Source organism: Phacochoerus africanus, chromosome 7, assembly GCF_016906955.1.
Source record: "Phacochoerus africanus isolate WHEZ1 chromosome 7, ROS_Pafr_v1, whole genome shotgun sequence".
NCBI classification, from domain to species: Eukaryota; Metazoa; Chordata; class Mammalia; order Artiodactyla; family Suidae; genus Phacochoerus; species Phacochoerus africanus.
This window is the reverse complement of record NC_062550.1, coordinates 8402155-8544830: the sequence shown is the minus strand read 5'-3', so window position 1 is coordinate 8544830 and position 142676 is coordinate 8402155. Positions and strand designations below refer to the sequence as shown.

General features: G+C 43.8%; 1 protein-coding gene across 1 annotated transcript; it reads right to left on the bottom strand.

Annotated features, from left to right (window-relative positions):
• Nucleotides 1-34624: 34624 nt before the first annotated feature.
• On the bottom strand, nt 34625-131412 carry ENTHD1 (ENTH domain containing 1). The gene is made up of 6 exons (XM_047785696.1): nt 131064-131412; nt 117381-117623; nt 97770-97888; nt 83635-83758; nt 52753-53148; nt 34625-35223 (listed from the first exon to the last, which is right to left on the bottom strand). The coding sequence occupies exons 1-6, from the start codon at nt 131410-131412 to the stop codon at nt 34625-34627; spliced, it is 1830 nt and encodes a 609-aa protein (XP_047641652.1).
• Between the last annotated feature and the right edge of the window lie 11264 nt (nt 131413-142676).

Genomic DNA, 142676 nt, shown 5'->3' with positions numbered 1-142676 from the left:
CCAGCTCTGTGGATCAGGAGAGGGAGGCTCAGAGAGGTGACAAGACCGGCCCAGGGCCCTCCACCAGTCAGGACAGCACCTGGATTCCGGCCCTGACCAGCCGGCACCGAGGTCTGTGTTATTTCAGTCTGGCTCCACGGGGTTTCAGATCTGAGTGAAAATGAATGAGACTTCCCAAATATCTGTGGGCTTCTGGACATTCTTTTTCTCATATACATGTATATATATATACACACATATTTATTTACTTACATATTATATATATTTTATTTTCTTTCTTTTAACAAAAAATTGTAGTTGATTTACGTGTTGTGCCGGTTTCTGCTTTACAGCAAAGTGACCGAGGCCTACACATATATACCTTCTCTTTCTTATATTATCTCCCCTCATGTTCTATCCCAAGAGACTGGATGTGGTTCCTTGCGTCGCACAGCAGGACCTCCTTGTCTACCCATTGTCAATGTCATAGTTTGCGTCTAGTAACCCACACTCCCAGTGCACCCCACTCCCCCTGCCTCCTCCTTGGCAACCTCAAGAACAGACTTGAGTAAGTCAGTTTCTGTTCTGTAGATAGGTTTGTTTGTGTCCTATCTTAGATTCCACGTACAAGTGATATCATATGGTATTTGGGTTTCTCTTTCTGACTTGCTTCCCTTAGCATGATAATCTCTAGTTGCATCCGGCCGCTTCTTCTTCTTCTTCTTCTTCTTCTTCTTTTTTTTTTTTTTTTTTTTTTTAGGGCCACAGCCTCAGCATATAGAAGTTCCCAGGCTAGAGGTCAAATTGGAGCTGCCGCTGCCAGCTACACCACAGCCACAGCAACGTGGGATGGGAGGTGCACCTGCAACCTATACCACAGCTCACCAGATCCCTAACCCACTGAGCGAGGCCAGGGATCAAACCCACATCCTCACGTATAATAGTCAGGTTCTTAACCCACTGAGCCACAATGGGAACTCCTGCATCCGGCCTCTGAATATTCTTAACAGCTAATTGCTGGGCTCACTTGTGTTCACAGCTTTCCCACTGCTCTTTACCCCTAAACACCCAGAGGCTCTGCTCTGAGTGGGGAGGCTGAAGGAGGCAGGTGCCGTGGAGGAGCCTTTTCCCTGGAGGGCAGGGCAGCGGCCCAGAGAGGTCAGAGGGCTGGCCCAGGCTGCAGGAAATGTGGGGCTTGGACAAGGATGCCCTGGGCTGACAGTGGCCCTTCGCAGCCCCTTCCCAGGGGGCTGAAGGGAACTGGGTCCTAACCTCAGCCCCCAGCACCGGCCCCCTCTTCCCTCTGGAATGTTTGACCCACGGAGCACATGACAGGACCGGAGGAGGAGACGACGGGTTTTAAGTGGCACTTAGTTTCCCAGGAACTTGGCCTCCCTGTGGCCATGGAGTGAGGGCTGAGCAGACATGGTTGTGAATTTCCATCCCCCAGGCGGGCCCCAGGGGTGTGTGTGTGTGTGTGTGTGTGTGTGTGCAGGGCTCCTCTGTCACCTGAGCATTTCTGGAGAGAGGCTGGGCCAGTTGCCCCTGCCTTCAGCCCTCCCGTTCCAGCAGTTCCCCTGGGCGTGGGGTCTGCTGAGACATTTTATTTTGGGTGGGGCTGGGAGTCAGGCCCAGGTGACACAGGGGGCAGACACCACATTCCAGAACCAAGCGCAGAATTCTCAGCCTGTCGCTCGAGGATTTTCCCAGACGGGGCCACCCTCCCTGGACCTCTGGCTGCGCTCAGGCAGACCCTCCCCTGGGTTTCTGTGCTGTCCTCTGTCCCTCTCCGCTAGGCTGTCAGGGCTGTTGCATGTGAGTCTGAATCCCCTGAGAGACCGACCAGGAACTGAAAGGCAGAGGCTGCCCCGCGTGTTTGGTGCACAGGAAGCTCTCAAGACGGTGGTTTGGTTGAGGAGGCTGAGTGGCAGGTGAGAGAGAGACACACACACAGAGAGTGAGGAGGGAGAGAGAGAGGGAGGGAGAGAAAGGAATTGGGAAAACTTGGCTCCTGTGACTCCGGGGGGGTGGGGAGGGGGCGGCAAATCTGAATCCCAAGGTCAGGCTGGAAACCCAGGCAGGATTCTCTGTTCTGGGCTGGAATCCCCTTTGCCCGGGAATGCCTCTGGTTTTGCTCTGGAGGGCACTCTCCTTTCCTCACAGTCAGCTGATCATGAACATTAGTCGCATCCAAAAAGCACCTTCCGAGCAACAGCTAGGTTTTGTTTGTTTGTCTGTTTGTTCTTCTGTCTCTTAGGTCCTCGTCTATGGCATATGGAAGTTCCCAGGCTAGGTGTCACATCGGAGCTGCCGCTGCTGGGTTGCCTCACAGCCACAGAAACACCAGATCTGAGTCACGTCTGTGACCTACACCACAGCTCACAGCAACGCCAGAAACTTCAACCCACTGAGCAAGGCCAGGGATCGAACCCGCGACCTCATGGATGCCACGAGGTTCATCGGGTTCATTAACCATTAAGCCACGATGGATCTTTTTTTTTGTCTTTTTTAGGGCCATACCTACAGCATATGGAGTTTCCCAGGGTAGTGGCCCAATCGGAGCTGTGGATGCCAGCCTATGCCAGAGTCACAGCAATGCCAGATCCCAGCCACGTCTGTGACTCACACCACAGCTCACGGCAACACCAGATCCTTAACCTACTGAGCGAGGCTGGGGATCGAATCCGTGTCCTCGTGGATGCCAGTCAGTTTCATTAACCAGTGAGCCACGATGAGAATTCCACAAGTCAGATTCTTAACCCACTGAGCCACAGTGGGAACTTCCTAGATAGTATTTAACCAAGCAACTGGGCACCATGGCCCTTCAGGGGGACACATAAAATCAGCATCACAACTGGACCAGATCTGAACTCCCACCTTGGCTCATGGTGGCCTTTTTATCACACTGGTGTTCTCACTGGCAGGACAGCTGCGGATGCTGCTCTTACCCCTCGAGGCTGGGAGGGCAGAGAAGGGTGTGTGTGAGGGTTCCCAGCTGGGGGCCCTGGTCTCCACGGCTATAAGCCTCAGATGTTGGGGGTCCGGAAGCCCCTCTGGCCTGACGTGTCACTGCCGATCCTGTTTCAACAATGTCACCAGCTGCCCAGTCTCTGGTCCCTGAGAGAAGTTTGCAGTGATTACATACAGGCTGTGGCCTCTCAAGGCTCTGTGCGCAGCCAGAAGACCCCTGAGAGTGCCGAGTCGGTGGGCTACTGACTACCGAAGGTGTCATTAAGGGCTTTGAAGGCAAGGTTCGCTGCACAAGGAGCCTCAAAGTCCTGCCAACCGTGGGCCATGTGCCCGAGTCCCTCCCTCCAGGCAGGCTGGGCTGCCCTCTGGAGGTCTGCCTGCTTGGACCGGGGCTGGGCCTGCCTGCTTCTCTGTCTCCAGTGACCTGGACCTTATAGTCCCAGTGCCAGGTGCTGCCCAGCCAGGCCCTGGACCTCAGTCTGCATGGGCCATGGCCCGAGGTGTCACAGCTCCTTGGTCCACTGCGACCATCAGCTTCTCATCCCAGGCTTGCCTGTGTCTGCCTCTGTGTCCCCAATACACAGGAGCTCCTCAAGGCCAAGGCCACCCCTGGGGGAGGTCCAGGGACTCAGGGGCCAGCACGGGGCCTGGCACAGAGCAGTGACAAGGCAGGGAAGGGAAGGAGGGCTTTTCTCAGACCATCAGCCTATTTGCAACTCCAGGGGGCCCCTCAGGCTCTGTGACCCACGGTCCTGCCTCCTGAGAGCCAGGCTAGATAAAAACTTTTAAAGTCTCTAAGTTCTGAAAAGATGATGCGTGTGATACTAAACTGAGAACAGTTATAAGTAAGACCTTATTTATCTAATTATTTTGGCTGCATCCTCAGCGCGTGGAAATTCCCGGGCCAGGGATCGAACCCATGCTGTAGCAGTGACCCAAGCCACAGCAGTGACAACACCAGATCCTTAACCTGCTGAGCCACCAGAGAACCCTGATAAGTGAGACACTAATTCAGGCATCGTGGTGGACCAGGGGACCAGTTCAGGAACTCCAGCTTCTATAGCAGGTAAACCCCCCATGTTCCAATGGCTTTTTTCCCTTTCAGCTAACCTCTGAAATGGTAGGCAGTTCTCTTTCAAGCAGTGATTAGGGATGCGGGTACCTCCACTCCGTGGTTCTGCCATCTTCCCCTGTGGATCACAGGGGAGGTGTTCATGGACCTGCCCTGGACACGTGACCACGCTTAGCTGCAAGGTGGGGCGGGGGCGGGTGGGGGATGTGGTCTAGGTTTGAGCCCCAAAGGAAGAAGAAATGGTTTGGTGAACAGTAAGATCTAGTCTGCTACAGTCAGAGCATCTGCGGGTGGGGGGGGGGGCACTCCTGCTACAAAAACACCTACAAACGCAGGTTTGGGTTCTGCAAGCACCTTTATTCAAGGCAGAGCTAAGTTTGCAAGGAAGTAAGGGAAATTCCTGAGCACCAGTAACGATGTGTGCAGACCCCAGAACCAGAAACATGCTGACCTGCGGATGCCCTGAGGCATCTGCTCACGGGAGTCCAGCTAAAACTTTGTGTTTTAAGTGCAGTGTAGACCCTATCTTATCTGGAGTTCACAAGAGCTTGGGAGTGGGAAGCCACATCCTTTTTCTCAAGCTGGGACCCTCCAAGGTGGTCCCCTCTGTATAAGGATGGGCTCTAAAGACCAACCTTCCAGCAAAGAAAGATAGCAAAGATACACATTTGCCCAGGACACCAGGACAAAAATATTCCTTCCTGAGAATGTGTCTATTTAGGCTACTTTACGAGCCATCGGGGCTCTGATTTGTGAGATCAGCGGACAAGAAAACCCTAAGCCAAGAAATAAGCCTAACATGGTGTTGGGTTCGCAGACCCCAGGCAGGAGGGAACATGGCCGGAGCACACCCACAATTTCTGGGTCCTTCTGGGTTCCTGCAGAGTATCAGCGGACCACAGAACATCAGCAGGCTCACAAATTGCAAAACACATGAGAAAACAATCCATGATGAGTCAGAGTCAGCAGAAACCACACATGCAAAACTAGATCAGAAGATTTCAGATATTTGAATGATCAGAACTAGAATCAAAATAAGTGAAGTTTAAAATGTTTCAGGAAAGAAGAATTGAGAACACAGTCAAGGGGTGAAAAAAGCTATAAAAATGATCAGAGAGATAAGAAAAAAAAAAAAGCTAAGTAGAACTTCTAGAAATGAAAAACGTAACGACCGAAACACGCAACGCCACGGATGCGCAGACCAGCAAATAGCTTCAGTTCAGGAGGGACTCAGTGAACTAGAAGATGGAGCAGAAGCAATTACCAGAAGGTGTAACACAGAACAGAGGGAAAGACAGAAAGTATGAGATGGAGGCTAAGACCAGACGGTCGGGGTAGGAAATAAAGCACATCCACTTGGGGCGCCAGAGGGAGAGAATAAGGACAGGCGCGAACCACCGATCAAAGAGGTGATGCCTGAGGATTTTCCAGAATTGATGAGAGACATGAATTTCACGCAGGGTACACAATAAATCCTAAGCAAGGGATTAAAACACACACACACACACACAGAGACATACACACAGACATACACGGACCCATCACAGTGATACAGAATAGCAGAGACCTTGTAAGAAGCTAGAGAGAAAATGACCCACTTGTGATCAGCCGTTTGGTGGAAGGCAAACCCCTTCATGGCAGGAATAGAGGCCAGGAGCCTGGAAACCAGTATCTTCAAAGAGTAAAGCACGAGTCCAGTCATTTCCATCTGGAGTCTGTATCACATAAACATATCTCTCAAGAACGAGGAGCAAACATCCTCAGACAAAGCCAAGAGAGGGTCGGTCTCGGGGCGCCTCATGAGAGCCCATTCTAAAGGAAAGTGATTCCTGAAGGAAGGCAGGCCCAGAGGCCAGAGGAGGGGTCCAAGAAGTAGCTTAGGGTCGGGGGAGGTGGGGGGAGGGTGTAGCCTGAACCTACGTCGACCTTATAGAGGAATCCTCATCATGTCTAATTTGGGGGGGGCACAGATAACATGTCCAAGATCCTGGTATTTCCCATAATGTGATTTGGATGCTTTTTGGAGAAATACTAAACATCTAATTCATTGAGAAATGTTTTCTGCTTTGCCCGTACCCAGCGGCACCCTTTATCGACCTGCAGGATGATCTGGCACCTGGACAGGAGCCCGGAAAATGCTTTCAAGCCCCAAACTCTTGGCCAAAGGAGAGAATTCTCCAGACTTTGGTTCTCACCGCTCTGGTTGTCCCACGGCCCAGCCCAGGGTTCTCAGCTGAATCACCTGAGGGGCTTTTTACCGCCCATGTCTGACTCGCCCTGAGAATCTATATTCCTGAAAGTTTCCGGCTGCTGCTGCTCTCAAGCCCCAGTGTGAGAACCACCTCTGTGGCCTAATAATCCCGTCTCTTCCGTCTGCTCCAGGATTACCACCCCTCCTCCAGGAAGCCTTCCGACAAGCACACGCATCTCATGGAGCAGGACTCCGTCTATAGCATTACCTCTGCATTTTCATCATTGCCTGCTTGGAACAGAGCAGATGCTAAATCTATTTTCTTTTTAGGGCCGCACGTGCGGCTTATGGAAGTTCCCAGGCTTCAGGGCGAATTGGAGCGACACCTGCCGGCCTACGCCACAGTCAAGCAACGCGGGATCCAAGGCGCATCTGCGACCTACACCATAGCTCACAGCAACACCGGATGCTTAACTCACGGATTGAGGCCAGGGATCAAACCCGAATCCTCATGAATCCTAGTCGGGTTCATTAAACGCTGGGCCACAAAGGGAACTCTCATATTTTCATTGATGGACTGACTGTGTAACTGTAAAGGGTACATGCTGGCCAGTGGGTCTTTGAGTCGGGGTTCAAGTGAAAGAGAAAGAAGCCTGGGACTTGTCCTCACCAAGAAATCACTGACACCCATAGCGTCCCATACACCCACGCCACGCACACCCATACTATGCACACCCATGCCATGCACACACTGCCCCCCCACACCATTTCTCATCACCAGAGTGGCCACCTCTCCTCTGCCCCTTAACAAGCCTTCTTGAGTGCCTACTGTGTGCCAGGCCTGGCCCTGGACTCTGTTGGTCCTATGGCCCCTCGTAAGGCTCCCAGGGGCTACGGCCTAGAGGCCTTTTCTAAATACAGGGTCATTGGCCCTGGAGGCTTCTAACTGCCCTGCCCCCGCAGCGTGCTGCTGCCCTCTCCACACTGAAGGCCCTGTCCCTTAGGGACGGGTTGAGGGCCCTGAAAATCCTCATGCCTCCTCTTCACTGACGCCTCAGTAGCTGGCAGGGGGACAACGTGGAGTCCCATGAGCGATTGATCCCAAAAAGCTTAACACGTCCCTGTCCTGAGAGAAGCCCTGCTGGCAGGGGAGGCAGCTGCCAGGCTGCCAGTGGACTCCTGCTGGAGCAGCTGGGGGCCTCCACCTGGGGTCCGGGAGGACCGTGCTGGCAGGTTGGAGGAGCACGGCCCCCCTGGAGGGGCTGGAGGCCCAGGCATGGCCCTGAGAGGTGGCGGCCCAGGGGGATGCGGGGGCTGGGGGGCTGATTTATGAGGTCAGATTAAGATGACTGATGGCCTGTCCCTTGGCCAAGAAATGAGGCCGGTGGCCAAGCTCTGAAGGGCACAGACCGAACGTGGAGGAGGAGCTTTCTCAAGAGCCGTTCAGGAGAGTAACAAGGAGAAATGGGCTGAAACTGAGCCCGTATCAGGAATGAGATCTTGGCTGTGAAATCTGTTCGTGCTGGAAGCTGGCTCTCGCAGGAAGAGAAGGGCCTGCTTTCTGAAACCGGGGAACCAACTGGACCAGCGAGGGAGGCGTGTTGGGGAGAAGTGCGGGACCCTGGGGCGCTGATCTGATTCAGCCTGAGATGGTTCTCTGGAGGCATAGGTGGCTGTGGGACCCCTTAACTCCTGGGCCGCCTCATCCCGGGGCAGGTCAGACCCCCGCCGGAGCAGGGGGGAGGCGGCTCACGGCTCTGGGGGCTGCCTGGGGCTAGGAGTGGCCAGGAGAGGGGAGGCGGCCCAAAGCGGGGGACAGCTGTCTGACGAGAAAGCCGGGGTGCGGCCTGGGTCCCCTGCTCTGCCTGTGGGGGGCCAGGCACACAGCAGGTACACGGAAATTCAGACACCAAGCTGGTGGAGGTCAGAGCCAAGCTTCTGTTTAGGGGCCCTGCAGCCAGTGGCAAGGAGAGGACCTCTCCACATGGCCGTGAGCATTTGCAGAGATGTCTGAGGCGCATTCTGGAACTTGGAGAAGCGTCTTGTCCCTGGAGCTCATTTACAGCTCCCCTGAGCGACTCTGGTCCCCGGGCAGCAGTGCTGCCCCTCCTTCCATGCAGGACCAAGTGTAAGGTGGCTCCTGAGCTGGGGGGACACCCATGACTCAGGCTGTGACGTGGTGCCAGCCCAGGGTGGGAACAGGCGGTGCTGTGCCAGTCAGTCTGCCCTTGGGGAGCCCGGGACGGGGCTGCAGGGCAGGCGTAGGGGGGGCCCTTCCACTGGCCCAGGCTCCAGCATGCCTCCTTGGGAGGGGAGATCTAGTTTTCCCCTTTGGCGAATGAGAAGCTGCCGTGAAGGCCTTGCCCACCTGGTCCGTGGCTTCGAAATGCAGAGGCTGTTCGGACCCGCGGAGTTGGGCGGCGGCTCTATCATTATGGGACCGTTTGTCTGACCACCTTCAGTCTTTGCCAGAAGAGAGTCAGGACCTGATACCCAGCTCCACAGGGGTCCAGGGAGCTAAAGGCCCAGCCCGGCCCCTGGTAGGTGGCCTTCTGAAGACCAGCACGGGCCCTTTTCCTGGGTCCTGCTGAGGTCACTGGGCTATAAAACAAGGAGTCCTACGCACGCAAAACGATTGGTCCTCATGGGCCCCGCACCCTGGCAACAACTCGCATTGACCGCTGTCTCTCCGCACAGTCTGGTCTGGCTGTCCTGGGCCTGGTCTGGAAAGTTCTGCCAGCCTCCAGGCCTCACCCAGCCCAGCAGCCAGCGCCTGCCCTCCTCTCCCCGTTCCGAACCCCTCACCCCGGGCTCCTCCCGCCTTCCACTCTGAAACAAGCTTGCTGTTTTTGCAACTTTCTCGCTGTCAGAAAGTGGCTTTTGGAGCACCGGCTCTTCGTTTGCGGGATTTGTATTCACCGGGAAGCTTGGTGCTTGACAGATGGGTGGTAAGAAAGAAGTGAGAGTATCCGCTCGGCCTCCTGAGCAGATCCCCAGGTCGGGCCTGGGTCCGGGCTGAGCTTGGCCTCCCCAGAGAGGTTCTGGGGTTAAACGGCTCGGCTGCAAACATGCATGGACCTAGAAATGACCATGCTAAGCGAAGTCAGTGAGTTGGTGAGACACCAACAGCAAACGCTCTCACTGACAACACGTGGAACCCAAAAAAAGGACACAATGAACCTCTTTGCAGAACAGAGACTGACTCACAGACTTTGTTTCCAAATGAGACCGGTAGCGGGGTGGGAGGATGCACTGAGGGTTTGGGATGGAAATGCTGTAAAATTGGGTTGTGATGATCGTTGTGCCACTATAAAAGAAATAAAATTCATTGAGTAATAAAAAATAAATGCATAGACTGCTCGGCTGCAGAGCAGACAAGCACACTAAGCCCCCACCCCCCTTCCCCATAGACATTTGTATTTGGGCAAGGCTTTGGGGGAAAGTAATAAAAAATAAAGGAGAAAAAAAAAAAAAAGTCCAACACGTCCAAACAAGATTTTTCATTAGTTTGAAAGATGGGCTAGGACCTAGGTCTGTAATGAAGAGGCTGGATTGTGTCCTGATTAAGTTGTCTGGCGCTTGGGAGCAGCATCAACAGCTCCATCCTGACCTTCACAGAGGTCTCCAAACACACCAGCTTCCAAAGAGCAAAGAGGCTCTGCCCAGTCTGGGTGGCTTCAAGATCCCCCCGCAGCCTCACCCATCAGAGACCAGGCCTCTGGCCCTCCCCGCCTCCCCGCTGAGAAGCGGAGGCTGCTGGATGAAGGGGCTGTGACTTCTCTTGCTGGACCACAGCATCCTCCCCGCTGGCGGGCCATCATCGCCCTCCCGTAGAGTAACCCCGAGGATCCTGGGCCCGCAGCCCGCCCGCGCTCCGCAGCCCTGCCTCTCTGGCTCTTGCAGCCCCCCGCCCGGTTGTGAGGGGAGAGGGGCCGGCTGCCCTGCCGAGCAGCTGATGGAGGCCTGGACGCTGCTTCCTGCCTGCTGGGGCCGACCGATCCCTCCCGCCAGGCCCGCAGCCCCCTGGGGTCCAGGTACTAATGGGAGGCGTGAACGCCTCCCCGTGGGTCCTGTGCAGTTGGAACCTGTTAAACCAGGAGTCATTTCTCAGCCCAGATGCATCTTCCTCCTGAAGAAAGGTCTTAAAGCACCTAATAAACAAGGTAGCAAAGCAGCTCAGGGCACTCCAAGCGCAGCTTCGGTGGTGACACCAGCTACATAAAAATGATAAGGGCCATTTATCTTCTGTCTTTGGAACACAAAAGCAGACTCTTAGGCCTGAGACTTTAATATGTGAATGGAATTGCTGTTTCCTGGGGCTGATAGGCAGCCTGCCTTCTGGAAGCAGGTCTCTGGGGCAGCCTGGAGCAATCATTAGAGAAGGTTCTACAGACTCTTAAATTAGAGACCAGGTTTAATAGCTGCGGGGGCCTCTCCCTCCCCTGGGCTCTGAGTGTTAATGGTCTCCCCTGAGCTCCCGCCCTGGACCTTCATTGCTGCTCCTCTGCCACCTGCAGGCTGAAGCCCACCTCGCTGCCGGGACCTGCCCAGGCCACCAGCTCTCTGGGCTCAGGCCCTGAGCCAATGGGAACTGAGCCTCAGGCCCCGAGAACTTTGCCTCCTAAATATCCAAGGGGTCCTTCCTCTACCGCCAAGACCTCTGAGTGGAGTCACCTCGTCATCTTTCCCCTGGACCCCGTGGGGTCCCCTCACCCACCCTCCACACTAACCCACGTACCTATGTGAAGCCTGAGTGAATGTGACTGCATCAGCCCCTCAGCTTTGGTGGCGCCCCAGAGCTCTGGGCAAAACGCCCCCTTACCCTAACATTGGCTGCCCTCTCTTCCAGCCCACTCTCCCAGACCACTCTTGGTACCTTCTCTCAAAAGTCCATGCTAGGAAGGTCCCTTGCAGTGCGATGGGTTAAGGATCCAGCATTGCTGCAGCTATGGTGCAGGGTGCAACTGTGGTGTGGGTTCAATCCCTGGCCTGGGATTTTCCACATGCTGCGGGTGTGGCCAAAGAAAGAAAGAAAGAAAGAAAGAAAAGTCCGTGCTTGTGGCAGTTCCCCAGTCAGCTCTTGCTGTCCCCTCCCCCCAGTCTTTGCTGGTCCCTTGGCCTGGATGCTCTCCCCTCCCCAACACCCTGGGCTTTGCTGGAGAGTGCCAACTAGTTTTATAAGACATGTCTGTGATCTTTCCTCTTCCAGGAAGTCCTCCTGGAAGCTACAAAACTCTACCTGGTCATCAGTAAACCATGTTATGGCATTGAGTATTTTGGGCAGGTCCTGGCAGCGAGGTGGGCTTCAGCCTGCCGGTGGCAGAGGAGCAGCAATGAAGGTCCAGGGCGGGACCTTCCTGGACCATTCCTGTTCCCCAGGAACAGGAGTGCTGCCCAAATACCATCTCTTGCATCTACCTGACTCTCACTCCTGGTGCCCCTGCTGTAGAGAGAAACAGACTTCACCTCGATGGAGCCCCCAAACCAGCGTGAGGCTGGGCACCACCATGGGCTGGGACACCGAGGGAGGCGGCTGGCCAGAGGGCTCCCAGCCTCCGGCTCCTGCCACCCGCCCTGCCACCTCCATCCTTGGCCAGATGTCCCTGGGGGGAAGGGGCAGCACTGGGCTTTCTGCTCAGGCAGGAAGAGGTCTGAAGCCCCCCTCGCCGGCCAGCAGCGTTTCCTCCCGGGTTCCGCTTGGTGCTAGCCGCTCTCAGCTGGCCTCTTCCGACCGCTGGAGAGGGCTGCGCAGCTGTCAGAGCCCAGTCAGTCCCCTGAGTTCACCCCCACCCACAGCCACATCGTTTTGTTTTCATAACACATTCTCCTCGGGAGGGCCTGGGGAGGACCCAAGTGGCACCAGGATGTGGCTCCATCTGGAAACCTCCCGTGTCCTTGGGCAGAGAGGCTCCAGACTCTCAGAGCCCATCAGGAGGCAACGACAAGGACCAGATGGGGGTCCCTGGGGACAAGGGTCACATGGACCTCAAATGCTTCCATTGTCCCTGGAAGTGTCCCCGTGCTTGTCATGATGACGGGTGGGAGCAGGGTTGTAGAACGTCATACGGGGAGAAAAGCTTTTAATTCTCTCACTTATAGAAGCCTTGGTCACAGCGTGCCCCTGCTCCAACGTTGCGGAGCCTCGGAGGGACGATAAACCCTGCACATTCCCCAGCGAGGCGGGTTGTGCCGCCTCTTCCTCTTTCTCAAGGGCCCACAGAGGACCTGGGGCAGAGCAGCAGAGGTGCCCGGGGGCCCCCGGGGCTCCCAGGAGCCAAGGACCCTCAGGGCCACCGCAGGGCGACCCGTGCTCTGCAGCCCGGTCCTTTGGGGCAAGTGCATTTGCATATTATCTGTGTTCTGGGTCCCTCCTCTTCTCGGAAAGGCTTCTGCAGCTCCAGCCTCTGTGCTGAGAAGACACAGGGATCCAGGGAACACATCTGGACTGGAGAAGTGGAGGGGGCACTGAATTCGAGTCGATAACCATGTGGGAAGCTGCTGCCCTCAGACGGTTAACACGTGGACATGCAGAGAAGACCGAAATTGAAACCCTGACGCTGTCATTTCTTGGCAAAAGATCGGAGTTCCTGTCGTGGCTCAGAGGTTACAAACCCAACTGGTATCCTGGGAACTTCCATATGCTGCAGGTGTGGCCCTAAAAAGAATAATAAAAATAAAAGATTAACCCTCCTGGCCTGAGTGTCCTGATTTCAGAGGGGCACGTGTTCCCTCACGGGGTGGTGGCCAGTGCCGTTGGAGGTGGCTGTTGGCACTCACTGGGTGCCGAGGTGCCAAGGATGTGGATGTGGTGCCAAGGATGTGAAGACCAGTCTCCACCCCAGGGGCCCACGGAGAAGGGAAACATCTTAGGGTTTGTTGGGTTGGAAGGAGCAAAACTCTTTAAATCCAGTTTGTGTGTTTATTTGTTTTAAGGATACTCTTTATTTTTTCTTTTTCTTTTTGCTTTTTAGTGGCATATGGAAGTTCCCAGGCTAGAGGTCTAATGAGAGCTGCAGCTGCCAGCCTACACCACAGCCACAGCAACACAGGATCCAAGCCTCTTCTGCAAACTATACTTATGCCGCTGCAGCTAGGTTCTTAACCCACTGCTCCACAGCTAGAACTCCCTCGAGCCAGTGTAAATAAAGTGAGTTGTGAGTTGGTTGTCAGATTCCAGGGGACTCTCCTAGGACTTACTGCAGGGACAGAGAGCACCTGTCCCGGCCTCTCGGGGGCTCTGCCCCTTTCTGCCTGCAGGCTCCATTCTCCGCCACAGGCAGAGCTCTTCCCGCCCTCCCGAGGTACAGGGGCAGGCAGAGGGCAGGGAGGGGGCCCAGGAGACTTTGCAGAAGAAGGCCAGGCTAGGCACCTAGCCCAAGGCCAGCCAGAGAAGCTAATGAATGAAAGAGTTGAGTCAATGACTGCCCGGCGTGGGTGGGCCTGGCTGTGAGGCCTGCGCTGGAGCGTGCAGGCAGTGGGGTGGCAGGCAGGCTGGGCAGGACCAGCGCAGGACACACAGCAGGCTTCGGGCTGACCCTGTGGGGAGCAGAGTCCGCATGAAAGGTCCACAGAGGCCTTGAGTTTCAACGCAGCAATTCCACCTCCAGGAATTTATTCCACGGAATGACTGGCATAAATACATGAAGATATTTATTTCCTATAGCATGGAAGCTGCCTGCATGTCCATCAAAATGGGATTGAAAGACGCTACCGCATGGAGCAGTCATACAGCAGAAATCCAGGAGACACGTGCAAGAAGTAAGTCCATCTACTCGGCCTGACACCAACAGGGCTGCGGGAGGCATCACGGAAAAGGCAGAACGGTGAGTGCAAGATGGTGTAAGAAAAAGCAGGAGCGGGCGGTGGGGGGTGACGACGACGCAGGGTGTGGAGATGTTCGTGGGAAGAGGCTGGCAAGCTGGCAGGGACGTCTGACATCGTAAACCCTTTTGCTTTTTCCATTTTTATTTCAGTCTCACTTTGAAAAGCAGTTATTAAAGATGGAGAAAAACAACAAACAAACCTATTTAGCACCTTTCTGGCAGGAAGGAGCAGGTTTCTTGCTTATAATGTGATGAATCTTAACAAAAAATTGTCCTCCCACATAGAGGCAGAATGACCTTGGTCCAGACTGGGGCCCAGATGGGTGCTGGGGGAGGTGGGGTGGGGGCTTGGCCCCCCAGGGGGATCCGGGAGGGGGTGGCCAGCGGGCACAGGTGGCATCGGCACCAGGCTGGTAGGGCAGGGGCTGAGGGAGGCCAGCCTGTGCCGAACCAGGCAGTGTGGGGGCTGCAGTAGTGCAGCCGGGCCCATGTGCACAGAGCAGGGAAGGGCTTCAGAGGCAACTGTCCCGACGCGAGCACACGTGAAGATGGCCGCTGCCCCCGTGAGCCCGGTGGTGCTGGGTTCTTCCACCAAGCATCTCACTGGCTCCTCTGAAGGTCATGGGCCTTGAACCCTCTAAGGATCCCCACGGATAGAGGAGGAAGCTGAGCTTCCAGGGAGGGGCCCGATTTGTCTACATGACACAGCCTCACCTGCGAAGAGGGTGATGGGAAGAGTCTGGTCCCAGTCTGCCCTGGCCTTCAGAGATGCTACAGGTGCACGGTGGATACCAGGTGAGCAGGCACCTTGCCCGGTTTGGGCCCCAGAGCCAGCAGCACAGGCCTGGGAGCCTGGGACTGAGAGCTGGTGTTTGCCTCCCCCAGTGGGAACTCGGGGGCCTCAGGTACCCTCACTCCACCCTCCGTGATGAGCAGCACGGAGCAGGAGAAGCCTTTATGCTGGCTTTGGTTAGGAATGGTAATGGTGACACCCCCACCCCCTGACCCCCAGGCTTGCTGGGCAGGGTCTGTGTCCTGCTCGGTCTGGGAGCCTGAGCCCTAAGGCAATGCCCTGCCTGCATGTGGCCCAGGAGATGGGGAAAAGATCTGCTGTTTCCTCTCAAGGCATCTTTAACCGGGCAGAGGCTTGGGGCATCATGAACTTGACCACTAGCGCCCTTGAGAAAGAAGGGGTCCACAGGAAGCAAGGGAGGGGGCCAGAGCGCAGGCCTGGCTCTTCTCCCTGTGACACCCCCACCCCAGCCCTCCCCAGGCCACTCGGTGACCGGGGGCATTTCTCTCTTGGTCCAGCCGACACTGCTTGGAATCTGAACTCCTGGACTGGGCATTTGCTGCAGAATGGGGTTGGGAATTTGGTGAATTCATGATTTCCAATACAAAGCAGGAGAAGCCTGAGAACATGTACACTTTAAGGCTTTAGGAAGGGAGTTTCCTGCACAGACATGTGGGCTCACCTCCCCTAGTCTCTTGCCTATGGCCGCCCCCCAACCCCCAGGAGCCCCTGGCTTGGTCAAGCAGGAGTATTTAGCATTCATTTATTTTTTTTGGATGAGCTGGGTTGGACCTAACTGCTATTTCTTGAACACCTATTGGGTTTCCATACATCCTGAAACTCTGCCTGGTGTTTCACTCATATCTCCTCTTATGATTTGGGTAAGAGGCCCATGAAGCTTTCATCCCCATTTTGCAGACGAGGAAATGGAGGCTCAGAGAGGCAGTGGCCCGGCAGGATGCTGGGCACACGTTTGGGCCTCGCTTTGCTTGGCTGTGTCCCCACTTCCTCCAAGGCTTGGCTGCCTTCTCTCCTGAGTCCCCAGGAACTGACTCGGACATGGCTGAGGCCCCAAGTCCTGTGGGCTGGATCCTCTACCCAGCCTCACCCCCATCCCCAACACCCAGGCCGGTCCAGACCTCTGCTGTTGAACCCAGGCCCGCCTTCTCCACAACATCCCAGCTCCTGCATGGAAGAAACAGGTTTAGATCCTGAGTCTGAGAATGTCCTAGCTAGGGGAGCCTGGGTGGCACGTTCCAGAAAACCAGAACTCAGAAGGTGGTCTTTCTTGAGGCTACACCTTGAGGAAGTTCTGAGGTCCTGGGAGATGGGGGCTGAGATGCACAGGGAGCTAGGAAGGAGAAGCGCACACACACACACACACACACACACACACACACACACGTCTTTACTTTTTAATTGAGATATATAATATATGCAGTTAATCTGCAAAGTACACAATTTTTTTTCTTTTTCTTTTTTTTTTTTTTTTGCTTTTTAGGGCCGCACCCATGGCATGTGGAAGTTCCCAGGCTAGGGGGCGGATCAGAGCTATAGCTGCTGGCCTACACCACAGCCACAGCAACACGGGATCCTTAACCCACTGAGCGAGGCCAGGGATCGAACCTGCATCCCCATGGATCTTAGATTCGTTTCCACTGAGCCGCAACGGGAACTCCAAGTGCACAAATCTTAAACCACAGGTTGATTTGCTTTTACATGTACAGACCTCCATGTAACTGTCACCTCTATCAAGATGTGGAAGAGCCCCCCCCCAGCCCCCACCAAGGGCCTCCTGCCCCTTCCCACTCAATCCCAACCTCCCCCCACCCCCGAGGTAACCCCTATTCTGGCCTCTATGGGTCTGCACCAGTTGTGCCTGTTCTTGAACTTCATGTAGATGGACCCATACGCTGGCTGTAGTCTTCTGTGCCTGACGCCTTTATTAAACCTGGCTGTGCGGTTCGTCCTTGCTGTTCTGTGTTGTGTATCAAAAGTTCGTCCCTCTTTCTCGCTCGGGTGTAATCCATTGTACATATGACTCAGTTTACCCACCCTCCTCCCGGTGGACATTGGCCCATTTCTACTCTTTGTTTATTACAAACGTGGCTGCTAGAACATTCTCGCCCTTTCTTTGGGTGGCTGTAAGGCCTCTTTTCTCTTGGTCCTTACCCAGAAGTGGAATTGCTGGGTCACAGGGTGGGCACGTGGGACCAACCAGTGGTGTGCTGACAGATGTTTAACCACCAGGTCTTTGGGAAGGAACAAAACCCTGCTGTGTAAGTGCTGGCCACTTTCCATGGCAGCAGTGATTCCACTATGGCAGATTTCAAGCTACCCACGTGAAGCCGCTGCGCCCAGATTTGGAGAGAGGGGCACGTGATTGGGACTTGGGGCCCTCAGGCGCCAGCTCGGGGTCGTCACCAGGGCTCTTTTCCTTGGGAACTTGTTCAAGCAGAACAGGGCCTCTGACCCCGGGGTCTAGGCTGCATTGTGTCCATTTGCTGTCCCTTCATAGAGGCAGTCACGTCTCTGTTGTCACCCTAGACTCTCTGTAGATTAAAGGACAGAGGCCACCTCTCACCGGGGCCTTAAAGGGGGTTGTGGTCAAGGGGCCGGTGTGGGGGTTGGCAGACTGCGGAGAGCTGCCCCTTCCCCAGAGATGTCCCTGTGCTGCCAAGCTTGGTGGCTGTAGGTCTTAGCGTCATTCAGGAAAGGGATCGGTTCCTCACAGACACTGAGGCCTAAGGGGCTGCCAAGGCTCACACAGTGAACGAGCGAGGCCAGGTTGAATGCCACTCTCCAGCCTGGTGCTCGGAACAAAAAGACTAAGGTCACAGTGATGAGCCTCCAATGACATTTCAGTCTCCTCTGCAGCTGGTGGCAGGGGGCGGGGTGGGGGGGTGGCCCCGCAGCCCTCACGTTGCCTCAAGGCGTCACCTTGGAGGACTGGGCTGGCCAGCCAGGGCTTTCTGCTTCGGTTCCCTGCCGCCGTGCAGCCAGCCAGGCAGCCACAGGCCGGCGATGAGCTGGAGGGCCGGGCGCCTTCTCAGTCTAGGCACGCGCACGTGGCTGGTAGCAGACACGCTGCTCTGAGGGCCTAAAGCCTCCGAGGATACATCTGCTCCCTGGAAGGTTCTGGGAACATGACAATCTTCCACTCCTATGGCCTGTCTGCCCTGGGGGAGGAGGGGAAGCAGCGGTGTTCCCGTTCCTTCCTAGTGGCTGCCCCCCACCCCATCCCTGCTCCCCTGTGTCTGCCCATCAAGAGAGCCCACTTGCCCCTTAACTGTCCCTTTAGAGTCATTTCCCACCCCACCCCCACCCCGCCCGCAAAATTCCAAGCTCCCATGTTCATCATCTTCAGGCTCTTACAGATGGTGCACCTACCAGTTTCCCAGAACACTTGTCATTCGCCAGCCGGCCCTGCCCCGCAGACGTTCTGCTCAGCGATGCACAGCCCGCGCCCTTGTGGGAGGTGGGCCCTGCTTCTCCACCTCGTGAGCTCAGCATCTCTCCTGGGCCGAGCCTCCCCATCCTGGCAGAATTCGCCCCTCTCCCAGCTCCACACTGCTGTCTCTAGAACAGTCCGTGGTGTGGTAATGCAGGGGGGCTGTCGTATCTAGCCAGCCCCTCAAAGTCACAGACAAGGTCATTTTCATCGTGGTGTCTTGGTGCCTAGCCTTGAGACTGGCACCTAGCAGAGGTATCAGGAAGGGTCACAGTTTATTGAAAATAAGTGAAAAAATAGCTCAGTGCTAAGGACTGGCGTCAATATCTTCCTATCTGAAGGTGGTCCAGGGAGGGCACAGAGTGGGGCAACATTTGGAATCCTCTCTGGTTTTTTTTTTGGCCGTGCCTGAGGCAAGCAGAAGTTCCTGGACAGGGATCAAACCTGAGCCATGGCAGTAACCAGAGCCACAGCAGGGACAACACCAGAACCTTAACCTGCTGAGCCGCCAGGGAACTCCACAGGAGTCCTGTCTCTGAGCTGGGTCCCCAGGCTGTGGTGGCAGCAGTGAAAGGAGCCCCAGTCTGAGCTTTGTCACAGGTCCCCATCCCCAGAGCTAATCACGGGGAGTGGTCTCAATTTCTTTCCTCCAGCCTGGCAGCCAATGAGGCAAGAAAATGCTGGCTGCAGGGTGGTACTTACTGCTTCTTGCCTGCATGACTGTCTCCGCCGTGGGGGCGGATGCTCCTTGCTGTGGGGTTGTGGTCAGATGGGGGAAGAAAGGCCCCAGCAGAGCACCTTCTGCCTCAGGGGCTCAGCCAACAGCAGCTACTGTCACCTCCCTGGCTCCCTGGCCCAGCCTGGTGCTGTTCTGCCCCAGACTTGACCCCGTCTCACCTGCATGGTTTTGAATGCAAGGACGAGGTTTCCTCCTGCCATGTTTTCCCACTAAGATCTCCTCTAAAAGGACGAGGAGCTAGACTTGGCGGCTCACAGCGGGGAGACTGGGATTGGGGTGGGGTTTTTTTTCCTTCTTTCCCAAAGGTTCTTTTTGAAAGGAGACCCTATTCCTACCCCGATCTTGTCTGAGCTCCTGCTGGAAACTCTGGTTAATGGATCTAAGTGAGCAGTGAAATAAAATGGGAGAGTGAACATCAGCGCAGGTTCTGCTTTTACCCTGGAGACCAGGTGTCATGAGGTGGACAGGAGGCCGCTCCGGGTCCGAGTCCTGCTCTACCAGTGGCGAGCACGGCTAGGGCAGTGCCTGAGTTTCTCGGTGACTTGGTCCCTCACATCCGAGACAGTAATGACGTTTCTCCAATCGCTGCTGGGGATCCAAAGAAGCGATGTGTGGAGACGACACTTTCTAAACTGAGAAACAGCGTATGATTACTAACCATCAAGGCCCTTCTACCATTTCAAAATGTGCCCGTCATGGCTCAGCGTAATGAACCCGGCTAGGAACCATGAGGATGTGGGTTCGATCCATGGCCTTGCTCAGTGGGTTATGGATCTGGCGTTGCCATGAGCCGTAGCTGTGGTGTAGGCTGGCAGCTGCAACTCTGATTTGACCCCTGGCCTGGGAACTTCCATGTGCCACAGGTGTGACTCTAAAAAGACAAAAAAAAAAAAAAAAAAGGGTGTGGTCTATCTGCACAATGGAATATTATTCAGCCTTTAAAAGGGAGGAAATTCTGACACACGCTGTAACAGGGGTGAACCTGGAAGACATTCTGCTAAGTGAAATAAGCTAGTTATAAAAAGGCAAATCTTACATGAGTCCACTCAGATGGGGTACCCAGAGAGTCAAGTTCACAGAGACAGAAAGAGTGGTGGGTGTCGGGGGCTGGGGTGCGGGATGGGGAGTCGGTGTTTAATGGGCGTGGAGGTTCAGTTTGGGGAGATGAAAAAGTTCAGGAGATGGATGGTGGTGATGACCACACAGCCATGTGAATGTACTTAGTGCCACCGAACTGTACCCTAAAAATGACTAAAATGGTAAATTTTATGTTTTATATGTATGTATGTATATATGTATATATATATATAACTACCAAAAAAAGGTGTAACGGCTGCTTTAGAAATGGAAGACGAGGAGTTCCTGTCGTGGCGCAGTGGTTAACGAATCCGACTAGGAACCATGAGGTTGCGGGTTCGGTCCCTGCCCTTGCTCAGTGGGTTGAGGATCCGGTGTTGCCCTGAGCTGTGGTGTAGGTTGCAGACGCGGCTCAGATCCCGCGTTGCTGTGGCTCTGGCGTAGGCTGGTGGCTACAGCTCCGATTCGACCCCTAGCCTGGGAACCTCCATATGCCATGGGAGCGGCCCAAGAAATAGCAAAAAAAAAAAAAAAAAAAAAAAGAAATGGAAGACGAAGGGGTGGAAATAAGCGCCTCATTTCCAGAAAAAAAAGGGTGTGTGTGTGTTTCTTTTCTTTATATAGATGACAAGTAAAATAATGGGAAATGAGAGAAAACTTTAAAAGGAGGTTGCCAGTCCACGAGGCTGCGGTTTTTACAGCCTCTGCGTCAGTGTCCTTCACATTGGAGGAAAGCTGACACTGCTTGTAACATTTCTAAAGGTCAAAACCAGGCGAAACGTCAGCCTGCTGCCTAAACGCATGATAATAGCAAATTTAAAAATTAATTCCCGGGTCTCTCCTGCTGACACCTGGTGCCCCTCAGAGCTGCCACTGTTCTCAGAAAGCCTTTCACTGGCAGCTTCCCTTCTTGGAAGCAGCTCAGCTCTGCCTCGCACCATTGTCCCGACAACAATACGCTTTGAAACGAAGAATGTTCTAATTGGACACAATGAGACACCTTCCGGCTTCCCAGCCCAGACGGGAAGAAAGCCTCTACTCGGCTGAGGGCGGAGGAAGGCAATTCAAGGAGAGTGTCTGGGCAGCCGTGAGTCATCTTCAACCCGCCCCCAACCCCCAGGCTGCCGAGCGCCTGTGGAGCAGGAAGGGCATGGGCTGGGGGGGTGCAGGGCGGTGGGGCACCCATTGCAGCCAAGCGCTCCACGCACCCCTAACTTCGGTTCTCCCAGGCCCCGCCCCCACGTCCCTCATCTGTTTTCCAGGTGAGCAGCTCTGGAGAGGCTCAGCCTGCCCGAGGTCATCCGTCCAAACCTGAACGTTGAACTAGATTCAGTCCTCACCCTGCCTGATGGCCGGGTGTGAGGAGAACAAGCTTCCACTGCAAGCTGCTAACTTGAAGGCCTCAGGAAAGTGGGTCTTCCGTCCAAACCTGAACGTTGAACTAGATTCAGTCCTCACCCTGCCTGATGGCCGGGTGTGAGGAGAACAAGCTTCCACTGCAAGCTGCTAACTTGAAGGCCTCAGGAAAGTGGGTCTTCCTTTGCTCATTTTGGAAATGCGGCTTATTTCTGTACCAGTCAGTTTGGCAAGGGGCTGTGGCAGTGACATCCCAATGGATCAGCTGAGGCGCATGGGCACTGGCTGGGGACTCTGCTCTGTGTCCCCACTCTGGGACCCAGGCCTTTCTGTGGCCGGGGACAGGTGACTCTTAATGTCATGGCTTCAGCCTTTTTTTTTTTTTTTTTTTTGGCCTTTTCGCCTTTTCTAGGGCTGCTCCCTTGGTATATGGAGGTTCCCAGGCTGGGGGTCTAATTGGAGCTGTAGCCGCTGGTCTGCGCCACAGCCACAGCAACGAGGGACCCAAGCCATGTCTGCGACCTACGCCACAGCTCAGGGCAACGCCGGATCCATAGCCCACTGAGCAAGGCCAGGGATTGAACCTGCAACCTCTTGGTTCCTAGTCGGATTCATTAACCACTGAGCCATGACGGGAACTCCCAGCCATGTTTTAAGTGACACAGACGTACTAATCTCCAGGGCAGCAGGGGGTGCAGTCCTGCCCTGTGTCGGGGAGGAGAGCACCGGGCATATTGGATTCCAGGGTTTTTCCTTCTTGCGCCACTAGGCTGCTGTCAGGATGGAGAGAGGGGATTGTGTAAGATGCACTTGATTGGCATTGAATCCTCGGCAGAGGTAAATTCCACATGTGAAATAAACATGTAAGCTGCGAATGTATGATTATCGTGGTTATTACTGCTATGAATAATCCTTCCTGGCTTTCACGGCATGCAAGAGTCAGCCGTGACCCTGAACCCGGAATGGTGGGAGGCGCTCTCTTCCCATCAGGACAGAGGGCTCTGAGCAGCCCCCAGCACTGGGACAGGGCTTGCTGCCTTTGACTTCTGGTGTCATTAGTTTTTTTTTTTTTCTTCCTCTGCTGAAGTTTCTATCGTTATCCAATCCCAAAGCCACAGAAGCATCAGAATTTTAATAGACTTGGGCCCCAGAGCCTGATAGCAAATGTTGTGATGGATGCACAGCTGCAGATGGAAAGTGCTGGGTCTTCACTGAGCACTATGCCTTTTAAGCTATTCCAAGGGGCCGCAGGGCCCTGCTGGGGTGATGGAGAGGTTTCTGGGAAAACATTTGGTGGTGGGGTGTCATTTAATTGACTCTGTTTTGCTGTCCCTGTCCCTGTCCCAAAGTTATGCCATCAGTTGGAGACCAGGGCTTTAGAAAAAACTCATCAGGAAAGGTTTTGACTACCTTTGAATGTTTCCAAATGTCCATCCTGGAGGATGATGCTTGCAATTTCTTTATTCTCTCCGCTTGCAGCTCTTTCTCTTCCCTTCTCTCTTCTAGCTGATAGTGTCTCTCCCCCCCCCACCCCCCATCCCCTTTTTTAGGGCTGCACCTGAGGCGTATGTAAGTTCCCAGGCTAGGGGTCGAATCAGAGCTGTAACCACCGGCCTACAACACAGCCACAGCCACATCAGATCCGAGCTACATCTGTGACCTACGTTGCAGCTTGCGGCAATGCTGGATCCTTAACCCGCTGGGCAAGGCCAGGGATTGAGCCTGCATCCTCATGGATACTAGTCAGGTTCTTAACCAGCTGAGCCACAACAGGAACTCCTGATGGTGTCTTTTTTGTCATTGGTCCCCCCACATCCCCTGACCCAGCCCCACACCCCGCCCCCATCAGGCCCTGCTCCTTCTCTCTGTACTTCTCTGAGAGGAAGTGTAGGTTATGTAGTTGCAATAACATTTCTTTGGCCTCGAGTAGATCTGTGTTCAAATCCAGCCTCTGACTTGTATTGCCTGTGTGTTTTGGGGCAATTCCTTAACCTTTCTGAGCCTAATTTCCTCACCACAGCATGGGGAAGGCAACGCCTAGTTTGCAGAACTTGGTGCGGGACTGTGATTAATTTCTGCCTGTTCTTCCTCCCTCTCCCACTGCAGCCCTGGCCCAAGCTGGGAACTCCTGCTTTATTTTCTTTACAGCTCTTACCCTCTCTAAAATTTGAATTTAATTTTTTATTGACAGTGCTCACTACATGTAAGGTCTATGAAAACAGGAATCTTGCCTGTCTTGTTCTCTACGAGATTCCAAGAATTAGCCTAGAATAGCGCCTGGCACATAGTAGGAGCTCAGTAAATATTCATTGATGAATAAAGTCCCACAAATACCCCGTGAGCATGCACTTTATGTCAGGCACCATGCTGGGCACTATAACACTGTAAGTAAATTGACAATTTGCTGTGCCGCCACACGCACTCTGTTTCATTTAATCGTGGGAGGCCCCAGTAACGGGGAACTGCTTTTATTTCCATATTGTAAACTAGACCATGATGCAAATAACCTGTTGTAGCAGACTGTGTTTTTGTTTCTGCTTGTTTGCTGCCTTGATGTGGAAGAGGACCCACTTCCCTGACCACCATGGGTGGCAAGCTTGGCCATGCAGCCCACGTGGTAACTTATGCCAGTTTTCAAAGTCATCTGGGAGTTCCTGTTGTGGCTCAGCAGGTTAAGAACCCAACCTAGTGCCTGTGAGGATGCGGGTTTGATCCCTGGCCTCACTCAGTGGGTTAAGGATCTGGTGTTGCTGTGAGCTGTGGCATAGATCACAGATGCAGCTTGGATCCCGCATTGCTGTGGCTGTGGCAGCTCCGATTCAGCCCCTAGCCTGGGAACTTCCATATGCCGCGGGTGCGGTTGTAGATAGATAGACAGAGAGATAGATGATAAATAGATAAATGTCATTGTGTGGCTCCACCATAGTTTTTTTTCCCCTCTGCCCTGACAGCACATCCCAGAGGCACTGCCCCTTCAGCCCGGGTCCCAGAAAGAAGGGGACGTGGATCAGAGCCTCGGCTGACCAGTAGCTGAGATTCAACCTGAGTGAGAAATAAATAAACCATTGGTGGTTGAAGCCACCGGGAATCTGGGTTTTCGGCGACCACGGTGATCACAGCATAACTTGGCAAGAGCTGATTTGCACGTTGGCCATCAGAATTTCCACAAAGGGAAGCTCTCTGGGAAAGGGCACCCTGAGGTCGTTGAGATCCCCTAGAGAAGAGAGGGCAAGATGCTGGCCACAGAGGGCCACTTGCACCAACTGCTAGGGCCACACACAATTTCTCCTCCCTGGGCTGACAGTCACCAGGATGCTGGTGTGTTGTTTCCTGAACAGACAGCACCCCAGGTTTACCACCGGGCCCCCACCTGCCTCTCCAGTCTCGTCTCCCCACTGCTTTCCTCCCTGGTCCCCTGGTCTTTTCCTGTCTCTGTCCTGAGCTCACACAAGAGCAAGGCATTTGGGGAAACAACTTCATCTTCCTTAACCTCAGTTCCCCCCTAAGTAGGAGGAAGGATAATGAGACCTGGAGGGGTTCTTTTAAGAATTGAATGAGTTAAAATGGGAGCGGGCCAGGCTCTCTGTAGATGTTTGGGGAATGAGTTAAATGAATAAACAAATGAATGAATAAACACCTGAAGTCTGGTGCCAAAGAAGGACCCAGCGTAATCACGAAAGTCTCTTTTGATTTGGGTTATTACAGAGCAGCCTCCTCCGGCTTGAGCACTTCTGGGAAAGCTGATAAAGCAAGCGTATCTGAACCTACAAAATTGAGTCGCCAGTGCCCTTGGCAAGGGGTAGCCCTCCCACCAGTGTCATTCTGCAGCAGGCTGGAGCCTCAGCTGCCGAGGTGGGCACGGAGGAGCCAGCGGCAGCCTGGGTCCCTGAGCAGAGAGACGCGTGCTCCGGGGCAGCTGTTCTCTTCTGAATGCAGCTCCTTGGGATGCGGGCTCCCGGCAACAGGGCAATTGATTTCTGTGCGGCAGACACAAAGGCCCACGCGACATGGGACCTGGGGAGACACTGTGACAGTCAATCATTGCTGGGCATGGAGCTGCACCTGTGTCCTTTTCAAAGAAGGCAGCCCACCGGTTGGCTGGGTACCCCTTGGTGGATTCTGAAAACCCAGGCACTGAAAAAAATGCTTCTCCTTGTCAACTAATTGAACCACAGATTCAGCTCGAGAAGCACATATTTGTGGCAGAACTGCCTACATAGCAACGTCAGGTCGACCCACCGTCCCAGGGCTGTGGGAGGTTTGTGGGAAATACGGAGATGGGAGAAGAGCACCAGCATTTACTGAGCATCTACTATGTGCAAGGCATCCTGTAGATGTATTTTGCTTAATTCTCCTAATAACCAGGTGCTGTTAACTCACGATGCAGGTAAAGGAACAGAGGCTTAGGAAGGCTGAGTAGCAGGCCTAGGGCTGCAGAGACCAGAGCCTAGACACAAGTCCCCTCTGTCTGATCTCCAAACTGCTGCCTCCCGTGACCCCGCATGGCCAGATGGTTGGAAGGGACTGCAAAGAGAGCTGGTCTGGGGTCACACTGCGTTCTCTTGGGAGCACGACTGGACTGAGCCAGGTGGATGCCTGGGGAAAGGCCCACTTTTTTTTTTTTTTAATTAAAATGTAGTTGATTTACGAGGTTGTGCCAGTTTCTGCTGTTCACACATATACACACATTCCCTTTCTTATATTTTCTTCCATCACGGGGCCTGCTTTGACGGAAATGTTTGTTCACACGTGAGTAGAAGAGAGGCTGTGTGTAGGACAAGGAGACTGTGATGGGCTGAACTGTGTCCCCTAAAAAAGACAGGTTGGAGTTCTCACCCCCAGGAGCTCGCAGTGTGCCCTTATTTGCAAATAGGGTCTTTACAGAGGTGATCCAACTGGAATGAGGTCGTGAGGATGGGCTCTAATCCAACGTGACGGGTGCCCTTAGAAAAAGGGGAGGTTTGGCAGAGACATGTGCCAAGGGACGACATGTGACGAGATGCAGTGGGCAGACCACGTGAAGGTGGAGGCCGGAGTGAGGCGTCCACAAGCCAGGGAATGGCCATGTTTGCAGGCAACCACCAGGAGCCAGGAACGAGGCCTGGAATAGATTTTTCCCTTATGGCCCTTAGATCACACCTTGATGTCGGACTTCCAGAACTGGGCGATGACAAATTACTCTTGTTTTAAGCCACCAAGTGTGCGGTCAAGCAGCCCCAGGACTAATCTAGGGACAATGGCAGTGGCTTCTCCTCTCTCGTGGGAGCCTACAGCCCTGGCCCCCAACTTGGACAGGCCACTTTCTCAGCAAAACCAGCCGGACCTCCCTTGGAGGGCTCTGGTTACACCAGCACATCCATCGGAAGTCCCCCAACCCCCTCCCAAGGGGGCTGTGGTGAAGAGTCTGCTTTCACTCTATCTCATTTCCAGGCTGCCCTGCGGCCCAAGGGGCAAACCCCGCTCCATAGAGACTACAGGGTTGGATGTTTGGCCGGCAGAGAGCACGCACCAGCTGCAGATGAAGAGGGAAATCACAGAAAGGCACGTGTTCACTCCCAACCCTGTCCTACTCCCAAGATTATTTTAAAATTCAGAATGTTAATTAATCAATTGCTTGTTAACATCCAAACATCTCTATTGACTGTATGTTTCCACGCGGTAATGGAGATGGGCTGAGAAGCTGGCAAATCCTGCTCATGTTCTCATGTTAAACAGCAAAGCGGACGGCTGCAAACCTCAGCAGATTCGTCTTTGAAATTCACCCTTTGAAAGATTGTCATTTAGGCGTCGAGGCAAAACCAGAGTGGATAATCACCACCCCCTCCTGCCGCTCATCCGAAAACTGTGCTTTGGTCTTTTGTGTAATATTGTTTCCAATAACTTTGGCTTTTAGGAGAAGAAGCAGAGATTAATGAGCCCCATGAAAACACTAATTTCCATATATTAGAGATGATGAAATATGTTAATGACTTAAACAAAGCTAATCTACAAGATTAAGAATATAAAAGATGATTTTAAGGGCAGCAACTCTGCACTGAGTCCTTGGCAGCTGATTAGAGTGTTGACGCTTCGCTGTGCCAGGTGAGGGGCTGGAGGTGGCAGAGTCCCCGCCCGCCTGCTGCTCAGGGCTGTGTGACCTTGGGCATTGACTCAGCCTCTCTGAGGTGCCAATGAGCCTAAAGGGAGACGCATGAAGTGCTCCGCCACCTGAATGGTGCTCCCCAAACGGTAGGAAGCACAAAGCCAAGGGGATCTGAAGAGGCTGAGCAGGGAAAACCTTCTCAGATAAACAACCAGTGAACTCAAGTGTGGAGTTTTTCCTCCTGCAACTTTCCTAAAACACTTTAAAAGAAGAAATCAAGAGGCTTCAGGATGAGGCTTGTCAGCCTGCCCCCCACTCGGGACCCTTTGTTCCTAAGCCGCTCGCCATGACTGTCCCCAGTGGGGACCAGAGCAGTGAGCGCAGCCCTTCCCTTCAGGACAGCAGTGATGATTTGGAAGCCACGGTGGCAAGGCCACGCTCAGCAGTGGTTTCCAGCAACAGGTACCTAAGTTGGCCCAGATCTGTCCAGCCACGGACAAGATTGTCCCGCCCACGGGGCTGGCAAAGGTGCGACTCCCAGGAGGCCACCAGTGCCATCCCCATGGCAGATTTGATAGAGCAGACTGGGAAAGCCCGTCCTCCCCGGGGCCTCAGGCCTCCGAGGCCCCTGTTTAATGGGGGCACAGACGCGGAGGGTGGGCAGCATCTTCCGCATAGGCTCCTTGCCTCAGGAACGCAGGAAGTTCTGGTTTCAGGTTTCCTGACAGCCTTGGGGGACTGAGTTCCTCTTTGATGGTCCCTACGAGGTACTGCCGCGGGTCCTGCTGTGCTCCCGAGGCCAGGGGCCAGCCTCCTTGCCTTCCATCGCAGACCTGCCTCCCTCCCCTATGACCACTTCTTTCAGCCTCAAATCAGCTTCTCAGTTAAGTCCCTTTGGGCCCCTTGTCCAAAGGCTCTCAAGCCGCCTGGTGACACAGTCCACAGCGGGTCTGTGATGATTGCCATCCACCTGTGGAAGGGCCAGGGCACGGTGCCTGCTGGGCCCCCTGCCTCCCAGGTGTCCCTCTTGCTAGTTCTCTTTATCTTTGGAATTTGTGCTTTTCAAGCTGTGTATTTATTCCCACCTTTGGCTTCATCTGCCGTGTTATTTAATCCGGTGCTTTGCTCTGTTTGGGGGTTGGGGGAATGGAGGGAATACAGGTGGAACAGACAGGTGAGGGTTAATGCAACCCGTTCCTCTGGGCCTGGGGGCCGCTCCCAGGACTCTCCATCACAGGGATCTCAAAGTAAAGCAAACATCACACCATTAGCCCCAGAGGTAATGAAAGGAACCACCAAGAGACACAAAGGAGAGAGGGCTCCCCAACACTTAAAAAAATGAACTATGGAGTTCCCGTGTGGCACAGTGGGTTAAGAACCCGACATAGTGTCTGCGAGGACGTGGGTTTGATCCCTGGCCTCGCTCAGTGGGTTAAGGATCCAGCGTTGCTGAGGCTGTGGTGTAGGCCAACAGCTGCAGCTCTGATTCAACCCCTAGCCTGGGAACCTCCATAGGCCGAGGGTGCGGCTGCAAAAAAGAAAAGAAGAAAAAATGAAGTATGATCAGTTACTGTTAAAGGTAACTGAATTCAAAACTAATTTTTTCTTTAGTTTCCGTTGACTGTTTCTGGGTTGCTCTCTGTAGTTTTCAAGTGCATATTATATGCTCCAGAGGCAGAGACCCATCATAGAAATGAAAATTCTCCACTGCTAGGGTGAACCCACGAAAGCAGCCCCTGTTTAAAATCGTGTGTGTGTGTAGCTACACGGCATTCCCCAGGCTTCATTAGGTGGAAAAAGAGAAATGAGGTCAGTCTCTTCTCCTCCGAACCAACTCTTTCTGTGATCCAGCCTTCTCCAGCCTCTGCTACGCTGGGTCCAGACATGAAGGAGGGCAGGGAGGGGCTGGGAGTGTGTGTGGAGGCAGACAGCTCTCCAGAAATGGGAGCCGACAGCAGAGGGTCCAGAAGGTCTGGGGTAGCAGCTTCAGCTGAGGGGCTCCAGGAGCTGGGGGAGGCCAGCGGGAGAGCGGGATGTGAGCCAGGAGGGCAGAGGTAGAGGTGGGAGCTCAGTTCCTCCCCAGGCTGGGGACAGACAGGCTCAACCCGCCCACTTCCTTACTTTTCCAGCCCAGCCAGTGGCACCACCGCCCACCCGGCTCCCCTCGCCCTGAACTGTGAGAGAGGACAACCAGTGGGTACCAGCACAAGCTCTTCACCAAGACAGACCAGGGGTCCAGGTCTGCCTTTGACCGTTACTAGGACCTGTGTGACCCTGAACAAGCAAACTTCGTTGCTTTTCTCAGCGTCTGTTTTCCAATATGCCACGTGGCAATAGCAGGACCTTCCTGGTAGAGTTGTTGAGAGGATTAAAAAGTGCTTAGAACATTGTTAGCAGTCAATGAATGTCAACCATCCTTGCTGTTGTTGTTATGTTATATGTACACGTACATGTAAATAATAAGTATATGTATACATCAGAATTCTGGAGCTCAGCCTCATTCATTCCCATTTTTAATCAACCACCAAATCCTGGAACTACTACTCTTTTGTGTTTTGCTTCGGGGTTCTGAGGTATAAGAACAATGCAGTACACACTACAGGGGACAGGTTTCTCAGCTGCAGAACTGAACACACAGATTGTGATATTTCATAATGGAATTTTACTGTTTGAATAGCTATGGATGCCCAAAGCCATAATTCTGCAGTAATTATCATATCTTTGAGAACTTTCTGCACCATCAGTGAGAAAACAGAATTTGAAATTACCAAACACAATCATCTTGAAAACCTAGTTTCTTCTGAGCCAATTTACTCTCTTCTAAGCCTGCCTGCTGATAAAAGGTGGCATATATATTCTGGCATAACAATAATATGCTTGGCCTCCCCAAATTACTTGGTGCTCTGCAAGAAATAAAAATCTCTCAGTTCCACATAGCTAACCCCCTTTATCACATCTCAGAATCCACTCTATTAAAAATAAAGTGAAACCCAGAAAAACAGTCCTCAGTATACTGAGGACTAACTGATTTTCCAAGTTGTTCTCTGCTCCCTTTCTCTGTAAAATGAAGGCACAGGAACCAAGGGACTCCTTGCTCGATCAGGACCAACCAACAAACTCTTTGGGTGGGAAGATGAGTCACAATTGTCTCCAAAAACCTTTTGAAAAAAGCCTATTTTTTTTTTTTTTTTTTTTTTTTTAGTCTTTTTAAGGCCACACCCGCAGCACAGGGAGGTTCCCAGGCTAGGGGTTGAATTGGAGCTGTAGCCGCTGGCCTACACCACAGCCACAGCAACACCATATTTTCATCATTTTGTGAGTGGATTTTGGAACGGCTTTAACCCCCACATTCTATGAGACTTCGTTTTTAATACAATCCATTTCTGTGTCACTCAGTCCTTCCATGTCACTCAGTCTATAAATGCTACTTACTACCCGTCACTGCTGGGTCGCTGCATAAAGGGAAACTAAAGTGCTCAAACTTTTTTTTTTTTTTTTTTTTGGCTGCCCTGGGGCATAGGGAATTTTAGCAGCACTGGCTCCTGCAACCCACTGTGCAGGGTCGGGGGATTGAACCTGTGTCTTGGTGCTGCAGAGATGCACTTCGCCATAGTGGGACCTCCGAAAGTGCTCAGGTTTCTGACCCATGGGTCCCTGCATCCTATGCTAAATCTCTCTTGTATGTGCTGCTTCTGCCTAGAGAATCCTCTCTACCTGAACTCCCTTTGCTTGACTAAATCCTCTTACCCTTCAGGATGCAGCTGGGACTTGACTTCCTCCAGGAAGGGTTCCCTGATGCCCAGATCAGAGCTGGTTGAGGCTCTTTACCAGGCTCTCCTACACCGTCCTGTGCTTCCCAATTCACCTGATTTATGCATGACGCTCCAATCACCCACTTGTCCATCTGTGTCTCCACCACGCCGAGCCTCGGAAGACGGAACCGCATCTGTCTCGTTCACCCCTGTAACCACTGCTGAGCAGACGTTTACTCACAATGGGTGCTTAATAAACACTGGAAGAACGAACACGTGAGTAATTTGACAGTAAGTAAACTGTAAAGTATTTTTATAACTGCCTTATAATAAGATCCTCAAGTTCCAAGTAAAATGCTTAAGAGAACAACATCGACATGAAGTATTTTTAATCTGAGATAATTACAAAGTCAATCAGAATATATCCGCTCTTAATTTAAGCCAAGTTTGTTCTACTCGTTTAATGGAGTTGGCTAAATAGAGACTCAAATAAGTGCTTGTTAATTATACTAATTAACAAATGGTTGAATTAAAATATATGAGTGCTGCAAAACGTAGGTAAAATGTGAAGTTACTATGTGCATGGAATAAACCACACAGTAAGTACGGGAATGTCTCAAAGGGATAGTGTTTGTCGCTTTAGTTGTTTGTGGGGTTTCCTGGAATAAATTTCAAGATGTCTGATGTAGTGCCTTTTGATGGGGGGAGGGTGGGGAGAAGGAGTGCTTTGTCTTTGCAAGTTTTTTCTTCTCAACTCAATGTACGACTAAGAAATTTTATAGCCAGTACATAAAGGAGATAGTGTATCCTACTGGCAAAACAGTAACACTTAACAATAGCATAAAAATATCAACAGTGAAGAATTAAGTCTTTAAAAAAGAAAAAGAAGCCCTGTGTGGGGGAAACGAGCTTATTGAAAAACATTAAGAGAACACCTACACAAACACGGGCAGAGATATATCACGTTCATGGATTGGAAGATTAAATTTGTAAAAAATGTCCCCAAATTAATGGATTTAATGAAACTTTGATCGAAATCTAATAGGGCTTTGGGAAGAACCTGACAAATGCTTCTCCAATGCCCGTGGAAGAGAAAAGGGCCAAGAAGAGAAAAACACTCTTGGATTCCAAACATCGCATGTTACTTGGTTTTTCTCCTACCTCAACGCTGACTCTTTTTCAGCCTCCTTCACTGGTTTCTCGACTTCTTCATGATCTCATGTTAGGAAACCCCAGGTCTCAGGCCTTCACCTTCTTTCCACTGTCACATTGACTCTTTTGGTAATTTCATCCAGTCTCATGGCTTTAAATAAAATACAATTACTAACTCTGCCCCCATTCCAGTCTAGACCTATCGCTCAAACTCCCTCTCATATCCAATTGCTTACTTGATATCTTTACTTTGTTATCTAATAGACATCTGAAATTTAACCTATCCAAAGTGAATGCCTCAAAAATTTTTCTATCCATAACTTTCCTCATCTCAGTTGATGGCAACTTTGTGTTGAATTTTGTCGTTCAGTCCAATACCTTGGATTCATCTTTGACTCCTCTCTTTCTCTCTCTCTCTTTTTTAAAATATTTTATCCAACCCATCAGCAAATCCTCAGAAAAATCACTTTGTACCTTAACTATGCTCACCCTGGTTTGACCACATCGGCTCTTATCTGGATACCCGCAATAGCCTTCTGATTGGCTTACCAGCCTCATCCCAGGGCCCTGCATCCTTCTCTCCCTCAAAGTCAAAGAGACCATTTAGAATATGCGACATCATATCACTTTTTTACCTTAACCCCGTCATAATTATTTCACAGCATAAAAGCCCAAACCTCTAATGATGGTCTTCAAGAACCTGTATGATCTGGCTTCACTCCCTGCTCTTTTGTCCATGACCTTGAATCTCCTGCTGTTCTATCCTCTCCCTTCCTCACTACACACTGGGTGCCCTGGCCTCCCTGATTTTCCTCAAACGTGTCAGATATCCTCCCACTTTAGACTCTTTGCACTAACAGTCCCCTCTCACTCTCAACCCAGTTTGCATGATGAAAATCAGTTTTGATTTGGGAGTGGCACCCAGGCATGAGAATACTTTTTATTTTTTATTAATTTTTTTTTGTCCTTTTGCCTCTTCTAGGGCCGTTCCCGGGGCGTATGGAGGTTCCCAGGCTAGGGGTCGAATCGGAGCTACAGCTGCTGGCCTACACCAGAGCCACAGCAATGCGGGATCTGAGCCGTGTCTGCAGCCTACACCACAGCTCATGGCAACGCCGGATCGTTAACCCACTGAGCAAGGTCAGGGATCGAACCCGCAACCTCATGGTTCCTAGTCGGATTCATTAACCACTGCGCCATGACGGGAACTCCGAGAATGCTTTTTAAATGCCTCATATTTCTTCCAAACTATCAGAGATTATTTTAGTCTTTGGTTAGTGATTGTTGAAATTACTAACCAAAGTAATTGCTGAGTGATGGCTACAGGGAGCCCTTTAACCCTGTTCTCTCAAATAGTTATGAAACAAAACAAAACCTCTCTGGCGATTTGAATCTGCAGCAGGATTGAGAGACACTGGTCTGTAATCCCCCAACCAGATCATTTCCCCCATAACTATAATAACTGAGACATTTCTATTTGAAAGGCTGTCTTAGTGAATTAAAAAAAATACATATGAGATGAAAAATGTCAAATTTATTTTCCAAAATGAGAAAAAATACACATTTAAATTCACTGTGCAATACACTTTAACAACAACAAATCAAAAGCCATGTGTCCTACTTGTTGCATGTCTTGCTTGTCACAGCTTAACTCCCAACCAACTGTGGCATCTGCAGGAAGGGAAAGATTTCTGGCCCTTGGTGTGCAGAACCTGAAACTTGACATGACAACCTGTGACATGTACACCCCAGACTCAGTTCTCCTAAGTCAAGGCAAAGGCTTGTTAACAATTAAGCTCCACACAGATGGAAAACAAAGGGCTTCCTACAGCCAATTTATCCAAAAAGCTCTAGAACAGTCATTTACAGTGTGAAGTCTTACCATGACTTTCTGAAATGCTTAATGTATTTTGAGGTAAAGCACAGAGCCTGGAAGAGTGGAATTCTCCTCAGTTTCAAATGAACTGATATCTAGATCTGAAAATATTATCAAGGTGATTCCTTTTCTCTTTTAAAAAATAAACCATCCAGATGAAGTTATTGGTTTGAAATACACTTGTTTAATAAACCTGACAGGGAAAAAACAAACCTTCACCCTGCTTTGCCATGGTGACCTAAAAAGGTTAACCTTGTAGGCTTTGGGAGGTGATGCTACATTCAGCTCTGTCAAAAATGACTCCTGAGTTGTTAGACTTGCTCTGATCCCCCCTCAGAATCCTGGGGAAGTTGCAAAGACTTGCTTACTTGTGGGCTAGTCCCACTCATGCTTACCAGACGGCTATTGATGACATTAAGCTCTCGTATCACCATGCTCAGATCTTCGTGTAATTTGACTATGGCATTTTTTACCTCCCCTAGAAGAACGTTAGTGGAATTATTTGCTTCAGGCTCCCTAGGCAGGTCTTGGGTTGCCTGAAAACTAGAACAGGACAGAGAGGCGAAAGGGTCTACATTTTGGGTGGAAAACTCTACCCAATTACTCCTAGAAATAAGACTTGTCTTCTTTTTGGCAGAATCAGAGTTGTCTGGAAGAATCTCCAGGAGGTCGACGTTGTCCATTTCTTCTTCATCAGAGGACAGTGGGCCCCTAGGAGCTAAAGGGTGCCGGACCCCGGCCGTCTTTTCTTTAACAGAGGCAGAAGAAGACTGTTGATGGAACAGAGTCCAGAAGGAAGGTCTGACCGAAACTGGGGGTAAGGGATGAACAGACTTTTCTGGAGAGGCTGAATCAGGAGATGACACCGATAAAGTAGAAAAGGAGGCGGTTCCCTCGGAGGCGGTTGAAACTAAAATGCATAAATGAGAGAGGAAAATGATGCAACGCACAAATAATTTTATGATGTAAAATACTATCTGGTCTCAATGTAAATAGACTACTCAGAATTTAAATGTTAAATAGTCATAATAACTCCAAACAAACCCAAAGCAGGAAACAAAGAAAAATCTAGAGCTGTGTTATGTATCAATAATCCTATGGAGATGAGCCTACAATAGAATTCTCAACGTTCGTCTTGACCCTGCCCAACATCTTTTTATACCACGTTTATCGGGGATGCCAAATGAGGAGAGAACTGCACCCTATTCTACCGACGGCCAGCATTTTAGATTGACATTTACAGTAGAAAGTTGGAGGAACCTGTAACTTAGATTCCTTCATCCTTCGTTTTTCCGACAGAGAATACTACGGCAAAATGAACAACAAGCCACAAGTACCCCAAAGTTATAAAACTGATCCTTTTCCTCTCAGTGGTCATATAGAGTCAAGACTGAGCCCAGTCCATCTGAGATCCAAGACGCTGTAGCACACGTATATAATTATTGTTTTCACCAAGAAGCCGTATGTAAAATAACAAGCATTCTAAACCTATTCTCCAAAAAATGAAAGATTTGATAACATTTATAACTTCCTTTCAGGCAAAACCATATTAAATGTCTTTTTTCACACTTCATTCTAAACCATTATTTCCCACACTGCTGGGATCACTGTTTCTCAGGATGTGAAAAGGTGTTTTGTGAGAACAGAACTTCAAAGTCTAACAAGACCGGCCAATTGCATATTGCGTCTCCTGCAGGAGAGTAAGCGTGTCCATTGGCACAGCTAAGGTTCTGAGAAATCTAAGTCCAGCTGACCTTGAACATCATGGGGGCTGGGGGGCGCCAGTCCTCCGCGCATTTGAAAATTCAGTTGGGCCTCCGCAGCCACGCTTCTGAATCAAAGACACTCAACCTCGGATTGTGCAGTACCATGTCATGGATTTATTGAAAAAGCTGTATATAAGTAGACCCACACGGTTCAAACCCTTGCTGTTTAAGAACCAACAGTAATTTAGTCGAGTGTTTTCCAAACTTTCTTAGACAGAAAACTTTTTCTTCGGAGACTTCGGAATGTCTATTTATATTCATTTATGCATTAGGTGGTAAAATTGGCAAAATCCACTGCTAAAGTCTTTGCAACTAACTCTGGACTTGCTACTTAAAACAAACAAACATTCATTATAAGTCATAGAAGAGAGAAATTAATGCTTACTACTTAGTACACATGATTTATCTCTATTGTTTTATTTTACATATTCACGCTCTTCTACACTAAATTGAACCTCCTGTAAAAAATACGGCCAGGGCAGGCAGCTTCTATTTTCTGCTACAAAGCTCTCTGGGCCCATCCTCAGTTCTCAGGAAAAATTCCAATCATAATACATTTGGCGGGGTGAGGGGGATGAGTCTCCTCAGCCGATGCAGTAGCAGGACATGAAAAGGAAAGTAGGGACTTTATTAACACTCGGTCAGGACAAGACAAGCACACTTAAGAATCTAGGTCAGGCTTATCCAGACATTCTATCCATGGATTAAAAAGAGGGACATGACACAATGGACGTGCCAGTGCCGAAGCCTCAGCACATCCAGGTCCGGAGTCACACTGCTGCACTCGGAGCTACACTCACAGCTGTCTGCTGACACGGCCCTTCGCCATCCTCCTGTATTCTAGATCCCGAGTCTTTCTATTTCTTGGTCTGCTCTCATGGTGGAGGAGCACGTTCTCCCACAGTTCACTGAAAAACGATGCATAAGTAAAGGTTTTGAGATTGCATGTCTGAAAATGTCCGTATTCTACCCTTAGGCTTAATGCTACTGTGGTTAGGTAAAAAATTCTGGGTTGGAAATCCTTTCTCTCAGAATAGTGAAGGGAAAAATTCCACTGCCTTCTTGCTTCTTCCAGTGTTGCTGTTGTGAATGGAGTGTGAGCCATTCCATTCATTGTATATAACCATATTTAGCTGGTTTATCTCTGAAGTTTCACAGAATTTCTTATTTGTCCCCAGTGTTCTGAAGTTTCTCTGTATGCCCTGAGGATGACTTTTCCATTCCCTGAAAGTCACTGACTTTTAATCAGGAACTCATTTCCTTTAGCTCTACAATTTTTTCTTGACTGCTTTAATCAATTATTTTCTCCTCGTGTTTTTTTCCGTGTTCTCTTTCTGACCCTCCTCTTGTTCAGATGTCGTATCTCCTGGACTAGCCCTCTCATCTTCCTATTTTCCTCTCCCACCTTTCCTACTTTTTTTGTGTGCCCTGCTTCGTTAAAGATTTTTGTCAACTTCTCCTTCCAATCCTATTGAGTTATTCATTTCTGCTTACCATTACATTTTTAACTTCCAAGAACTATTTTGGAGGGTTCTCAGAAATTCTTTTTAGGACACCCTGTCCTTATTTCATGGGTGCAACATATCCTCTCACCCCTTGTTTCAACGTTCCATGTGAGAGGTTTCTTCCAGATGTCTGGTGCCCTTGGCTGCCTGCTTACGATCGAGAATGAAGGATCACAAGTTGGCTGGAAGCCCTGGGTGTAAGTGTGGGACTTGTCAACACTAGGCTTCAGCATACGGTTATTTGGGTAGGTCATCTGTTGGGGAAGAGATGTCAATATCTTTGGTTTTTCCCTCTGAAGGGTACAGGTTCTTGTGAGAGTAGTTTTTCTCTCCCCTGCCTAGAGGGTAAAGCTCCGGCTCTCAGTGTGCCCGGAGCCTAGCAGAGAAAGGGACAGGGTTCTCTGCATTCAGCATTTGGTTTGCATACGGCCACTTAACCCTGTATGGGTTGTTAGAGGACCTGTACACTCAGCTCTACCTGGCATCTCTCATTTCAGAGACCTTCCATCTACCTTCTCCAGAAAACAAATCTCCTGACTTCTGCCAGGTTGTGAGTGGGTGAATATTCAGGGCAACTGCTTATTCGTTTGGCAAGAAGAAGAAGTAGAGGGATTTAATTGCTTTTCAAATAGCTATTTTCTAATTCTCTTTACTTAGCACCACCTTCAATAACATGTGGAGTAGGTTTTATATCCCCATTTTAAACATGAGGCAAAGGAATCTCAAAGAGGCAAAAAAACTTTCCCCAAATCACTAGGCTAAAAAAGGGCAGAGATGAGATTCAAATTCAAGGCTCTGATATTAAAGCATATCATCTAACTTACTAAGCTCTATGTCCACACCATTCTACCACATTAGAATTATTTTTATTCTGCTATAGAATTACGTTATAGAATTCCTGTCATGCCTCGGCGGTTAACAAACCCGACTACCATCCACGGGATGCGGGTTCAATCTCTGGCATTGCTCAGTGGGTTAAGGATCCGGTCGGTGTTACTGTGAGCTGCTGTGTAGGTTGCAGACTCGGCTCGGATCCTGTATTACTGTGGCTCTGGCACAGGCTGGAGGCTACAGCTCCGATTGGACCCCTAGCCTGGAACCTCCATATGCTGCAGGTGCGGCCCTAAAAAGCCAATCCCCCCCCCCCAAAAAAAAGAATTATGTTAAATTCTGGGCATAAAATTAAGAAGGCAGGCAACCAGGACGGTGAGGGGATATGACAACCATTCCTTATATAGAGATACATAAGCTACAGTTAATGGGTATGCAAGTCTTTACCCAGAAAGAGACAGTGAGACAAAGAGTAAGAGGCTATCTTTAGTTATTTGAAGATAACCACAAAACCTTAGTAACAGTGGCCTTCCACTTCTCATACTGTGCACAAAACCGGGGTTAATAGGTGAAAGAAATAAGAATTCATCCCAATTAAAAAAAGAAAACTTTTTTTTAAATCCTTTTAGGGCCATACCAGAGGCGTATGGAGGTTCCCCGGCTAGGGGTTGAATCAGAACTGTAGCTGCTGGCCTACACCATGGCTACAGCATTGCCAGATCTGAGCCTCATCTACAACCTACACCAGATCCTTAACCCACTGAGCAAGGCCAGGAATCCAGGCCTCATGGATGCTAGTCAGATTCGTTTCCACTGAGCCATGAAGGGAACTTCCCTAAAAGAAGAAAACTTAAAAAAAAATTTATTGTATGGCTGCACCTGCAGCACACAGAAGCTCCCGGGCCAGGGCTTGAACCCGCACTTCCAAAGTGACCCGAGTCTCTGCAGGCAGATCCTTAACCCACAGCGCCACAGCAGGAACTCCAAAAACTGTCATAGCCATGGTTTTCCACACATGAAATGAGCTGCTTTGGGAAGTAGGGAGTTTCTTGATACTCAAGGAGCTCATGCACAGCCTGATGATCATTTAGCAAGAATGTTTCAGGTAAGATCAACACATCAGGTGACAGAACTTATACAGCCTTGGTGAGATTTCTAAGATTCTAGGACACAAAACATACATGTTAGAGCACTAAGAATCTATTCTAGAAATAATTCACTCTGGTCAGAAAGGATGGTTTCATGAGGAACACTCTAAGAAGGCCAGGAGAAAATAATATTTGAATTAAATATTAATCTAATGCTATGTATTTAAAGATAACACAGCTATGATAGTCACGTAAGCATGATGTGATTAATATCTGCTATTTAACTTCAGGCCAGTGTTTTTCAAAGTGTGGGGCCTGAGCCAGCAGCAGAAGCTGCAGCACCTGGGAATTTGTGAGAAATGGAGTTCTTGGGCCGCCCCAGACCAACTGAATCAGAAACTGGGGGGCTGGGCTCAGAAAGTGGGGGTTTAACAAGCTTCCAGGTGTTTCTGATGTGAGCTTCGGTTTAAGAATCAATGCTTCCTACTGTTTGCCCACCTCTCTTCTGCTTCGTGGCTTCAACTGCCAAGTAAATAGCTTATCACTGTTTACAGTTCTGTAGCTTTGATTCCAAGGCTCCGTGATGATGCTTTTGCTCATAAAAACCCACTTCATCTCTAATTGCTGGGCGCCAATTCACTTTTGTTTCCAAACACGCCACAGCTGCACCAGACACTGCACAGTGCACTTCGGGGTGCATGTCCCCGCCCTTCTGGGGACCCTTCCCTGGCTCACTACCCAGGTTATTGGTTAACAACCATCCTCTTCCTACAGTTGACCCACCAGAGCTGAAATGCAGCAAATATTACAAATAAGCTGCAGTAAATGGCGGTATTTAAAAATCTCATTGTATGATACACGCATGTGCTAATTAGTGTTGAGCTTGCTTGAAGAGAACACTGATGAAATTATTCCAAATGCTGGTGTGTCATCTCTAACTTTCTATACCACTGAATAACATTGGAGCTGTTAATTATTATACAACTTTAAACTTAGAAGTGCTGGATTGCAAAAATAAAGTGACAAATACATTTCTAGAAATATTTAAAAGCTCTCTTTGGCCATCAATGTAAATCTTTCTGCTAGTAGCAGGTCTTTGGTCAAACAGCTTCCTGTATAACAGAGGGTTTTTTTTTTTTTTTTCCATTCTCCAGTTCATCTCTTTCAGCCTTCCTGGCTGTTACATAAAGGCTGTCAAGTTAACTACACACGTGATTTAAGCTATTCTGATTTTGTTCTGCAGTTTAAAAAATGTAACATTTACAGAAATCTTCATAACAGAATTATTCATAATAGCCCAAAGGTGGAAACAACCCAAATGTCTGTCAGCTGATAATGGATAGCTAAAATGTGCTTATCTATACATTGGAATATTATCAGCTTTATAGAGGAATGAACTACTGATTTAGGCTTCAACACAGATCAACCTTGAATACATGATGCTCAGTGAAATAAATCAGTCACAAAAGGCCATATATTGTCTGATTCTATCATATGAAATGTCCAGAACAGGCAAATCCACACAGAAAGTAGATTAGTAGCTGCCAGGGTGGCAGGTTGGGGGGTGGTGGTGACTGCTAATGTGTACAGGACTTTAGGGGTGATGAAAATATTCTGGAATTAGTAGTGATGGTCGCACATCCTTGAGAATATTCTGAAAAACACTAAGTTGTCCACTTTATTTAAAGGGGTGTAAAATTTTATGGTACATGACCGGATCTCAATTTTTTCTAATGTAATATTTGAAATTTTAATTATTATGATTATAAATAAGCTACATAAAAGAACCAGATTTAGGAGCAACATAGGGTTAAGAGAGAAATGCTAATAAATCTGCCTCAATGTTAAGTGATTATAAGTCACTTATGCTACATTTTTACTGGGAAAATTGGATTATTGAATTAAAGATGAGTTTTCTCACTTACCTACGAAGCATAAATTTGGTTCACTAAATTAAAAAAATCAAATCAGTGTGTCTTTTGTCTGCACAAAAGCAGGCAGGAGCTGCACAGCTAGAAGAGCTGCTGGGGCCGAGTGGGGGAGAGGCAGGGCAGCACCTCTGTGAGTTCTCTGGTGGGTGTGATAAGCCATCCTGCCCAGCAAGGCTCTTCTGGTGCTTCTGAACCAAGCCTGGCCAGAAGCTCAGAGTTAGCCGAGGCGGTCTGCAGAACTGTTTTCTAGCATTTTCCTGGTTTCTTTTGGGGAATCTGTTAACTGTTTTAGCCCTGAAGGCTTTTATAGCCAAAAAGAAAAAGGTAGGGCTAATGAGTCTTTGGTGTATGTGTGTCACATTTGGTTTCTCTCCGCAGCAAAGGTAAAGTGGAAATCAACTACAAAGAACAATTACTGCTGAAATCCAGAGTGAAAAAAATGGAACCCATGAGACAGAAAGAAAGGATGAAGCCACTGAGAATGCTTGCCACTATCCCAACATGAGAAAGTACAGACAGATTTTTTTTTCCCCTTCCTCAAAAATTAGAAAGTAAGACCCAGTGCAGTCTAACACACCTACCCTAAGGTGCTTTATGAAAATATAAAGAAAGCTGCCTGCCACTAGATTTGGCTTCTAAGTTTTTACTAGCTACTTCTTCCTTTTAGTATGCATGACCTAAAACAAGAGTTTGGGCTCAGATAAATCAACAGAGGAGCAGAAGGAATGGGCTGTTTAGGGAACAGAGTTACTTAGCGTTAAAAGGTCAACAGCAAATCTATCCCTCTCATTCAGTAAAAATACTGAAGTGTATTAGGTAGCTGGGATCCCTTCTTGTCCAATCCAGGATTCCAGGATCCCAGGATCCATCACCTTAGCTATTTTCTTTCAAGTCCCTTGCTGCTTACACAGCTACCTTACACAGACTCCCTGATATTTGAGGGCTGCTAAAATGTGTGTGTGTGCAAGTATTTTTTAATTTGCCCAGCTCATTATCTCCAAAAAGTTTATAACATCAGGCCTGGACCCTTCATATAAACAAATACCTCTTGAAATAAAACCAGAAAATAGGTGCCATCTTCTTTATCCTTCGTCACCCAGTGTCCATGGAGACTGGCCATCCATCCTCGCCTCACCATTTCTTGAATTCCTCAGCCACAGAGACCTCAGCCATTCCTCTAAGTCTTCCCTACGACATGTCATCACTCACAATTGCCCTACTCTGAAATCCTTTTATTTTTTTTTCCTGTTTTTTTTAGGGCCTTACCCATGGCAAATGGAAGTTCCAAGGATAAGGGTCAAGGATAAGCCACGACAGGAACTCCCTGACTCTGAAATCTTATTTTCCAAGATTACTTTTCTTCTCAATCACTTCCAGCCTTTTATATTCCTTTTAGTACATCTACACCTGGGTCTCACTGAAACAACAGGTGCAATGATCCGTCTATTTTCTCTAACTCTGTAAGTGCCCTCCTGGCTCTTGTCCAATCCAGGATCCCAGGATCCATCACCTTAGCTATTTTCTTGCGAGCCCCTTGCTGCTTCCCCCAGATCGCCTCCATCTCGAGAGCTCCTCCGCCCGCCTCGCCGGCCAGTCTTAGTCTCTTCCACAACAGCCTCTGACCTGTTCCCAGTCTCTGGTTTCTCCCACTCCCTCTGTAGTCCCTGACATAAATCATTTTTCCAAGTCACTCACTTGGCTTAAAAACTTTAGTGATGTACACTATCCTCAAAGTCAAGTGCAAACTTCCTTTTTTTTTTTTTTGTCTTTTTGTCTTTTTGCCTTTTCTAGGGCTACACTTGTGGCATATGGATGTTCCCAGGCTAGGGGTCTAATCAGAGCTACAGCTGCTGGCCTACACCAGAGCCACAGCAATGCGGGATCCGAGCCGCATCTGCAACCTACATGACAGCTCAGGGCAACGCTGGATCCTTAACCCACAGAGCAAGGCCAGGGATCCAACCTGCAACCTCATGGTTCCTAGTCAGATTTGTTAACCACTGGGCCACGGCAGGAACTCCCAAGTGCAAACTTCTTAACCTGGCACACATAGCTCCTCATCACCTGTCCTGGCTTAATTTTCTGTATATTCCTCTATTACTGCTGTACGCACACTTTTTTTTTGTCTTTTCGCCTCTTCTAGGGCCACACCCTCAGCATATGGAGGTTCCCAGGCTAGGGGTTCAATCAGAGCTGTAGCCGCCGGCCTACACAACAGCCACAGCAACGCTGGATCCGAGCCGTGTCTGTGACCTACACCACAGCTTGTGGCAATGCCGGATCCTTAACCCACTGAGTGAGGCCAGGGATCAAACCTGAAACCTAATGGTTCCTAGGTGGATTCGTTAACCACTGAACCATGACGGCAACCCCTGTATCCAAGGTTTACTAAGCTACTTTTAACTAACTTATTAAATACTGAGTATGCATTACGTGCAAGGCACTGTGGCCGGTGCTGGCGATACGATAATAAACAGGCACAGAAGGTCCCTCCCTCAGGAAGCCGACGTTCCACTTGGGTGGGAGGCAGGCACATTGAACAACTTAATGCAAATGCCACTATAGGTGATTAGAATGACAGTCAGTGCCAGAAAGGATGCTAACACAGCACGAAGTTGGGGGTCTGGCCTCTGAGGGATGAGTAGAAGCGACCTGGTGAAGGCGCAGACCAGAAGGTTCTGGTCAGAGGGAACAAGGGGACAAAGGCGAGGAAGCAGCCGGGTTTACCCGACAAAAGGAAAGAACACAGGCTGCTGAAGGAGCAGAAGCTAGACGGCACAGGGCCCGCCCGAAGGCTACCTGACCTTTAGGGACATGGGGAGCAGGCCGTGGGGAGTATTTCTGTGGGAAGCGCTGGTCCTCAGGTCACCCTGGCTGCTCCATGGGGGATGACGTGGAGCTTCCCACAGTCTCTTTGTTTAGTTGAGCTCTGTATTACTCCTCAGCCTGAATGCTCTTTCTGAGAGGACAGGAGTCTACCTGTTCCTGAGAATAAATGAGAAACTCCTGCATACTTTTGCGATAACCAGAGGAGATATTAAGGGGTCCTGGAGTTCTAAAAGCGGAACTGAAAATACGGACATTGGAGTAGTAATCACAAGCTTTTATATGACACTTTCCGAGCACGAGATCCCCTCTAAACCCTGTTGGTCTGTGGGATCCCCACGATGCCCTGTGCTAGCGCCATCGTTACTCTTGTTCTGCAGCTGAGACACGGGTGGGCAGACAGGTCAGGGCCTCACCTAAGGTCACACAATCAGCAGTTGAGCTGCGATTATAAACCCAGGCAGTTTGATTCCAGAACCTGTGCCATTAACAACTATGCAATTTAGCCATTCTTTGTGCTATGTTGTGATACATGTTACATTCCCATATGTTTTAAAACTCAAAATATATTATTAAAATTTTTGCTTTAAACAGTCATTTTTTTAAAAAATTAGAATTAAAAATGAAATATATAGTATTGTATATTTATCTATGTATTTATAATTTCGAGTGTTCATCATTTTTTTCTTTTTCTTCTTTTTTCTTTTCTATTTTTGCACCAGGTTCACTGGGTGGGGGTGGGGGTGGGGTCTTCCCCTACACAGATAATTTAACAGCCAGTCAAGGGTTTGGGTTGGACAGAGTTTACAACTGGAATACAGGATTCCTTTTTTTTTTTTTTTTCTTAACTTAGGTGGAAGTCACCTAATTTATTTTTGATAAATTTTCTTGGAGTATAAGTGACTCAAAAGTTGTGTTAGCTTCAGGTGTACAGCAGAGTAATATATATATATATAATATATATGTATATTACAGCAGAGTAATTACATATATATACACACACATATATATATCTCCATTCCTTTTCAGATTCTTTTCCCACATAGGTTAATACACAGTACTGAGTAGGGTTACCCTGTGCTATACTCGTTATCTATTCATTTTATATACAGTAGTGTGCATATGTCAATCCCAGCCCTCTAATTTATTCCCCCTGCCCGTTTCCCCTTTGGTAACCATAAATTTGGTTTAAAAATGTTTTGAGTCTATTTCTTTTTTCTAAGGTCTTCTGTATTATTTTTCACTGGATTCTACACATTAATGACATCATATGATATTTTTCTTTCTCTGCCTGACTTACTTCACTTAGCATGATAATTTCTAGATCCATCCATGTTGCTGCAAATGGCATTATCTCATTCTTTTTTTATGGCTGAGTAGTATTCCATTGTATATATGTACCACATCATCTTTATCCATTTCTCTGTCGATGGACATTTAGGTTGCTTCCATGTCTTGGCTACTGTACAAAGTGTTGCAATGAACACCGGGATGCATGTACCTTTTTTTTTTTTTTTTTGGTCTTTTTGCCTTTTTTTTTCTAGGGCCGCTCCTGTGGCATATGGATGTTCCCAGGCTAGGGGTAGAATCAGAGCTGTAGCCACCGGCCTACACCACAGCCACAGCAACTTGGGATCCGAGCCGCATCTGTGACCTACACCACAGCTCACGGCAATGCCGGATCTTTAACCCACTGAGCAAGACCAGGGACTGAACCCGCAACCTCATGGTTCCCAGTTGGATTCGCTAACCACTGCGCCATGACGGGAACTCCGCATGTATCTTTTTGAAATACGGTCTTCTCTGGACAGATGCCCAGAAATGGGATTGTTGGATCATATGGCAGTTCTACTGCAATATGAGACTCCTTCTGAGTCTCCCTGACTTTCAGGGTTTCCCTCATAACTTTCTAGCTTCTCTGCCAGTGCCAAACTCTCCTTCTGTTTTTAGCTGGGCCCATGGCATGTAGAAGTTTCTGGACCAGGGATCAAACCTGCACCACAGCTGTAATCAGAACCACAGCACTGACAACATCAGATCCTTAACTTCCTGAGCCATGGGGGAACTCCTGAACTCTCTTGACACCTCAAGCCTTGTCAATTGAACAGTACCCTTAGGGTATTCATTTCAGCTACTGTACTTTTCAACTTTGGAATTCCGTGATTCTTTTTTATAGATAGTAGGATTCTATTCTGATGGAATTTCCCATCTTTCCTTCTGTTTTCTTGATCTTATTAATCATAATTATTTTAAAGTACCTATCTTATAACCTCTAGATTATTTGTGAGTCTGTTTCTATTGTCTGTTTTCTCCTTTTTCTTATTTGTGTGTGTAGCTATTGTAGATTTTTGGTTTGCAGTTACCCTCAAGTTCTGATATAAGAGTCTATATATATACAAGATTGTTTTAAGTTGTTGGCTTCTTAATTGCAAGTGCATCTCCAGTGTCCGGCATTTGTACTCTCCTCTTCTCATGATTTCTGATTTTGGTAGCATATTTGTGTGTGGATGATTTCCTACCTTTACTATAGGTATGCCTTTACTCGTGAGACTTGTCATTTGGAATATTTTTGTTTCTAGTTGTGGCCTTTTCTTTTCCACCTAGAGAAGTTCCTTTAGTATGTGTTGTAAAGATGGTTTGGTGGTGCTGAATTCTCTTAGCTTCTGCTTGTCTGTAAAGTTTTTTTTTGTTTTGTTTTGTTTTGTTTTTTTTTTTTTTGGTCTTTTTGCCTTTTCTAGGGCTGCTTCCGCAGCATATGGAGATTCCCGGGCTAGGGGCTGAGTCGGAGCTGTAGCCACCGGTCTACACCAGAGCCACAGCAATGCAGGATCGGAGCCGCGTCTGTGACCTACACCACAGCTCACGGCAACACCAAATCCTTAACCCACTGAGCAAGGCCAGGGATCGAACCCGCAACCTCATGGTTCTTAGTCCGGATTCGTTAACCACTGTGCCACAACAGGAACTCTGTTGTCTGTAAAGCTTTTGAGTTCTCCTTCAAATCTGAATGAGAGCCTTGCTGGGTAAAGTAATCTTGGTTGGAGGTTTTTTCCTTTCATCACTGTAAGTATATCATGCCACTCCCTTCTGGCCTGCAGGGTTTCTGCTGAAAAATCTGCCAATAACCTATTGGGATTCCCTTGTATGTTATTTCTTTCTTTTCCCTAGCTGCTTTCAATACTTTTTCTTTGTCTTACAGTTTGGGTCAGTTTGATTAATATGTGTCTCAGGGTGTTCCTCCTTGGGTGTATTTTATAAGGTACTCATTGTGCTTCCTGGATTTGAGTGAGTGATTCCTTTCCCATGTAAGGGAAGTTTTCAGGTGTTATCTCTTCAAGTATTTTTCTGGCCCTTTCTCTCTCTCTTCTTCTGATACCCCTATAATACAGATGTTGCTGTGTTTAACGTTGTCCCAGAGTTCTCTTAGACTGTCTTCATTTCTTTCCAATCTTTTTTCCTCTTTTCTCTTCCACATCAGTGACTTCCACTAGTCTGTCCTCCAGCTCGCTTATTTGTTCTTCTGCCTCCTGCTGATGGTTACTTTTTTTTTTGCTTTTTAGGACTGCACCCATGGCACATGGAGGCTCCCAGGCTAGAGGGTGAATTGAAGCTACAGCTGCTGGCCTACACCCATAGCCATAGCAACACCAGGTCTGAGCCGCATCTGAGACCTACACCACAGCTCACAGTAACACCAGATCCTTAACCCACTGAGCAAGGCCAGGGATCGAACCTGCAACCTCATGGTTCCTAGTCAGATTCTTTTCCCTTGTGCCACGACAGGAACTCCTGATGGTTGCTTCTAATGAATTTTTTATCTCTGCTATTGTATTTTGCATCTCTGCTTCTTAATCCTTAAATCTTGTATTTCCTTGCTCAGTGTTTCTTATAATTTATCAATCTTTGCCTCCAGTTTATTTCCAATGTCTTGAATCATCTTCACTATCATCAGTCTAAAGTCTTTTTCATGGAGGTTGATAAGCTCCAGATCACTTAGCTGTTTTTCTGGTTTTTTTTTCTTGCTCCCTTATCTGAGTCATAGTTACTGCCTTTCCATTTTGTATAGATTTTTGGTGTGGTCTCCCTTTTGCAGACAATAGAGTTGTAGCCTCTCTTGCATCTGCTGTCCACCACCCTGGTGGGGGGTGGGGGTGGCACTTGCTGTAGGCTTCCTGATGGGAGGGACTGGTGCCTGCCCACTGGTAGGTGGAGCTGATTCTTATCCCTCTGGTTGGGTGGGGCTTTGTCTCTGGGTGAGATTAGAGGCAGTTGTGTGCCTAAGGGGTCTTTAGGCAGCCTGTATGCTGATAGGTGGGCTTCTCAGCACTGAGGGGTGGGGCCAGATTTTTCCAAAATGGCCATCTCTAGAGGAGCTCACACTGATGATTATTCCCGACACTTCTGCCTTCAATGTCCTTCCCCCACAACGAGCCACAGTCACCCCATGTCTTCCCAGGAGATCCTCCAAGAACTGTAGTCAGGTCTGACCCAGATTCCTATGGAGTCTCTGCTTTGCCCTGGGACCCAGTGCACATAAAAGCCTGTGTGCACCTTTCAAGAATGGGGTCTCTGTTTCCCCCAGTTCCATGGAGCTCCAGCACATAAGCCCCACTGGCCTTCAATGCCAAATGCTCCAGGGGCTCCTTCTCCCAATGCTAGATCCCCAGGTGTGGGGACCTGATGTGGGGCTCAGAACTCTCATTCCCCTAGGTGAGTCTCTGTGATACAGTTACTTTACAGTCTGTGGGCTGCCCACTTGGCAGATATGGGGTTGCTTATATCCCATAATTGCCCCTCCTACCATCGTGATGTGACCTCCTTTTTGTCTTCTGAAATAGGGTAACTTTTTTTGATAGTTTGCAGTTTATTTGCAGCAGTTGGTTGTAATTTTGTTGCTTTTATGAGAGAAGGTGAGCTCCAGTCCTTCTCTGCCTGGACTTTTTTTGTTGAATGGCTAAAACTGTAGCGGCTCTCAAAAAAAGGATTTCATTGTCTTCTAGAAGACAGATGGAATACGAGGCAATCAGTTTGTTCTAGTTGAAGCTGGGTTTCAGCATTTGGCTGTTCTATTCCTGGCCTGTCCTTACTCCTAGAGAGTACTTCTGATGCTTAGAGTATATAGCCTGTTAGAAGTCCCAGCAGCAAGCATGGAGTATTTACCAGAGCCCCTATAATTCAGCATATCCTGAACTCCAATCTCTGCCTCTTAGCATCACAAGATTATCAGAATCTCTGCTTAGGTTGTTAGCCTCTTAGGAGCTGCTCCCCATTTAGTGTCTTGGCATCTCATCCAGAACATGAGCAGCTTAGCAGCAGATCAATGTAACCATAAGAAATACACAAAGGCTTGTGGACATTTTATCTAAGATTCCCTCTGCTCTAGAATATTGGCCCCGTGAGTCCCTCACACCACAGAAGCCCCAAACTCCAAACCGATCTTCCAAGTTTAGTGAGACAGTGGAGAGCCCAGGCTTCTCATTTTCCCTCAGCTTCTATTATCCAGCTCTGCTAATAGGCAAATGATACAAGAGGGAAAACTGAGGTGAATGTGGGATCAACTAAATGTGAAATAGTTTCCTACTCTACTCGTGTCACTTCTTACACCAGATGTGTGGGTTTTCTACATGAAGGATTTCTCCAGTGCTCTGTGGACACCTGCTGGGCGTTCTACAATTTAACTCAATTCTGACACTGACTACTCAGAGTTAGTGCAGACCCCAGGGCTCAATCCCTCGAGACTGCTCCCCACTTTCAACACCAACTGCAAGTCCAGGCCTCCTCCATTTCTGACCTACTGGCTAGAAATTGAGGGACCCCGTGGTCCCCTCTTTGGGTTTGCTAATTTGCTAGGATGGTTCGCAAAACTCAGGAAAGTGCTTTATTTACTTTTACTGGTTTATGATAAAGGATATGACTCAGGAACAGCCAAGTGGAAGAACTGCATAGGGCAAGGTACAGGGAAGGGGCACAGAGCTGCCATGCCTTCTCTGGTCATGCCAGCCTCCCAGAACCTTTATGTGTTCACCAACCTGGAAGAGTTCTAAACTCCATTGTTTGGGGTTTTATGGAGGTTCCATTATGTAGGCATGATTGATCCAATCATTAGCCCCCGATGATTAACTCAAGCTCCAGCCCTCTCCTCTCCCCAGAGGTCAGGCGGTGGGGTTGAAAGGGCTTATCATGAACAACAGAATATGTTCCCCTCTCTCTCATCTATCAGGAAATGACAAGGGTTTCAAGAGCTCTACACCAGGGATCAGGTATGAAGACTAATTATATATAGTTCTTATCCCAACATCAGAATCCTTTTCCCGAGGATCCTGATCCATCTTGTGTTTTCTACCCTGGCTGGTTTACAATGACTTCTATAAGCTTTCCATCATTAACCAGCATTTTTGGTGGAGGATTAGACTAATGCTATCAACCTCATGAGAAGCAGAATCAAGTCTTCCCTTGCTCACCGGTTTTAGAGGACTTCTTGCTAATTTTTATAATGAAAAATTGGTACACAGGCAGTGATCTAAAGTTATTTTCAATTTTCTTTTTGTGGTACTTGTGGAAGAGAGGAATCAAAATAACTACTTCCCGGGGGACAGCCATGAACATAAGCTATCATGGCCATCATAACCAGTACTACTTGGCTTCCCCATCAGCAGTCTCAGCAGAAAAGTTCAGCTGGTGACAAAACCAAGAATCACTTTCATTTTTAAGCTCCTCAATTCAAAAGAATTCTAGAAAGAGCAGGAAGAGATTCTTTTATTATTACTGACCTTACTAGCACCAAGATAAATTTCTTTAACCTCAACATTTTGGCTTCCATTGTTTGTGAATATATATATATATATATATATATATATATATATATATATATATATATATATATATTTGTTGTGTGTATATATATATGTATATGCATATATGTATGTATGTTTGTTTTTTTTTTTTGGCCGCACCTGAGGCATGTGGAAGTTCCTGGGCCAGGGACTGAACTCGTATCACAGCAGTGACCCAAGCCGTTACAATGACAATACCAGATTGTTAACCCACAGCACTACAGGAGAACTCCCCCACTGTTTGTGTTTATATTGTACTTCTGACCTGAATTTGAGTCAGTTTAAAATATTTATATTAAAAACTTTATATGAGTTAGTAAGCTTTATTATACATAAGAACCAATAAACTAGTCTTTGAAAAATGTACCAGCAAGCAGATAATTCTATACTAATTTGATTTACAGAAGAAAGTATAATTATAAAAGGTAGGGTTTAATAACTGACAGCCAATGACCTGCAGTCTCAACTGGCTTTATCCTTTTTTTTTTTTTCTTTTTCTTTTTTTAATGGCTGCACCTGCAGCATATGGAAGTTCCTGGGCTAGGGGTTGAATCAGAGCTGCTGCCTTTGCCACAGCCACAGCAACATCAGATCTGAGCCGCATCCATGACCTATACCACAGCTCGGAGCAACGCAGGATCCTTAACCCACTGAGCTAGGTCAAGGATCAAATCTGCATCCTCACAGAGACAACATCAGGTCCTTAACTCACTGAGCCGCAAAGGGAACTCCCTCAACTAGCTTTATCCTTTATCATCCAATCTAAACAATACTACAACCTTCTTAATGTTTTTTAAGACAGAAAAGGGGGAGTTCCCTGGTGGCCTAGTGGTTAAGGACCCAGCACTGTCAATGCTGTGACTTGGTCGATTCCTGGCCCAGAAACTTCTGCGTGCTGAGGGCAAAAGAAAAAAAAAAAAAAAAAAGAAGGAAAGAGGAAGAGATTCTCCATCGCTTTTGTTGTTTTGTTTTTTTTGGGTTTTTTTTCTTTTTAGGGCTGTACCTGTGGCACATGGAAGTTCCTAGGCTAGGAGTCAAATAGGACTGGTAGCTGCCGGCCTATGCCATAGCCACAGCGACACCACATCCAAGCCGAGTCTGTGACCTACGCCACAGCTCGTGGCAATGCCGGATCCTTAAGCCAAAGAGTGAGGCCAGGGATTGAACCTGTGTCCTCATGGATACTAGCTGGGTTTGTTTCCACTGCGCTACAACAGGAACTCCTCCATTACATTACGTTTTTAAAATCAGTATTCAGCTTTTTTAAAAAAGGGAAAACACACACAGGTTATGTTCTCTTTCAAATGTGTGTGTGTGTTTCCCCACCAATATACATAATAATCAATTTTTTCATGCAGCTTTTTAATAAGTAGCCTAAATGTCTAACAGGAAGCTCTTATTTAATGCTAGTTCTGTCTAATTTCTGCATCAAAATTGCTCAGAACTTGTGCTTCAATCAAGCACCTGTAACCCACAGTGATGAACTGCTCTTAGTTCCTTAATAGAAGGGGCACTTTTCCTATTGATAAGTACCTCTAATACCAACGGACAAAGAGTCAAAAGAGGGAACAAAAAACAGAAGAAAAAAAGCAGAGACAGGAAAAGAAGATTACTTCAAAAGTGGTTTTTTGGCTTGTGCTCGTTTGTTTGTAGACTCACCCAGTGTGGTTAAGGTCTTGAGGTTTTCATCATCTATCTGAGCCACGCTGGACTGGGCTGGTCTCCGAGGGTCCTTACTGCTTGCTGTCTCTTTCACGGGGTCAAATGTTTTGAATGAGGGAGAGACATAGAGTGTCTCCACAGAGCCCTGGTTATAGAAAGTAGAATCTGACTTTGATATCCTTAAATGAGAGCTAATGAAGTCTTCTTTACTCACTGACCGAGATGCTGGTAAAGCCGTCAATGTTTCAAAACTTTTTGCAGCAGACTGCTTTTCTAGAGGCGTTTGCAAAGGGTTTTCTATGACAGCATTTGTAATGGTGCTCTCTGATTTCTTGTCCAAACTCACATTTGTTTGCAGAGATGGGCTTTTTTCTGAGGGAACAGGCACAACATCTGTAAAACAACAAATAAGAACTATTAAAAAAAAAAAACCTGAAAAATCTCTATTTCGAATTTATTGCATTTTGTAAAATTTTTATTTTTTCTATTATAATTTTTTTTTGGTCTTTTTGCCTTTTCTGGGGCCGCTCCCTCGGCAAATGGAGGTTCCCAGGCTAGGGGTCTAATTGGGGCTACAGCTGTCCGCCTACAGCACAGCCACAGCAACACGGGATCCGAGCGGCATCTGCAACCTACACCACAACTCATGGCAACGTCGGATCCTTAACCCACTGAGCAAGGTCAGGGATCGAACCTGCAACCTCTTGGTTTCTAGTCAGATTTGTTAACCATTGAGCCATGACGAGAACTCCTATTTTTTCAATTATAATTGATTTACTATGTTCTGTCAACTTCTGCTGTACAGCAAAGTGACCCAGTCTCTCTCTCTTTCTCTCTCTCATACACACACACACACACACACACACATTCTTTTTCTCATATTATCTTCCATCATGTTCTATCACAAGTGACTAGATATAGTTTCCTGTTCTATACAGTAGCATCTCATTGCTTATTCACTCCAAATGCAATAGTTTGCATCTACTAACCCCAAACGCCCGGTCCATCTCACTCCCTCCCCCTCCCCCTTGGCAACCACAAGTCTGTTCTCAAAGTCCATGAGTTTGTTTCTTTCTTATTGAAAGGTTCATTTGTGTTGTTTATTAGATTCCAGATATAAATAATATCATATGGTATTTGTCTTTCTCTTTTGGACTTACTTTACTCAGTATGAGAGCCTCTAGTTGTGTCCATGTTGCTGCAAATGGCATTATTTTGTTCTTTTTTATGGCTGAGTGGTATTCCATTGTGTATATATATCACATATTCTTAATCCATTCATCTGTCAATAGACATTTAAGTTGTTTCCATGTCTTGGCTATTGTGAATAGTGCTGCAATGTACACAGGGATGCGTGTATCTTTTTCAATGAAAAATTTGTCCAGATACATGCCCAGGAGTGGGATTGCTGGGTGATATGGTAGTTCTATATTTAGTTTTATGAGGTACTGCCATACTGTTTTCTATAGTGGTTGTACCAACTTATATTCCCACCAACAGTGAAGGAGGGTTCCCTTTTCTCCACACCTTCTCCAGCATTTGCTATTTGTTGACTTGTTAATGATGGCCATTCTGACTGGTATGAAGTGGTACCTCATAGTAGTTTTGATTTGCATTTCTCTAATAACCAGTGATGTTGAGCTTCATGTGCCTGTTGGCCATCCATATATCTTCTTTGGAGAAATGTCTATTCAGGTCTTCTGCCCTTATTTCAATTGGGTTGTTGGTTTGTTTTTTTTTTTTTTTTTTTTTTTTGCTATTGAGTTGTATAAATTGTTGGTAGATTTTAGAGATTAAGCCCTTGTCAGTTACATTATTCGCAACTATTTTCTCCCATTCCATAGGTTGTCTTTTTGCTTTTTTTATGGTTTCCTTTGCTGTGCAAAAGCTTTTCAGTTTGATTAGGTCCTACTGGCTTATTTTTGTTTTTATTTCTGTTGCCTGGGAAGACTGACCTAAGAAAACATTTGTAAGGTTGATGTCAGAGAATGTTTTGTCTATGTTTTCTTCTAGGAGTTTGAGGGTGTCTTATCTTATGTTTAAGTCTTTAAGCCATTTTGAGTTTATTTTTGTGTGTGGTGTGAAGGTATGTTCTAGTTTCATGGATTTACATGCAGCTGTCAGGTTTTCCCACTACCATTTGCTGAAAAAACTTTTTCCCATTTTATATTCTTGCCTCCTTTGTCAAAGATTGACTGGCCATAGGTGTCTCGGTTTAATTCTTCGTTCTCTATTCTGTTCCATTGGTCCATATGTCTGTTTTGATTCCAGTACCACATTGTCTTGATTACTGTAGCTTTGTAATATTGTCTGAAGTCTGGGAGAGTTATGCCTCCTGCTTGGTTTTTGTTCCTCAATATTGCTTTGGCAATTCTGGGTCTTTTACGGTTTCATATAAATTTTTGGTTTGTTTGTTCTAGTTCTGTGAAAAATGTCATGGGTAATTTGATAGGGATTGCAATGAATCTGTAAACTGCTTTGGATAGTATATCCATTTTAACAATACTAATTCTTTCAGTCCAGGAACATGGAATATCTTTCCATTTCTTTGAATCCTCTTTAATTTCCTTGATTAATGTTCTGTAGTTCTCATCATATAAGTCTTTCACCTCCTTAGTCAGGTTTATTTCTATGTATTTAATTTTTGGGGGTATGATTTGAAAAGGTATTATATTTTTGTATTTATTTTCTAATATTTCATTGTTAGTATACAGAAATCCAACCAGTTTCTGAATGTTAATCTTGTATCCTGCTACATTGCTGAATTCATTGACCAGTTCATGAGTCCTTAGGGTTTTCTATATATAGTGTCATGTCAGCTGCATAGAGTGACAATTTTAACTCTTCTCTTCCAATTTGGATTTTTTTTTGGGGGGGGGGGTCAGATTGCTGTGGATAGGACTTCCACTACTATAAAAGTGGTGAGAGTGGGCATCCTTGTCTTGGTTCAGATTTTAGTGGGAAGGCTTTCAGCTTTTCTCCATTGACTATTATATTGGCTGTGGGTTTGTCATAAATGGTTTTGATTATGTTAAGATATGTTCCCTTTATACCCACTTTGGTAAGAGTTTTTATCATGAATGAATGTTGAATTTTGTCAAATACTTTTTTCTGCACCTACTGAGATGATCATGTCATTTTTGACTTTTCTTTTGTAAATGTGGTGAATGACATTGATTGATTTGTGTATGTTGAACCATCCTTGTGAACTTGGGATGAATCCCACTTGGTCATTGTGTTATGATCTTTTTTTATGTTGTTGGATTTGGTTGGCTAAAATTTTATTGAGAATATCTGCATCTGTATTCATCAAAGATACTGACCTATAATTTTCTTTTTTGGTAGGATCTTTATCTGGTTTTGGTATTAGGGTGATGGTGGCTTCATAGAATGTCTTTGGGAGTGTTCCTTCTTCTTCAACCTTTTAAAAAATTTAAGAAGGATGAGTGTAAGTTCTTCTTTGTATGTTTGGTAGAATTTGCCTATGCAACCATCTGGTGCTGGACTTTTGTCTGTGGGGAGTGTTTTTATTACATATTCAATTTTATTTCTAGTGATGGATCTGTTCAATTGATCTATCTCTTCTTGATTCAGTTTTGGCGGGCTGAATGTCTCTAGAAAGTTGTCCATTTCTCCTAGGTTGTCAAATTTGTTAGCATATATAAGTGTTCATGGTATTCTTTTACGATTTTTTGTATTTCTGCAGTATCCATTGAGATTTCTCCTTTTTCGTTTATTATTTTATTTGAGTTCTTTCTCTCCTCTTCTTGGTAAGCCTGGCCAGAGGTTTGTCAATTTTGTTTACCCTTTCAAAGACCCAGCTCTTGGTTATATTGATTTTTTTCTATTGTTTTTCGAATATCTAGTTTATTGATTTCCTGATTTTTAGGATTTCCTTCCTTCCACTGACTTTAGTTTTTGTTTGTTCTTCTTTTTCTAATTCTCTTAGGTGGTGGGTTAAGTTGTAGATTTGAGAATTTTTTTGAGGAAGGCCTGAATTGCTATGAACTTTCTTCTAGGCACTGCTTTTGCAGCATCCCATAGATTTTGAATGATCATGTTTTCATTATCATTTGTCTTGGGGTATTTTATTTATTTAAAAAAATTTTTTTTTGTCTTTTGTCTTTTCTAAGGCTGTACCTGTGGCATATGGAGGGTCCCAGGCTAGGGGTCTAATCAGAGCTGTAGCTGCCAGCCTACGCCACAGCCACAGCAACAAGGGATCCGAGCTGCATCTGTGACCTACATTACAGCTCACAGCAATGCTAGATCCTTAACCCACTGAGTGAGGCCAGGGATCGAACCCTCAACCTCATGGTTCCCAGTCAGATTCATTTCCACTGTGCCAGGACAGGAACTCTGCCATCACTTTAATTGTTTGACATTTTATTGCCAATTATACCTCAATAAAGCTGGGGGAAAAAAAGTAACTTTTTTCACTTGGTTTCCTGTCTGCTGTCCTGATTGGGTGATTTCCATTATTCTACCTTCCAAGTCACTAATTTGTTCCTCTGCATTATCCATTCTGCTCATCAGTGACTAACTCAGCTTGCATCTCTGCAAATAAATTTCTAATTTCTCTTGGCTCCTCCTTATATTTTCTAGCTCCTTTCTAAAGTAATCTGCATCACTACTCATTATCTTCTCTTAATTCCTTCATATTTGTTCTCAATTCCATAAGAATTTTCACTAACCTTTTTTTTTTTTTTGGTCTTTTGTCCTTTTAGGGCACACTCATGGCATATGGAGATTCCAGGCTAGGGGTCTAATCGGAGCTGTTGCCACTAGCCTATGCCAGAGCCACAGCAATGCTAGATCCGAGCTGCATCTGTGACCTACACCACAGCTCATGGCAATGCTCTATCCTTTACCCACTGAGCGATGCCAGGAATTGAACCCACAACCTCATGGTTCCTAATCAGATTCGTTTCCCCTGTGCCATGACGGGAACTCTGATTAACTCCTTTTTGAACTCGTTGTCTGTTAGACTACAGAGGTCTGTTTCATTTTTTGCTCCTTCAGGTGAATTCTTTTAACTGGGAATGGTTCCTGAGCTTTTTCATTTTGCTTACATCGTTCTTATTCTGTGAGTTTAGGGGAAAAAACTACTACAATCTTGAAGGGCTATTTATATGCATGAGAACCCCTGGGTATTTTGTGAGAGCTTACTTTTTATTTCTAGGTTGCGGTGCGTACTTCCAGGGAGATAGAGGCAACGTGCAGGGCTCGTAGCTAGTGCCTGGTTGCTGGGTCCTTGGCAGCGGCAAGGACCCACAGGAAGGTGGTGCAGGCTACTCCTAGTTGCAGGGCCCTGGGAAGTGACAGTGATCAGGCAGGTGTAAGTGGTGGCTGGAGCACTTGGCAGCAGCAGGGCAGGTGTGTTCCCAGGGGAGTGAGAGCAACAATGGGTGGTGCTCGGTTGCAGTGCCCTCTTCTTTGCCAACATCTGAGGTGCCTGGGGCAGCAGGTGGTACCTGTTCACAGACCCCAAGTAGTGGCGGGCCACGTCCACCTCAGGTGTCTGAGATGACTGCTGTGGTTGTCCCCGCCACCAGTAGATCACAAAAGATGTGCCATTGCGCTTAGTCCCCTGCTGCCCTTAGCCCACACAAAAGGTGCCCAGCCACCCGCAGCCCTCACAAGAACCGCCCTGTCTGTGCAAATGGTGTCTTGCCACCTATAGCCTGCGCCAGAGGTGCCCCACCCTCTGAGAGTTCCTAGGTGTGCCGGGAAAGATGTTTCTATGGCGGTCTGCCCCTCCTCCTCTCACCCTCCCCAACAATGGTGCCTTGCTTCTCTTGCAGCCCCAGACCTCATCCCAGGTTCCCTTGGCTGTGGTGCACAGCACCCCAGACCATGGCACACTGCTCCCTAGTCCCTCGGTCTGTCTCCACACAGTAAGCCCCAGTCCCCTTCCTGGAACTGACCTCCAGAGCCTGAGTCTCTGCACCCAGCCCCCGCCTGAGCATCTCAGGCTGTGGTGTCCAAGGGCTTTGGTGTCCAGGGGCAGAGGTACAGATGGTCTGCGTGGCTCTCACTCTGCTTTGCCCTCCTCAGTCCAGCTGCTGCACTTTCCTCTGCAACTTTGAGGTCCCTCCCTCTTCGCTGATCTCCCTGTAGGTTCAGTGGCTTCCCAGGGTGTGGGTTCCTTTCCTCTTTAAAAGTTCCCTCTCAGGAGTGCTAGTCCAATCCTGATTCCTTTTATTTCTCTCTCTCTTTTTTTCCCCCTTTTGTTCTACCCAGTTATGTGGAGGGTTTCTTCCCTGTTTTGGAAGTTTAAGATCTTCTGCCAGAGTTCAGTAGATGTTCTGTGAGAATCGTTCTACATGTATATGGATTTTCTGTGTTTTTTATGTGTTTGTGGGAGAAGGTGAGCGCCATGTCTAACTCCTTCGCCATCTTAATACTTCTCCAAATTTACTGCATTTTTAACAAGTGGATTTTTTTAATGGCATAACAGACCTCTCTTAGTCTTCTCTACTTTTTCTCTCTGCTTCCATCCTGCCTCTTTAAAGTACACCCAAGCGATGACTGATGTGCTAGTCACTTGGTGGTTGTCTTCTTTCTTTCTTCCTCACTGAAGCCAAGGCAAGGGAAGCTTCAAATAACTTGTCTTTAAATATTTCTCCCTTCACCTACTTATCTGTCTCTGAAACCACTATATTTTTAGCACCTTCAAACTTTCATCTTTTATAAGATAAACTAGAGAAAATATGCCACATCATACTGGTCTATCCTTACAGAACTTCCAGCTACAAAAAAAGCCTCCCTCCCCCCAATGAAACATGTCTCTTAGCCCAGTGTCTATACAAGACCCATGAAAGAAAATCACTATCTTAGACAGCAACCTAATTTTAATAAATTTCTTGCGGGATAAAAGAAGTGATTTTCCAGAGCAGTTGTATGACTACTAAAATGTAGGTTCCATCAGGTTGGGGTTCTCTGACAATTTTTATTCATTAATATCAACCAAGTACCTAGAATATAAGGAAGTCCCTGAAATATAACATACAAATAATAAATTATTACAAATACAGGGACTTGAAGGGCTGGAAAAGATTTAAAACTTAAGGTGGGTCTGATATAGAAATATCTACTGATTATGAACCATGGTCCAAATATCTGGATGCACGCTGTTATCAACACTCAGTGCTAGGGCTTGCTCTCAGGTAGGTTCATCTGAAGTTGGGTATGAAAAGAAAGAAAACCGAGAGAGGGAAAAAGAGGACTGATTCATATGAGCTCCCTAAAGAGGATCCCAGGACAGGAATTGTGTGAGTTGCTACCCGGTGTGTATATATCGCCACACGCCTCACACACTTAGATGCACACTTAGATGCGGTCGCCATCACTTTCACTCCTCTAAACTCATTTCAAATACCACCTCCTTTGTGAAATCTTTTCTACATCCTCCAAGTTAAAATGAATTCATTTTCGCTTTGCTTTGCTTTTGCATAATATAATGTGAATATTCTTATTTTCACTTATTTCACTATTTCAACTACGACTCATTCATTTGACAAATATTAAGTATTGGTATATGGTGGGCACTAAGCTCTGGATCAGCAGTAAGCAAATCTGTTGCTGATGACTTGTCATAACTTCTTGGTTACAGCTCTGTCACCCCTGGGAAGCTGCACACCCCCCTCAGGGCACATATCTTGTTCGACTCATTCAACCCGTTTAAAGTGACCAGAATACCTAACAGTCACTTGATAAATGTTTGTTCAAGCAATCATTACCTGGATTATCTTAAAAGGAATTTGACTGTAGGACAAGAGAAGTCTTAAAGGATGTTTTGAGTCAGTCCCTTCTCGATATACACGAGAACCTGAGACTCCCAGAGATCAAGTGACTTTGCCAAGATCACACAGTGATTAAAGGGCAGAGGTAGGACTAGAACCCCAGATTCCCGAATTCTAAATCTCTGCTCTTTTTATTAGGGGGATATGAGAAGGAATATAGTGTGGTGGAATCAGCTCACCACACACTTCTTTACTAGTAGTTGTTTTCATGGTGCATAACTGGGAAGTGACTGGAGTTGACCTTGGGATCAGTCCATTTGTCCCTGGGGCTGCCTTCAATGCAGGGCCTTGTGCAGGGGGGAGTTGGCCTATGTATGCGTGCCTGTTTGTATTCTCCTAGGAAGGGGTTTGGGGTAGTTTATTTTTTTCCTAGTTCATATAAAGAATGGACACCATTTATGGAAACTTTTCTGAAGCCCTTGAGAAATTGTGGGGATTTGATGGAGAACAGCAACAAATTTGTTTCTTTATGTTTGAACCCACAGCACATACATGGATACTCTGTAAACACTAGAGGGATTGTTTCGTGAGGGCTTTCCAACTTTCTCAGAGCAAGAATTTCTCTGAATTCCAGTGAAAAGGCAGAGAGGAATGCAGAGTGAATTAATCTGGTTGGCTTGCTTTATCTGGTTTCTCATTTTCTTTCAATTTAAACCTGAATGTCAAAAAGCTTTGTTCTCAAGTATCTTCCCAGCAGACTCCTGGATGGGAAGCCCAGTGTTAAGTTATGAGACTGCACAGCTTCATTATTGTACGAGCTTTACACCTGCTAACACACTTGACTAATGCAAAGCGGGACCTTGAAATGTCAGTTGTATTAAAGCTGGTTTGGATATTCTTGATAGTTATCTTTAAGAAGACACTTATTCTCTTTGGAAGGCAACAGACAGTAAATTTAAATAACACTATTACCAAAATGCCTGAAGCAAGGAAAAAAAAAAAAACAAAACCCAATACCACAGCTCCATGCTTTGAGCCTAAGGACAAAGGGGAAATGGCTCTGCTGTTTGATGATGCAATCATTTCTGAAACAAAACTTCAGATTTAATTCTGGGTTGAGAGAATCTGCTTACAGACAGAAACATACCCATACTGGTAACTCTTTTCCATTTTTCAGTAATTCCTCTGCCTTGTTTCAGGTACTATAATCATTGCAAATTATTTTATATTCTATTATATTGTGAATCTGATAATAAGTGTTATATTCCAACAGAGCTATTGCTTTGATCAATTCTCTTGTTAGTCTGATACACGGTATCCAATCACAGCTACAAAGCAGAGAGCTGGCAAGCATGACAAAAGATGGATGCCAAAATACGTCTTTCTATAGTTTAAAATCATGTAACCCAAAGAGCTTCTACTTTAGTAATTACGTTCATCAAAGGAAATAGAATCTGAAGATAAGGCCATTTTGCTAAGAGGCCACAGTTATAAATTATTAACATAGAGGGATGAATGAATTACTCATTAATATATTGGTTTAAAGTAGATAAGCCATTAATATAAAATGGAAATGGATGTGAAACTTAAATAACGTTTGACATGAGACTCAATATATTTGCCTTACAGTATATACATAAAACCCCAAATAGCTGTAATAAGTTAGAATAGCTATAATCTCCCTAGGATCTGGGTTAAGTGCGTGTACGTATACGTATGTGTGTATACACACAGTTGCAGGTTTTGAAAATTTTTTTAACCACTCATCATTATGTTTAACTGTAGTGTATGTTATAACCAAGTATTAAAATAAGAAAACATATTTGGAAAATACAGCTATGGATTATGCCAAATATATTTACTACTTCTTTTGATATAAATTTGAGAAAATGGTTTAGCTTCTCATAGAAAAATGGAGATACGGACATTTTAAAGGTGCTTTTCTTTGAAAATCTTCGAGTGGGACAGCTGAAGACTTTCAGGCCTTGAAAGAGGATCATAATGAACAGATTGTAAAATAGGTACAGAACTTTCACTATTAAATTTTATACCATAGTTATGATTTTACTAATAATAAAAATAATAATTTTCCTCAGTAGAGGAAACAGTGTATCAAAACTGAAGCTGGAAGTGTCTTCCGGAGGCTGGAGGTCATTACCTACGGCAGTGGTTTCTGTCTTTTAGGCTAGAGTTTAAGTGGACCCGGTCTCTGGCAGGCTGAGGTCTCCACCCATCACAGAGCATACCCAGGCTGACTGAGGGGGCAGGTGCTGGAAGTCTGTGACCCTCTGACCGATCCTTATAGTGATAGTAAACCCCACAGTCCCTTGGAGAGTAAAATATCAAGCTAAATTGGGTCAGAGAGTTCCCGTCGTGGCTCGGTGAAAACGAATCTGACTGGTATTCATGAGGATGTGGGTTTGATCCCTGGCCTTGCTCAGTGGGTTAAGGATCCAGCGTTGCCAGGAGTCGTGGTGTAGGTCGCAGATGCAGCTTGGATCTGGCTTTGCTGTGGCTATGGTGTAGGTCGGTGGCTGTAGCTCTGATGCCACCCCTAGCCTGGGAACCTCCATATACCGCAGGTGTAGCCCTAAAAGACAAAAAAAAATTTTTTTAATAAAATAAATTGGGTCAAAGGTTTAATTCTGACACGAATTTAAATATACAAAATGTTTGAAATGGTACCCGGTACACAGTAAATGAATACACTTACTGGGTACTGTGACTACGGGACAGCCTGAAGAAGCGACATTACAAGGCAGTGTCCACCACAGCCCTGACTGGGAGCAGACGGGAACCCGGAACACACCAGGAACTCTCCATTCCCCCGGAGATTTCCGTATTTACAGGCCACAAGTGTGATGTGTGTCCTTTGTGCCCACTGGTTCTTGTATCTGAGACCAAGAGAACTGTGTGCTGTGGAAAGAGGAGGATGAGAGGAGCTACAATTCTCAAACACTTTCCCCATCAGATGTACAGACCACCAAGAACCCTTTTTATTTCAACACTGAGTAAATACCATGTCTAAGTCTGCCATACTGCAACAAACCTAAGGACCATTTCAACTGTGAATTCAAATGAAGTGGTATTTCTCATGAAGCCTGAGTGCTCTTTACTCAAAATGAGCACACACGCCCTCACCTATTACAACTGCACTACTGTATATGGCCCTTTGGAAAACATCTCACTGGATACCTAAGATGACAGGAACCATAGCTCTTCCCCCAGAGAGAGGGGGAATGGTCCTTGTTCTTATAGCTCTCTGACTATAAATACATTTTTATTTTTTATTATTTATTTATCTGCTTTTTAGGGCCACAGGTGCAGCATATGGAAATTCTCAGGCGTGGGATCGAATCAGAGCTACAGCTGCCACCAGAGCCACAGCAATGCCATATCCAAGCCACATCTGAGACCTACACCACAGCTTACGGTAATGTCTGATCCCTAACCCACTGGGCGAGGCCAGGGATCGAACTTGCATCCTCATGGATCCTAGTCAGGTTCGTTAATTGCTGAGCCATGATAGAAACTCCCATAAATACATTTTTAATTGAAATATAATTGATGTACAGTATTACGTGAATTTCAGTTGTATCCTTAGTGATTTGACCTTTGCATACATTATACAATGATCACTATGACAAGTCCAGTAACCATCTGTCCCATGTAAAATTATTACAATATTATTGATCATATTCCTTATGCTGTATATTACATCCCCAAGGCTTATTTATTTTATAATTTGAAGTTTGTACCTCTTAAGCCCTTGACTTATTTCACCCCTAGCTTATATTTTAATAAATGACTTACAGTACTATATTGTAATTTATCTATTAATGTTTCATTTGCTCTTTTTATTCTGGCATCTTCCACATATTTCCATTCATTCATTCATTTATGCAACAAATATATTAAGGATGGATCATGCACTATGCACCATGCCCCAAAATACAAAAGCCAGCAGAATTAGAACAGCAAGGCCTTTAGACATTGTTAATTCACTGGAATTACAAAACACAGAAAATAAAACAGCCTCAAATATATTTAATCTGTTTAAAGAAATAAGAGCTTGAAAACATGAACAAGAAATCAGAGATTATAAAAATAAAACCAAGTAGATCTGACAAAGATCCAAGTAGACTTCTAAAAATGAAAAAATAAAATAACTGCAATCTTAAATATAATTGGTTGATTTAAGTAGCAGATTAACTCCAGTTGAAGAGAAAATTGGGAAATGGAAGACGAGTACAAAAAAAAATCTTAAAAATACAGCACGGAGATCAAGGAGAAAGAAAATAAGGATGTGAGAAGCTCTAAATACCATCTAGGAGTTCTCTGGTGGCCTAGCTTTGGCACTGTCCTTGTTGTGGTGCGGGTTCAATCCCTGGCCCTGGAACTTCTGCATGCAGCAGATGTGGCCAAAGTTAAATAAATAAATACCACCTAATCAGAGTTCCAACTCTCCTTCCGCTCTCTGACGACCTGCCCCATGACGTGCCGGTCATTCTTCACTCCGTGGAAGAGGGTCCCTCCTGGGCGCACTGCCTCTCTTACTTTTTTTCCCCTTCTGGAGGTCAACTTATGGAACAAAGCAGCTTAGGGGTCAAAGTCCCCTCCTCCACGTTCAGCTCTTCTCAGGTGTTAGAACAGAGGAGGGGGATAAGGGACAAGTGTCTGTCTCTTCCTCATCGGGCCCTGCTGTGGTCACACACCTGTTGGGTGTGTGGTTGCTTCTCTGGCTAAGACGGCCGTCCACGTCCCCTGTGTGGCAGGTAGCCAAACAATGGCTCTCTCATGGGGTGAATGTGAGTGCACCTTGAGGAGCCCCTAACTACACTGCTCCTGAAGGTGGCCCGTCCAGGTCCCGTCCCGCTAATTCCAACCATGTCCCTGCTGCCTCCCCTCTGCAACCGCTCTGGCTTTCAGTCTAGCACCTTCGGTCTGACGAGCGTTAGAATCCCCTGCTCCTCTCCTCTCCCAGGTCACAGACCACTGCTGAGGAAAGTCACAATCTATGGTCCTACGGTCTCAAGGTTCTCAGGAGCGCCCGCAAACCCTTCTGCTTGTCCTCGGCTCTCCCGTTTCCCTCAAAGACAAATTCAAGCTGTCACTGCTCTCTGCAAGCACTTCTGTCAACTTGACCTTCTCACTCTCACTTTAATTAATTAATTAGTTAACTAATTAATTTGGCTATACCCATGGCATGCAGAAGATTTTGGGCCAGGGATCAAACCTGCGCCACAGCAGACACAACGCCTAGTCCTTAACTGCGAGGCTGCCAGGGAGCTCCTCTCTCTCACTTTTAGAAGACAATCTCCCTTATTCACCAAGAGAGACTAAACTGATCTGCTGGGGCCTCCCACCCTTCTGCACCTGCTGAACTGCATCCACAACTCGGCCTTTCGCCCTCCCTCAGCCCTGACGCTGGCCTGTCCTGCCACTGGTGTCACTGAGACACCCACACAAGTCACTTCCACTCTTTCTATCTTCAATTTCTTTTGTATTAGTTTTCTCCTTTCTGCTCAGAGCTGCCCAGTCTCTTCTATTTTAAATATTTCTTCTCTGGGCCCCTCTGGTTGTTGTTTAATCTTTCTCCCCTCACCCAAACGCACTGAAAAATGATTCCCCCCCCCCAATTCACTTCCTTCTTTCCTATTCGACTCCTCAAAACACTATCATCTGGCTTCCATTCCTGCCTTTCACCTGGGCCTGCCCCGCAGGGAGGCCGGCGCTGACCTCTTAATTGCTGAATCCAATGGACATTTTTCAGTCCTTCGGTCACAGGACCTCTCTGGCATTTAAGATTGATTGGTCTTTCCTTCCTCTGCATCCTTTAGTTCATATCTTCGTTCGTTTGGAAGATACTTATTAGGCAATGTGTCACACGCTATTCTAGGTACTAAAAATACAACAGGGAACAAAACACAAAGTCTTTGTCCTCTTGACACTCACATTACAGCGCAGGGAGAAGAAATGGGCCATCAAGTGTACGCAAGTTGGATGGTGGCGAAGTCTGTGGTGGACAATGAAGTCGTTAGGGGTACAGGAGTGTCAGGGATGCGCAGGCCGGTGGGGGACAGGCCTCTCTTGTTTGTAAGGTGACATTTGAGCAGAAAACTCCAAACTGAAGGAGCAGAGAGAAAAGCATGTGAATTAGTGGAGGGCAGAGTGTTCCAGTCGGAGGGAATCATCGCTGGCAGAGGCAGGAGGGTGCTTGGCTGATGGGCCTCAGGAGCCCCACGGGCTCTGAAGCAGCCATGCAGGGTGGGCATGGCAGGGGGTGGCGGGGCGGTGGGGAGGAGAGGAAGGCAGACTAGAGGTGGCCCTGGGAGATGGGAAGTCCCTGGAGGGCTCTTAAGCAAGGGAATGATACAGTATGACTTCCTTTTTATCAAATCCCCTTGGCTTTTATGTGAGGAAAGACTATGGCAGGAAGGGAGGAGCAGGGCCCTGGGCTAGGAAACCTCTGCAATAACCCGCCACTGCAATAACCCACCACTCACTGCAAGAACCCGCCACTGCAATAACCCACCACTCACTGCAATAGCCCGCCACTGCGATAACCCACCACTCACTGCAAGAACTCACCACTGCAAGAACCTGCCACTCACTGCACAAGCCTGCCATTCACTGCAATAGCCCACCACTGCAATAGCCCGCCACTCACTGCAATAACCCGCAGTGGCAGCAACGGGCAGGAGCAGGACAAGCAATGGAGATGCCCTGATTCTGGATATGTGGGAAGGTAGGTTGGGTATGAGAGACAGAAATGAGCGCAGGACGGCTCGAAGGTTTGGGCTGGATGCATCTCCATCCCAGCTGGCTGGCTGTGGGGCTCTCCTCCCAGGCCTCTAGCCTCCTGCTGAGGTCTTTCTGGCGTCCAGGCAGCCCTACTGACAGCGCCCAAGATGATCACGTCGGCTCTCCGTCCTGCATGACTCACATCTGGGCAGCCTCTGCTCTGGTCAACTAGGGGACACAGGCCCAAACCAATGCACCAGGCCTCTGCGGCTTTGCTACCAAAGCTACTGGTCAGCTCCTCTCTCTCCAGGCCTGAGTCAGACCCTGACTATAATTCTAGGTATGAGTCGGGCACTGGTCCTTTGGTTCAGGGAATGTATTTCGAAGCCTCTCTCACTGGGCGTGGGGTTAGCAAGTAGCAGGCTGCTCCCTGCTCCCCAGAGGGAGGCCGTGTGGAGACTCACAGCACGGCAATAGCTCCCTCCCGAGACATTTCTTCAGCAGATTCTTCCTCTTCCGTCTTACTGTCCCTTATAACGTTCCAAACCCGTGCGTGTGTGCATGTGTACGTGTGTGCGAGCGCGGTGAGGGTGGGGCTCAAGAGTCACAGAGCAGGTTTTCATTCATTTCCTTTAAAAATCTCTACATACAGATTTGATATCTGGTATCTATTTTATTATTAGCTCCCAATGCAAAAAAGAGTCAGACAGAGTCCATTTTAACATCCTCATACACCTATGTAGCCCGCAGAGCCCGAGGTCAAACATTAACCCTCCTCCCGAATTACTCCTCGGAGACTTTAGAGCCCTGTAACTCTAACTTGCCCTTCGCCTCGGTTACATGTGGCTGTCACACGTCGCACTTCAGGTTTTCTCCTAATACCACAAATTAAATGCTATAATTATTTTTTAAAAACTATACTCGTTTGCTAACTTCTTGCTCACCATTCCTTCTTACACCTCAGAGCTCCTTTCTGGAATCATTTCCTTCTTCCTAAAATATATGTTTACAAGTTCCTTTACTGAGGGTCTGTGCGGTAAACTCAGTTTTTATTTGAAATGTCTTCTTGTGAAAAGGCCTTTATTTCACTCTTGTTCTTAAATGATCACACGCTTCAGGTGGACAGATATTTTCTCAGAGAACAGAGAAGATCTCATTCCCTGTCTTCTGGCTCCTAATGTTGCTGTTGAGAAGTCAGCTTCATTGTTCCTTCATAAATAATCCGCCTTTCTTTCTTTCTTTGGTGTTCTACAGGTTCACTATGACATGAGGGCTTGCCATTTTTTAAAGTCATTTATCCTATTTGGTATACATTGTGCTTCCTGTATCTTTAGATTCATGTCTTTTATCAGTTTTGGAAAAATTATCTCCCACCATCTTATTAAATATTGCCTCCTTTTCTGTATATATACGCACTGCCTCTGGGACTCTAACTGGCTATACTAAACTTTTAAAAGTTTATATATAAAAGTTTAATATAGCCAGTTAGAGTGTCTAACATTTGCGTCTCAAGTTTTCTTTAATTTTTATCCATCTTCTTGGCTGCTGTGCTGCATTCTGGGGAATTTCACATTCCAATTCAGTAATTCTCAACTCAGTTTTATCTGCCCTATTGTTTAATCCATCCTCAACCTCATCCTCAAAGTTTTTACTTTGAAACAATCCTGTTTCAGAAAGTTTTATCTGGTTATTTTTCAAATCCGTCTTGTCATCTGTCCCTTATTGATTTCATCTTTTTTTCTTAAACATTTCACACTTAGCTGTTTAATATTCTGCAGCTAATAATAGCTCATCTCTGAAACCCTTAGAAGCTAAATCTGCTGTTCACGACTCTGTGTACTCTCAGTCATGTGGGCTTATTCCCTTGTGGTCTTGGTGATCACCAATTGTGATATCACGTTTGGCAGAGGTTAATCTGTAAGTGTCCTGGGGTCTCGAGTGGGCCTTCTTTCCACCAAAAAGGAGCTGGGCCCACAGATCTAGAGCCACTTTCGCCCCCTCCACTTAACACAGGCATCTGAGGCTCCGTTTCCTCTGCTGCCCAGGCTCAGCCTTAGATTTCTCATTTGTGGACGCTGATGTCAGCTTTTGCTTTCAGGGAAAACTGCCTTGATTCCTTTACACTTAGCTCCCTCTCTAATCAGGTTTCAGTTCTGGGGTTTATTTGGTCTTGGTTCTGCCCTTAGAAATTTCCTTTAGCTCCCATGAGCCCAGGAACGCATTAAAAGGTATCTTTTAGTCTAGAGGAATTGTTTGATTTTTAGTTGCAGGAGCACCTTCAGAGTGTGGAGTTCACCACACTGTTGAAAATGAAAAGACAGGAGTACAGTTTTACGCTGTAGATAACGAAAAGCCATCAAAAGCTGTTTTGAGGATTTGTGTGTTATACAGATCACTGTGGAGATTATGTGGCAGATAGACAGGAATGAGATTTAGGCAAAGAGATCACTGACAAAGGTATTCTAACAAAGCAGGCGACAGATGACAAGGGCCCACACAGGAGGGGTAAGGGTGGCAGTTAAAATATGATTATCACAGAGCTGTCAAAATTTAGCGATTGAATATTTAGAATTATTAAGCCTTTCCCAAGCTTATAGGTAACTATCATTATCAAAATATCAAGCACTCCTCTCTGGGTTTTTCTTCTCTAATTTAATTGAATCAAATAACTCCAGGAAGCAAAATACTTTTAAAATTTCTATTTATTCAAAACCTTTGACCTTGGCATGAGCCACAACTGAGCTATCACGATTTGTAGCTGCTGGAGCCCCTTGCTTATCTTGTCTCAAGGCCACAATGCATGCTGATCCAAAAGAAACACCTGCTGCAGACTCCAAAGCACTTTCAGAGCACCTTTGCGGTATAATAGTCTATCATATTTTGCATGTGCGCACACACACACACACACAAAAAGGAAAAGAGAACATTTTCCTTTCTTTAAAAAGGAAAAGAGAACATTTGCAAGCGTCTAATCAACCTATCAGAAACTAGGTCATTCACTGTCAACCTCACCCAGTCCTCTCAAGCATCCAGACCCTGTTTATGGAAGATAGTGACACGAAGAGGGAAAAAATCAAGTACCACTACTTATTTTGTTAAAAGTATTAACTTCAGGGAAATGAACATGCTGGACATGCTGGACTGTGATCAACAAGAAGGGCGAAAAGATTAACTATTAGATTTCTCTCTGAATTTTATTAAGGGGTTGGGCATGCTTGATGATGACCTACATTCAAGGTCTGTTATGCTTTTAAAAATAGTAATAAAATTCTCAGATCTCTTAAATGTACAGCAGACATATAACTACCATCCAGAAAGCACAGTTAGAATCTTTAATTAGATGTCTCAAGAAGGAAGAAACTGATTAAAGAAATACGAAAAAATCGTCGCAGTTCCAGTTTAGTTATTTTAGAGTACTGATGTTCAGTGTTTCCAGAATAAATGCGAAACTTTAAATGGTTATTTCATAGGCACCTCAACTGTAATGTCCCCAGTACAGCTCTTTTTTTTTTCTTTTTTCTTTTTTTTTTTTTTTTGGCTTTTTGGCTTTTTAGGGCCGCACCTGCAGCATACGGAGATTCCCAGGCTAGGGGTCTAATCACAGCTGTAGCCACTAGCCCACGCCACAGCCACAGCCACAGCAATGCCAGATCTGAGCCACGTCTGTGATCTACACCACAGCTCACGGCAACGCCAGATCCTTAACCCAATGAGTGAGGCCAGGGATCGAACCCGCAACCTCAGGATTCCTGGTCGGATTCGTTTCTGCCAGGCCACGACGGGAACTCCCCCAGTACAGCTCTTAATACAGCCCCCAAACCTGTTCTCTCTCCCGTCTTTCCCTTCTCAGTAGATGGCCCATCGCATGTTCACTTTCCAAAGGCAGAAAGCTAGGAATCATCTTTGTTTCTATCCTTTTCCTCACTCTGACAGCCAACATCAGGAGATCCTGAGGGATGGACTCCACATCCCCAATCTGCCCACTCTTCTCCAAAGCCACTGCCTCCGCTCTCAGCCACGCTCACCTGGACAGTCTACAGAGCCTCACCACTGGTCCTTCTGCTTCTGCTTCCCGCCATAACTCATTCCCCCGGGTTTATATTTAAGTTAACATAAAGCAGATGATACCGATCTTCTGCTTCAGATGTTCTCCTGGTACCCAGAGTTCGGCCAAAACTCCCCATGGCTCACACGGTCCTGCGTGTCATGGCTTCTGCCCACCGTCCTCTGACCGCCTTTCACCCCAGCCTCCTCTCATCTGCTACATGCTAGCCTCACTGGCCTCCTCGAAATTCGAGGCGCAAACTAACCAGTTTCTCCCCCGCCACTAGCCCTTGAACGTGCTGTTCCCTCTGCTTGGAATATTCCTTTCCAGGCTTCTTCCGCCTCATCTTACATCCTATCATCTCTTCCCAGAGGCTTTCTCTGACGCCCCTAACTCTAGTTAAGACTCCCACCATCACTTTACTGCAGCTGCCGGTTTCTTTCCTCCACAGCACGCACTACACTCTATAATGATCTCAGTTGTTCACTGCTGATTACCTTTCCCAGAACAGAAGCTCCTGGAAGGCAGACAGGGCCCACCCCGCTTCCGGCCCTAACACAGTGTCTGACACACAGCAGAAACCCAGTGAGTGTCTGCTGAATTTAAACCTAATTTCTCAATCTAGCAATTAGGTTATCTAGCAATTACTTGTTGATAGTTCTTTCTGTTTATGCTTGAAAAGCTGAACAATCTCTGAGTTTTGACTCTAATTTAGAGAATTAGCTTACTAAGATGGGTCCAGAGATCACCTACCATTACAGTCAATAAAACCAACAGCAAGGCTCCTTATTAGTATCAAAATTAATAAAATACGTGGCTTTCTCAAATAGAATTCTGTTTCATCCAAGAATCAACAATATTGAGTATCCCTTCCATAGCTATGCCACTCCATCTCTAGCCTGAGTACGTCCCCAAGCTTCTGCCCTTTTCCCTTCAATATCCTACCAATTCTGGCTCACCCAGTATCGGGTTCAATAAAGTCGCATGGAGATCCTACTGTGTACTGCGCATTGTGCTAGAAGCTGAGAACCCAGGGTGAAAGGATGATGAGTGAAGTGTTAACAGACACAGTCTCCCTCTCACAACTCCCACTCCTGCTGTGTCCCCAGGGTTCTTCCCCAAGCACAGTCACTGAAATATGAAGCTGCCGTTGCTCAGGAGGAAGTTTCATGGTGGGTCCAGAGATGAAAGACTTAAACCGAAAACAAACAAAAGCCAGATTAACTTCTAACAGGAGGAATCTGGGAAGAATACTAGTTTGGCTTCTTTTCCCTCCACCCTCCAAGCATCTACCTCAGACTAAAGACCCTCTGCGAGTGGAGATAAACAGAAGAAGCAAGAGTCAGATACTGGTGATGGAAATCTTATATCCTGAACCTGTCCAGGGAAGGACCTATCATTCATCTATCCAACAAGTGTTTCTTGAGCACCTACTATTGGCTAGCCACTCTTTCAGCACTGCGTCTGGAGAAGTGAGCAACATTCTGGAGTTCCCCTACCCCTCTTCACCTCACACCAGCAGAACAGGATGGAAGCAGTAGAATAGAAATACAAGTAGAGGGTCTGGGAGTAGGGCATTTCAGTCAGCCACTTTCTGCCACCAGGAAATTTAAGAGTATCCTGAATTCCAAAAGCAAACAAAAAACCCCATGGCTACTCCTTCTGGCACACTTGAGGTCATGGCTTGAAAACGTGCCAGTGACTCAAACACGAGTAAGACAACTTTGAGGGCTCTTCCCTCTCTGATGGCCCCGCCTCTCTTCACCGCGAAGACAGCCCCTCAGCTCTCTGCCCTCTAGGCTTTCCTTCTAAACCCCAGCACCCTGAGTGACAACATCTAAAAACCGGGGGAGAGGGGTCATCTCTGGGCTCTTGTCACACCAGAGGCAGATCCTGGTTCAGACCAGATTTGAAATGACATGAAAGGAAAAACTAAATAAATAATATGTGACATCAACACCAAAACCAATCCCCCCCCCATTCCCTCTCTAGATCCTTGAACGTTATTTTAAATTGCGTTTTGAGCATTTCCTCCTTTAAACAGACTCTTTTTAGCTAATATAACAATCAAGAGTCAATTAGGGATGAGGAAAATTCCACAAAATTTCAAAAGGCAATTCTGTTGTAGTGAACCTCATCGGTGAACTTGAAGAACACTCGTTATGCTGCTCAAGCTGCTCTTCTTTTAAAAAATTGTGATGAATCTTCTCTGAAGGCACTTTCAAAGTAAATGCAAAAAATACAGACACAGCCACGTGAGAACAAGTGTATTCAATTTAGGGGCATTTCAAATGATACCTATTTAGCTAATAGATATTTAGTGGAGCACTTACTATGCGCAAAGTATTGGATTAGAGGCAGAGAACATAACGATGAACAAGACACAGACCTTGTCTCAAATAAATCATAGACTAGTGAGTCTGAAGACGGGGGAAGTAATGGGCAATGACAACACAGTAGACTCAGCGCCAGATCTGGAGCAGAGTGTCTTGAGGGCCCCGGGGAGGGGCAATAACCCCTGCTTTCAGTGTGTCAGGAAAGGCTTCCTGGCAAAAGTGACATCTTTGCTGAACCCTAAGGATTCAAATGGAGAACAGAGGAAGGAACACACACAAAGTGTGAGAGAACATGGCATTTACGTCAAGTAGTTCAGGGTCCATGGCTGGACCACTGCATGTGATGGAGGAGGATGGAGGTGAAAGGTTAGCTGGAGAGGAAAGAAGGGCCCAATGCAGAAGGTGCTTACCTGCTGTGCCAAAGTGTTAGGTTTTATCCTAAGAGGAGCTTCTCAGAGGTCTGATCAGAGCGGCTTTTTTTTTTTTTTTTTTTTTTTTAAATGGCTGAACCTGAACATATAGAAGTTCCTGAGCCAAGGACTGAATCTAAGTTGCAGCTGCAACCTACGCCACAGCTGTGGCAATGCCGGATCCTTTAACCCACTGCCTTTGGGTGGGAATCAAACCTGAGCCTCCACATCAAACTGAGGCACTGCAATAAGATTCTTTTTTTTTTCCCCCTGCTTTCTTTCTTGCTTTCTTTCTTTTTTTTTTAAAGACCACTCCTGTGGCATATGAAAGTTCCCAGGTCAGGGGTTGAATCGGAGCTGCAGCTGCAGCCTACACCATGGCCACAGCAACACCGGATTCTAGCTGCATCTGAGACCTATGGTGCAGCTTCTGGCAATGCTGGATTCTTAGCCCATTGAGCAAGGCCAGGCATCAAACCCGAAACCTCACAGAGACAATGTCAGGTACTTAATCTGCTCAGCCACAATGGGAACTCCTCAGAGTTGCATCTTAGAAATGTTCTGAGTCTCTAGTTCTGTGTGACCCCTGACCGTTCTTCCTGACCTGCCCTTCTCCAATCCTTTCTTTACGCTGCATCCACAGTCACCTTCCTAGAGCGGGAGCTGCCTGGATCTTGCTCTTGCTTAAAACACTTCAAAGGCTCCCCATTGTTCTTCAGACACAATTGAAACTCGTCCACCTGGCTTATTAGGTGATGGGGCATGCCTGCCTGATTCAGTCCCTTAGAGCTGCTGTAACAAAATACCACAGGCAGCTTAGAAACCACAGAAATTTCTTTGTCACAGTTATGGAGGCTGAAGTCTGAGATCAAGGTGCGGGCACAATCATGCTCTGGTGACCAACTGCTGACCTCTCGCTGTGAACTCAGATGGCGGGAGAGGCTGTGGCGCTCCATGAGGTCTCTTGTAGAAGATTAGTAATTCCAAACCCATTCATGTCCTAACCCTGGGACCTTGGGCAAGTTATTTAAAATTCTGTGTGGATTTTCTTCATCTATCTCATAAATTGTTTTGAAGATTATATGAATTAAAATGCTTAAAAATACAGAGCTCCTGTTGTGGTTCAGCAATAACAAACCTGACTAGTATCCATGAGGACACAGGTTCAATCCCTGGCCTAGCCCAGTGGGTTAAGGCTCTGGCGTTGCCGTTAGCCATGGGGTAGGTCTGAGATGTGGCTCAGATCTGGCATTGCTGTGGCTGTGGCTGTGGTGTAGGCCGGCGGCTGCAGCTCAAATTCAACCCCTAGCCTGGGAACTTCCAGATGCTGTGGGTGTGTCCCTAAAAAAACAAAACAAAACCAAAAACCAAAAAAAAAAAAGCTTAAAAATATACCCTGCACACACAATGCAAATACTGTTTTATCATTACCTATCCTTCACATTCTCTAGAAAACCTCCCCTGACACCTGACACCTGACACCCAAGCAGGTGCCCTCTGTGTGCTTCCCTGTTCTCTCCACACCCTAACACTTAGCTCATCTGTCTGATTAGACCACTAGACTGCAAGCTACATGATGCCAGGGATCTTTCCATCAGTGGATATCTAACAGTTAGCACAGTGCCTGGTACATAGTAGGTATTCAGTAAATAGCTGTAGGATGAATAACTTACTCATTCTTGGAAAGTGACAGCCATTTGCTTCATTCAGAAAGTCAAATTGGGACTTAGATACCCGAGAGGTCATAGTCACTTGATGAAGAACCTGTCATCTTAGTTTGGATTAAGCTAATTCTTCCAATTTGAAATGGAATTATATGATAATGGATTATATGATATTCTTATAATACACACACAGTCATTAGTAATGCAGAAGGAGATTTAGGTGGAATGGCTTCTTGACCAAAATTTCATAAATAATTCAAAAGTCAGTGTCTCTTTTAATTATCACAATGATGAAAAATGTTGGCCACTGCTTGACAAATAAAAGGTGATATCTTTAAATGCAGTTACTCTCCTTCTAGTCTTTTAATTATGTAACTGACTTCTGCAAATGATTGTGGCTTTGCTCTATTTATTTCAGCAAAATCTTTAATGGTCATTTATGTCTGTTTTTCAGGAGTGAATCATGTTTTTCTATATTTTTGAAGTAAAAAAGTGGAAACAACTAAGTTTTAAGAAAGGGTTTAATTGACTTTCTTCACCAACCATAGAATACACAGTTACTATGTTGATAACCTCTCAAATTTCCGCAATCAGTGCTCTAATTCAGAACATACTCTGCAGCGCTCTGATGACTGATAGACACTCCAGGGAAAGATGAAAGCGTACAGAAGCTGCCCTCGAAATGGAAGATATGAGTGCAACGCACCCAACTCGTGAGCAACATACAAAAATCTGCTTGAAAAGCATCATATATTATGATGGAACACGTAATGTGAGAAAAAAGAATGTATACATGTAAGTGTAACTGGGTTACCATGCTGTACAGTAGAAAAAAATATATATGTGTAAATAAAGATTAAAAAAAAGAAAAGCATCACATATACCTACAAGTGACAAGAAGCAGAACTCACAGTCAGAGCTATAGGAATGGTAGATTCACTATGATACCTGTGGGTGGTCTGCGGAATCCTCCCCCCAACAAAGGATGCTTTTACTAAATCAAATAGACACATAAGGAATATGGCACACAGGTAATGATAAGGGTTACAGAGAACATAAAGCAGGGAAGAGGGGGAGGGAGTGTCAGTGAGGTGGTGGGGTGTCAATGAGGCTGTAAATTTCAGCAGGACCTGAGAAGAGCAACAGAGAGCCAGCAAGGGAGAGAACACCCTGTGTACAGGACGCGGGAGTGGCCTCTGGAAGAAAAGGACTTTCATGGCACAGGCTGTGAAAGGAAGCTTAAAGGTGCTAGGCAATGGGACTGTGGGAACAGACCTGTTATGTACAACGGGCTCAGCCACCTTCTAGGCGCCCCAGGCTACACTCTCTGCACCAATGCACTAAGAAACATATTGCGACAGGGGCACCAGCACCTCTGAAGAGCTTGTGGTGGTTGTCATCTGTGGGCTATAGGGGACCATACAGATGACACGGTGGGACCGGGGTCCCTGATCCCAGTGGGAATAGTGCCATCCTGGGGTGGTAAAAGCCAGATGGTAGTGCTTAACTCTTAGGGACAAGCTAGGCACAAGAACCATGATAAGTCACAGGGAGGCAATGAGACCAGGTGTCCTACCTTCAGGGATGTAGAGTAATGGTTAAAGAATCAGGATCGACAGAAAATAGGTGGGCAGTGCCTATGGGCTGCTTGACATATACAGATGGAAAAGCGAATCGTTGTCATCATGGGAGGAGTCACGGCAGCCTATCCAATTCCTAAACTGAAGCCAGTTTACAGAGCCAGAACCCCTTGGTTGAGGGGAAGGTCAGATCCTTTCGAGGACAAATCCTGAAATGCCACTCCAGGTGCACATAGTTAATCCTCCCCTAAGTCTTCCCTGGAGGACCTGAAGCCATTTACAAAAAGACACTGTCCTTGGAAAGGGAAACACACAGCATTTCCTGGCCTTGTTAGACACTGGTTCTTAACTGACACTAATCTCTGGAGATTCAACAGCGCCACTGTCCTCTGCTGAGAGGCAATTTATGGCAATCAGGTGACATGTGAAACCTTAGCCTAGGCTCAACTCACAATGGGTCCATCCGGTAAAAACGCAGACCTTTCTCTACTTATTTCCATGGTCTCAGAATGTACAGTGGGAATAGATACACTTAGCGACTGGTGGAATGCCCACATTAGTTCCACAACCCATGAAGTTCGGGCTATTATGTTTAGAAGAGCCAAGCAGAACCCCCTAGAATTACACTCCCTCGACCCCCAAAAATCTTTCTGGGGAAACTGCAGAGATTAGCGCCATCATCAAAGACTTGAAAGTTGTGTGTGGGGAGGTGACTCTTGTTTTTCTGAAAAGCCAGATGGATGCTGGAGAATGACTATAGATTATTGCAAATAAAATCAGGCGGTGATGCCAATCACAGCTGTAATTCCAGCTGCAGTATCTTTACTAAAGCAAATCAACACAGCCCCTGGCATCTAATGTACAGTTATTGGCCTAGAAATGTTTCCTTTAAGTCTCCATTAATAAATATAATTGGAACCAGCCTTTGTGTGGCAGGGACACAGCATACCTTTACTGTCTTGCCTACAGTCTCTTTTAACAGAGACCAGACAGACCTGGATTTTCTCAGTATCTCTTAGAACATCACACCAGCCCATTACATTGATGCTGCAATGCCAACTGGTTTTATTAAGCAGGAAGTAACAAACCATCTTGATGCTACATGCTGCAGAAGGTGGGGGATAAACCCAGGAAAGTCCAAGTGCTGCACAGTTTTCAGAGTGTTCAAAGGTCTGGAGCATGTCAGGAGAGCCCCTCTAAAGTGAGAGACAAGTTGTTGCCCCTCAAATTGTCCAACACGAAGAAAAAAATCACAGTAATGTGGGCATCTTTGAACTCTGGAGGCAGTGTATACCACACTGGGTGTGCTGTTATGACCATTTACTGCCCTTTTTTGGTGGTGGTGGGGGGGGATAAAAGCAAGAAAAGATTCTGCAACAGGCCAAGGTCACTGTATAAGCTGCCCTGACATCTGGACCACATAACCTAGAACCAGTGCAAGTGCCTGAGGCAGATAAAAGCTGTTAAACAGAGCCTCTCACGAGTCCCAGTAGGAAAATCACAAAGCTGGCCTCTAGGGCTGTGGAGTAAAGCCATGTCTTCTTGTGCTTATACCACCGTCACGTAGTGGGTGTTATCTGGTCCACAGAACATAAACTTGGGCATACACAGAAGCTTTCTATTGCAAAATCAAAAGGGAATATATGAGAGCAGACCAAGCCAGAAGGCCCACGCAAACTATACAAGCACATGGCTCAGACTCCATGGAATCTGCTCCCATTCTTTTACTGCCCCGCCCCTTGACCTACACCTATAGCTCCATGGAGAATTGCCAGTTAAGAGAGAAAAGCATAGGACTGGTTTACAGAAGAATCTGTAATTATGCCAGCACTAGCCAGAAGTGGTTAACTGCTAAATCATAGCCTCGCTCAGAAGTGCCCTGAAAGTCCGTAGGAAAATCCTCCTAGCAGACAGAACTGTAAACAGATGCACACTTCATGTAGAAGGCAAGATGCAATTCATGGCTGATGGGTGCTATCAGGGACTTGGAAAGAATAAGACCGGAAGACTGGTGACAAAGAAATACCTGGATGAACCCTCAGGATGTGTACACTATGTCCCACCTAAACGCCTGCCAGAGGACACGCACTCGGAAGAGGCTCTCCAAGACCAGACAGCAACAGACAAGTTGCTCCGTTTAATGGATGTCAATCATCCTCTTTCCTCAGGCAGGGACGGAGATCACGCATGGGCTCAACACCATGAGCTTCCTCTCACCAGGGTGGCCGAGCCTCCATAACTGCTGAATGCCCATCCCTAGTGTGGCACCATTTTCCAGGGAAAACAACCAATTGCCTGGTGTCAGGTTGATTATATTAGACCCCTCCATTCCAAGGGAGCAGTACTTTGTCTTCATAAGGAGAACACACATTCTGGGTGCAGATCTGCCTTCCCTGCCTGCAGCCCTTCTGCCAGCACCATCAGCGAACCCACAGAATACCTTATCTATTTTCACATCAAGTCACAAACAATCCTAAAAAACTATTCTGGAATATATATAAAAAAAAGAGCAAATACTTTCCAAATCTTTTTATGAGTCTAGCAAAATTTTGATGTCAAAATATAACAAAGAGAATATGAGAAAAGACAGTCCTAGATAATTTCACTCATAGAATACAGACATGAAACTCCTAAATAAAACATTAGCAAATCAAACCCAGCAATGCATATATAAGATAATATATCATTGCCAGATTGAGTTTTAAGGTTATTTTAATATTTGGAAATCAACTAACTCACAAAATTAACAAGAAGAAAAAAATCATTGTTAAAATGACCAAACTACCCAGGGCAACCTACAGATTCAATGCAAAACCTATCAAATTACCAATAATATTTTTCACAGAACTAGAAAAAATTAAAATCATATAAAATAATTATGTTTATAAATAAAACAATAACATATAAATAATAAAACTTAAAATAATTCTGTATTGAATTATTTGAGCAAATTCCTGTGGGAATGCATTGCATTGAAAGGAGAAATTATTCTGTACGAAGATTTTATAGCAATCTTCTGATTTTATAGCAAACATCTGAGCTGGGCTTTGCTGTTTGAATTGGATTTTGTTAAGAATTCACTATTTGGGAGTTCCCGTTGTGGCGCAATGGTTAACAAATCCAACTAGGAACCATGAGGTTGCGGGTCCGATCCCTGGCCTTGCTCAGTGGGTTAAGGACCCAGTGTTGCCGTGAGCTGTGGTGTAGGTTGCAGACGTGGCTCGGATCCCCGAGGTGCTGTGGCTCTGGCGTAGGCCGGTGGCTACAGCTCCAATTCGACCCCCTAGCCTGGGAACCTCCATATGCCACAGGAAGCAGCCCTAGAAAGGACAAAAAAAAAAAAAAAAAGAATTCACTATCTGGTGGAGTACTGTGGCAGAATGTATATTCCAACGATGACTGTACTAATACACATTCCATCCATATGCTTTTCTTTCATTATGATGTCAACACTTAGGACATCTACGTCCCTTCCCCTTGAACTTTGGCAAGACTTTTCAACTGCCTTGATAAACTGAAGGGGGAGGAAGTATCAAAAAGCCTGGTCCTTTCTTTCACAGGATGTTTAACCTGGAACCCAGCCACGATGCTATGAGGAAGCCCAAACTAGCCTCGTGGAGACCACAGAAAGGGACTCCTGTGGAGAAGCCGCGGCCCCCAGCAGATGCAGCAAGCGTCAACCACCAGACACACAGGTGAATGAGCCTTCAGATGATTCTCGCCCCAGGCTTTGTGCTCTCGGGCTGAGGCCCAGACGTACGTCATGGAACAGAGACAAGTCATCCCTACTGTGCCCTGTCCTAATTCCTGACCCAGAGGATCCGAGAGCAGAATAAATGGTTATTTTATGCCACAAAAGTTTTAGAGCAATGTGTTACACAGCCAAAGTAACTGGAACAAAGACATTCTAAGGAGAAAAAGCTACATAAGGAATAGAATGGCACAAAGTATTGTGAGTATTGGCAGTATTGGGTGATGAGGCCAAAAGGGTTGGTTGGGACCAGACTATGAAAAGTGTTATATGACAATTAAAAAAACAAACAGATTCACTGGCCATGTAGAAGTATTGAAAGTTTTTAAGCTAGAAAGTGAAATGCTAAGATCTTGCAAAAATCTCTGAGATTATGGGAAGGAAAGACTAGAGAAAAGAAAGACTCAAAAATAGGAAAAGCTCCTCCAATTAAGACGAGTCCTAACCAAATAATATGGTGGAATCATCCCTCAAGCGCCAGGTTTTGTGACTTTTTTCCTCTCCAGAGTTGCTTCTGATGCTCATTTATACTCAAATTCACTTGCATTAAAATGTTGGCAGAGGGAAACTCATGTCACCAAAAAACTTGTCCAGGGGTATTTACAGCAGCTTTACTTGTAACTGCCAAAACAAGGACGCACCAGGATGTTCTTTGGTAGGTGAATGGATAAATAGCCTCAGGTATACTATTCAGCACTAAAAAGAAACGAGCTGTTAAGCCATGAAAAGACATGGAGGAACCTTAAATGCACATTACTAAGTGAAAGCAGCCAATCTGAAAAGGTTACACACTGCATGATTCCAAATATACGACTTTCTAGTAAAGGCAAAACTCTGAAGACAGAGTACCAGCAGTTTCCAGGGGTTAGAGGAGAGGGAGGAATGAGTAGGCAGAGCACAGAGGATTCTTAGGGCAGAGGAACACTCTGGACGACATGCTAATGGTGGCTGCATGTCGTTAGAGGTTTGTCAATACCCATAGACTGTACACCACCAAGAGTGAACCCCATCGAAAAGCACGGTCTTCAGGTGATAAAAAGGCGTCACTGTAGAGTGACTGACTGCAACGAATGTACCCCTCTGGTATGGGATACTGACAGTGAAGGAAGCTGTGCTTGTTGGGGAACAAAGGGTTTATGGGGAAATCTTGTTATCTTCTTCTCAATTTTGAACCTAAGACTGCTCTAAAAAATAAAGTCTATCAAAAAAGTATTAGGGGGGAGTTCCCATTGTGGCTCAGTGGAAACAAATCTGACCAGCATCCATGAGGACACAGGTTCGATGCCTGGCCTCGCTCAGTGGGTTAAGGATCCAGTGTTGCAGTGAGCTTCAGTGCAGGTTGGAGATGCAGCACAGCTCTGGCATTGCCGTGGCTGTGGCATAGGCTGGCGGCTACAGCTCCGATTCGACCCCTAGCCTGGGAGCCTCCATATGCTTTGGGTGCGGCCCTGAAAAAACACATTGGGGGTGGAAATGTTAGGGGGATATTAGAACACAAAAACATTTTCCTTACTGTTCTTCTCTCAAGTTTCTGGATCTGGATGTGTTTACATAAAGCATATTCTGAGAAAGTAAGCTGTCTAAAAAACTATAACCACTTGTAACCAATTATTCATGTGAATAATGCCATCCTTGTATTACAAATATCACTATAACCCACATTTCTTGTTCTCGTGTCTATTAAAATATCCTCATCATTTTTACAACTGGCTTTGTAAGAAAACTATATACATGTGAACTTGTAAAATAAATCTATACTAATAAACTGCAGTTTCAATATTTTGGAATTATGAGCCCATTGTTGGGCTCAATAGAAGGGGGAAATCGAGGTGCATAGTCCACAGATGAGGGAGAAGATGAAACTCAGAACATAAGGAGCCCACTCTTTGAAAAGGGAAAGGATGCCCGGATGAACATAAAGGCAAAGGCATATGAGGGGATAAAAGCTACTAAGAATGTTTTGTTCTCTTCTTGGCAGATCTTTCATCCTATTCTCTGAGAAAATCAAGAGGAAGAATGTACTGGAAATTGAGAGTTCACGGAGAATAGACAGGACGGAGTGGCTTGACAATGGATCAATCAGATCTTGAGTAGCCGTCGAGCCCAGTTGGAATTTGAGAGTGTGATTTATACTGTGGTTTTCTCCAATGTTAACTATTCAAGAGATGATTAAACAACTTGTGGGATACCATGCATCAGGCCTTTTCACATTTTCATCTAGTGCTTGCTTCTGAAAAATATCATGATTTAAACTCTTCATCAAAGAGAAGATTAATACAAACAAGAAAAGGAACTAAAATGAATTTTTCTGCTTTTTAAAAAACCATTTATGAAAGATTTGAGGTTTGTAGTTAACACTTTTTGAAATACAGCCATGATAAATTTTAAAAAGCAAAACAGAGAAAAAAAATACTGCAACAAATAGTGAAACAAGGCTATAGGATCCAGTGCGGGTTGCATTTCTCCATGCTAGTCCCGTCCCTCTTCATCAAAGTTAAATTCAAGCCGTTGTTGCTATAAAAAAAAATCTGACGAAAAATAACCCCTGCCCAGTGTTTCTTATTCATGTTTCCAAGTAAACTTTTTATTCTTTAACTAATTTACCTGCATCCCAGAGGTTACAACCGTCTGTTTGCCCTTCTGACAACCATGCAGTTGATGAGGTAATAGCAGCCGGAATTGTTGGCAAAACTGGCTTTGGATCATCCTCACAAAATAACATCAGGTCCTTACGAGAGAACACATGAAAGCGGAAAAAAATTAATCTCACTGCTTTGATTTGTTCCAACAGATGAATAATTATGGAGAAGCAATGTGTCTCTAGGTATTAACATCACCATAAATACATTTTGATTGTAAGAACACACACATGCTTATATCTATACATTTGGGTATCCACTGATATAGGGTGTTTTTTTTCCTGCTCTTAAGAATCCCCACTCCCTTTGCAACAGCATGGATGGACCTAGATAATATGATGCTTGGTGAAATGTGAGACAGAGAAAGACAAATATTGTATGATATCACTTACATGTGGACTAAAAAATAATACAAATGAATGTATATGAAACAGACTCACAGATATAGAAAACAAACTAGTGGTTACCAAAGGAGAGAGGCAAGGGGGATGGGGCAAATTAGGAGAATGGGATTAAGAGATACAAACTCCTATGTATAAAATAGATAAGCAACAAGGATATATTACACAGCACAGGGAATTACAGCCATTATAATTACTTCTAATGGAGCATATCTGTTGTAAATCGGACATTCACATAATATTGTAAATCAACTATACTTCAGTTAAAATAAATAAACAAAAAGAAACAAAATACACCTTTCAAGAATTAAAAAAAAATTTTCACTCCTTGCTAAAGACATCTAGTGTAGACCAGCAGATTTTGTTTGGGGCCTTAACTTTCCCTAACACTCCTTGAGTGCCCTTAGAACATACTATCTCAAAGACTAATTATTCTGTTTTATTGGCAGTAATATATCTACCTGGTGTATCTTTTATCCATATCTAGAATTTTAACTTTTTATCATGGAGTTAAAAAATAACAATAATCAATCTAATCACTCAGGTTAAACAACAAGCAACTCATAGCCAGTCCTGTTTCATTTGTATTGCCATCCCTCCCCAACTGTTTTATTTTTAGGCAAATGTAGATAGATCACTTATTTCAACATGTATCTCTATAAGAACTCTTTAACATTAATAGTTATTCTAACCCATAAACTTCCCAATAACTCTTTAATGTCATCAATAACTATAAACTGTTCAGATTTTCAATTTAACAAGTCATAAATAGGTTTTTCTACAGCTTTTCTGAAAAAAGATCCAAATAAAACTATACAGTGGGACTGGTTGATATGTCTTCTTTTCCCCTATGGGTGAGGGATAATTTTTTTTCAGTATTTTATCGAGATATAATTAACATGCAGGATAATGTAAACCTTAAGTGTAAAGTCAATAACTTTTAATATTATGTATATACTATGTAACATTTCCTTCACTCCAGAAAGCTCCCTCAAGCTCCTTTCCAGTTGATAACTGTTCCCCTAACAAACAGTAAACAGCATTCTACCCTCTGCCACCATCAATGTGTTTGTCTGTTCCTGAACTTCATATAAATGTAACCATACACTATGTATTCTTTTGTATCTCATGCCCACTGTCTAACATAATCCATGTTTTGTGTGTATCAGTAGGGTTTGTTTTTTTTTTTTTTGGTAAGAAGTATTCCACTATAAAAATATGACAATTTGTTTACCCATTCTCTTGCATATGGACATTTGGGTTGTTTCCAGATTTTGGCTATTATGAATAAAGCTACTATCAACGTTCTTACACACATATCTTTTTTGTGGACAAAGGTACTCACTACTCCTGGATATTTACACGGGATTAGAATGGCTAGATCACAGGATAGCTTTACTTTTAACTTTATTAGAAACTGTCAAACCATTTTCCAAGTGATTTTCCACTTTTAATAATTCAACTATTATGAAATCATTATAGGTTCACATTAAGTTGTAAGAAATAATACAGAGAGATCCTCTATGTCCTTTACTCAGTTTCCCCTAAAGGTAACATGTCGCAAAATTATAGTACGATATCATATCCAGGAATGTTGACATTGATATGGTCAAAATACAGAACATTTCTAGCACCATAAGGCTCCTTCCTGATGCCTTTTTATTACCATAACTACTGCTCCACACAACTACTAATCTAGACTTCACTTCTGCAGTTTTAACATTTAAAGAATGTTATATAAATGGAATCACACAGGATGTAACCTTTTGGGATTGGCTTTTTTTTTTTTTTTGTCTTTTTGCCATTTCTTGGGCTGCTCCTGTGGCATATGGAGGTTCCCAGGCTAGGGGTCTAATCGGAGCCGTAGCCACCAGCCTACGCCAGAGCCACAGCAACCGGGGATCCGAGCCGCATCTGCAACCTACATGACAGCTCAGGGCAACGCTGGATCCTTAACCCACTGAGCAAGGCCAGGGATCAGACCCGCAACCTCATGGTTCCTAGTTGGATTCGCTAACCACTGCGCCACGACGGGAACTCCCAGGATTGGCTTTTTTCACCTGGCATAATTCCTGGAGATTCATCCACATTCTTGCACATATCAATAACATGTTCCATGTATTGCCGAGTAGTATAAACGGTTCAGATGTATCCGTCTGTTTAACCCATTACAGGCCACCCATGCTGCGGGTTTGGGTTTCTGGGATTGGGCTATTACAAATAAAGCTGCTGTGAACATAGTGCACAAAGTTTTCATACCTCTGAGATAAATGCCTAAGAGTGCAACTGCTGGGTTATATGGTAGCTTCAGACTTAGTTTTATAAGACATTGTCAAATTGTTTTTCAGAGTAACTGCACTATTTTACATTCCCACCGGTAATACCTGAGTGATGCAGTATCTCTGCATGATGAGCAGCATTTGGTGTTGTCACTACTTTTTACTTTAGCTATTTTCATATTTCATTGAGTGTGTAAATCACATATTCCTAAAGGCTAATGAAGTTGATGTTAAACACATATTTTCATATGCTTACCTGTTATCTATGCTTGCTGAAGTGACTGTCCTATCATTTGCCCATTTTCTAATTGGATTGTGTGGTTTTTAACTGTTGAATCTTGAGACTTCTTTATATACTCCAGATATTAGTCCTTACCTGATATGTGGTTTGCAAATATTTTCTCCCATTTCGTAACTTGTCTTTTCAGCCTCTTAACAAGGTCTTTCACAGAGCAAAATTTTCAAATTGACGAGGTCTGATATATACATATATTTTAAGGATCATGTTTTTGGCCAGTCCTAGACCCTAAGATTTTTCTCAAATATTTTTCATAAAGTTCTACAGTTTTGCATTTTATATTTAAGTCTGTGATTCATTTGGAATGAATTTCGTATAAAGTTTAAGTTGAGGTTCACAGTTTTACCTATGAATGTCCAATTGCTCCAATTATCCTTCCTCCTTTGAATTTCTTTTGCACCTTTGTCAAAAATCATTTGGCTATATTCGTGTGGTCTATTTCTTGGTTCTCTATTCTGTTCCACGGACCTATGTGTCTGTCTCTCAATCAACACCAGACTTTTTTTTTTTTTTTTTTTTTTGCTGCACCTGTGGCACATGGAAGTTCCCAGGCCAGGGACTGAACCTGAGCTGCTGCTGCAACCTACACCACAGCTGTATCAATGCTGGATCCCTAACCCACCGCACCAGGCTGGGGATCAAACCCACACTGCCATAGTGGGAACTCCAATATCACACTCTCCTGATTACAGTAAGTATGCAGTAGGCTTTAATATCAAGCAGAGTGATTATGCTCACTTGATTATTTTTTAAGATGATTTTAGCTATTCTAGGGCCTGTGCCTTTCTGTACAAATTTTAGAATAAGCTTGCAATCTATGTATACAAAAAACTTTGCTGAAATTTTGATGAGAAGTGCCTCAAACCTACAGAGTAATTAGGAGCATCTTTACTATTCATGAACACAGTATAGCTTTAATTTGGAGGTCTTTGATTTCTTTCATCAGTATTTTCTAATTTTTAGCATACTGATCCTGTACAAGTTTGTTACAATCATACCTACGGATTTCACTCCAGGGGGAGTGATTATAAATGACATATCTTAATTTGTTTCCTCATGCTCACTGTTAGTGTACAGAAATGCAAGTGATTTCTGTATGTTGATCTTAGATCCTATAACCTTTTTGAATTCACTTACTGGTTCCATGAGGTTTTATTTTGTCATTTCCTTGAGATTTTCTATGCAAACAATCATGTCACCTGTAAATAAGGACAGTTTTATTTATTCCTTTAATTTTTGCATGCCTTTTCTTTCTTTTCTTTGCCTTATTACAGTGGCTAGAACTTCCCGTACTATGTTGAACAACAGTTCTTGCCTTGTTCCTGATTTTAGAGGTAAAGCATTCACCCTAGATATGATACTGATTGTAGGTTTTGTGTAGATGATTTTTATCAATTTAAGGAAATTCCCTTCTATCTATAGTTTTCTGAGAGTTTTTTTTACCATAAATGGGTTTTGAATTTTGTCAAATGATTTTCTGCATCAGTTGACATAATCCTATGTTTTTTTCTTCTTTAATTTGTTGATATGATGAATTACACTGACTGATTTTCAAATGTTGAACCAGTCTGGTGTTGATTGAGAGACAGACACATAGGTCCGTGGAACAGAATAGAGAACCAAGAAATAGACCACACGAATACAGCCAAACGATTTTTGACAAAGGTGCAAAAGAAATTCAAAGGAGGAAGGATAATTGGATCAAATCCTACTTGGCCATGGTATATAATTCTTTTTATACAATGCTGGATTCAACTGGATAATTTTTTGAGGATTTTTGCATAATTTCATGAGAGATAGTAGTCTGTATTTTTTGTGTGTGTTGTATGGTTTGGTGTGGTATTACAGAAATACTTGCCTCATGAAATGAACTGGGAAGTGTTTCTTCCTATTTTCTGGAAGACACTGTAAAAAAAAGTTCATGCTAATTCTTCTTTAAATTTTTGTAATGGTTGTAGGACTACTCAGGTTCTAGGTCGTCTTGTTTGAGTTTCAGTAGTTTGTGCTTTCTAAGAAACTGTTCTATTTCTCTAAGTTGTCAAATTTAGGAGCATAAAGTTGTTGGTGGTAATTCTTTGTCCTCTCATAGCTACAGAAACCACAGTGATAGCCCATTTCATCCTGATATTGATGATTTGAATCTTCTCTCTTTACCTCTGTCAGTCTTGCTACAGGTTTATCAACTATATATTTTTCAAAGAACTGGCTTTTTCGTACCATTCATTTGCTCCGTGAACAGTTTTCCCATTTTCAATTTCATTGATTTCTGCTGTTTATTCTTTCTTCTGCTTCCTATAGGTTTATTTTGCTTTTTGTTTTTGTTTTTATTTTTGAAAAAAGAACTTAGAATATCAGTTTTAGACCTTTTTTCTTTTTAAAAATTATATTCCTCTTTTCTAATGTAAGCATTTAGGGCTATAAACTTCCTTCTCACTTCTACTTTAGCTGTGTCTCATGTATTTTGATATGTCATGTTGCCTTCTCATGCAGCTCTATGTATTTCTAAATTTCCTCTGAGCTTCCTCTTTGACCTATGGATAATTTAGAAGTTTTTAATTTCCAAAAAAAGTTTAAGGTAAAATTCACTCAACTCAATTTAGGTCTACTGGGTTCCAACAACCCCTTCCTTCTTATATCCCTATCTTCTTTCTCCCATACACAGAATCCCAGGTCCCAAGGACACCAAAGATGATACGAATAGAGCACCACGTGATTACATATTTGATTTACTCTGCAATACATTCACATAGTCTCAGATCAAAAATACCAACATCTCAGAGTTCCCTGGTGGCTCAGCAGGGTAAGGATCCAGCATTGTCACTGCTGTGGTGCAGGTTTGATCCCTGGCCCAGGAACTTCCTCATGCTGTAGGCATGGCAAAAAAATGAAATGAAATGAAATGAAATAAAATAAAATAAAATAAAATAAAATAAAATAAGAATAAAAACACCAACCGAATGAAAAGTAAATTTGTTTTATTTTGCTTTTTTAAGGGCTGCATATGGAGGTTCCCAGGCTAGGGGTCCAATCAGAGCTACAGTTGCCAGCCTAGGCCACAGCAACGCAGGATCTGAGCCGTGTCTGTGACCTACACCACAATTCACGGCAACGCCAGATCCTTAACCCGCTGATCAAACCCGAAACCTCACAGTTCTTGGTTGTCTTTGTTTCCGCTGCGCCATGACGGGAACTCCATTATTTTGCATTTTTAGAGATTACTTTCTTTAGTTCATTTCAGTCTTATAATTTTGCAAAACATCTCCAGGGTTTCAATGACAAATCCAGAAACAAGGTAGAATCAAAGAAATGTAGTTTCTATTCCTCCTCTCCATTCGATTCCGTCTCCTTACGAGCAACCTATCTTCCTTCCTTCTTTTCTTTCTTTCTTTCTTTTTCTGTATTTCTTTCTTTTTAATGTTATGGTTTATCTTGACATATCGGTTCTTTAATACAAACAAGGGAAAATCCAGGAATGGGGCCAGATGTAAAAGGGAATTTATTACGTGATAAAAGCCACAATTTAAATAAATGGGGAAAAGATGGGCTATTCAACAAATGATGTTGAGACAACGGATTATCATTTGTAAAAGCAAAATTTAAAAGAGGGATCTTCAACGCTATCAAAACAAATTCTAGACAGATAATATTTAAATCTATTTTTAAAAATTAAAGCATTAAAAAAACTAGGATAGGGAGTTCCCATCATGGTGCAGCGGAAACGAACCCGACTAGGAACCATGAGGTTGTGGGTTCAATCCCTGGCCTTGCTCAGTGGGTTGAGGGTCTGGCATTGCTGTGAGCTGTGGTGTAGGTTGCAGACACGGCTCAGATCTGGTGTTGCTGTGGCTGTGGTGTAGGCCAGCGGCTACAGTTCCGATTAGACCCCTAGCCTGGGACCCTCCATATGCTGCAGGTGTGGCCCTAAAAAAAAAAAAAAAAAAAAAAAAAGCTAGGATGGTTTCTCACAAAAGTAAACATACTTGGCACACAACTGAGCTAGTGGGCTTCCTGGTATTTACCCAAAGGAATGAAAATGTCATGTCCTCACAAAAACCTACACATGATTGTTTGCACTTTTTTGGGGGGTGGGGGGCATGCCTGCAGGATGTGGAAGTTCTCAGGCCAGGAGTAGAGCCCATACCATAGCTGTAACCAGAACCATAAAAGTGCCAATGCTGGATCCTTAATTCGCTAAGCCACAAGGGACTCCCACATGATTGTTTATAACAATTAAAAGGAAAATTTTCTACCTCTTGGACCGACAGAGATGTAAAAATTTGATAATATGCAGTATTTGTAAATATGAGGGGATACAGTTTTAGTGGATATAAATTGGTGCAATTTTTGAGAGGATGACTTTTCGAAACTTAAAATATATATAACCTTTCAGCAACTCCACTTCTGGGACAGCATCATAAAAATATACGTACAAGGTTGTTATTGCCAGCATTGCTTTTAACAGACAAAACCATGAAAAATCCCTAAATGATTACTTACAGGGAATGGTTAAATAAATCAAGATTCATTTATACATCAAGAATACAGCCCAAGGTCAATAAGTATTAGGGATATAAGGTATAACAACATAAATATAATTAAATTGCTATGGTATATATGAAAGTTGTTAAGAGAGTAAATTCTAAGAATCCTCATCACAAAGAAAAATTTTGTTTTCTTTTATTTTGTATCTATATGAAATGATGAATGTTTATACTAAACTTATCGTGGTAATCATTTCATGATGTTAAAAAAAAGAGAAAAGAAAAATTCTAGGTGGCCATGCATGCTATTGGAAGTTGTGACAAGAACTGATTTTTATGTTTACCACTGATAAAGAGATTTTTTTTAAATGTCCACTTACTGGTGCAGCATTGGAAATCTCTTATAATCTTTGACATCTTGGCCTTGTGCCTCTGCAAGTTCTCTGCCTTAGGCCTTAAAGCAGCAAGAGTGGTGACATCAGGCTTTGTGCAGCTTAAGGAACGTTCAGGTCTGCACCATCCAATACGGTAGCCACTAGCCACATGTGATATTGAACATTTGAAATGTGGCTAGTTGTGCCTGAGAAACTAATGTTTTCATTTCATTAATTAATTAATTTTTGTCTTTTTGCCTTTTCTATGGCCGCTCCCTCAGCATATGGAGGTTTCCAGGCTAGGGGTCGAATCGGAGCTGTAGCCGTTGGTCTATGCCAGAGCCACAGGAACACCAGATCCGAGCCACATCTGCGACCTACACCACAGCTCATGGCAACGCCGGATCGTTAACCCACTGAGCGAGGCCAGGGATTGAACCCACAACCTCATGGTTCCTAGTCGGATACCTTAACCACTGAGCCACAACGGGAACTCCTTTTCATTAATTTAAATTTAAACAGTCACATGTGTCTACTAGTAACGTTATCAAGCAAGTTGTAATATTCAAGAACAGCAGATTGATTATTGAGACTTCTATTAAGTTTATGGATTATTCCCCTGTTCTTTCCCTCCTTGTGGTAAATCTTTTTGAAAAATTAATAATAATGGTGATAATGAAAAAAGAATACAGCACAGCTATGTATACTAATATGGAAATATGTCCACAATACACAGTTTAGTGAAAAAGGCATATTTTGGAACAATCTACATTAAATTAGTGCATTTATTATATAGAAAGATGAAGATATATTGCTTAGTTAAAAATCATACTCCAGAGCAGTGTATCTTGGAGTTCCTGTCATGGTGAAGTGGAAACGAATACGACTAGGAACCATGAGGTTGCGGGTTTGATCCCTGGCCTTGCTCAGTGGGTTAAGGAGCTGGCGTTGCCATGAGATGCGGTGGAGGTTGCAGACGTGGCTCAGATCTGGCATTGCTGTGGCTGTGGTGTAGGCCAGCGGCTACAGCTCTGATTGGACCCCTAGCCTGGGAACCTCCATATGCTGCGGGTGTGGCCCTGAAAAGACAAAAAAACAAAAAACAACCAAAAAAGCCAGAGCAGTGTATCTTAAATAAATCCATTTAGGTAAAAGAAATGTAAGGACACAGAAAATCTCCCCCAAAACTCATAAAAACCTGGTTGTAATAGTTGTCTCTGAGGAAAAGAACTGAACGAGTACAGAGAAATAAAAAGAAACTTTGTTTTCACTCTTTACCCTTTAAACTTTTTTCAATAGTATTTTCTAATTTAAGAAGAATAAAAGCAAAAACATGAAAATAAAGAATGACTTTTAAGCATAAAGCAATGATGCAGAAAAGAGGTAAAAGGATGATGAATTAACATAATTAGAATAAGTAAAATTTCCATTTCTCTAACAGCTTTGATGAGTTCAAATTTTTGCAAATATAACAAAAATGATATGCTAATAGACCTAAGGATAAAAATAATTCACTCTTCACTTAACAAATAATAAACAGAAGCAGTAGAAAACAAACATTTATCTTCTATCACTAGCGATTTAGTTACAACTATCCTCAAGGCTTTGGTCAGCTTAAATTTTGTGTGAACAAATTTATAGCATCCCTGTTGCTATGGTAACAACTGTGACCAAAAAAATCATAACCTCATTGCTGAATCTTCTCAAGCAGGAAAAGAGGAAGGTCTTTTGAGGTGGTGAAAAGCTACAAATAGCCTTATTAATTAGTAAATTTAATAATAAAAATTCTGGACAGTATGCAGAGAGAAAACATCTACATCTAAGTGTCATAAATTTAAAGGATTTCTTTAGTTTTGAAATTATTAGAGGCAAGTACTATTCTGCTTTTGAAAGCCCTATTTTGTTAAGAATTTTATTTACTGCTTTTAGATCATTTTTTCATTTGTAGAAAGAGAAGTGACTAAAGAGCATTCTATTTAAAGTTTTTAAAAGATTTTTTAAGCACTTCTCATTCTGCCTAAGCAATCAACAATATCATTTCTTTCTCATCCTTATTAAGAACATGAGAATTTTCATGTAGATGCAGTACCTTTGGCAACAACAATTATATTTACTATTCAACTTGGTAGGTTTCGTCTTCTGCTACAAAAGCAGACCACTGAAGAGGACATATTGGATTGCATCAACTGCTCCTGACATTAATAATAACAGTGATGCTTGTCAGTAGGATGACAGAACAGTGTTCAGATATAGAAATGCTTTGACAAAGGAAAACATAGCTTTAAACTTCTTTTGAGAGAAGGGCACCATTTTCTCCTCATGGATATAAGATGTGAAATGATATAAATCAATTACTGTGGGTTCCTCTAAAGTAAGAAAAAACAATCATAAGGAGAATTTAAAGGCTGATCCCCCCCCCAAAAAAAAACCCATCTAGATGACATTTTATGTCTTTGTTAGACTCCAAAGCCTATAAAATTGTTCAGGTCTATTCTCTCCGATAAAAGCCATCAGCAGCAAATAAATTCAAATTTTAAAATCATTTTGCCTTACCATCACATCTTTGAAAATAACCTACGTATTTTCAATCTATGGGCTATTGTGCAATTAAGAAACACTGAAATTATCTCATTTGCTTATTTCTTTTTCTATTTTATGTGTGTTTCTCCTTAGGAAGGAAAGCTCAGAGCAGGAGCAAACAAGCCTCTTCTACAGGAAAAGAGGAGAAGGGAGTCAACGGGAGTTAACGTTCTTCATTAACAAGAATTTGGCACCTGAAAATTTAATAATGAATAAAACTAGAAAGGTCTCTAAAGCTTCTATTTAGGAGATTTCCTTCCTATAGGAGAAACACACATAAAACAGAAAAAGAAATAAGCAAATGAGGTAATTTCATATAGTCTTGAGTGGAAAAGGTTTCCAGTCAAGATGGTTCTACATGTTCATACTTTGGGGATACCTTCCTTCTCTAAACACGTGGCAAAACCAGTCTCCTAGGGTGACAAAAAAGAGAGATAAGAAAAATACCCTCTAGCATATTACAGTAAAAGTTAAGTCTTTTCAGCAGTGGTGTTAATACAATTGGTTATCTATATGGAAAAAAAAATTTAAGAATTATACTTTATTACCCCGTATACAAAATTAAATCAAAAAAGATTGCAGACCTAAATGCAAAACATAAAACTATAAAGTTTTTCAAGAAAACACGGGCGAAAACCTACAAAATCTTGGATTAGACAGAGTTCTTAGCTAAAACATCAAAAGCATGATACATTAAATTAAAAATTCATAAACTGGACTTCACCAAAATTTAAAACTGTTGCTCTGTTAAGATACTGTTAAAAAGAAAAGACAAGCCAAAGACTGGAAGAAAATATATGTAGGTCACATCTATGACAAAGGGCTTGAATCCAGCATATATGAAGAACTCTCAAAATTCAATGGTAAAAAACAATCTAATTAGAAAAGTGGGCAAAAGAAATGAATATATATATTTAACCAAAGAAAAGTTATGGAGTTCCCATCATGGCTCAGTGTTTAACGAATCCGACTAGGAACCATGAGATTGTGGGTTCGATCCCTGGCCTTGCTCAGTGGGTTAAGGATCTGGCGTTGCTGTGATCTGTGGTGTAGGTTGCAGACGTGGCTCAGATCCCTCGTTGCTGTGGCTATGGTGTAGGCTGACAGCTACAGCTCTGATTACACCCCTAGCCTGGGAATATCCATATGCCACAGGAGCAGCCCTAGAAATGGCAAAAGACAAAAAAAAAAAAAAAAAGAAGTTATGATGGCACAAATAAGCACATGAAAAGATGTTCAATATCATCAGCCATTGGGAAACACAAATTAAAACCACAATGAGGCGTTCCTGTCATGGCGCAGTGGTTAACAAATCCGACTAGGAACCACGAGGTTGCGGGTTCGGTCCCTGCCCTTGCTCAGTGGGTTAAGGACCCGGAGTTGCCATGAGCTATGGTGTAGGTCACAGACTCAGCTCGGATCCAGCGTTGCTGTGGCTCTGGTGTAGGCCAGTGGCTACAGCTCCGATTAGACCCCCTAGCCTGGGAACCTCCACATGCCGTGAGAGCGGCCCAAGAAATGGCAAAAAGACAAAAAAGACAAAAAAAAAACAAAAAACCCACAATGAGGAGTTCCCTTCATGGCTCAGTGGTTAATGAACCTAAGATCTATGAGGATGCAGGTTCAATCCCTGGCCTAGCTCAGTGGGTTAAGGATCCGACGTTGCCATGAGGCTCAGATCCTACGTTGCTATGGCTGTGGTTTAGGCCGGTAGCTGCAGCTCCAATTGGACCTCTAGCCTGGGAACCTCCATATGCTGCGGATGCCACCCTAAAAAGACAAAAAAAACCCAAAAAAACAAAAAAAAAAAACGCAATGAAATATCACTAGAAACCTAGCAGAATAACTAAAATAAAAATAGTGGTAGGAATTCCTGTCGTGGCGCAGTGATTAACGAATCCAACTAGGAACCATGAGGTTGCGGGTTCGGTCCCTGCCCTTGCTCAGTGGGTTAACGATCCGGCGTTGCTGTGAGCTGTGGTGTAGGTTGCAGACGCGGCTCGGATCCCGCATTGCTGTGGCTCTGGCGTAGGCTGGCGGCTACAGTTCTGATTTGACCCCTAGCCTGGGAACCTCCATATGCCTCGGGAGTGGCCCAAAGAAATAGCAAAAAGACAAAAAAAAAAAATATATATATATATATAGTGGTAATACCAAAATACCCCAAGTTGGTGAGGATGCAGAGAAACCGGATCTCTCATACACAGCCAGTGGACATAAAATGGTATAGCCACACTGGAAAACAATTTGACAGTTTCTTAAAAAACCTAGTATGCACTCACCATACAATCCAGCAATCATACTTTTGGATATTTACCCCAGATATAAGAAAACTTTACCTACAAAAATATGTACACCAAAGTTCACAGCAGCTTTATTCATTAACTGCCCCAAACTGGAAACATTCCACTATCCCTCAGTGGGAGAACGGTTGAATAAACTCCTGTACATCTATACTATGGGATGCTATTCAACGATAAAAAGGGATGAATTTGTTGCTGTTGTTTTGTATTGTCTCCCATGGCATGTGGCAGCTTCTGGGCCAGGGATTGAACCTGTGCCACAACAGCATCCTGAGCCACAGCAGTGCCCTGAGCCACAGAAGTGACAACCCCGGATCCTTAACCCATTGAGCCTCTAGGGAATTCTAAAGCATGAATTATTGATTCATACAACTGAATGGATCTCAAGAGCATTATATCAAGTTAAAAAACAAAATCTCAAAGGTTACATATTGTCTGAGTCCACTTACGTAACATTCTAGAGATAACAAAACTATAGAGATGGAGAAAGGATTCACGATTGCCAGTATGTGGGACTGGGAGGATGGGATGAACAGTGTGAGGAACTTCTTTTGTGGTGATAGAACAGTTCTGTATCTTGATTTTGGTGCTGATTATTGGCATTTATACTTAGGATAAAATTACACAGAATCTCCCCCACTCCCAACGCACCCACACGATGCAGGTTAAAAAATGAATACTGAACTGAAAATCTGAAAACTGAATAAGGTCTGTAGTCTAGCTAGCATAATACACCAATATCTATTTTCTGGTTCTGATATTGTACTACAGCTATATAGATGACAACACTGGGGAAACACTGGGTGAAGGGTACAAGAGATTCTGTACTATTTCTGCAACATCTTTAAGGCTATAATTATTTCCCAGTAAGAAGTTTTTTTGTATGAGTAGAGAAAGATGGGCTGTTGATAAGTTAAATATTGCTTATCCACAGGGATGCAAATAAGACCCCTCTTTTACACTATACAGTAAAATTCTAGAGGGCATAAACATTTGAACATTTAGAAGAAAAAAATGAGATCTTTATTAGGATAAAAAAGAATTTCTTAAGATTTTTTAAAAGTACAAACTACAAAGGAAAAGTTTGATACTTTAACTTTATTCTTATTTAAAATTCTGTATAATAGAAGACATCAAAAACAAAGTTAAACGACAACCACAGTTTCTCTTAGAACACACGAAGCTGGAAAAAGCAAGGGACAAATTCTCCCCTAGGGCCTCCAGAAAAGGATGCAGCACTGCAGACGCTTGATTCTAGCCCAGCGAAACCTGGGTCAGACTTCTAGCCTCCAGAACTGTAAAATACTACATGTGTGTTGATTTCAGGCACTCATATTGTCGTAATTTGTTGGAGCAGCAATAGGAAACTACTATAATGACTTACCTCTGTTGATTTCCAAGCATTAATCTTGAGTGGCAGCATTTCCTGAGACAACACAGTTTCACTTGGCAACTGAATGTCATGACAATGCTCTTGTTTCAATCTTGTCTTGGAAGTGGTTTCTGTCAACAACATAAAGCTAAGATTTTACTTTGGCAAAAAACAGTCGTATTCTTACATTAGCTCACAATTTTAAGTTAATCACTTCTGAAGATCCGTTTTGTCTCCAAAATATACACCATGATTATTAATCACTTAATATATCCCTTTATTTATTTATTTATTTATTTGACTTTTTGCTATTTCTTTGGGCCACTCCCAAGGCATATGGAGGTTCCCAGGCTAGGGGTCGAATCGGAACTTTCATTCCTATGTTAATTACTATGTAAACAAAAGTATCAGTACCAACTCATTCCAGCATATTATGGGGTATAACAAAAAACAAAAGAAATCTGTCTTCAAACTGGTGTCTGTGGGAGCAGTTAAAGACTTCCCGAAGGCTATGTGGGCACAGACAGCTTTACAGGACTCCATTTCCAGATCCACAAGTTCTGGAAAGTACATATTCTTATCAAAAACTGATCTGCCTGAGAACGCAACTTGTAGAAGTATCTAGCTATTTCTTTTCCCTTTCCCTTTCACAATCAATTTTCTCCTATTTTACGAAGAAAGACATTTTCTTTACCCATCTTATTATGGTGCATCTTCCCTTAAGGTATAAGCAGAAGAGCCTCAAAGGCAACAAATAATAGTTAAAAAAAAAAAAAAAAAGACTGGTATGATGAAGCTTCCTTTAATCAAGGCATGAAAAACCCAAAATACAGCTTCAAAGTTTGTCCTGTCTCACACATATGTCTTTTATGGCAAGGCATGGCTTAAGCACAGGTCTTTGGGTCCACACCAGAATGTGCGGTACTCAGATACCTTACAGCATGGAGGAGCAGGACTGCTGATCAGTTTCATCTAACATCTCCATGCTTTGGATCTGTCTGTGCTGTCAAAGAATGCAACATTCGGAGGAAGAGCCCCATGAGAGAAAAGCAAAGAAAGCACTGGAGGCAGAGGCACCTTATTTCACCAATGCAACAAACACAGGGCAAGGCTTCACGCCTTAGCTATTTATCTTAAGAATTCAGGGGTGTAAATATAACCAGAGCGATATCTGTTTACATATCTATTTGAATAAAGTAAGGTGTTTTCCGAAAGTTTAAATCTGATTCAACTGGTTGTTTTAACAATGAGGTCTGGCTTTGCCACTACATAAATATGGTAAATGTTTACCAATAAGTGAATGAAACAAATCTGCAGTTCTGAAGAGCTGATGAAAAAACATTTAAAGCATATGACACAACAAAATCATTTTCCCAAAAATTATACTGTAAATAGCGTTTTTATTTTTCCCACACATTCTGAGTATATTGGGTTGAAGTGTAACCAGTATACTTAATAGTCATTTGGTACATTTTAGTAAAAGTTTTTTTGGTATTATTTCCAAAAATCGAGAATGTAAACTGTTCCTAATGACTGTTTAACAAGTCTTTTCCTAAGCAGGGTATTTCCAATCCTTTGCTTTCAACAACATTGAAGAAAGACCTAATCAAGTTAACAGTTGACAAGAGAGATGAAAAACACTTTTATAATAAGTCACTACATAATTTTTGGCATATTACTGGGAAGGAATTCATAGAATTGACTGACATTTCTATAATTAAACACCTTCTATTCCCACCTACAATTTTATGTGAACAAGTCTTCTCAGCATGCACATCTATAAATACGTAACACAGAAACAGAATTCGTGCTGAACCCTGTTTATTCCAAGCAATAAGTAATATTCATGGGTGGGTAAATGAACAGTTCTATGTATCCCATAAAAGTCCAATAAAATGGTATTATGTTTGATAAGTATTTATAAAATTTATAATAGATATATGTGGTTTTGATCGATCATGTACTAAAAATACTTGTAATGATAAGTCAATCTAGAGGGAGTATTTTGCCACTTAAAAGCCTCTGGTCACAGACAATTTAAAAAATAATTTCAGTTTACATACGCATTTCACATAGAGAAGATTTTCAAGCAAAAACTTACTTTCTATTACGATAAAATTCTGTGGAAGGTGTGGAATAGAAATATGACTTCAAGGAGAAAAGACTTCAAGAATGATATAAAATTTCCAACAATTAAAGAGGACCATGTATTTTTTTTCAAATGAATGACTATAGGATAGCAAACACAATAGTATTTAGATTCCTTTAAATACTCTTGAAAGTCTCCTGTACTAATTTTGTTTTGTCCTTTTTTTTTTTTTTTTTTTTGGCCATGCCCCCAGCATGCAGAAGTTCCCAGGCCAAGGATCCAACCCAAGCCACAGCAGTGACAATGCCAAATCTTTAATCACTAAGCCACCAGGGAACCCCAGTTTTGTCCTTAATGTTAGTATTTTGAATTACATTCTTTTCATTTACTTAAAGTTAAAACAAAATTTCACATGTCCACTTAGAAATGTATAAGGAGGTATATAAGTTTTCAAAAATCACTTTAGCGGTTATGGAAAACAAATAGCCTAGTCCTTGCCTTTAAAAAGTTTATAGCCTGACTAGTGAGATGAGTATAACATACAGGTTTATAGGAAACAGAGGAGAATAGGCCAAACTTTCTTAAAATGACTAACTTTAAGAATAGACATTCTAAAGAGGAAAAAAAATCAATGTGCACCAGAGTCTCAGAAAGAGCCTCAAACAGGAAACAAAATTTGAACGAGGCTTTGAAGGATGGCTAGGATCCTGATAAATACAGAGGAAGAGATTACTTACTGCAAGCAGAAGGAACTCATGAACAAAAGGAGCGAGTGTGGTACAAACTAAAGACACCGAAGAATAGGGACTTTGCATTTATGGCTGTAACTTTTCATCTTTTTTTGTAACTTCATAGGAAAATAAATCATTAAAATGAGCTTATTTTGGACTTGGAGATTTTATAATTAATACTGGCAAACAGTGTAGTTTGAGGCTTAAATCATCTATGTACTTTCAACTGATTTAATTAGGAACTATATTCTCGCTCTTTGAGCATTCAGCAACATATTATCCTTGAAATGGTATGGACTCAAGTTTTAGACATCACCAAAGTGGATTAATAAAAATTTCAGGAAGTCAATTTTGAAGTTAAGTGTGAGGAAACTGAAGCATAGCAAGAACTGTGGAAGAAAAAAAATATCTTGCATATTTGGAGATGCGTTTTATTAGCCTAGAATAGCTAAAATGTTATAAGACTACATTAAATAATCTTACGGGGCAAGAAGGAAGGCAATTAGAACATAGTGAATCTATGGAAATTCATTTAGAAGTTTTTTTTTAGTATTAGGACAACACTGGAAGTGAGGTGTGCTTAATTAAATTAGGTGATTACACAACATTTCTTTCTGGATTTTCACAAGCAAGTGCAGGGGAAGCACACCCATCACACATTTAACTTCTTAATGGAAACGAAGTCCCTTGTTTATCACAAGCTTTTTATCAATTGAGGCTGTGAAGTCATAGCCAAGGAGGACGAGTATGTGAATGAGAAACCTCAAAGGAAAAAGTGAAGCTGCTGCAGGAAATGATGCTATCGAGTCACTCGATGATGAGTGCTCAGATACCAAGGCTGTAGGTACTTCGCAGAAACTAGAGAGAAGCTAGAGATGTCACGGAGCCTGCACCACTCAGATAACGCCACAAAGCAGAGCGGGTGAACCCTGTGATATTTCTCAGTTGAGATATCAAACTGACATTCAAACTATTAGACATTAACGATGCAACAGCACATTTTGGAAATGAAAAGCCCCATAAATTTCCAAATTGTTCTATTTATTATTTAACAACTAATAGACATGGTTGCTCTGTCTTGGCAGTGTCCTTTTAGGTATAATTTAAATAAACTTAGTCATTTACCTAACACAATTAATTTTAAAAAATAAATGTATCAGGAGTTCCCGTCGTGGCGCAGTGGTTAACGAATGCGATTAGGAACCATGAGGTTGCGGGTTCGGTCCCGGCTCTTGCTCAGTGGGTTAACGATCCGGCGTTGCCGTGAGCTGTGGTGTAGGTTGCAGACGCGGCTCGGATCCCATGTTGCTGTGGCTCTGGCGTAGGCCGGTGGCTGCAGCTCCCATTCGACCCCTAGCCTGGGAACCTCCATATGCCGAGGGAGCGGCCCAAGAAATAGCAACAACAACAACAACAAAAGACAAAAATAAATAAATAAATAAATGTATCAATCACAGAAAATATCCAGTGGGCTAGTGAAGAACTGATAAAATTTAAACGTCTCAGAGTTCCTATCCTGGCTCATCAGAAATGAATCTGACTAGCATCCATGAGGACACAGATTCGATCCCTGGCCTTGATCCGTGGGTTAAGGATCAACCATTGCTGTGAGCTGTGGTGTAAGTTGCAGATGTGGCTTGGATCTGGTGTTGCTGTGTCTGTGGTGTAAGCCAGTGGCTACAGCTCTGATTTGACCCCTAGCCTGGGAACCTCCATATGCTGAGGGTACGGCTCTAAAAAGACCGAAAAGAAAAAAAAAAAAAAGATTTTAAAGGCCCAGGTAAGTTTATATTTCACTTTTGCAGAATCATGAGTTTGGATCTTTAACAATTTCACTGTCTTAAAGCAAACTTACAGAAAAATGCAAGAATAGCACAAAGAATTCTCATCCAGATCCACCAACTGTTAACATTTTGCCCCATTTGCTTTACAATTCTTTCTTCATTTATGTACATATCACTGTCCTAAATCCTCAATCTTAAGGCAAAGCTATTGTTGTAGGTTAGGTTCCCCAGAGAAACAGACTCTGAGACTCAGATGCGAGCGAGGGGGATTCTTTAGGGAGAACTCTCAGAAACAACACCTGTGAGTGCTGAGGGAGGTAATGTGTTTGCATCAGAGGCCAATCTTTCTAGGTGCCCTGGGGCTGGACTGGCTCTTCAAAGTTGTCCTGCCTTGAAGCAAGGGCATGGGCCCCAGGTCCACGAGTCACTGAAAGGTTCTCTCAGGGAGGGGGCATCACCATAGGCAAAGAGGCTTTCCTCAGCTGTTGGGAATTTGAAGAGAAGTCAGCTGACACCCCTCAGGGTCAGCTTTCCCAGCAGCCTAGGGAATAAGCGCCTTGATACTGAAGTGGGATCTGGGACAAAATGCATGGCACCCACGACTGACATTACCTCTATGATTCTGCATTATTAATCTGCTCCTATTTTTAAAAATTTATTACTATTATCTTTTGGCTGTGCCTGCAGCAGACAGAAGTTCCAGGGCCAGGGATCAAACCCAAGCCACAGCAGTGACAACACCAGACTCTCAACTCACTGAGCCACCAAGAAACTCCTTACTCTGCTCCTATTTACTTAGGACAAATGTTTCAGAGGGACAGGAGAGAGAATGCAAGTATGGTAAATCTTTTTCGAAAGGAGAATTTTGAGATTAGCAGGAAAAAGCACTTTTTAAAAAAATGAAAACAGAAAGGATAAGGAATCAGAAAGCAGAGATGTTTAGGGGTTTTTTTAATTAGATTTGAAATAGGTAGATAAGAAAAAGGACAAACTTTTGTTAAGAGGAGATCTTAAAAAGGAGGTTGAGGTAATTTTACTTGAGCATTTTGCTAACAACAGCATACACAATTTGAGACATTGCCAGTAGTTCTTACTTAGTGATAAACAGGGAAACCCATAAACCGTATTAAATGCTCAGCTACAGTGACGAGGAGAAATAACAATCGCTACAAAAGCAGGTCTAAATATTCAGTAGCTGACTCCTGGGTTAAGACAACAGAGTAAAACTGTAATACAGAATTTCCATCACCAAATAACGAGATTTTTCCCCCCAAAGTCAAAACTAATAAAAAAAAAATTACAACAGCAACTGACAGGGAAACAGATGTAACTGAAAGTAATTTTAAAAGAAACAAACAAAAAAAATAACCAGTGGCCAAGAAAAGAAACAAAATCTAGGACATCTCTCTCCCAAAGGTGATTCTGATGAGTCAAGTCAATGAGATTTTGGAGATTTCTCATCAATATCCTCATATCTGGAAAAAAGGGAACTGAATGGACAATGCTTTTTTCCCTCCTTATGACTGAGAAGAGGTGGAAACAACTAAAGGGGAAAAAAAATAGGTGTAACATAGTAAATAAAGATGCTGACACTTTAATGAAAGTGAAAGCCACAATTTCACACTGAACTGGGTGAATGAGCTGAAGCTGAGGTTATCCTCCCACTTGACGGGAACAGTGGACTTTTCCCAACTTCACAGAATGAGCAGGATCTCGTACAAAAGACTCAGATGTTAGAGCAGAACCCAGGTATTCTAAACAAGATTGCATGTGGCCTAATGAGGGCTCCCACGCCTCCTTACTCCAGGAAAGTGGATGAAATAAACAGTCCACAAACTGCAACTCGGTGGAGAAAATAAACTGTTCTCAGATATGTTGGAAAGAGTCAAGAAATCACTAAGTGCGACCTGAGCAAATAACCACCAAAGTCTATTGTGCTATACAGTACTTGTATTAACCCACCTGCTGCTTACAACTATAAGAGGAACTGTTTTACAGAGGATGAAATTGCAGCATGAAGTTTGAAGGAGCATGTTACAATCCACACAATTTGAGTCAGGATTCAAATCCAGGTAGTATGGCTCCAGAACTTGAGTGCTTAACCAAGACTCTCTAATGCCTTCAAAATAGTGTCCAGTCAGAGCTGCCTGAGAATTAGCAAGATATGAAGAAACGACCTGGCAACTAAACAAATATATTCCAGTAGAATAAAGGAAACAAGAGGAGGAAGAGGGGAGGAGGGAACAAAGCAGGGGGAGGGAAAGGGGGGAGAGATGGTATGCCCCCCCAAAGATTCCAAACATAGAAGAAAATGTAGCACAAGAACAGAAGGAAATTCCTCACAATATGGCATAACTTTTTTAAGTTATTGTAAACTGTGTATTTTCATATATTTCATTTTATAATTGTTTGTTGCTACTATTTAACAGCAGAGGGTTAAGCATTTTTATTTATTTATTTTTTATTTTTTTTGTCTTTTTTCGATTTCTTGGGCTGTTCCCTCGGCATATGGAGGTTCCCAGGCTAGGGGTCGAATTGGAGCTGTAGCCACCAGCCTACGCCAGAGCCACAGCAACATGGGATCCGAGCCACGTCTGCGACCTACACCACAGCTCACGGCAACACTGGATCCTTAACCCACTGAGCAAGGCCAGGGATCAAACCCTCAACCTCGTGGTTCCTAGTCAGATTCGTTAACCACTGAGCCACGACGGGAACTCCGGTTAAGCATTTTTAGAAATGTTTCTTGGCCTTACATGTTTCCTCCTCTGTTTTAGGAAATGCTTTTATATCTCCTTCCTATTTTTTAGTTGGGCTGATTTATAGGAATTCTTTATACAGTCTGGAAACTAATCCTTGTCAGTTACATGTGTCACAAATTTTTCTCCTAGTTTGTGACTGTCTTTTTCACTTTTTTATATGCTATTATTTGATGAAGAGAAAATACGTTTTATTTAATTGAAGTATAGTTGATTTACAACGTATCAATGTCTGCTGTACAGCAAGGTGCTTCGGTTATACACATTCTTTTTAATATTCTTTTCCATTATGGTTTATCATAGAATATTGAATATAGTTCCCTATGCTATAGAATAGAACTGTTTATCCATTCTGTATATACCTTACATCTGCTAACGCCACCCTCCCACTCCATCGCTCCCCCAACCCCTTCCCCCTTGGCAACCACAAGTCTGTTCTCTATGTCTGTGAGTCTATTTCTATTTTGGGGATAGGTTCATTTGTGTCATATTTTAGATTCCACATATGTGATATCATATGGTATTTGTCTTTCTCTTTCTGACATTTCAATTAATATGATAACCTCTAGGTCTATCCCTATTGCTGTAAATGACATTATTTCATTCTTTTTTATGGCTGAGTAATATTCCAGTGTGTGGTGTGTGTGTGTGTGTGTGTGTGTGTGTGTGTGTGTACCACATCTTTATCCATTCATCTGTCAATGGACATTTAGCTTGTTTCTGTGTCTTGGCTATTGTAAGTAGTGCTTCTATGAACCCAGGGGTGCATGTATCTATTTGAACTATAGTTTTGTCTATGTATATGCCCAGGAATGGGACTGCTAGGTCATACAGTAATTCTGTTTTTAATTTTTTGAGGAAGCTTCATACTGTTTTCCAAAGTGGTTGCATCAATTTACAGTCTCACCAACAGTGTAGGAGGGTTTCCTTTTCTCCACACCCTCTTCAGAATTTGTTTGTATACTTTTTAACGAAGGCCAACCTGACCAGTGTGAGGTGGAACCTCACTGTAGTTTTGATTCACATTTCTCTAATCATGAGCAATGGTGAGCATCTTTTCATGTGTCTACTAGCCAGCTCTATGTCTTCTTTGGAGAATGTCTATTTAGGTCTTCTGTCCCTTTTTCGATTGGGTTGTTTGTTTTTTTGTTGTTGAGTTGTATGAGCTGTTTGTATATTTTGGAAATTAAGCCCTTGTCAGTTGCATCATTGGCAAACATTTTCTCCCATTCCGTAGGTTGTCTTTTTGTTCTGTTTATGATTTCCTTCGCTATGTAAAGGCTTCTAATTTGATTAGGTCCCATTTATTTTTATTTCTATTGCCTTGGGAGAATGACCTAAGAAAACAGTGGTACGATTTATGTCAGAGAATGTTTTGCCTATGATCTCTTCTAGGAGTTTTATGGTGTCATGTCTTATGCTTAAGTCTTTAAGCCATTTTGAGTTTATTTTTGTGCATAGTGTGAGGGTGTGTTCTCACTTCACTGATTTACATGCAGCTGTCTAATTTTCCCAGCACCTCGTGCTGAAAAAACTGTCTTTTTTCCATTGTATACTCTTGCCTTCTTTGTCAAAGATTAATTGACCATAGGTGTGTGGGTTTATTTTAGTGCTTTAAATTTAAGAAGGCTTTTGTTTTTTGTTTTTGTCTTTTTGCCTTTTCTAGGGCCACTCCGGCAGCACATGCAGGTTCCCAGGCTAGGGGGTCTAATCGGAGCTGTAGCCACCAGCCTGCATCACAGCCACAGCAAAGCAGGATCCAAGCCGTGTCTGCGACCTACACCACAGCTCACGGCAACGCCGGATCATTAACCCACTGAGCAAGGCCAGGGATAGAACCCGCAACCTCATAGTTCCTAGTCGGATTCGTTAACCACTGCACCATGACGGGAACTCCTAAGAAGGTTTTAAAATTTAATATAGTTTTATTAGTTTTGTGTTACTGCCAAAAATTACCACAAACTTAGTGGCTCAAAACAACACCCATTCATTATGTCACAGTTCCGTAGGTCAGAAGCCCAGGCAGGCTTGTCTAGGTTCTCTGTTCAAGTCTTACAAGGCCAAAATCAAGGTGTCAGCCAAGCTGGAGTCTTATTTGGAGAGTCTAGGGAAGAATATACTTCCAAGATCATTCTGGTTGTTGGGAGAATTCAGTTCCTTACGGTTCTAGGACTAAGGTCCCCATTTCCTTGCTGGTTGGCAACCAGGAATCACTCTCAGCTTCTAAAAACCACTTGGTTTCCTTATCACTCCACCTTCAAGCCAGTAACGTGAATCAAACACTTCTCACTCTGGAAATCTCTACTTCTTCTCCCACCAGCTGGGAAAAAACTCCTCTGCTTTTAAAGCATTCATGTGATTAGATTAAGCCTACCTGGATAGGCTACCTACAATGCAACATAATCATGGGAGTGATAATTCATCATATTCACAGGTTATACTCACAAAGGGGAGGGGATTATAAAAGCAGGGGTCACTGGAGTTTACTCACTGAATTCTGCCTACCGCAGTAGTCACATTTATAAATACTTTTTTAAATAGTTTGCACTTTTGGGGTTATGTTTAAGAAAGCCTTCCCTATCCCAATGTGAAAAAAAATATTCTCCTATATTTTCCTTCAAAATATTTTGAAGTTTTGTTTTTTATGTTTAAGTCCTTAGGTCCTCTAGAATTTGTTTTTGCACATGATATGAGATAGAGGCCTAAATTCATTTTTTTCAACATAGATACATAATTGCCCTGGTATTTATTATCAGTTCATCCTCTCCTCACCAATGTGAAATGTCACCTCCGTCATACACTAAGATAACATAGTTATAAAGGTCTGTTTGGGGAGCTCTATAGTTTGTTCCATGCACCTATTCTTGTACCAATGCCACACTGCCATGATTGCTATTGTTTATTCTTGTTATCTAGAAAGGCAAGCCCTCCACATTATTCCTTTTCAGGAATGTTTTAGATATGCTTGACATTTTGACCCTTTCAGATAAATTTTGGAATCAGCTCATCAAATTGAATTTTTAAAATCCTTTTAGGATTTTGATTGTAATTGCACTGAATCAATGATTCTCCATCAGCAGTAATTTTGGTCCCCAGGGGACACTTAACCAATGTTTTTGGTTCTTACAAAAGGAAGGGATGTGTGCTAACAGTATCTTGTGGGTAGAGGCCAGAGATAATGCTAAACATCCTACACTGCACAGGACAGCCCCACGACAAAGAACTATCTGGCTTAAAATGTCAATTGTCCCAAGTTCGAGAAACCCTCCACTCAATTTATGCAATTTGGAGATAAGTGATACTTACATTTTTGAGTATTTCAATAAACAATATATTTTGAACTTATAGCCAACCATCTTGCTAAAAAACTCTTTAATATTTCTACGTCTGTAGATCTTTTCAAGTTTGCTATGTGAAAATCTTTTCATGTGCAAATAAATTTATTTCTTCCATTTATTTTGAACTTATAGCCAACCATCTTGCTAAAAAACTCTTTAATATTTCTACGTCTGTAGATCTTTTCAAGTTTGCTATATGAAAATCTTTTCATGTGCAAATAAATTTATTTCTTCCATTTCAGTACTTAATACTTTTTTTTTTGTCTTTTTGCCATCTCTTGGGCCACTCCCACGGCATATGGAGGTTTCCAGGCTAGGAGTTGAATCGGAGCTGTAGCCACCAGCCTACACCAGAGCCACAGCAATGCAGGATCCGAGCCACATCTGCGACCTACACCACAGCTCACGGCAACGCCGGATCGTTAACCCACTGAGCAAGACCAGGGATTGAACCCACAACCTCATGGTTCCTAGTCGGATTCGTTAACCACTGAGCCATGACGGGAACTCCAATACTTAATGCTTTTAATTTCACTTATTTGTTTTTTTGTCAGGCTAGAGCCTCCATTATACAACTGAATAGAAGGAGAATGGGAAACTTTTCTTCTACCTGATTCCAAATACAGTACCTCCACATACAAACATATGGAAATTTATAATTTACATTTTACCTAAATTGGATTTTTGCTAGAAAAAGTGGTCTGATACAGATTCTTTGAAATGTTGAGACTTTCTTTATAGCATATATAATCAATTATAACATCCATATTTTAAAAAATGTTTTATTTACTTAACCTATCAATAATTGAGAGATTTTTATTTTTATTATTTTTTAAAATTATTATTTTTTTTAGGGCTGCATCTGCAGTATATGGAGGTTCCCAGGCTAGGGGTCAAACTGGAGCTACAACTGCCAGCCTATGCCACAGCCACAGCAATGTCAGGTCTGAGCCGCATTTGCAACCTGCACCACAGCTCAGGGTAACACTGAATCCTTAAACCACTGAGTGAGGCCAGGGATAAACCCACATCCTCATGGGTACTAGTTGGGTTCGTTACCTCTGAGCCACAACTGGAACTCCAAGAGAGAGGTTTTTTAATTATCTATTATAATGGTAGATGTTTTGATTTCTTCCTGTAGTTCTATGAATTTTTTCTCTATATACTTTGAAGTCATTTTATTGGTTATATTCACATTTAGAAATGTTATGTCTTCTTGGAGAATTAAACCTTTTATCATTCTCCTTAATAATGCTCTTGGCTTTAGATTCTATTTTGTCTGATATTAATATAGCTACATTAGCTTTCTTTAATCTTTTTCTACCCATATGTTTTCAATCTTATGTGAACTTATGCTTGCAGTATATATCTGGATTTCTTTTTCCCCAATTTGATAATCTCTGCCTTTTAACAGATGAAATCAACCCATTAATATTTATCATGATTGTTAATATATTTGACTTATTTCTACCATTTTACCTTTTTTTTTTTTTTAGGGCTGCACGTGCAGCATATGGAGGTTCTCAGGCTAGGGGTTGAATCAGAGCTACAGCTGCCGGCCTACACCACAGCCACAGCAACGCCAGATCCAAGCCACATCTGCAACCTACACCATAGCTCAAGGCAACGCCGGATCCTTAACCCACTGAGCGAGGCCAGGAATCAAACCTGCATCCTCATGGATACTATTTGGATTTGTTACTGCTGAGCCAGGAATTCCCCTGCCATTTCACTTTTTATTTCCATTTGCCCCACTTTACCTGTGCTTCTTACCTCTTATGCAAGTTAAAATTTTTTTTTCATTCCATTTTTTTTTCTTGCTACTTTTGAATTTATGCACTCTACTTCCCTTCTTTTGGCATCTAGCTTTGAAAGTTCGTCACGCATATTTATCTTTAAAAGTTTAGAGTCAAATAATATCCTCATTCTTCTCTCAAAAAATACAAGGACTTCAAAATACTATAATTCTGTAGATCCACTCCCAACTTAAATACCATGGCTACCCACTATTTTAGTTGTCTTTTTTTTTTAACTCAAAAGTTAGACATTATTATTTTACACAGAACGTGTTTGTTTCATGTACATGTTGACTATTTGTTAATCACTCCTTCTTGCATCTCCACTATTCTTCTGGAATAATTTTCCTTCTTTCTGAAGTATATCCTTTAATTGCAGGTCTTATGGTGATAAACTCTCAGTTTTTGTATTTATCTGTAAATGACTATTTCGCCCTCAGCCTTGAATGATAGTTTTGCTGGGTACACAAATACAGGCCATTATTTTTTTCTCTGCGCTGTGAAAGTGCTACTTCACTGTCAGCTGGCCTCCACTGTAGCTGATGAGAAGAGGTGACTTTTAGTAGCACGGTAATTGTCATTCCTCTGTAGATGTACCCTCCACATCTGAACATTGCTTTTATATTTTCTGTTTACATTGGATATATCTTCTAGTTCACTAAATTAAGTTTTTTATTTCAATGCTAGTTATTTCCATAAGATCCTATTTTTCAAATTCATACATTCATTCCTAATTATTTTTTTGAAGTGAAACAGTTTTCATTTTTGAGTTTAGTTCAACCCAAGAACCCAGGCTGTGACAAATATAACTGACATCTGAAAAACTGGATTACTTTAGAAAAGGACAAATCTGGTTTTGATAGTTGTACTTTTGTATGTGTCCTTTTTTAAAAGCTTTATTTTTTAGAGCAATTTTGGGTTTACAACAAAATTGAGAGGGAGGTACAGAGATTTCCCATATACTCTTGCTTCACACATGCATAGCCTCCCCCAGTATCAATACTGTAATTGTATCCTTTATTAGCTAAATATTTAAATACATAGCTCTTCTATATTATGGATGCTTTTTAACATCTACAATCTGGGGGGTGGGGCTGAGTATGTTCTTTGCTAATTTCTCCTGTGTTTGGTGAAGTGAATTATGAGCTCTTTGCCTGATTTTAATTGGTGGGTCTCCTATGCACCTATGCACTTGTGAACCGAGCAGGCTTTCTTCCTGCAGAGAGAACAACCTGGAATCAATTCAGGCCCCTCCTGAGTATATGGGTTCAGCACAGTGAATCTCATGCTTTCCTTCCCAATGCTCAAGGCAGGCTCAAAATTCATTTTCTTAACCACTAACAACTGCCCTTAGGCAACTCACTCTCTACGGTCTCCTGCAGTGTCCCACAGCTCCAAGACACTTTCACCTGAGCTCACATGTCCTAGTCTTATTTTTGTTTATTTAATCAAATTAAACACCTTATATTTTCGGAAGGAGAGATCCTTGGAGACTTCCCATCCCTCTGGTGAGGCGAGAAATTTCTCAAATATCATTTCTGTCTTTAGTTATTGGGTTTCTTGGAGCTTCTAGTAAATGTTATTGCCAGAAGTAGACCTGAAATATTTTTAGTAAAACACAGTATCTAGTACAAGTCTACTCTTATGAAAACAATTTCTCTCTAGTTATTCTTTATATGTATATATATATGGGTAGAAAGATGCCTAGAACTTATGTTCATTTCATATTAATTATAGCTAGTTCTAAGTAATGGGATTGGAAGTGATTAATTCTTTATAGTAGGCTCTTTTTCTAATGATAGAGTGATTTTTCTGAACAAAAACAAAAGAAGAAAAATAAGCAGACTATAAGCAAATATTCTAAGATGTTGATAGTTGGTTTAGGGTGGTAGGAATATAAGTTACTATTATTTTCTTTGTTTATTTTTAAATTTTAAGAAAATTACTGCTTTACATATATCAGTGTAAATATTTTAAGAGCAACCACCATTTGTACTATAAGCCCTGCCACTGAGACTGCATGGGGTAAGGCAACCAAGTATGACTCCACATCAACTCTCTGCACAAGTTCACTGTGGGAAGTAACTAATACCAACATTGGTGCTCTTGCTTATGAAAGTATGACAAAAGTTTAACTTTTGACCTGACAGAAATCATATACAATTTTTAGGGAAATATTTCTATGATATAGAATGCTATTACATCTAACACAGACCAGAGTAATCCTTCTCTAACACAGGTAAAGTTCCATTGCAACGAGGACCATTAATGAGCTCTTTATGGAAGACTGATCAACAGAGGTAATGCTTTGCTGGTCTAATTGTAAGCAATGTCTCTCGTGATCATTTTTATAATTAGTCCCCTAAAGGAAAAGACCTGATTCTGATGCTTATAGCTCAGAGAAGCTGAGTTATCACTGGGCTTTCTATAGCTTGCTGTCTTGCCATCAAGCAATTATCCTTCAGCTCATCTCTTCCTTCAAAAACAAAATCATCTAAACGATGATACCCAAGCTATCGACCAGAATTAAAACATGGGGAAATATTCAGAAATAGAAAAAAAGGAATAGGAGTAGTGATGTCTGTATAACACCTTCTCTATAAAGTACCTTTTTTCCCTTGCTAATTCACCACAAAGAAGTGAGGCACAGCTGTTTCAGCTCTGGCTCCTGAAGCCTGAGAATCAGATTTCTAGCAATACATTCAATTTTACATTTCATTGTAACTAAATAATTTAGAAGCGTCTTTAAATTCCTTCTGATGGAAATTTACCTGCATGATACCACCACTTGCCTCCATTTTCTCTAACTCCAATGTTAGAGTCATTTTCAATTTTTCTTTCTTCTCTAGTACATCATCTATGTACCCCATTTCCTTTCTATACTCTGTCTTTAAACATCACCTTTCCCTCTTTTCAATAACCCTAGAGCATGTCCTGGATTCCCGGATTGAAACAACTGCCTCTTATGAAGCTTCTTTCGAATTTGTATCTCCTTCATTTCTACACAAAGCACTAAGAATTATCTTCCACCAACAGCTGTTTCCAGTAATAAAGCTAAGTTCTGTGACTAAGCTAAACATCCCTTCTGTTCTCCAAGGCCTACAATGGTTCCTAGTTGCTAGTCATATCAAACTGAAATTTCCAAATACTGTTCATTATGTCCTTTATAAACTGTGCCGAGTACTCTCAACTATCTGCCCACATTTTTCTACATATTAAAATTTCTATTCTCTATTCCATTTAATCTGACAACCAGTTACCATGATTAATTCATTTCTTACATATTCCTTCCCTCCATGGTAGGGACTATTTGTTGTCCCCTATATTTATTTTCTCCTTCTTCCTTAACAACAGATCTTCTTTTATCTGGGCACGTGGCTATTAGCATAAAGACTACATTTCTCAGCCTTTCTTAAAGCTAGGAGTGTCCATGTAACTAAGTGCTAAACAACAGTATGTACGCCAACTTGCATAAACGTCCTTAAAGGGACGTCCTTAAAGGGAAGGGGCATTCTTATTTTCAACCCCTCCTGCTTCCTACTGGCGAGAAGGCAGATGTGACAGCTGGAGTCAAGCAGCCATCTTGGATCATAAAGTGCAAGTTCCATGTGAGTTTGGAGGATCCACAAGACAAAAAGAGCTCTGGCGTCATGGAGAGCTACATCAGTCCTAGAACACCTAGCTCAGCCTTAAAAGAGAGAAGTTCCTATTATGTTTATACCATTACCAGTTTTGCGGCCCTGATACTGTCACTTGTGGGTGTACCTAATTTTAACTGATCCACCCATCCCCAAGTTTTCATTTGCTACTTCTCCTGTCCCAATAAGTTTTGTGTGTGTGTGTGTGTGTCTTTTTAGGGCCGCACCCATGACATATGGAGGTTCCCAGTCTAGGGGTCGAATTGGAGCTACAGCTGCCAGCCTCCACCACAGCCACAGCAACATGGGATCTGAGCCGTGTCTGCAACCTACACCGCAGCTCATGGCAATGTCAGATTCTTAACCCACTGAGCAAGGCCAGGGATTGAACCTGTGTCCTCATGGATGCTAGTCAGATTTGTTTCTGCTGAGCCACGACAGGAACGCCCCTGACAGGTTTTCTTATCTTCCCCCACCCAAATGAACTGTCAGTTTCCTTTCTTCTTCTAAAACACAGTTTCAGATTCAAATGCCTACTGGATATGGTTAGTATTGCTAAGTTTACTTCATCCAATTTCTCTTTTTTGAACATAAACACACACACCTACATATTTACTATATATGTGTACTATATACAGTGATGGATAAATGAAATTTCTAAGGTTTTTAATCTTAAACGAACTGTTAAGGTTTTTAAAAAATTTACCACAGCTTTTATATCCAAATATCCTCGATTCACTTTATTTATTTTTTCTTTTTAGAGCCGCACCTGTGGCATATGGAATTTCCCAGGCTGGGGATAGAATCAGAGCTGCAGCTGCTAGCCTACGCCACAGCTACAGCAACGCCGGATCTGAGCCACAGCTTGTGGCAACACTAGATCCTTAACCCACTGAGCGAAGCCAGGGATCAAACCCACATCCTCATGGATACTAGTCGGGTCCTTAACCTGGAGCCACAATAGGAAGTCCTACCATTCACTTTAAATTAGTATTCTTGGAGTTCCCATTGTGGTGCAGCAGAAACAAATCCAACTAGGAACCACGAGGTCCGAGGGTTCGATCCCTGGCCTTGCTCAGTGGGTTAAGGATCCAGCATTGTCGTGAGCTGTGGTGTAGGTCGCAGATGCGGCTCGGATCTGGTGTTCCTGTGGCTCTGGCGTAGGCCAGTGGCTACAGCTCCAATTAGACCCCTAGCCTGGGAACCTCCATATGCCATCAGCGTAACCGTAAAAAGACCAAAAAAAAAAAAAAAATACAGATTCACTTCAATGATGCCATCATTCACCAAAACTCTTTTTGAACGTCATTTTTTGAAGCTGACCAAAAGCCCATCACTAGATACAACCTCTGTGAGAGCGGAAACACACCCAATTTGCTTACCAGGCCCAGTAAGCAGTGTCTGGCATACAGTAAGCAGGTACTTAATACATGTTTGTGGAGTTTCCATCGTGGCGCAGTGGTTAACGAATCCGACTAGGAACCATGAGGTTGCGGGTTCGGTCCCTGCCCTTGCTCAGTGGGTTAACGATCCGGCATTGCCGTGAGCTGTGGTGTAGGTTGCAGACGTGGCTCGGATCCCGTGTTGCTGTGGCTCTGGCGTAGGCCGGTGGCTACAGCTCCAAATCGACCCCTAGCCTGGGAACCTCCATATGCCGCGGAAGCGGCCCAAGAAATAGCCGCTTGTGGTATGAAAAAAGTTTGTGGTATGAAAAAAGTTAACTGTAGCAAAACAGCTTCATGTGCAGGTAGACTGATTTTTTTTTTTAATAGTCAAAAGACATTTGGAGCTCAGTCTCGTGAGTAAGAAGTGTCATAAAGCTGGGAAACATCATTTGATGTTTTAAAAAAGCTGTGACTATAAAGCAATAAACTATATTTTCTTATATGAATCATACAAACGGCTCAGCGTTAAGCTACTTCTGCAGCAATTTACAGACTCATCTCCTAAGCTTACGGTTAAGTGTGCCAAGCCTTGTTCCACTTGCAGAACAGTTACACCTGTTGCTCCTTCTGTCTAGAAGACCCAGCTATACCTGGATGTGTTCCCTCACTTCATTCCAGTCTCTGATTAAATATCTGCTTCCTCCAAAAGGTCTTCCCTCACTCTCTGGGCTAAAATAAGCCATCCCTGTCACTCTCCTTCCTGTCACTGCTTTCTTTTTCTTTATAGGACTTGACAGTATCTGACATATTTTCTATCTATTTTGCTTATGTGTATTTAATATCTATCTCTGTTACCAGAATATTTGCTCCATGATGAAAAGGACTTTGTTTTCATCACTAGCACAGCTCCAAATTTCTGCTAGATATCCAAATTTTAACTTATGCATTTAATAAATATGTCTATAATGAGAGAGGAAAAAAGAGGAAAAGAAATGGAAGAAGGAAAACAAGAGGTGACAGAGAAATGGCAGAAGTGGTGAAGAAACTCTGGATGAGTCATAATTGGTTATTTCACTGTTACTTCTTTTAAGTATCAGTTTGAATTTAAGGCTTCTGTGAGCAAATTTTAGAATGTGTTTCTGTCTCTTTTGGAGGTTTATTTCAAAGGACTGGGTACCCTAAAGAAAAAGGTTCCACTACTTTTAGAAGCATTTGGTTGGTATTTACTCTTACAATTACAATGCCCACCTCTTTCACTGTCTTTCAAGATCTTGGTTGATACAGCTACGTGACAAAGCTCGGAGGTGGGCCTTTAAATGTGCTTTTGACTCTCGGTTACTCCCACTACGCCCCTTGCTTGTGGCACAAAGGTTAACTCCTTTCCAGGGAAGTTCCCCAAGGCACTTTTCATTAATGTTTGTTCTTCCTCCAAGTGTCTGTTCCTTACACACAATTTATCAACAGGGTTTGTACTGGAGAAGTTAGAGCAAAATGACACTCATTTATGTTTCTGCAAATTCGGAAGGGAAGAGAGTAGAGTTGCATTTTCCTGCTGATTTCTATCACAACATTATAACTAAGTGCCCTGTACCTTTTTTTTTTTTTTTTTTAAGTTCACTAGCCCAGATTTAAAGTTTCAGGCAAGGGGAAGGATTATATTGTCCTAGAAGAGTTTTAGAGCACTTTCAGAATTCTGAGGCACATTTTTCTAAAATGTCAATTTCTTGATTTGGAGGATCAAACAGTGGAAGTGCACACACACCAGACACCAAGTCTCAGAAAACAGGTCTCCTTCACTCCCTAGTTATGACTAACGTCTTAAAACTGAACCATGATGCCAAATAGGGCCGTCACTAGTTTAATACCTTCAAAGCTCAAAGACATATTATTTGAATCCCAGATAACTGCATTCAGAAAATCGTCATAAAATTTTCTACTGAATAGTATCCTTCATCTTTCTTCACTACAGTACAGTCTAATATAGAAATAGCAGTACTAAAACAGCATTAATACTTCAGGACTAAAACCTAATAATGTTTTATATATTTCAGCTGTTCTTAAATGATACCTATTGCATTTTCAGCCAATGTCCATTATACGTACTTTTGTTACGCAGCCTTGCAACGTTAAGAAGTTTACACTTCTTCTCTGATGCAGGAATTTCTGGTGTAGGGGCAGAAGCACACGCTGTTGGTGAGTTACCTGTACCAGGTAATCTTTTAGGTAACGTCATGGAGTAGGAGGTACGCCGTCTAGTCCGACATGCTACTTCCCTCTCTCTATGCAGCAATTGTTCATCCATCAGCAGTGTTATGACTTGCTTAGACTTTTCCCGGATATAATAACCTGAAAAATACATTAAGTTGCTTAGAAAATAAAATACTAATTAAGGCTACAATTACGTTTTATTATGAGGATAATTAGGAAAAAATGGAAAAGTAAGCAAAGCAAAAATACCTCTAGCAAATGTAGAGGGAAACCTAACTTTCATTAGGACTGTCAATAACTATACTCCTTTTCTTATGTTTTAAGAAGTAAATAAATACATGATGAAATCGTATCATACACTAGCATTACATTTTTTACCTTAAATATGCTATTGGATTTTCCTTTTGAAAGCAATACATACTCTGCAAGAATTCAAACAATATAGGCCTACAAAGGAATGAATTAGAGCTAGATATCCTGACCTAGATGTATGACCATGACATACGGCTAAAGATGTATGACCATGACATACGGCACAGTATGATTCAAATTTGTAAAGCACAGGAGAAAATAAACCATTATATATGTATTCAGAGGAGCAGACAGAGAAATACACAGATAGGTGGATGGACAGATAGACGGATAGACGGATGACAGGCGGGCAGGCAACCAGCTGGGGTGTACCCACCCATTGTTTATATCTGCAACTTACAGGGGTACAGTTAGGGTAGGACAAGAGAAGGGAGGGCAGCTGGCTTGTCTCTGACATCACATCTAATCAAAATAATGTAATGCCATTAATGGAGTGCCAGAGGATAGTCTAAGGCAAGAATTCTAACAATGCTGCTGTCTTTAACCATCTCGGCAACTCTGAGCCAGTTAGGTGGTCTAAGCCTGAGTTTCCTCTCTAAAAACTATTTAAGCTTATCTGTTCAGTTTAATTCACAGATATAAAAGTATACTCATTCAAATATACAGTATTACTAGGATTATTCTCCCTAGAGAAATGATACCTGACACATTTACTTCTCCACATCTTGGGATCAACTCATATTAACATCTCATGCCTTCCAGATATGAGAAAAGTCCCTAAAGATCCACTACCATGCTCATTTTGGGCTCCAAATGTGATGGATTAAAGTGTTAATGTTTCCAACTATAGTTTACCAGTAGTGGAAGTAATGAGAAGCCGTCAAATTCAGGGTACATTTAGATGACAAGAGGCCAACAAGGTTCTGTGTCAGTCATTAAGGATTGATCTGGACAGTGTCAGAAAACTTTGCTCAAGCTGCCATCTTTTCCAAGATTATTTTATCTCACTTTTTGCTCATTTCTTCTGCCCAAACTTCTTTGATAACTGCTTTAAACTACATCATTCTCAACACCCTTAATTACCTATGATTAGCTTGCAGTCTATGACCAAAAATCCCATGGTGATTTGGGCTATCGCTCTGTTGCATGATAGAAGTTTGCTGTGACTGACAGCCCTTGGGGACAACACACCAGACCCTGCCTTCCCTGGGAAAATTGATGTAGCTCGATTTTGGGGGGATGTGAAAAATGTTTTCCCACTCTTAGCTTCACGGACTCACCTCCTTCCTCTCTTCCCCTCACTCCCTCCACTCCAGCCACCCTGGCTGCCTTATTAGGCAATCTCACCAAACTCTATCTCCTCAGAGCTTTGTGCTGGCTATTGTTTCTGCCAGGGGCCTTGGTATGGCCAGACCTCTGGTTCATCCAGGCCTCTACTCAGATGTCACCTCCTCAGAGAAGCTTTCCTTCTGCCCACCCTCTCTAAAACAGCCCCAACCCCTTCACTCTCTATTCCATTATCCTGCTTTATTTTTTCAACAGAGCACTGATCACTACCTATTATATCATGTAGTTATCTGTTTACCTGTTTATTGTTTCCTCATCTAGAATACAAGCTCCATGAGGACAGAGAATCTTCAGAAGAGTGACTGGCACATAGCAAATGCTCAATAAACATTTAGTGAATCAATAAAGGAGAAAATTACCAAAAAGTCTCAATTTCCTCCTTGACACAGTGGAAATGGAGCCAGATGGATGAAAAATACTGACTGCCCATTTACAATTTAGCTGCCTGCGAAAGTTGCTTGGCTTGGAATAATTTCTTGCCACACTTCTAGTTTGAAAATGTTAGAACTAGAAATTAGGGGACAGCTGTGAACATTCTACCTGGAGTCTGCATGGTTGGAGGGATTTGAGGACAGCCGCAACAGTTCAAAGGGACAAGCAGGTAACCCATGCAGGGTGCCAGCCACAGTGATGGAGGACTTCTCCCTGCAGCATCAGGGCTCCTCCCTGAGGTAGCAGTCTACAGCATCAGGAAGGCCAGCCCACAGCAGTGTGCAGAAAACAGGGAAGAAATCACCCAGAAGTGAACTCCCCACTCAAGGCTGCCCGCTGCCCTAGCAGCCCCTCACACCCTCTCAGTACTGGAGAGGAGGAACCTGGCTGTTCTACAGCATCAAAGTTGAAAGTGAAAAAAAAAAATCTGAGAACCCAATAAACCTACTTCGAGGATGAGATAAATCCTAACAATAGTAATAAGATGGCATCTACTCACTTGACCAATACATTTCCAAAAAGAATGAGTGCATAGGACTAAAGTAGAATAGCACTGAAAATAGAACAAAGTTAGGCAGCAACTGCTTTGTGCTTGATGAGAGGGGAAGAGGAAGGGGAATGAGGAGGAGAGGGAAAGGAGGAGGAGGAGAGAGAGAGGAGGAAGGGAGGGAGAGGAGGAGGGAAGGAGAGAGAGAGAAAGAGAGAAGAGGGAAGGAGGGAGAAAACAGATTCTCTGAAAAAAATTAAACCACAACAAATCAACATCCAAAGGTATAAAACACATCAAGGTGAAGAGCTTGTTAGTTGAGGTGAAGGTTAAAATAAAAATAAAGCTTTACACTGTTTAACTGGGAATCTTTTGGTTTTAAGAGACAGAAACTCAACTTGAACTGGCTGCAGGAAAACCAGGGGCTATACTTGGGCCCCAGATACAAATGAAGCAGAGACTGGAAACTACCAGCACCACCCCGCCCCCGCCCCCCTCCTCTGCTTCCCTCTGTGAAAGCCTTTATCTTCTCCTCTCGCAGGCCTTCTTCAGTCTGGACATGGCTACCGCCACAGACAGCTCCAGATTCACACCTCACACTCTGCCGCCTGAGAAGTCTCCTCCTTCATTTATCCAAATTGGAAAAATCCAAGAGAATGACACTGATTGGCCCAGCTTGAAAGTCACACACCCATCACTACAGCCAGAGGGTGGGATGCTAACATTGGCGACCCCATCGGAAAGATGCGGTGGAGCAAGAGGAGGATCAACAAGGATAGAAAAATGAAGGAGCAAAAAGGTAATCTGAGCAACCCCCCCAAACTCAAGGCAAAGGACAAGGGCATACACACCACTACACAGCTACGCAACAGACCAACTCCCAAGGACATTACTTAGGCAGTCATTTAATCATTTCTTGAACACTTAAATTTCAGAAAATGTTCTAAGAAGTCAGGGCCCTGGCAAGGACAAAAGAGACAAGGTCCCTAAAGGAGATAATTTCGAATAAAAATTAATGCTCTAAAGGAAATAAAGAAGAGGGACATGCTAAACCTCAGGTCGGGGTGCGGTCAAGGAAAGTCTTACTGAGGAAGTAATATATCAGCTGAGTCAAACAGCAAGAAAAAGCCAGCCGTGCGGACATACCGGTAGAGGAACAGCCCAGATCTCACTTCTTCAGAAAGGCCTTCTATTGAGAGGTAAGAGCACCCCTCCGGCCTCACCCTACCCCTACATCAGGGCCTCCCGGGCCAGGCCCTGCCTTCAGGCACTCTCACAGCACCTCCACTAGTCTTCCGCTGCTGCACTTCCAGGGTGGGTAACTGCCTGCGAGATAAATGTCTTTTTCCTCCATTAGAGTAAACATCCGTCAAGGCCAGAACTACACTTGTTTGCTTAAGAGATACTTAAGAAACGTTTGCGAAATGATGTGCTGAGGAAAACTGACCTAAATGCTGGGAAGGATTCTATGTAAATTCACAAGAGGACATCATGTAATGAGAGTTGGAAATAGGGTAAATTCAAAGATCTTGGGCACTGAAGTTCCCATCGTGGCGCAGTGGTTAATTAATCCGACTAGGAACCATGAGGTTGCGGGTTCAATCCCTGGCCTTTCTCAGTGGGCTAAAGATCCGGCATTGCCGTGAGCTGTGGTGTAGGTTGCAGATGTGGCTCGGATCCCACGTTGTTGTGGCTGTGGCGTAGGCCAGCAGCTACAGCTCCAATTAGATCCCTAGCCTGGGAACCTCCATGTGCCACTGGAGTGGCCCTAGAAAAGGCAAAAAGACAAAAAAAAAAAGATCTTGGGCACTGAAATGCACCAGCAAGAAAGACATATACCAGACTTAAAAAACAAACCAACAAAAACAGCCATCAGCCTTCAAAGAGTTGTTATAAAACATTGTCATATTCCTCTCTCCATTCCTGACCCAAAGACCTACCGAAATCTACTCTTCTTCCTCTATTCCTTCCTCAGGGAGTTTTACTTGCATTCTAAGCCAGAAGTATGAACATTCAGCTCCCCAAACCCAGTGGTCCATGTCTCCTGACTGTACTTACTAAATACCTTCTAATTCCATTCTCCCCTCTCCACCCCACTTAGCTCAGGCCTGTGGTGTTCTAAAGTATTTACACACATATTCTCCCTTCCCATCTACCCTCCACGACGCCCTCGGCGATGGGGATGGGGTGAGTGGGGAGGAAAAGGAGAAGTATCCCAAACAGTATAGCTGATCAGGTTATTTTCATAAAAAACCTTCCGTCAAGTTGGCACAGTAAGTTCGTGCTTCAAAGTACCCCTCTTCTCTGTCCCAAATGCACAGCAGCAACAGGCAGTGCCTGTTCTCAAAAACAAGATAAAAACTGCCACAAACCAGAAATATAGGAAAAATGAAAAAGCAGTGAGCAGGGCTCAAACCAGAGGACTTCTAGGCTCTTGATCTGGTGGCCAGGAGTTCAGCCCCTCCAGAGCTGCTCCCACTCTTTGATGTTATGGGGTATCCATGTTTGTGAGAGGAGGCTGGGAAGAACATAAAAAAGAGAAAAAATCCACTAATTGCCTCCTGGGCTATAATTTATTTGTAGCTGTGGGTTTAGAAGCAAGAGGACACACACAGCCTTAAGGCTTGGGACTAAACTAAGCCACCTTCTGGCTCAGCGACTGGATCTATGACACCCTCGTATTATCCCAGGACATGGCCCCTGAGTTACCCTATAAAGCTGCACTGGAGGGGAAGGTGAAAAATCCACATAAAGAGAAAAGTGAACATGGGTAATTGGGGAAGAAACTCTCACTCAAAATAAGCCTGACAACTAAAGTTCCAAAATAGAGTTTAAAAAATCTTTTGTTGTTGTTGTTGTCTTTTTAGGGCTGCACCCAGGCATATGGAGGTTCCCAGGCTGGGGGCCCAATCAGAGCTGCAGCTGCCAGCCATAGCCACAGCCACAGCAACTCAGGATCTGAGCTGAATCTTCAACCTACACCACAGCTCACGGCAACACCAGATCCTTAACCCACTGAGTGAGGGCAGGGATCAAACCTGCGTCCTCATGGATGCTAGTCAGGTTCGTTAACCGCTGAGCCACAATGGGATCTCCTGAATTTAAAAAAATCTTAGGATGGGAGTTCCTGCCACAGCTCAATGGTTAATGAATCTGACTAGGAACCACGAGGTTTTGGGTTTGATCCTTGGCTTCATTCAGTAGGTTAAGGATCCAGTGTTGCCGTAAGCTGCAGTGTAGGTCACCAATTTGGCTCGGATCCTGCACTTCTGTGGCTGTGGTGTAGGCCAGCGGCTACAACTCCAATTCAACCCCTAGCCTGGGAACCTCCACATGCCTCGGGTGTGGCCCTGGAAAAGACAAAAAGAAAAAAAAAACAAAAACCTTAAGATGGCCAATAAATGCAGCAATCAAAAGATAAATTCACTCTAAAAGAAATTAATGTCCTATAAAATTCTACAGGACCTTCTATAAATCAATATTCTATATGGTTATAGGATTTAAAAATCAAACAACAAAGATTTTTAAATAAATATCAAGACATTAATACAGGAATCACATTCACAACAAGGAATATGAAAATTAAAACAAAACAAAAATAGGCAGAAATGAAACAAGAACAGATGGATGTGAAAGGAGTCAAGTTAAAATCCTAGAAATGAAAACTATAGTCACTGGGGTTAAAAAGAAAATACCCTCAATATCCAAAGTAGACTCTAGAATCTACCAGTTAAAGAGAGAATTGGTAATTAATAGAACTAAGGAATTCTTCCAGTATAAAGCACAGAGAAGCAACAAGATTAAGAATATTAACTGTTGTCATAAAAGACAGACTTCAATATTCACTTAGAAGTTTCAAAAGATTACAGTAATCACACCAAAAAAGCAATATTCAGGGAGTTCCCTTCATGGCTCAGTGGTAACAAACCCTACTACTATCCATGAGAATGCAGGTTCCATCTCCGGCCTCGCTCAGTGGGTCAGGGATCCGATGTTGCTATGAGCTGTGGTGTAGGTCACAGACGCAGCTCGGATCCCACATTGCTGTGGCTGTGGTATAGGCCCGAAGCTGTAGCACCAATTCAATCCCCAGCCTGGGAACTTCCACACATATTGCGGGGGGGCGAAAAAGAAAAAAAAAAAAAAAGATCTCCAAACACCAAGAAGGATAAAAATAGCACTATTCCTAGAAACACCATAGAAAGCTAGAAGAATATGTAGATAAACTCTTAAAGCTTCTAACCCCTTCTTTGGGCCTACAACAGCCCACTAGCCACTCAGCAAACATTTACTCCACACCTCCACGAAGCAAGTGAAGAAAAAGAGGTACAAATAAAGAAATCTCAGCCCTCCAAACACCCACAGCCCACTAAAGGGACTGATGTAAGACAAGTCGTTACAGCAGAGCGATGCACGCTGCCATGGACACACGGACAAGGTACTGGAGATGGGCACACACTGTGGACGTCTACACGGCAGTGGGAAAGCTACACTGAGCTTTATTTGAACAGGAATATACACTGCAGGAAATAATAAAACACGTCAACAACTAACATTTTTGGCTAACATGGATCAATGACTTACTATGCACCTGACTTCTAGACATTACCTCCAATCCTCACAGCTACCCTCAGCGTTTATGAAGTCCATTTGGTAAATGAGAAAAGAAAGTTTAGGGTGAGTGAGAAACTTTCCCCAAGTCATAAAGTTAATAAACTTAAAAAGTAGAGAGTGGCTCTATAAAAATAACAAAATACAGGTTTCAATTTCTTTGACTGACCTTAGTATACATATGTGAGCTATTTCACCTGATGACAACCTCGAGAATGATTCTGCTGACACAGCCCTGAAGGGCTACCCTGGTTACCGGCGCTTTTTCTTTTGCTGTACCCTGCTGTCCACATGAGCACAATAAGCAAAGAGCACTGTGGGAAGCCTGGCTGAATGGGCACACTGAAGTTCACACACATTTGTGATTTGCTTCTTGCTATTATGATTATCAATGACTATACTTGTTGAAAAGGAGCAAAAGGAGATCCAAAACTCAATTGTTTTAAGTATAAAGGTTTTGTTTAAACTCACAGTGATAGAGATTTTAACAACCACAGAACAGGCTTATGAGGACCCAACATCTAGAACATATGTTTATTAAAGGAAATTCATTTGTTCATCTAAACTTTAAAAATGTCTCCTATAGGAAATCACATTTGCTCCCCTAAGGATAAATGGACTTAGCAGCCTGGTGTTAAGTAACCCATCTCTGAGGTCCCACTGTGGCTCAGTGGGTTTTGTCCAACTAGTGTCCATGAGGATGTGGGTTCGACTCCTGGCCTCACTCAGTGGATTTAAGGATCTGGCGCTATGGCATAGGTCACAGACGAGGCTCAGATCTGACATTGCTGTGGCTGTGGTGTAGGCTGACAGCTGCAGCTCCTATTTGACCCCTAGCTTGGGAACCTCTTTATACCTCAGGTGCAGCCCCCAAAAAGAAAGAAAAAAAAAAAGTAACCCATCTCTGCAGATCTGAGCACATTTGCATGGCACTAATTAATTAAGCCACTATCACCTATTAGGTGAATTCAATGGTTAGAGAATTGTGACTACTGCTGTCTGACAACTACAGAAAAAAATTGTCTGCTGTCCTTTAAAGCTCAACCGCTACATCACAATGCCTGGGAACTGTCTGCCTCACGCTCTCCACATCCAGTTCCTTCCGTAAGAGAAGTAATGCCCCCAAGTTGTAGACTTTGGCTTTTAGAACTTTAACACAGACTACCAAGAACTTAAGTAATTTTTTTTACATTGAAATGTTTTCTTTTTCTTGAATTTACTCTTTCAAAGAATGCCTTGCTTCAATTCATTACAGTTGCCTTGGAAAGAAAATCCCAATCATTCCTTTTTTCTCCTATTTCCTGGGCTCCTTCTTTGTCTAAGCCCATATATCTGGGGTTTTCTCTCCTACGAGAACGTCAACTCAAAAAACAAATTTCCTCTCACAAAAAGTTGATTTTAATAATTTATGAGCTAGTGTAAATATTAAAAGTGTATTATGGGAGTTCCCATCATGCCTCAGCAGTTAATGAAACTGACTAGTATCCATGAGGATGTGGGTTCAATCCTGGACTTTGTTCAGTGGGTTGGGGATCTGGCATTGTTGTGGCTGTGGCACAGGTCGGCAGCTATGGCTCTGATTCGACCCCTAGCCTGGGAATTCCATTTGCACGGGTGAGGCCCTAAAAAAAAAAAAAGTTCCTGTCATGGCTCAGTGGTTAATGAATCCAACTAGGAACCATGAGGTTGCAGGTTCAATCCCTGGTCTTGCTCAGTGGGTTAAGGATCCGGCATTGCCGTGAGCTGCGGTGTAGGTCAAACTCCCAGCTTGGATCCCACATTGCTGTGGTGTAGGCTGGCAGCTGTAGCTCCGATTAGACCCCTAGCTGGGAACCTCCATATGCCACAGGTACAGCCCTAGAAAAGACCAAAAAAAAAAAAAAAGTGTATTATGTATTCAGAGTATTTACCTTTCACATTTTAGTTTGTTACTTCTTAACTATGGCTTAAAAGGCTAAGATCTTACTCTAAGACATTGCAACTTTAGTGAGCAAATGGGTGAGTGAATGCTAAGGGCCCATCCTCAAGGTTTGGAGGACATACAAAGCAGCCAATGCAAAGTAGCCATCAATATAAATGTGAACTATCCAATTTCCTAAATGAGATGATTAATACTGATAGCAAAAAACTAAAATGGCAGGAATGTCACCAATGGATGCTACTTCTAGTAAAAAGTTTACCGTAACTTTTTAACAACACTAAAAATATCTTTTAAAATGTCCCTTCCTGGAGTTCCTGTTGTGGCACAGCAGAAACAATCCAACTAGGAAGCTGAGGTTGTGGGTTCAATCCCTGGGTCTCACTCAGTGGGTTAAGGATCCAGCATTGTTGTGGCTGTGGTGTAGGCTGGAAGCTGTAGCTCTAATTCGACTCCTAGCCTAGGAACCTCCATATGCCATGAGTGCAGCCTAAAAAGCAATAAAATATAATAAAATGTACCTTCCTAAAAAATATACCTTTAAAAATATGTGTGTAATATATACATTTACAGTATGTTAATGTAAAATGGCCCATTTAAATGAAATTAACTGCAGTTTGATGACAACTAATTGAGGGTAAAATATCACTTATAAGTGGAATCTTAAAAATGATATAAATGAACTTATTTACAAAGCAAATAGACTCACAAACAGAAAACAAACTTAAGGTTATGAGAGGGGAAGAGGGGGAGGGACAAATTGGGAATTTGGGATTATACATAAAATAACAGCAAAGATCTACTGTATAGCACAGAGAATTATGTTCAACATCTTATAATAACCTATAATGGAAAAGATCTGAAATATATATATATAACTGAATCATTTTTCTGTACTCCTGAGATATTACAAATCAACTATACTTCAATTTTAAAAATTAATTAATTAAAAAAATTCCCACTGAGGGTGGCCAGGGATCAAACCTGCATCCTCAAGGACATGAGTCAGATTTGTTTCCGCTGAGCCATGGTGGGAACTCCTCAACAATTTTTTTTAAAAATCAAATAACCCAGTTAAAAATGGACAAAGGATGGATTCCTGTTGTGGCTCAGCAGTTAACAAACCCAATTAGCATCCATGAGGATGCAGGTTCGATCCCTAGTCTTGCTCAGTGGGTTAAGGATCTGGTGTTGCCATGAGCTGTGGTGTAGGTCACAGATGTGGCTTGGATCCCACATTGCTGTGGCTCTTGCATAGGCCAGCAGCTGCAGGTCTGACTGAAACTCTAGCCTGGGAACCTCCATAATCCATGGATGCAGCCCTAAAAAAAAAAAGGACAAAGGATTTGCGTAGACATTTCCCCAAAGACATAATAATGGCCAAACAAGGACATGAAAAAAATGTTCAATATCATTAGTCTTTGAGAAGTGTAATTCAAAACCACAATAAGAACCTACTTCACATCTAGTAGAATAGCTGCAATTTTTTTTAAAAAAAGATGAATAATAACATATATTGGTAAGGATGTGGAGAAATAATAATCCTCTTACGCTGCTGGTGGAAATTTCAAATGGTGCAGCTGCTAAAGAAAATAGTTTAGTGGTTCCTCAAAAAATTAAATACTGACTTACCATATGATCCAGCAATTTCACTCTTAAGTATATACCCAAAGAAACTGAGAACTGGGACTCGAACTGAACTTGAAAACTAATGTTCATTGCAGCACTATTCACAATAGCCAAAAGGTGAAAACAACTCAAGAACCCATCAACAGATAAGTAGATAAACAAAATGTGGTATGTGCATACAATGGAATATTACTCAGCTATAAAATTCTGACATATCCTCTAACATGGCTGAACCTGGAGGACATTATGGTATATAAAATAAGCCAGACGCAAAAGGACAAACACTAGATGATTCCAATCATATGAAGTACTCAGAATAGGCAAACTGATAGAGACAGAAAGTAGACTAGAGGTCTCCAAACTACTACATAATAGCTACAGAGTTTCTGTTTGGGATGATGAAAAAGTTTTGGAAATAGATAGTGGTAACGGTTATGCAACACTGTGAATGTAATTAATGCCACTGAATTGTACACTTAAATGGCAACTTTTATTTTACATATTGTTATATATATTTTTATCACAATTTTTAAAATTAATAATATACCAAAACCCACATGATTGTGTACTTTAAATGGGTGAACTGTATGGTATATGAATTACACCTTAATAAAGCTGGTTTTCCTTTTTTTTTTTTTAAGTAAAGGAAGGAAAAGAAGAAATGAATTCTCCAGCTATAAAAAGACATGGAAGAATCTCAAACGTATATGGCTAAGGGAAAGAAACCATTCTGAAAAAGCTACAAACCAAATGATTCCAACTCTATGACAGTCTATAGAAATAATAAAAAGATCAGTGGTTGCCAAGGGTTCAGGGCAGGGAGAGAGGACAGACAGGAGGAGCACAGGGCATTTCCAAGGCAGTGAAACTACTCTGCATGTTACTGGAACAGCAGACACATGACACTGCATCTTTCAAAACCCTTAGAACTGTATGCAGAACACAGAGTGAACCCTAATGTAAACTAAGAACTCTCATTAATAAGAATGTAAAATATTGGTTTAATGGTAAGAAATGTGCCGCATTAATGCGTGATGTTAATGGGAGAAACAATGTGTGGGTGAGGAAGGATATGAGGGAATTCGGTCCTTTCTGCATATTTTTTCTGTAAACTTAAAACTGTTCTAAAAAAGTCTATTTTTAAAGTGTATACTTAACACAGATACTGCACTGAATTTCATCGTCTTCTCATGATTCATAAGACTATTCACTTTAAACACAAGCTATAATTTCACATTAGGTGGAGAGGAAGTGCTGATTCTTTCACCATCGTAGAGTATCAGGCACTACGGAATCATCTCGGTTCAATATCCTCCTAGGTACCCTTTCACCACTTCATCTCCTCTTCCACCCCCGACAAAATTACTTCATGACCTAAATTTCTGTATTCATAAGACTACTTTAATAAAACTACTTCAATAGTTTCTGAAGTCTCCATTGTCTTTGGAAACACTTTCTTACATTTATGACTAAATTCGTCTAATTATGAATTACAGTGACATTATTATATCAAATTGCCATGTCTGCTATTTTATTCACTTTGATCTTTTTTTTCACATTGCCACACTGGTTTTATTTGGTCTAATTATAAAATATGTTTTAAAAGATACTAGCTTATATAAAACAAAATAAATATCATCTCTAACCCTACCAGTACCACTTGGTAAACTCTTATATAATCTTATATTCAGAAATATAATTTTTAAACAAAATTGGGGCCATTTTGTATACTCATTCATTCTTCCTTTCATTTATTCACTCACTCAACAAATGTTGATGGGTCTTCTTCTGCCAAGACCCAGCAATGAGCAAGGTAGACCAAGTTTCTGCCCTCGTGGAACTGACATCTTATTGAGAGAAATAGGTACACATATTTTCACTCCTTACACCCATCTTTGAGACAGATACTGTTATTGTCCCAATTTACAGAATTTAAACTGAGGCTCCAAGTAATCTATCCCATTGCCTGAGGTTACCCAGCTAGTCGGAGGCGGAGTCAGGATTCAACCCCAGGTTGAATGACAACCCTTTCTGATAACACACTCTGCACTTTTAACTCATCTAAGAAATATCTTAATATGATATACTGATCTTTACAAAATGGTACCAGGGTAAAAGGCTGGATTAGCCCCGGAAACAATGTATCTACTCCAAGTACATAGTTCCTTGACTTCGATCCTGAAGTTTGTTCATGGAAAATGATTCATTATAATTTCATCATATTTAAATTAAGCAGGACCTCAAGTCCAAGTTCTTAACTTTTTTGGTGTACTTGTTTTATTTGATTTTGTTTTTTAATTCAATTTATTTAGACTAAAACAAAAAACAGTTCACCCATTTCACCCCCAACCCCCAACTCTGAAAACCACTAATCCACTCTTTGTATCTATGAGGTTATCTGTTTTTAATTCCACATATAAGAGAAATCACAGTGCCTGTCTCTGTCTGATATATTTCACTTAGCATAATGCCCTCCAAGATCCAAAAGAATGTAATCTTGCTTTATGTGAAAACATGGATGGACCCTGAAGGCACTATGCTAAGTGGAATAAATCAGAGAAAGACAAATACCCTATGACCTCCCTTGTATGTCCATTTTCTATGAGGTATCATCAGGAACCTAAGTGTGTTAGCTTTACATATCCTTTTGGGGAAAAAAAAAATTGTTCTCGAAGGCACTCAAGAGTCAACAGAAAGGATTAAACTGGAAACCATAACTGTCCCAGAGGAAAGGCAACTAGCACATTTAAAAACAACTTTTCCCCAGGTCCTGCTTTAAAATGATCCCCTCCCAAACTCTTAGTCTTTATTGGCACACGGTATAAATGTCTTTAACTGGTACCTTGATCTTTTCCAGCTTCATCTATGTGTTGGAAATCTTTTAGTGTTTGAAGGTTAGGGAACCCCTCTCTGCAATGCTGAATAACTTTCTTTGATCCATTCTTGATGAGATAATCCATTAGGGTAAGGGATTTATACACATGGCGCCAGTTCTTCCCATGGTCACTGAGTCTCTGCCATAGCATATTCATAATCTCTGAGAGAGAAATTGTGTTGAAAGTCAGATCACTGATATCTAACATCAGAGAACTAGAAGGACCCCAAGGGTCATTAGAAGTTGCTTCCCTGACTTTTATTTCGGCATCTGAGTAATTTTTCACGAAGTTTTTCACTTGCCTCCTGAATGCCATAGGTAAGATAAACTTGAAGGTGAGATGGGGGGGTGAGAGCAATGGAATAGGAGTTTATATGATTGGTTTATAAAACTCTTGAGAGGTATTTGGTCCCCAGTTCTGCTGCTACCAAATACAAATAATTAATCTCCATCTTGACAAGGTATCGATTTCCTGAAAAGAAAAGCACAAAAAATACATAAGTAAAAAAAATTTAAATGTCAGATCAATTCAGTCTGAAAAATCTAGGGTTAGTTTCCAAATCAGCACCTCACTTACATCAGCCAGGATTGAGGGTACCTTATAAATGTTCCCAGGATTGAGATGGGAAAATCTCTCACAAGGGATTGGTTTATATTATGTAAAGAAATATAGATGGTCTTTCTAGACCTAAAAGTTTCCACTGAAGGTATCACTGAACCTCTTTGACCAGAAATAAACTATAAAGTATTACATGAACAGTGGACAACTTAGTACAAGAAAATGGAACTTGCACTGTGACATCTCTTGTGTAAGAACATATAAAAATGTTATGTCCTGAGAGTAATTAAGAGGGTGAAAACTAAGTCTTAGGATAAACTGACCCTGTGGTTGTATTCTTTTTAGAACTTACAAGTCATGAGAATCAGATCTAAATATGGTCTGTTTTCTTGTTAATCCACTCGTCATGGCGCAGTGGAAACAACCCGACTAGGAACCATGAGGTTGCGGGTTTGATCCCTGCCCTTGCTCAGTGGGTTCAGGACACAGCACTTACCGTGAGCTGTGGTGTAGGTCACAGAATGGCTCGGATCCCACGCTGCTGTGGCGTAGGCTGGAGGCTACAGCTCTGATTAGACCTCTGGCCTGGGAACTTCCATATGCCCCAGATGTGGCCCTAAAAAGACAAAAAAAAAAAAAAAAATCTGAGCGAGGGGAGGGTCATTAACTATTAAGACAAGTAATTATCCTTAGTGGACTGCATGTCTAACTTGTGGCACCATAAACCATATTTTAGTCTTGGGAAGGCTGGTAAGTTTAAGGGAAAGGTTAAATTGCTTTCTCCACTCAGCTTTAGGACAAGATGCCCTGATGAGCATCCAGGCCCAATGAAGCCTTAACAATCTATAATCAGATTTTACTAGAGAAACTGCACACATACAAAAGAATAATGTTAAAATCCACAATAAGTGTGTTATTTTTAGTTTTGTTTCTCTTCCTTGACCTTCTCAATTCCTAGCTCAGGCTTTGTTAATTTCTGTGTATGTATTTAAGGAAGACATAAATTTTCAGAAGTATCCTAAATGAACCATCACTTCTTTTTTTAAAAATAGAGAAGGATATAAGTAATCTCTTTTTTTGGTAAAAATGCAACACAGCCTCAAATAAGCAAGATAGAAAATATATCCGTCTAATTAAGAATTCTCAGAAAGAGACTATCATCAACCCTAGGAAGAAAAAGAGAAGTGTTTTTACAATCTTCTGATTTTCTCTCTTGTTTGCACTTTCAATACAGGCATTTTTATCTGACTCACTCCCGCAGTGAAAACTCGATTTATAACGTGTTTCAATAAGCCATTAAAATTTTCAATCATGAGGGTTTTTTTCCTATTGTCTTTTTTTCCACTCTACCAAGCTCACTCAATACAGAGATCCTCTGTGACATTGGCTTAGAGCAACAAATATTGATCTGTTTCTTCACAAGTCTATTTAAAAAAACAAAACAAAACAAAAAAACCCTGTTAGAATCATAACTTGATGGAATTGAACAACAGTTGTTAAAATCCTTTTTTTTTCTCTTTTGGATTGCTACCTGTGTATATTTTGGAGGGACAAAATGCTAATTTTTAGGTTTTCCTCTATTCTCTAGCCCACATTTTTAAATTAAAAAAAAATTAAAATTAAAATTTTAGTTTTTTGTTTTGTTTTGTTTTTTTGTTTTTTTTGGTTTTTTTTAGGGTGGCACTGTGACTGTGACATATGCAGGTTCCCAGGCAAGGGGTCGAATCAGAGCTACAGTTCCAGCCTACAGCACAGCCATAGCAACGCAGGATCCGAGCCCCAGCTGTGACCTACACCATAGCTCACAGCAGCACGGGATCCTTAACCCACTGAACGAGGCCAGGGATCAAACCTGCATCCTCATGGATCACAGTCGGGCTCGTTACCCACTGAGCCACGAAGGGATCTCCCAAAATTTAAGTTCTTAAATGAAATTTCTGTCCCAGAAAACTACTGCTTAATAGCCTTCCATCCAAAAGAGCAGTTTAAAATGGATGTGCTGGACATCATACCAAAATTAAATACATTCCTAACCATTAGAAAAACCACAAAGCAAAAAGTCTGATAAGTGAATTAGTACCATTTACTAATGTGCTTTGTGACAGGAACATAGAATATGTAAGACACCATTCCACAACTGATATCTTCTCAAGTTAAGAGGGGCTCAATTAATTAGTGTAAGCTGTAAATTCTATGTTGGTTCATTATGTGTTTTAGACACCTGACTACCTGTAGATGCTCAGTTGACTCAGACCTTCAAAAATTTGAGAGTGTAATCACAATGAAGTGACATCTAAGACAAAAGTAGTGTCAAAGAGGGAAAATTTTCGTATCTGAATTTTGGTTGTCTGGCTACCCAAATCCCAATAATATTTAGACACGGAAGGAGGTAAGATATTTCATGTCATAAATCTGGGCCACCTCCCCTGAGAGGCCTTCGCCTAGCACACTTACTACTTAAGTCTTTCCATCATGCTCTTACAAGCACCCAGTTTATTTCCTTCATGACACGTAGCATGCTGTAGGCTTATTTATATGTATTTGTCCTTTGCTCTTTGGCTTTCTCCACCACCTGACTGGAAGCTCCATGAGAGCAGGGACCATGATTGTCTTATCTACCAGTATAATCCTATTGTCAACAGGGACCCAGCACATAGTAGGCACAGTGAATACCCAAATGATGGATGATTTTGCTTTGGGATAAATTGGCATTGTTTCTACAGCTTTGGATTAAAACATGACATTACAAATATATATATGGGAGTTCCCATTGTGGCTCAGTGGTTGACGAATCCAACTGGGAACCATGAGGTTGAGAGTTCGATCCCTGGCCTTGCTCAGTGGGTTAGGGATCCAGCGTTGCCATGAGCTGTGGTATAGATCGCAGACGCGGCTCAGATCCCACGTTGCTGTGGCTCTGGCATAGGCTGGTGGCTACAGCTCCGATTTGACCTCTAGCGGAGTGGCCCAAGAAATAGCAAAAAGACCAAAAAAAAAATTATATATATATATATATATATATATATAGAGAGAGAGAGAGAGAGAGAGAGAGGGAGAGAGAGAGAGATTGCGCGCTCCTGTCATGGCTCAGTGGTTAACAAATCCAACTAGGAACCATGAGTTTGCAGGTTCGATCCCTGGCCTCGCTCAGTGGGTTAAGGATCTAGCATTGCCATGAGCTGTGGTGTAGGTTACAGACGCAGCTCAGACCCTGGGCTGCTGTGGCTCTGGTGTAGGCCAGCAGCTACAGCTCCGCTTAGACCCTTAGCCTGGGAACCTCCATATGCGACAGGTGTGGCCCTAAAAGGACAAAAAGCCCCTTCTCCAAAAATATATATACATATAATACAGCTCTTATAATTGTCAAGTAAAATTCTAGAATTTTGAGCAAATATATTCAAATCAATCAATAAGTATTTCTTGAATACCTATCATTTAAACAGCTTTGTGGAGGACATTAGAAATATAAAATATGCTCCCTACATTCAAAAATATTAGGGAGCTTTCTCCCTTAAATAATGCTGAAATAAACAAATGATGAGATCTAAAAGGTCTCAATTTTCTTTTTACATTTACCCACTTCCGCAATGCTTTGGCAAAGGCTGTTTTCTCCCTCAACTTTACGTGAATCATAACAGATCACTTAAGCTGTCCACTAACATGAAACTATTGGTCCACAACCTATTATCTGAATCTTCTGAAGCAAGATGGGTCATGGAATTCAATTTTTTTGGTGGGGGAGGAGGGACTTCTGAAGGGTAATGCCATGCCTATACTATATGTTACATAATGCCCACAGTAAGGTCTGGGGTTGTCAGTAAGGTCAGAATAATCGAACACATTAACATGACTGCAACAAAAACTTGCAAATATTTGGAATAAGACAAATGCTCATTTCAGTTCAGATCTTGTACCCAGATAAGTCGGGGGGGGGGGATTGGTCTTAAAAACTTTTGGGGGTAGTTCCTGTGGTGGCGCAGTAGTAATGAACCTGACTAGCATCCATGAGGATGCACGTTTGATCCCTGGCCTCGCTCAGTGGGTTAAGTATCTGGTGTTGCCATGAGTTGTGGTGTAGGCCACAGACAGGCTTGGATCTGGCGTTGCTGTGGCTGTGGTGAAGGCCAGTGGCTACAGCTTCAATTCGACCCCTAGCCTGGGAACTTCCATATGCCACCTCAGGTGCAGCCCCCCCCCCAAACAAACAAACAAACAAACAAAACGTCTTGGAGTTCCCGTCGTGGTGCAGTGGAAACCAATCCCATTAGGAACCATGAGGTTGCAGGTTCGACCCCTGGCCTCGCTCAGTGGGTTAAGGATCCAGCGTTGCCGTGAGCTGTGGTGCAGGTCGCAGATGTGGCTCGGATCTGATGTAGCTGTGGCTGTGGTGTAGGCTGGTGGCTACAGGTCCGATTAGACCCTAGCCTGGGAACCTCCATATGTCGCAGGTGCGGCCCTAGAAAAGGCAAAAAGACAGGAAAAAAAAAAAAAAAAAACTCTTTGGATGTCAGAATTGAGAATAAGAGACTGAGGAGTTAAACCGAGTTTATCCAAAGATTTAGGACAATAATGACAACAGCGTCTAAGCGGCTGAGTACAAAGAGGCACGTCCGGAAAGACAGATTTAGGGTAGTGCTATGAGGAGAGAACAGCTCTTGTGTCAGGTTCTGCCTGTAGACGTAAGATCAACTCAGGAGGAAATAAGCTCTGGCCAAGACTGTTATGGGAGAACTATTATAGAGAACACCTCGGCATTAGGTGTTACTGTTTTGATAGAAAGAACACTGCAAGAGGCAGAAAAACTCTTTTTTGAGTACTTCCTGTGTTCATTAATTCACTCAACTATGAATTTTCCAGAGTTTACCATGTGACAGGCTCCATTCTAAGAAATGGATTAACAGGCGCATAAGACAGAGTCCCCACTCACTGGAGTAAACGGCTACTCTACTTTTTTTTTTTTTGTCATTTTAGGGCTGCACACACAGCATAGGGAGGTTCCCGGGCTAGGGATCAAATCGGAGCTGCTGCCAGCCTACACCACAGCCACGGCAATGCCAGATCCGAGCAGCGTTTGGGACCTACACCACAGCTCCCGGCAATGTGCCGGATCCTTAACCCACAGAGCAAGGCCAGGGATGGAACCTGCCTCCTCACGGACGCTAGTCAGATTCGTTTCGGATGAGCCACAACAGGAACTCCCATAAACGGCTACTCTTTACTGAATGCTCACAATTATGCTCACACCTAGGCATTCAGCACCTCGTCTCATTACTTTAATTAGGACTCCAGAGGCATGGACTTGAGGTCCTACTCTGCCATTTCCTAATTAAGGTTGAACAATTCTGAGCCTCAGTTCCTCCATCTACAGCATAAGGAATAACCGCCACATAGGAGAGACTGTTGACAGGAAGAAACGAGATGCTGGGAAAGAACTCTGAACGTGAAGGGTGGAGGCGGAGGGAGCATCAATTTCCTGAAGCCAGGATATTTCCTCAGCAACCACTTTTTCACCGGACCCACAAATGTTTCATAATGACCACTGTGCTCCAGGGAAGCCCCGTGGCGGGCAGTGGGTCACACAGATGACTCAGCTCAGCGACTGCTCTCAGAGAGCCTGCAATTTACTGGGAGTGGGAGGCTGGGCCTTGGAGAAGCTTCTAGAAGGAGGGAGCGACGTGATGGCGTCACACAGCAGGGACTTTCCCTCACACAGACCTGCGGGCCTCGACCCGTCCAACGCGCCCCTGACGAGCGGAGCGCAGGGAGCAGAGTGGGAGGGGCATCCGCCTCCATCCCCAGCCCCACTCCCAGATGAGACGCTACTACCTGAGGGAAAGGTCCAGCCGCCGGCGTTCAAGCTTTTTCCCTCCCAAACACAAGCCCCAGTCACCAAGCTGATCCGTCTCCTCCAACCAGACCCGAACGCCCAGGTCCGAGCGCCCAGGTCCGGCTCCTCACTTCCGGCCTCTCACTTCCGGCCTTTCCCGGGGCGGGCGCGCACTGCACTGAGGACTTAAAGCCAGAGGGATGCTACGAGTTAAAATATCCGTGCTTGGGGCTCTCCAGGGGCATGAGGGCGTAAGTATGTCTTCACGATCTCTTGGGCTGTGGCACTGCCCTAATTCTTCATTCAAAGAATAAATTTGTGTTACTAGTATAATTTTAACTGACTGGAAACACCATCCGCAGCTAATTTTCACCTCAAAGGACAGAGTGTAATCTCTATAATAGTGTCTAGAAATGAAAAATGGGTGTGACGGGCAGTGAAGGAGTGCCTCCCATGATGGCCTTGGGGAGCACTGATGGATAATCCTCGAAACATTCAAATGACCTTCACTGGGGACCTACTATGAGCCAGGCACCCCATCAAAGCAGCAGGGACTCAGAGAAGACAAGAGTCCCATGCCGGGTGAGCTTACAGGCTAGTGAAGGTGACAGGTACCATCATGAAAGATTATGACAAGATATGTATAGAGTAATAGAGGAGAGAGCATCTGATTCTGCCAAGGCGTGTTTGGGGCAGGTTTCAGAGAAGAGTTTACATCTGAATTTAATCTTAAAGGATGGCAAGAGTTCACTGGATAGACAAAGTAGGGGAAGCCATTAGAGGCAAAGGACACATCGTGGGTAAAGCCTTGAAAGCTGAGGGAGCCTATTATTTCAGTAAAACTTCAAGCACTGTCGTTACCATGGCTGTCACAAAGACTATCAGCGAAACAGCAGAGGAAGGTGAAGTGGCAGAGGAAAGTCAGGTCATGAAGAACCTTGTCTGTACTAGCAGGTGATTTTATCCAGTAGGCATTGAAAATGTAATCAAACCCATATTTTAAAGCATCTTGGTAGCTGAGTAGAATACTGACTGATTGAAGGGAAAGGATTTAGAGAATAGGAAACTGTTCAGTGGATGAGAGTTACCTTTGTCTAGACCCTACTGCTTCGATCCTAATTATTATAATAGCCTACATAATTGATACTGACATGTAGATAGGTAAGTATAACATAACATGATAGGAGATATGAAAGAATTTGGTGCATGATAACCAACTTACCTGACTGTAATATAGAGCAGTGAGAGTAGTAGCCAGAGGGAAATTAAAAGATGGCCTGGAATTGGATGGTTGGGGCCTTGAATGCCACAGTAAGGGGTTGGACTTTATAAAGTAGTAAGGAATAAAGCAAAAGTATTTTTTACATTTTTTACAGTTTACAAAGATTTTTATATGCATGTCTTATGAGGATTTCAAAAGAAGTCTGAAATGTAGATGTTATTATCCCATTTTACAGATGATAATGCTAAGTCTGGGGAACGTGCATTCATTCTACGTTATTGAGCACCTGCTATGTACCAGACAGTATGCTGAGCTGTGGGAATACAAGGAAGTTATAGTCTAATAGTCTAATAGAAGAAACAGGAATAAATCAGTAATTATGATAAATTACCATGATAAAGGTGAGCATAGATTGTTATGGGTGTCAAAAAGGAATTTGTCTAAATCGCATAGATAGGGAAGGTTTCCTGAAGGAGGAAAACCTGAGCTGAGTTTGTAGGAACAAACTGGTTATACGAATTGCACAGAAATAGTTAACTAGCTAGGGATTTAGCTGAGACTTGGACCCAAATCTCCTGCATGCAATTCTCTGCTCTTTCCCCCAAGCTAAGGACCCATCTTTGGTCCTTGACATTGAGCTCCTTGACCTTCTCAGTCGCATGTCTACCTATCATACTTTGAGAAGGTCAGAGATCCTGAATTTTTCTTTTTAAACCCACTCATTTTTCTCTCCTTTTAGAACTATTCTCTGGGTATGTTCAGAAAAATAGATTAGAAGCAGAACAGAGAGACTGGAAAAAGTGCAGAATGTTATAATAGTTCTGGCAATAATCGATGAAGGCCATGACCAAAGCAGAAGAACTGGGCGTGGCGCAAAACTCCACTCTGCTGGTTCTCCTTTGACACGCAGACTTTTGCATGGAATGTTAAAGCATAGAAGCTCCTGAACTTGGCTCCAAATGTATGTGGGAGCGGGGGAGAAGGAGAGGTCTACAGGGACTCTCCGGTTTCTTTTTTGGGTGACCGTGTCAGTGGTTGTTGCTAGTTCACCAAGATGGGAGCACAGTCTGAGGAGCAGATTAGGCAGGAAAGATGCTGAATTCTGCTTTGAACATTTTGAATGTGAGGAGCCCTGGGGGCAAATAGGTGGAGATGCCCAGGAGACAGCTGAGTCAAAAGAATTAGAACAAAGGAGAGGGTTCTGGGCTGGACGCACAGACCTGAGAGACCAGGCAAAAGGCTTACATGTTACCAACCTATGGAATGAACTCCTTCTAGGTGACATTGTGTAAGAGATTCTTCTTGTCTGCTTTCTTCCATTTGGGGGCACCATAATTTAGTTGCTGTAGTGTAACATCCACCAAACACAGACCTCGTTTTATGAGAATAACTTTGGTGTGTGAGGTTTTTTTCCTGAACTCAAGAGTTTTATAAACGTGAACAAAATTTTCTCCACTTGGTTTCCAGGACAGCACCTGTCCTCCTTATCTCCTTGGCTGGTTTCCTCTCATTCCTCTGACATCTGTACTTTGGAGGGGTCTGTTTACTGCCTGTATTCATTTCTGGGGTGGTTTTATCCAGTTTCATAGTTTGCAATACCCTTTCTCTCTCAATAACTCTCAAGGTTTCAGAGGTTAGAGTCCTAACCTCTCCTGACCTCCAGACTCCTATACCAAACTGCCTCGACACGCTCACTGGCAAATTTAATACATCTAAAACCAAACTCCTGATCTTGTCTTCCAAATCGGTTCCCCCACAGTCTCTCCTGTCTCAGTAAATGACACATCCTTGCTTCTCAGTTCTCAGGCCATGCACCATCAGGTCATCACTGGTGCCCACTCTTGTCTCCCACACTGCACATCATGTCCACGAGTGCATCTTTGACACAGGGTGGCAACCAAGCCTGGATTCTGTGTGCTCCTTATGTAAGAAATGGTTTTTCAATGCCACATTTTAATGTGCTATTAAATATTCATGTCTGTGGTTCCAGACTTTATGGTCACCTGTACATTCAAAATTCAGTCACTTCCCACCATCTGTCCTAAGTTACCGTCATCTCTTGCCAGGATCATTGCAGTAGCCTCTTATCTGCTCTCCCTGCTTTTTCTCTCTTGCTTTCTTACAATCTAACCTCAATGATCAGAGTGATCCTGGAACAACTTCAAACACAGCTCAGATCATATTATTCCCCAGATCAAAATCTTCCATTGGCTCCCAACTCACTCAAGAATAAAATCCAAAGATCTTGCCACAGCCAATAAGACCCTACAGGTTCTGGCCCCTACTCCCTCTCTGACTCCCACCTTCTGTCCACCTCACTCGCTGCATCAAGCTTGTTTCCATCTTTAGGTTTTGCACTTACTAATCTTGATACCTGCAAAAGCTATCTCCCCAAAGAGCCATCAGGCCAGATCCCTCACTTTGTTTTGGGGGTTTGCTCAGATGCCCTTAGATCTCTCAGTAAAATTACAACCCCCACCTCAGCCATGCTGGCTATGACTCTTGCCCCATTCTGTAATTTTCCATGGTAGTACACCTGACATATGAATTATTTCTTCCTTTACCAGAATGTAAGATCCAGGAGGTCAGGGACGATGCTTTGTTCACTGATATACTCCCAGCACCTGGAACTTGGAGAAGGTGAACAGATGTTGCCTATTGAAGGAATGAAAGGAGAATGTCTGAATCCATGCTGTTGCATGGAACTTGGAGAAGGTGAACAGATGTTGCCTATTGAAGGAATGAAAGGAGAATGTCTGAATCCATGCTGTTGCGTGAGAAGTACACATCTTACCATAGAGTTAAATTAATCCTAACTCTATACAAGAAGTACTGATAACTAATAACAACTCCTCAGAAGGAAGTGCCGAACATTTTTAAACAAGTATGGGGGGATTTTTGTTTTGTTTTGTTTTTTTAATTTTATGGCTGCAGATGCAGCATATGGAAGTTCCCTGTCCAGGGATTGAATCCTAGCACTGCACCTGGCTGGGAATTGAACCTACACCTCTGCAGCCACCCTAAGCCACCACAGTTGGATTTTTTTTTTTTTTCTTTTTTGAGCCACACCCACAGCAGATGGAAGTTCCCAGGCTAGGGGTCAAATTGGAGCTATAGCTGCCTGCCTACACCACAGCCACAGCAGTGCCAGATCCAAGCCACACCTGCGACCTACACCACAGCTCATGGCAACGCTGGATCCTTAACCCACTGAGCGAGGCCAGGGATCAAACCTATGATCCCAGGGATACTAGTCGGGTTCGTTAACCACTGAGCCACAAGGGGAACTCCCACAGTTGCATTCTTAACCCACTGCACCACAATGGGAGGTCCCAAGTATGGTTTTCTTTTTGTTTGTTTTATTATTTTATTTTCCCAAGTATGGTTGTAAATGAAAATTTCTCCATTGTGGGTAAGTCTAGATTTCTTAAATTCCTTAATCCTTACAATTTTGCTGATGTTTTTCTGACCATCCCATGAAGGTGAGGACTGAGATGCTGGCCTGGCATTCTTACGTGAGGGTCTGTGTTCTTAGATTTTGCCTTTGCCTGGGTTCAGTTACAGTGCTGCTATGAAATTACCCACTAAAGGGGTTTTGCTTCCCTCCCAATATGCTCTATGACATGTCTGCCCATTGTTACTTACTGCTGAAATAACTTTGAGAGCACGAGGAGGTTGTATTCTGCTCCCTGGGGGTAGTGCTGCGTGGAAAGCAGCTTCCTTTTTAGGGCACATGATGAGACCACCATGGCACTTCCTGAATAGTTCTAGTCAACAGTCTCCTTCCTTCCCACTTCAGAACCTCTGGGCTGGGACAAGGACTGTGGCCAGAGGATTTTAATGTTTAAAAAATAGACATGGGGCTGTCGGGTGTAATGATGAACCCACCAAGAAGGCCCTTAGGCCCTTAGGAGACTGAAGAACAGTGAGACCAACACTGAGATGTTATTGTTTTAAAATCAGCCAAGTATT

What these genes read in the sequence shown, in the direction of transcription:
- ENTHD1 (XM_047785696.1), bottom strand. Translation starts at nt 131,412, where the DNA reads ATGGCATTCAGGAGGCAAGTGAAAAACTTCGTGAAAAATTACTCAGAT. An exon ending in TGAAGCTGGAAAAGATCAAG is followed by an intron (nt 117,624 to 131,063) that starts GTACCAGTTAAA and finishes TGTATTTTTCAG; the next exon opens with GTTATTATATCCGGGAAAAG. An exon ending in CAAGACCTTAACCACACTGG is followed by an intron (nt 35,224 to 52,752) that starts GTGAGTCTACAA and finishes TATGCATTTTAG; the next exon opens with TTTCAACCGCCTCCGAGGGA.